This window comes from Phymastichus coffea, unplaced genomic scaffold (genome assembly GCF_024137745.1).
Source record: "Phymastichus coffea isolate CEN01 unplaced genomic scaffold, Cenicafe_Pcof_1.1 PCOF00094, whole genome shotgun sequence".
NCBI classification, from domain to species: domain Eukaryota; kingdom Metazoa; phylum Arthropoda; class Insecta; order Hymenoptera; family Eulophidae; genus Phymastichus; species Phymastichus coffea.
The window spans coordinates 737,270-854,648 of record NW_026706905.1 but is presented as its reverse complement, the minus strand read 5'-3'; the positions used below and the strand labels follow the sequence as shown (position 1 = coordinate 854,648).

At 38.3% G+C, this 117,379-nt stretch overlaps 8 protein-coding genes and 1 non-coding gene across 26 annotated transcripts; 4 read left to right on the top strand and 5 right to left on the bottom strand.

Annotated features, from left to right (window-relative positions):
- Positions 1-1,078: 1,078 nt before the first annotated feature.
- On the bottom strand, positions 1,079-1,151 carry Trnav-uac (transfer RNA valine (anticodon UAC)). The gene has a single exon. It is a non-coding gene; the product is annotated as a tRNA-Val (tRNA).
- Positions 1,152-1,781: 630 nt separating this feature from the next.
- LOC131669546 (CD63 antigen) lies at positions 1,782-5,801 on the bottom strand. Its single transcript, XM_058944490.1, has 6 exons — positions 5,622-5,801; positions 5,414-5,514; positions 3,362-3,550; positions 3,035-3,205; positions 2,601-2,816; positions 1,782-2,341 (listed from the first exon to the last, which is right to left on the bottom strand). Exons 2-6 carry the CDS (start codon positions 5,474-5,476, stop codon positions 2,276-2,278), a joined length of 705 nt encoding a protein of 234 aa, XP_058800473.1. The 5' UTR covers positions 5,477-5,514; positions 5,622-5,801; the 3' UTR covers positions 1,782-2,275.
- Positions 5,802-8,900: 3,099 nt separating this feature from the next.
- LOC131669494 (uncharacterized) lies at positions 8,901-23,134 on the bottom strand. Of its 2 annotated transcripts, none has more exons than XM_058944399.1 (5): positions 22,980-23,134; positions 13,329-13,392; positions 12,768-12,989; positions 12,418-12,668; positions 8,901-9,645 (listed from the first exon to the last, which is right to left on the bottom strand). In XM_058944399.1, exons 2-5 carry the CDS (start codon positions 13,380-13,382, stop codon positions 9,540-9,542), a joined length of 633 nt encoding a protein of 210 aa, XP_058800382.1. In that variant the 5' UTR covers positions 13,383-13,392; positions 22,980-23,134; the 3' UTR covers positions 8,901-9,539. The 2 variants fall into 2 exon arrangements, with proteins under 2 accessions (XP_058800382.1, XP_058800383.1); XM_058944400.1 differs by lacking the exon at positions 22,980-23,134 and adding an exon at positions 13,971-14,375.
- A 2,279-nt stretch (positions 23,135-25,413) lies between these two features.
- Positions 25,414-27,815, top strand: LOC131669575 (uncharacterized). Of its 2 annotated transcripts, none has more exons than XM_058944543.1 (3): positions 25,414-26,397; positions 26,802-27,026; positions 27,217-27,815. In XM_058944543.1, the coding sequence occupies exons 1-3, from the start codon at positions 25,843-25,845 to the stop codon at positions 27,469-27,471; spliced, it is 1,035 nt and encodes a 344-aa protein (XP_058800526.1). In that variant the 5' UTR covers positions 25,414-25,842; the 3' UTR covers positions 27,472-27,815. The 2 variants fall into 2 exon arrangements, with proteins under 2 accessions (XP_058800526.1, XP_058800525.1); XM_058944542.1 differs by having other exon boundaries at positions 25,414-26,421.
- A 3,404-nt stretch (positions 27,816-31,219) lies between these two features.
- On the top strand, positions 31,220-33,098 carry LOC131669582 (replication factor C subunit 2). The gene is made up of 6 exons (XM_058944564.1): positions 31,220-31,404; positions 31,605-31,872; positions 31,952-32,200; positions 32,273-32,482; positions 32,577-32,690; positions 32,761-33,098. Exons 1-6 carry the CDS (start codon positions 31,304-31,306, stop codon positions 32,869-32,871), a joined length of 1,053 nt encoding a protein of 350 aa, XP_058800547.1. The 5' UTR covers positions 31,220-31,303; the 3' UTR covers positions 32,872-33,098.
- Positions 33,099-33,277: 179 nt separating this feature from the next.
- LOC131669581 (uncharacterized) lies at positions 33,278-52,676 on the bottom strand. Of its 2 annotated transcripts, XM_058944562.1 has the most exons (11): positions 52,391-52,676; positions 42,682-42,880; positions 42,354-42,450; positions 40,458-40,538; positions 36,323-36,486; positions 36,053-36,241; positions 35,736-35,891; positions 35,513-35,665; positions 34,793-35,060; positions 34,200-34,556; positions 33,278-34,136 (listed from the first exon to the last, which is right to left on the bottom strand). In XM_058944562.1, the coding sequence occupies exons 2-11, from the start codon at positions 42,735-42,737 to the stop codon at positions 33,699-33,701; spliced, it is 1,959 nt and encodes a 652-aa protein (XP_058800545.1). In that variant the 5' UTR covers positions 42,738-42,880; positions 52,391-52,676; the 3' UTR covers positions 33,278-33,698. The 2 variants fall into 2 exon arrangements, with proteins under 2 accessions (XP_058800545.1, XP_058800546.1); XM_058944563.1 differs by lacking the exon at positions 40,458-40,538.
- Positions 49,090-50,336, top strand: LOC131669551 (uncharacterized). Its single transcript, XM_058944498.1, has one exon. The coding sequence runs from the start codon at positions 49,233-49,235 to the stop codon at positions 50,199-50,201; it is 969 nt and encodes a 322-aa protein (XP_058800481.1). The 5' UTR covers positions 49,090-49,232; the 3' UTR covers positions 50,202-50,336.
- Positions 52,677-56,959: 4,283 nt separating the features above from the next.
- LOC131669486 (ataxin-2 homolog) lies at positions 56,960-97,834 on the top strand. Of its 10 annotated transcripts, none has more exons than XM_058944385.1 (13): positions 56,960-57,442; positions 71,281-71,709; positions 71,768-71,909; positions 72,586-72,600; positions 77,771-77,916; positions 78,513-78,610; positions 79,558-79,770; positions 80,573-80,576; positions 82,633-82,721; positions 84,570-84,710; positions 85,461-85,726; positions 86,143-86,346; positions 88,693-97,834. In XM_058944385.1, the coding sequence occupies exons 2-13, from the start codon at positions 71,661-71,663 to the stop codon at positions 89,012-89,014; spliced, it is 1,689 nt and encodes a 562-aa protein (XP_058800368.1). In that variant the 5' UTR covers positions 56,960-57,442; positions 71,281-71,660; the 3' UTR covers positions 89,015-97,834. The 10 variants fall into 10 exon arrangements, with proteins under 10 accessions (XP_058800368.1, XP_058800363.1, XP_058800367.1 ...); XM_058944378.1 differs by lacking the exons at positions 56,960-57,442; positions 80,573-80,576 and adding exons at positions 70,473-70,527; positions 70,608-70,641 and having other exon boundaries at positions 82,569-82,721; positions 88,711-97,834; XM_058944380.1 differs by lacking the exon at positions 80,573-80,576 and having other exon boundaries at positions 77,777-77,916; positions 82,569-82,721; positions 88,711-97,834.
- A 134-nt stretch (positions 97,835-97,968) lies between these two features.
- Positions 97,969-103,098, bottom strand: LOC131669522 (homeobox protein 2-like). Of its 6 annotated transcripts, none has more exons than XM_058944439.1 (4): positions 101,570-103,098; positions 99,572-99,873; positions 99,085-99,459; positions 97,969-98,877 (listed from the first exon to the last, which is right to left on the bottom strand). In XM_058944439.1, the coding sequence occupies exons 2-4, from the start codon at positions 99,578-99,580 to the stop codon at positions 98,557-98,559; spliced, it is 705 nt and encodes a 234-aa protein (XP_058800422.1). In that variant the 5' UTR covers positions 99,581-99,873; positions 101,570-103,098; the 3' UTR covers positions 97,969-98,556. The 6 variants fall into 6 exon arrangements, with proteins under 6 accessions (XP_058800422.1, XP_058800423.1, XP_058800424.1 ...); XM_058944440.1 differs by having other exon boundaries at positions 99,572-99,930; positions 101,790-103,098; XM_058944441.1 differs by having other exon boundaries at positions 101,790-103,098.
- Positions 103,099-117,379: the final 14,281 nt, after the last annotated feature.

Here is a 117,379-nt window from a genome sequence, read left to right as displayed (position 1 = left end):
TCACTCAATTTCAATACCTACCGTTCTGCCTCGGGACACCTGCTCTGCCCCTGCCTGCCGTGCTAACCGACATCCGCTAAAATTCATTCAATTTCCGTTAATATTTTTGCACTCGGTACGCCCCGATCTCCTATTCGTATACGTTCACGGATAGTCCGTTTAAGCCAATTCGCCCGATTACTACTATTTTTCGGACATTTTTTTCTACACTGCTAGAGTATTTCGGCTGATGCCTTGGTTATTTGATCACCAAATTGAAAATTGAGCTGCTCAGTATTTCTTCGCGCGTATATTTTTTGCTTTTGTACAGGCGCACCATGCCGTTATTTTTCGTTCATCGCTAACTTGTCACAAATGCGCGAAACAGCTTAGAACGTTATCTGCAGTCAGCACAATGCCTCTATTTACTCCCAACAATTTTCGTCGATAAATTCTTCATCTGGATATCTGCAACGTCGATTTGAACAAACTCTTTGATTGCCGACCAACAATTGCAGATGAAGAGATATTCATTCTTTGATTTTTATATCAGACACTTTTTCTATATTCAAATACCAATTGAGAAACTTTAACCAGTTTTATTGAAAGATTAACATTTCAAATTTCAATTTAACGTTACGTGTATGTCGTATAATAACCATTTTTTTAAATAAGTACTACAATATTTCTTCCGATTTCTTGGTCAGTCGACTAATTGCAGGATTTGATATGAGCAGTCTTGCGATTGCCAACAGTCGGAACAACGATCGTCTCAATGCCGCTTTCTTCCGTAAGTCGGTAGTTTGAAGCCTGTTGGATCCTGCTAACTATAATAGTGTAAATAACGATTAGTATAATGAGATAACGTACATCTATATAAATTCTAATACATTACAAATTCATAATATTTGAAGTTAAATGCAATATCAAACTCTGCCTTCTTAATTGAGACCGTTACAAAAATAATTGTGAACGTTTATTCGACCAGTTGTACTAACAAATTATAAATTAACATTTATTGAATTCTGTTCACCAAAACACTGTCGAAAATTATTAATTTAGATTATTTACTAGTTTCAAAAGGTATGTAATAAAAAAATGGTTCCGGCCGGGATCGAACTGGCGACCTTCTGCGTGTAAAGCAGACGTGATAACCGCTACACCACGAAACCGTATTTATAAATGCTGATTCCTAATACACCATTTTAATTTAACGGAATATGGATACTAATTTCAAAACACTGTTTTTTAATTTATTTGTTAGTTTTGTTATTAAAACCTGCTCATTCGTGACCTTCCATTCTTATAAATAATATACTTGTACCATTGAAATAATTCTTAGAACAGTTTATTATCAAATGATAAGATGAAAAGTATTTCTCTTGACTCGCAACAGATGTCGACGCTAGTTTTAAACAACTCACAGATGGTCAATATGTGGACTGGAGAAGTCGATAAGGCAGAATACTAGTTACCGCATAACCATTTAAAATATATCAGGAACATGCAGACATTGAAAATTCATATGTAACTTGTGTTTTTCATCCGAAATCAAGTAAGAATTACGGGGAATAATTAAGAATATTATTTTTCTCAATACGAAATGAAACCATGACACGAAATCCACTAGTCAACATTCCTTCGAAACTTTTATAGAAAAAATTAGAAATAGTTATTTCATAAATAAGCTGAGAAATATACAATTTATGAGCTTATTATATCAATCCTTTTATTTATCACTAAAAGATGTCCGTTAATTACAGTTATTATTTATTAACATCAATTTATGCATTTATTGATATAATATATTTTATTTTATTGATATGTAGCTTCAACTCAAATAACACTAACACAATATTGTAGACGTTTAGAGCTTATATAACTTTATGATGCGCTGTGCTTAAATCACAATATATCATAAAACATCGCTGAAAATTAAGGCGACTGACTATGATGATCTCAACCTCGCGTGGACCTTTTAGGCTTTGCTGCAGCGTAACAGTTCACGCGCTGGTGAAACTACTTGAGCGCATTCGTATTTAAATACACTATTACGTGTATGTCAATAAGACATTTACATATTTAAATAGATTGTAAAATCTAGTATCTCGGTATAGCACAAAAAGTTATAAAAATCAAATACAGAAATTATTTCAAATAATGGTAACGTACCATGCTGGTATTTTTAATATCATTGTCTGATAATAAAAGAATACATTCTCCGTGGTGATGAAGCTGAATAGCAGCACATTATTTACATCAATTGATTGTTTTACTTTCGTCTCTAGCTGCCTTTTTATTTTCCTTGATTTTCTTTTTTGATAACATAAGCAAGTAAACATGCTAACAGAATACCAGCAACCTGCAAAGCAAAGCCATAAAATTTTGATTAGCTTAGTTATGGAACTAAATTTTTTCAATAATATTTAATAAAAAGATAAAATTCATAGTAAGGCTCAAATAGACCGATGGACTTGTTAGTTGATTTGGATGAAAAAATCAATACACTTATGACGCGTGTTTTACAATCGAGTTACATAAAACTATATCTCAATCAAATTTATATTGGCCGTGACAATGCATCAAAATAAATGTCAGTTTTGGAAACTATAAAAACTGACCTCAACAAAAGCGATGCCGATCCCAACTCCAATTAAAACACTTGCATTTTTTTCAACATTCATGACTAATTCAGAGAAACATCCCCTTTGGTAAGCTTCCGCATTATTGGCGCATGTTCTCACTGTAGTATCTACACAGCAGGAAGCAGGTAATCCATTGGTGATACCAGCCTCCCTTAGCCAATCGGTTGGCGCGTCGATTCCACAACAAGAGAACTGGAAATCATTGTCGAAAAAAATTCATTCCTTTAAGCAAATCATACAGTTCTAAAAATTTGAGTAGCCTAGCTTTGGAGTCTATATAACGGCAGTAATAACAATTTTGTGATCAATGCTTTATACATGTCACTGGAATCGTATCAAATCTTCAGTTACGGAACGACCAAGTAAAATTGACTCCTTTTTAGTTCTTTTGATGTCCTCATTTGTCTTACCCGCATTTGAATAGTATCCCACGCTTGCTGATCTACTTCTTTTTCTTTGTAGTTCCTCATCGATTCCCTTAGAGCATCTTTCATCCCGTCACTGAAATCTTTTTTGAAAACTGCTGCTGCAATGCCGACGGCAAGTTCTATAATGAAAATGATCAACAATGCCACGGCAAACTGAAAAGAATTGATCAAATAATAATATCAGTACGAGCAGAAATATTTGAGAATGGTTAGACCGTCGATGTGTTCAATGTCTCTTTCGTTTTTTTAAATGTTTGTCTAAAATTAATCGAAGGAAGTGTAAAATAATAACATTATCTGGCATTTTACCCCTATTAATAAATTATAGTGTTCTTTGATGGCACCATAGCATCCTAAAAAGGCAATTACAAACACTATTGCACCAGCAACAATAAGCACAATAGGTGGTGCAATTATTCGACCTTCAAGAAAGTGTGAGTATGCATGCACATCGGCGAGCACTAATGCGCCAGCTATTATAATACCAAGCCCTGAAATCTGTAACAGAAATTATGAATAATTAGCTCACTACATGTATTTTATCATTTGCCAGAAATTTATTTGACTTATAAAAACATCATTTTTTGTTTCTTTTTGAAATAAAATCGCCTAAAATTACCTGTGCCGTTATATATATAAGGAATCAATCTTAAAGTGCAGTTATTCTGCGGCATCGAGCTACATTTAATTTAGTGTTTTTATATTTTTTGGATTACGGACCACCAGAAGTTAATAATAATTAGCAATTTTATGACAATAAAGTTATAATCAAAATCAAATTTAAAAATTTCATTGCAGAACTTCTTTTCTTATATGATATACTCTCTTTTCTGATTATGTCATGATGTGCTGTTCTAATAACAAATATATATGTACGCGGAACAATTATACAAAATGTTCTCTGACATGAGATAGAAAGAAATGATGAAGTTAAATAAAATTTGTTTTTTTATTTTAAATTAAATAATTTAAAACAATTCTAAATTAAAAAATTATCATTATAGTACCATTTATCGAAATAAAAAATACAAAAATGTTGTATTTTAATGAATGAGTATGTATGAAAAACTAGATTCTAATATTTTGCTTTGAGTCAAATAGAAGAATCATTTTACTCTTTCATATTTTTTAAAAAACGAGCGCCGAAAAAGTTACACATTATTTTTTATGTCATAAGATTAGAAAATTCATGATAAAACCAATAGTGAATTGATTTGAGCTGTCCGACGGCATATTCATTCTATTTACATAAGATAGATCGATAATAAGCAATCAAATATCAAAACTCAACCAAGGTTGGCCAAATGATATCTAACAATAGTCTAAATAATTTTGATATCATATTTATGCTGTATCACTAGTCGTCCATGATAATGAAATACATTGTCATTGATTTCGCTAGAGAATTCTTATTTATTTATGCGCGTAAAAAATACCGTCCTTTGGTACCATTTTATCGAATATTCTAAGAACGCGCTCTCTCTCAATTTCACGAGTTTGTGATTTTACGGAGTATCGTGAAAATCATAATAATATTCTAGATAATTCCCTGCTTTCTTATGACACTTACATTTTGTTCATGCAAATAGCGTGAAAACGCCGTGATCAGAAACTCAATTAGAAAAGTAAAAGCTTTTAAAAGAAAAGTAATGCTAATCTGAAATTGTAATTTTTTGCTCATAATACCAAAAACCATTATTTTAATTTATATGCTTTTCTAAATATTGAATCTGGTAAAGTTTTGTTAACACGCGGGAGTTAATAAACGTATCAGTCCTACATTCTTTGAGCTGTATGCACTATATTAATTTTTAAAACATAAAATTATGAAAAATATGAATATGACAATGCAGAAAGACGTGGAAAATAGTTAAATTTACCGTTATTTATTTATACTATTTTTATTTGCGAGAAAATTTTTTTAATCCATTACAAAAAAATGGTGAGAAATTGCCTTGTTTCTTTCGCTTCTGTGTAGAACTGCTATGAGCGAAACAATAGTGTCACAAGCATCTGTCAAAAATGGTTCGAGTAAGAAAGTGATTCTAATTTGAAAATATTCCCAAATGGTGTCGAACTGTAGTACTTTTTTACAAAATTTTACATAATCCACATCCCAGACGAAAACATATTTCAATATTGATAACTCAAAGATATACAGTGGACTTTTATAAAAGAAAGTACTGATCGTATTAATTTAATCGATGCTGTTGTTTGATGTTATTTTTAACGTTAGTTATAATTTGATCAAATGTGAAAATCTAAGTTTTTAATAATGATCGCGACTTGGACGCTATTATTGTCAATGTATTATAATCGTTATACTTGCAAAATATTTTTAAATAAAAGGTTTGAACTTACCGCAAATATGACGTTGAAGATAAATAAGATGTATTTAACGGTACTCATGCCACAAGACTCCATTGTTTGTTGCTTCGATCGAGCGGATACAAGAGCTGATACTTTGAAAAAGATGCCAATTTCGCAAAGTTATCGACGGTTATTGTTAAAAAATTTGACGAGAGCTATGGAAAATTAGCGAATATGCGCAGAAAATGGTGTTGTCTACCTGACAGGTAGCTTGGAATATAGTTGATTGATTACAGGCAGGTAGCAGCGGCAGCGATTATAGTTGCGCTTCGCAAACTGAGTATGCGTTGAGCTCGGCGTCGATTCAAACAGTGAGCTTCCGCGCGCGCCTACAAGCGAACGACCGTTCTGATCGATCCACGGCACCTGTACCTCAACGTTGTCGATTGGTCAGACAACGGCGTTCAGCGCCCAGTGGAAAAACGCCATACGAATCCAGCACGCGAATGCCAAAGTAGCTCCCGCACATCTATGAATACGATCTATACCCCTTACCCCTCCATGTCTCTATGGTTACTATATTTCCGTCCCCAGTCCGACCTTCTTTAGAAGTGCCAACACCTATAAAAACAAATCCATACTTATTTTTCACATATTTTTTCTTCCTACTACGCAAATACTTTTCATCTTTACGTTGAATCTTTTGCTAATTGGCATTTGACTATTAAAACGCATATCTTCCTCTCAAACTCTCTTGTAAATATTACAATCTACGATCGATTTTTAATTTTCATTTTTTCCGTACAATCTATAATAATCAGCATTCGTTACAAAATCGATTGACAATTTTCAAAAGAGGTGAAGGGCTAATTTGTTTAACTTTCCTCGCATTCTGGCTTGGGAATATTTTTTTTCTTCAGTGATTAATCGATTATACAATCTGGGTTCCATTTCACTTACTAATTAGTAAAATCCATTTGGTCATAACTAATTTTATAAGAAAATGTGATGTTATATTCGTTTAAAAATTAGTCAATACTGATTTGTTAGTCGGAATAAAAGTAGTTATTAATTTAATGTCATGTAAAAGGTGGAAAAGACCGTCTTAAATATACTACGTTAACTGTGAGTGACGATCGTACTGACCTACACCTACCAAACACCTAAGGTGAAAGAAGGCACACTTTGTGCTTTTTTTCTTTTACTGTAGCAACATACGCAGCACGTTCACTTACAATCAATAAGTATTTCGATCTTATTCGAAGATGACAAAGAACTTCCACTATCAGTTCACATCTTTCTTTGATAACTTGAACGTACCTTCACTCATACTCTATAAAATAACTTCAAATTTTTAATTTTTGTTATTAGGGGAAAAATATAATAAAATGAATAAAATAATATAATGAACGAGACTAATGCGTACAGATACCTAGCGTACATCTGCAGCGTTCCACGTAGATGTATTTTTTGAAGTCACAATAACATTAACAATAACAATATAGCTTTTTGTTAAAACTTTTGATCATTTTATTGTGAAATCGAAACACGCACTTGCTGTATCATTACAAGATATTCACTGTCAAGAATGGCTAACTCACGAAATATATACAAATTTTATCGCTTTAATCGCAAAAAAAGAAAATGACTGACATTCAATGAGGTCATTCAGAAGTAGCTTTAGATATAAAAATTTCAAAATTAATTATTAAATCCATTATTCTGTGACATAGATAAGTACAGTAATTATGGAATGGCGTTGCTCAGATGTATGATATTTTATTTGAAAAATATAATGATTATAATATATTTTTTAAGATTGTTAGGGATTTAAATATTTCTAAAAACTTATATAATACTAAGTGACTCACAGTTCAATTTATTAACTTAGTTTTTTTACAATCATGTAATAGTATTGACAGAAAAGCTTCGAAACAAAATAATTAATTGTTGGAAAGATATATTATGAATATAACCAATAACAACATAGTTAATCTTAAAATAAATATGTATAATCATAATAAGAAATTGGTACATTGTTGAGTTTCAATAAGATAAATTTTAGATATTTACATTGTAATTGAGTTGAATATGAAAAATAATAAATGAATAATTAAAGATACAAAAATTTATTTAAAATGATCAACTATACTCTGGTTTCTACAGTGAATTTATAGGAAATATATTATAAAAATTTATTCGGTTCTGATTTTCCATACTATGTTTGTGAATGATATATTCAATTAAATGTCGGTAAGCATTTTCTTATTTTTTTATCACCAATTTCACCAATACTAAACAGAAACTAAAACTTTTTGACATTCATTTATTACGAATTTTAATAATTTGGCGAATGTACCAGATCACTAAATTTTTATAAACAAAGTTTATCAAAAGTAATGGAAAGAGTGTAAAAAAATTTTTAATCTACACTAGAAATAAAATTCAAATGCAATAGACACAATACTTTATTTACATTTTCATTGAAGTGGGAATGACATACAATCGTCTCTACAATCTTTAGATATACGAAATGATAATTTATGAATTACGAAATAAGAACAATACAACTTCACTTATAATCAATCGTTTCATTTGCTGTAGTGAAAAGTAGAACAATGACGAGAAAAAAATAAAGCCTCCATTTATGATTTATACAATGAAAAATAAATATCTTACTTAGAATAAAACTATTTTAATTTATTTTCTTTTTTGCAGAACGTTAAATGCATTTTAAATGCGACATTGCTCTCTTAAAAAAGACAATCCCAGCAAGTATTAACATAATAAAACAAAAGTAAAGCAAACTATTTTAAATTTTGTTGAAAATTTGTTATAAGTGGAGGTTACAACGTTTTAGTCTCAGAGTACACTTAAAATTTGTAAACAATTAAGCATGAAGAAAACTACTAGACTGTTGTAGAGTTGATAAAACACACAGAAATTTTTAAAATGCTTGTTAACGTAGAATTGAATACCACTACATTCTCAAATTTATTAACACAAAAAGTTTTTACGACGAATATAGTCCTGAAAGTCAAAAGGCACACTTGCCTTATTTAAATTTGTCAAAATAGATAAGAACAAATATTATAAACGTTCTTCTAGTCATTGATTTACTATGCCAAATTATATATTCATTATTAAATATATCAGTAAAAGTAAATGAAGAAAAAATTATTCTTTACAACACATAACGTAAAATCACGTAATGTAATGTGAGCTACACGAAATGTTAAGAAGAAATGTTCATAAGTAATTAAAAAAAAGAATTTGCATCACAGAATTAAAGGACAAACAAAGTTTAGCAATGTAGGATTATTGCACCAAACTTCTATTATCATACTTATTTGATTTGATTTCATGTTATTATTTCAATAACGTTGTGAAAACATTCTACCAAAGTATCGAATAACAAATGTGTTTAGATAGTCACAAAACAACTGGATGCTCATTTAATAGTGACGAATAAATATATGTTAAATATTAAATTTATTCTAATATAAGGATAAATATCTATGATATTTCTTGGCCACGCTTTATATTTTTCATTCAAGCTGATTATTTATTTTTATCTGCTACTTTCAATTATTTGGAGCAATACAAGAGATCAGTATACGTTATAAATACTTGGTCCCTGATGAAGTAAAATGCATAATTTCAATGTTGCAATGAAATAAACGTCGTTTCAAACTTTGAAATTATTAATTGTGACATTGTTAGCATTAAATTAATCATGTGAAACGATAAAATGAAAAACGCCTCAGTTGATTCCTCGAAATATAATGGTTGGCAGTAGACCATTGGCATATTTGCCCTGGTCGCTACCGCAACCACAAATAAAATGTTTGTGAGACGCTAAAATATAGAATATTGATGGATAACAGTGATGTGATGATGCAACTTTAAATTAATATACAAGTTATTTTATCTAGTGCAAATTTTCAATGATAATTAATATCATTAATTATTTTTAGTTATGATATCGATTAGTTCAAATGATAATTGCAGAATAATTATAAGTATTCAACTCTGATAAACAAATTGTTTTTCCTGCATTATTATCAGATTCATGACTTCAATATACTTACTTCCGCATCTCGTATCGCAACGCAATAAATTATATCAAGTTTAACGGTTCCTTAAGTACACTGTACACTTTTTTCCGAGGTGCAACCTAATGGATGTGATGTAATATGGAGCAGGCTACACTAGATATCAAAAGCATCAGTCCATTCTGTTGAATCAAAACAGCAGAGTTAGGCCAATTTCCTTCGGGAGACCTTGCAAAAAAAATCACATATGATCAAATAATAAGAAATAATAAAATATTAAGGAAAAAATATGAAATTCTCAGCATAGAAATAAAAGTGGTTTCAAACTTTTGCAAGCTAAAATCATGTGACAAAATGGATTTTGGCGATTTTTCTAGGTAATGACGGCTTTTTATCTGTGCCAATAAAATAAAGATACTAATGTTTAGCCAAATATATGGTGTAATGGCTTTATAAATATATTTTAATATAAAAATGTACTTCATCTTGAAAACTTTTTCATATAAAAATAGCGTTACACATTGTACCTGATTTAAAATGAAGACATCTTTGTATTTATAATATCCTTTATGTATAAGTCGACAGCCCGTAGCAAGTTGGGTCCAACTCATTCAGTGTACATTTTAAGTAAGTGCAATTCCATCAAACATTAAAGAAAGTTTAAGAAAAAGTAAGAAGCTTTAAAAAGAGCAAAATTTTCGAGGTAAGGAACTGATGAATTAATTAAAGTTTAAAGGGTTATAGCGTTGTGTTGCAACGTAGGTGGATCTGACTAAATTAGCTACATATTATGACTATTTACCTGAACATGCAATTTAGGAGAAAAACTTGAATATCGAAGAATATAATACCGATGAAAAGAGAGGTGCGATTATATTAATGAATAAAAAATAAACCTTTTACTTCAAAGTTGATATTTAAATACTTGACTGAAAATTAAATTAAATTTGGCTTAGAGTTTTCTCAATTGATGCTAGTTATGACGTTTTTCAATTGTCAGATTTTTCAAAGAACAGATTTATTTATCATCAGTCTGCAGGCATATCCCTGTTCCACAAAAAATAAGTCTACGATATGAAAATTGATAATTTTGTTTCAATCACAATTGACAAATAATAGCCCATCCTTCACAAATGTTTCACTGCAGTAATGTTTATTAGTGTGATTTCATCAACGACTTTACGACTATACCTCACTTAAATTGATCAAAGAGCAGTAAATTACTTTTTTAAATAATTTTATACAAAAATTTCATACGTAGAAAATGAATATTATAGATAACTTGTGTTTACATTGAATATAAAATAATATTTCATTCTTTGATAATATTAATAATAGAAGAATATGTTGAAAGTCTAAAATAAAGTGTAACAGAAAATTACAACTTTGTCGATTCGTTCGTTGGCTCTCACTACTGTTAGTCCATTCCCCACTTCAGGTTAAGAATATGTATTTATTTTTGTATGTATTTATCCTGCGGTGAATGAAATTATTGGTAGAGCCAAGAACAGCCGACGACTGCGGATGAGGAGGAGAGACGGCGAACGTAGATTTGAGGGGGGCGGGGTGAGAGTTTTGAGGAGAGTCAGTGCTGGACAGTCGAATCAGGCGCGTCGCCGATTTCTCGACGGGTTGAGAATTATTTTCGGGCGCGGCGTCGCCGGGTTTAAGTTATCGAAGATACACGACCGATGCGAGGAGCGTACTATCAGATTTTGTTGTTGGTGGCTGGGTCACACGGAGCTAGAGTTGAATCTTAAGCACCAGAGCGTGTGAGGATCCACGCGGATGACGCGTGCGACCGTTTATCCGATCAAGAGCAAAACAGCCAGTAACCGGACGCGGGTGATAGCAGCAATAACGACAGCAGTGGCAGGAGAGCAGCCGGAAAAGGAGCAACTAGGAGGCGGTCGACGGGTCGCGAAAGTCGGTGTCCGTATTTCGCTTTCGCTCTCTCTCTCTCTCTCTCTCTCTCTCTCTCTCTCTCTCTGTATGTTCGGGCATCGCGTTCACGCGTGTCGCCGAGCAGTTTTGTTGGCCCCGACGTCGGTCGCGTGTTCGTCGGGCTAAGGGGAAAAAGAATTACTGAGCAGCCTACCGGTAATCCTATTAATGCGTTTGGGCGGATGAGCGTTACTACCGAAACCCTGATCACGTATTGGATTTTATATGTGCGCGTTTCTTTTCTTTTGTTCGGTCTTTTCTGTAATAAAAGTGTTATTTAATCAAGTGTCGCCGTATTTCAACATTAGTTTCGCGCACGACTAAACTACATACCCGGTATATTATTCAGCAGTCGGAGCGTTCGCGCCTCCCGAATTCATCCTTTTTTAAGCGGGCGGCCGCTGGTATAACTCTTCGGGTTATCGGTCGTATTTCTCCGTTACAAAAGGTACAATTTTATTTCCTACTAAACTATATATATCATTCCGCATTCGAATCACACAATTTATTCTTATTCGAAGATCAAATAGTCAGTAACAAGTAATGTGTCACGTTGAGTTTAGATAAAAGTAACTTTTCATTTGTATTTAAAATAAATTTACATCTTTCTATATTTTAAGATGAACTGACAAGCCATAAAAACACTTTTAAGTGAATTCAGGCTCATATTTGATTTAATTGATTGATACAATTTATAATATAAAATATAGAAGTCTATGCCATTTATCAGTATTTCGACAAATAACCTTGCAGAAGAGTGATTTTTAAATCAAACAAATTCTTAATAAGTGTATGAATGGTTCAATGTGTTCGATATTTATAATGACAGTACTTTCCAGGATGGATATTTCAAGGAAATGAAAAAAGTGCGAGTTGAAGTTTAGCATATATATGTGCAATTGGTAACAAAGGTAAAAAATTTCTGGCAAATGTCAAAGTGAGTTATAGACAAACAATTTGGATTACAAGCAAAAGTACATCATTAATGCGGTAGACACATTGGGAAGAGACTCAATACTACTGACATTTGCAAAACTCATATAGAATAGGACCTACAAGATTCCGACGACACCGCAGGCCCAGCGACCACCAGCATTTCCTGTTTCTGTAGATACTGTGCTGTTGCCTTTTCCTAGATCATCCTCTTTCTCATGTACGACGATAGCTCGGCCAATGATGCTACTGGGTCCACTGAGAGAAATCATTGCGTCGGTGATATTAATTAGAGCCGTTCCTTCACTGTCGGCTTTGATATTACCAAGATCACCCACATGACGAACAGTGTCGTCAGGTGCACCATGCTTCACCTGTCAAATGCGTTTTAAGTATGTTAACTACAACTCTTTTGGCACGATACTAAATCTTAATTGACATCGTTAAAACATTCTTCTTATCAATGTCCATACCTTTTCTGGATTGAAATGACTTCCAGCCGATTTGCACCCGCCTGTGATATCACCCTTGGCATGAACATGAAAACCATGATTTGCATCTCTATTCAAGCCGCTAATACTTCCAGTGATCGTTACTGGTCCGTTGGCGATACTTTGAACCAGTCTCAAACTACCGCTGACATTTTGATCTTTTAATTCAGGATCAGGAATAAGTAACACTGATGCAACTAACTCCTGTATCAACGGTAAATTATAAACGTCAATATTTAAAAACCAAGACTATCCTAAAAGTTAATTTAACGAAAAAGCTTTAGCTCATATTATTTCACGTATTGCATTTGAGTCTATAAATAGAGTAATAAACTTGCAGTGAGTTCACTATTGTTATGTTTTGAATCGTAGTCTTAAGCGTTATATAAAAAAATAGATATGTTCATTAAATATAATATCAGTAGAAAATATCGCTCTTCAAATAAAAAGCTTCCTGTATTTTTTTACAAGTTTTTAATTTGAAATAACGTCGATAAAGAATAATTTTTCGATAAAATTTAAATCATTCATTTGAAATATTACCTCAGCAAAAGTAGTGGCAAAAACTCCAACAAGTACTACAATTAATTTGCTCATCTTGATGATTCTGTAACATAAAACAAGAGTCTTAAAATAAAACTAAAATCGAAAAAATACTGGAATTCCATTGCTATAACGTTATGGTAAACGCAAAGTCGTCAATACTTTCGATAATATTTTAGATAAACGTATTTAAAAATGTTCACGATGAGTCAAAAATTGCAACGTATTTATTCTCGTAAAATAGTCTTACAACGATATAAACAAATTATTCAAAATAATTCTAAATGTATAAATTTTCTGCATTACATTTCTTGTAGTTGCGTATTCTCGGCCTTGAATGTACAAGAAATACATATGTTATTGGGTTTTCTCAAAATAAATAATCATCAAACTTTCACAAACTATGTCATGGACAAAAGTTTCAACTGTAATTATGCTCTTAACATCTACAGTATGTAATAAAAATCAACTTACGTATAGATATTTTTATATGGAATAAATTACATTTGCAATTTACAATCGATTCATACATGATTTCTTTAAAGATTTAAATAAACGCATAAAATTGATTGGATGCCATTTTGAAATGATAATGACAATGAGTCTTTGCTATTAATTAATTAAAAATGCAAAGATGCTTACATAATTTTGAGCAACTCTCAATTTGATAATGGTTTGTGGTAATGATAGCTTTGACCTTGATCTGAATCTATCAGGTTTTCTATCAAATTAAAAAACAAAAAAATTAAATGAAAGAAAAAGTGAAAGTACGACGTCAAGGCCGAAGCGAAACGCTAAATTCAATCTACGCACGAATCTGCAACTGACTCGGATGCGGAGGTTGGTCCTACTTATATTAGCAGGCATGGTCATACGCTAGCGTTGCCCCCTCGTGAATTTGTTCTGTACCAACCAGTCACTTTTCGGAGCGAATCAATTTTGTCAATAACACAGAATTTGAGTTTGTTTGGAAAAGATTGTTCTAAATATTATTTTGATATATTATCCTATATTGCAGGATGGATTTTTTGTCTTTAATTAGCTAAATTATGAACTTTAATCGTAAGCATGTGCCTATTAGCATTTATAGCATTGACATATGTTATATCCAGTATATAATATACATAAATTGTTCTATTAAATATCAATTAATTTCATTGATTAATTAATATAATATATTTGTCAAACGCCATTGAGTTAAGCTTATGAATAAGTACATTGACATGGAAGTATAAGGTGTACGAAGTATATGAAGTGATAGTCGATGCTATGGCAAATTAACATATTTATGTAATTGAAGGTCACTATATAGACAACTAAATTGACTCAATATAAAAATGGACATTATAACTTTAATTTCCGAATGAACTATCCTGAAAGTGATGACGAAGATTGTCAATCTCGAACAGAAAAAAAAACGCATAATACATGTACTCGTATAAACTGCGTATAAACACCAACGCCTTTTCAAGTAATCTACTATATATATATACTACACTGTATATTGACTATATAATGAGAACTATGAATAAGCACAGTTGCTACCTGATTATGAATATCATAAAACTTTCCACTGCTAAATTGGACAAGATTCAATTTTTACACCAATAAATTGTTCATTTTACTTATAAACTATTTCCAATTGTGGTTTATTTTCTATACACTGAAGTTACAACTAAAAATTATAAAATTTTATAGAATTAATTAGTATTATTAAAAAAATTAATTTTAATCAATATTCTTTTTTTACACGACATAGTATATACTTTATTTTTACGAACCATTATATATTACGTCAACCTTTAACAAACAAAATTTTATAATGAGACAAGTGTCAAAAGTTTTCTACGTAGAATAGTTTTATTTTTATTTTTGTCTTACGAAAATGAAACATAATATTTATTTAATTAATAGCTGTACACATACACACACACACACATACACACACACACACACACACACACCAGTTAATAAATATTGAGTTAAATATCATATTACCTCCCATTCATATAAATCCTCTTATACTATTTACATTTTCTAAAAAAACGATATTATGTATATATCTGCAACCTCTGATCACGTTTCTTCTTTCATCTTTTTGCAGTCTTCTTATTTCTCTCCCAACCATACCAGACCTCTTCCTTTTTCGCCCTTTTTTACTTCCCTCTTCTTTTTTCCTATCAGTTTTTCAAAGATTCTAACATATTCGCAGTTTCCAGTGTCTAATTTTCCTGTTAACAACTGTCTTAACTGCTCAAATATTTTCTCTCTCGTTCTTTCCTTGCTCTATCGATCCACTGCCTGATACCACTGATTTTTTATATGCTTTCTTGCTACTTCACATATGCTGATATACTGGAAATTTTCCTCTTCTGTTTTTCTGCTTTTCTTCTTTTTGAAGCCCTTTCCCGTCTAAACTTATGCTTCTCCTTCTTATTTTTGCCTATTCCTCCTTGATATTTTCTGGTATTCCTGTTTCTTGCCAGTATTCCTTCCTTCCTCTTGAAATATTTCAATTTTTAGTATTTTCAGTATCCCGATCGGTCTAATTTGCTTCATCTTATCTGTATCTCTTGCTCAACTCTACTTTTCAGATTTTTTCTATATGATTAATTTTTCCCTATCCATTTGTTTTTTTATTTGTTCCAGGAGTCTGCCATTTCCTATCAACTTAACAATGTCTGTCTATTCCCTTCCCTATTTGGTCGGATTACCGTTGTTCCGGATTGAGTTTATGCACGTTGAAAAACCCAATAGAGGCTTTGTTTCGATGGTGTGCGTCAGTAATCCCAAGAAACGGCATAGCTCGACCGCGGAGACTGAACATCATCTTTCCTTTTTTTTTTGTCTCTTTTAATAGTTTATTGTCTACAGTCTGTGTTTACCTCGCTTCTGTCGCACACGTGTCGCCGAAAAATATGGTAGTCTAGCGGTACGGCTTAGCAATTAAAGAAAACTCGAGCGTTATATTACTATTAGCGGTCATAAAAACTTTCGACAGTTTTACGAGCACGAAAAGGGCAGGCGCAAATGGAAATTCCTTTGATAATTGTGTAATTTAAGTTAGTATTATAGGTATACATTGTAATGTATTGTCTACCGCGTGTAATTTGCTTATTTGTATTGCGTGTTTTTATATTGTACGATGATATTTGCTTCAGTAATGGAAACACGGGTTAACAATTAGCAATTCATAAGAAGTTGTGCGTCTCCTCCGCGCTCTTGCTCGTCATGACTAGCATGGCTGCTGCATAGTTGCAGCCAGGGCGGTGAGCCCCGCAACTCGGAGATCATCTCCGAGACTGCATTGACCTCGGACCCTTGGAGAAGGTCGCACAGTTCGGAAGTTGCACAAGGCATAACCGAGGCTGTTTGGGCAGCTCACGAGCAAGGCTGAAGGAGAGAACGCGATAGAGGACGTTAAAAGGAGAAAGATGAGCACCACGCGGGTGCGCACGGTCCAGTGGGTCCTATGGCCACGCCCACGACTGCGACGGAAAAGCAAATAGACAATGGACGAGCTAGCATGAATGAAATGCGCGAAAAAGCAAATTAAAAACTGGCACTCCGAGCTCAGCTTCGGTTCAGGCAACTTCGTCTGACTGGCTTAAGTGCGCGAGCGATCTTCGTCCGTGTATTCCATAATAAAGTATTGTCATAAAATTGAATAATTATCTTATTTATTCCCACTCACCCAACCTCCACACCCGTTTTTTATTCCTTTGAATTCCTTTTTTAAGTATACGAGGGGGAGTCAATAAGTCTTTACAAAATCCAAGAGATGGCGCTCGTCACGCTTAAATTATGATGTTTTTGGCAAGCAATACTACTAACTAGATATCGTAGAAAGTTTCAGCTCGATTCATTAAATCGTTTTTTTGTGAGCGTTGGTTGAACAAAAAGTTATTGGTTTATTTGAAAAATGGAAAAAACAGAGTTTCGAGCGGTGATAAAACATTTTCATTTAAAAGGCCTTACACCAAAAGAAGTCATAGTTGAGTTGAACGCCGTTCATGGCAAGTCTGCGTTTAAGACTGTTTATAACTGGGTAAATGAACTTAAACGCGGCCGTACAACAACAAAAGATGAACCTCGTTCAGGACGCCCCGTAGAAGTGAGTACGCCCGAAATGGTCAACAAAATCCACGATATGGTGTTGAGTGATAGAAGATTAAAATTGCGAGAATTAGTTGAGGCCATAGGGGTATCAAAGGGTACAATCATTTCAATTTTGTATGAAAAATTGGGGATGAAAAAATATCAGCAAGATGGGTGCCGCGTTTGTTCACTGTTGAAAACAAACGAACCCGTGTGGTCACCTCTGAGGCTCTATTGGCACGCATACGTCGTAATCCGGAGGACTTTTGGCGTCAACTCGTAACTGTAGACGAAACATGGGTACACCACTACACTCCTGAAACCAAAGAACAGTCCAAACAATGGATTACCGCAGGAAAACCAGCACCAAAGAAGGCAAAGACAGTAAAGTCAGCTGGCAAGATTATGGCCACGGTTTTCTGGGATGCGTATGGAATCATCTACATCTTGCGACTACTTGGAAAAGGACCAGACGATCACTGTATCTACATCTTGCGACTACTTGGAAAAGGGCCAGACAATCACTGGACAATATTATGCGTCATTATTAGGTTAGCTGAAAGAACAAATCAGAGAAAAACGTCCTCACTTGAACAAAAAAATGCCTCTTTCTTCAAGACAATGCTCAAGTTCACAAGTGTGCAGTTTTGATGGAAAAATTTACGATTTAAAGTTCGAATTAATTGACCATCCACCATATTCGCCTGATTTGGCTCCCAGTGGCTTTTTCTTATTTCCTAACGTCAAAAAATGGGTTGCCGGACAACGATTCACGTCGAATGAAGAAGTCACGCCGAAACAAATGCCTATTTTGAGGGTTTTCAGAAATCATATTTTTCTGATGGCTTAAAGGAACTGGAAGGCCGTTTAATTAAATGTGTCGACCTATAAGAAGATTATGTTGAAAAATAAAAAAAATTACATACGCAAAACTTTTTTTTCCTTCTTTTTGTAAAGACTTATTGACCCACCCTCGTATCTTAAGTAGTCTATAATCTTCCATCTCAAGGATCTCTATCTTATAGCGTTCTTAAACGTTTCTATATTTAAACATTCTATCCCCACTTTCATTTTCCATATGTATTTTCCACATGTGTTCCTATTTAGACCTAATGTCATTTTTGCTACTTTTCCCTGCACCCTTTTCATTTCTTCTTACGATGTCCATCTCAAGACCTCCGCCCAGTCTAGATAACCATCTTTCCTAATTACTATATTTTCTCTAGTGAGTTCAATCTCGCGCTTACCATTAGCCCCATGTTGCATTTATCATGTTCTGAGCCTTTTGATGCATCTTTTTAATGTGTCTTCTGTATCCTCTTTTCGCATTAAATCGGAAACAAGAATTTGTATTTATTTGTCATCTCTATCTTTTCTTTTCAGTAGTGAAATCCAGTTCCCTTTCCAACTCTGCCTCCTTTCCTTATCATCACTTCGGTTTTCTTATCGATTACCGCAAATTTCAATCCGTATACCCTATGATTTCCTTCTACTCTACGTCTTTCTTTTCTTCGCTCTCATACTCCATTCAGGTCGAACAGGTACATTCCAAACAGTGTAGGACTAATCGTACATTCTTCTTTCATCTCTTTTCTCGTGATAAAACTCGTTGACATTCTTTTCCCAATGATTATTTTGCATACTGTCTTTCTGTATATTTCTTCTATTATTTTTATCAATTTTCCATACATGCCCCCATTTCCCAAGTCTTTCCACCAACATTTTTCTGTCCACTGTGTCGAATACTCTTTCATAGTCCACAGATGCTAAGTAAATCTTCTCTTTTTCATGTTTTAGTTTATGTCCTATTATACTATTCAGTGTAAATATGTGATCTTTTGTTCCTCTTTTTGCGCTGAATCTTGCTTGGCTCTCTTTCATCACCTTGTTGTTGGTATCTTCTATCCGATATCCATCAGTACTACTCTCCTGTAGTTTTCCGCTTTCTAATAATCCCCGACTTTGTAACTAGGAAACATTTTACTTTCATCCATCCTTCAATCATTTTATTTCTTCCCCATGCTTCGTGGATATATAATCTCCGTTAGTGTCTTTAACCAACTAGCTGTCATGTTTTTCAAGAACTCTTCAGTGATCTCGCTTTGTCCCGCTGCCTCTGTCCGGCTTGTTCTTGAAACTCTCTGTACCTTTCTCTTTCTACACGAATACTCTCCTTGCTAACTCCATCATTTTTGCTCCTTGCTGCATGCTCTTTACCTGTAATCCTCTCATTCTCTTGATGTTTCCCGTGTCTTGTTTCTCATACGTTTCTTCTGCGTCTCTTCTCTTGCTGCTCTCTTCTTCACTATCTTTCTTACGTGCTTCCCTCACTGTTAGCGGTTTTCACTCCTCCCCTCTCCGCTTGTCCTTTCTCGTTCCAGCTTATCTAGTTATTCCTTTCTGTCTATTTCTTTCCTATGATGCTTGGCATTTATCACGCCTTACTCTTCTCTGTTCTAGAATGTTTATAGAAAGAAAACACCAAATTAAGGGAAATGAAAAACAAGAAGAAAAGAAGAAGAAAAAACTGACTGAAGCAAGATTCAGCGCAAAAAGAGGAACAAAAGATCACATATTTACACTGAATAGTATAATAGGACATAAACTAAAACATGAAAAAGAGAAGATTTACTTAGCATCTGTGGACTATGAAAGAGTATTCGACATAGTGGACAGAAAAATGTTGGTGGAAAGACTTGGGAAATGGGGGCATGTATGGAAAATTGATAAAAATAATAGAAAAAATATACAAAAAGACAGTATGCAAAATAATCATTGGGAAAATAATGTCAACGAGTTTTATCACGAGAAAAGAAATGAAAAAAGAATGTACGATTAGTCCTACACTGTTTGGAATGTACCTGTTCAACCGGAATGGAGTATGAGAGCGAAGAAAAGAAAGACGTAGAGTAGAAGGAAATCATAGGGTATACGGAATGAAATTTTCAAATGACATAGTTACGATGACAGATACACAAAGGCCGCAGAAAATGATTAATAGTCTGGAAACTTACACCAAAAAAAACGGGATCAAGGTGATCGACAAGAAAACCAACGTGATGATAAGGAAAGGAGGCAGATTCGGAAATGGAACTTGACTTACACTACTGAAAAGAAAAGATAGAGATGACAAATAAATACAAATTCTTAAGTTTCGGATTTACCGCGAAAGGAGGATATGGAAGACACATTAAAAAGATGCACCAAAAGGCTCAGAACGTGCTAAATACCACATGAGGGCTAATGGAAAGGGCGAGATTGAACTCACTAGAGAGAAGATAGCAATTGGGAAAGCTGGTTATCTATACTGGGCGGAGGTCAGGAAATGGGTATGGTAAAAAGAAATGGAAAGGGTATAGGGAAAAGTAGCAAAAATGGCTATTGATTTCAATAAGAAGACGCGTGCAAAATATATGTGGAAAATGGAAGCGAGGATTGAATGTTTAAATCTAGAAACGTTAAAGAGGACTTCAAGATACGTGGGTGAAATCATTGACATGGAATATTATAAACCATCTAAGATATATTTAAAAGAATTATTAAGTCGATAAGAAATGACAAACTTCTGGAACAGATGAAAAGAGGGATAGACAGGGAAACATTAATTAATTAATTAATAAAAATGTATATAAATATTTTTTTCTACTATATTTATCATTGAAAATAAAAAGGAATTCATTGGGTTTTTTTTTATATTAATCATTTGTATGCGCTCAGTTATAACGTATCCGGGTAAAATAAATAAATTTTTGAAAACAATAATTACTCATAAAACGTGAAAAATTCTAAGTGTTGATATAAAACCTAGCTTTAAATTACTATACAATAATTAATAGCATTTACATCTGAGGGTAGTATTCTGAAATCGGGAATGACGTTTCATTCGAATTGTAGTGTTAAGCTGGCTTTCTACCCAAATGTCAATCAAAAAATAAACTATTTGTATCCAAAAGAAAGTTTTTCTAGCGTTTGAGAAATGAAGAAATACATAAAGAAATATCTAAAACAACTTCATTCAAACAACGAATGATCAAAAAGATATAATTTTATTACACGTAAATATATTAGAAATTATTTTAGATTTTTTACGAATCTTGTTTAGTCTGAAATTGCTATCTTTATTTTTTTAAATCCTTATAATGTATTAAACATATTCATACGCTTTACTTAAATTTAAAATAATAGAAGGTCAAATATAATCTCAGAATAAAACTGTTATTTTTTTAAAAGTATTTATTAATGAAATAACATTTAATATACTTTATTACTCGATATACAACTGATGTTTTTAAAATGTAGTTCAGTGTTTTTTTTAGTTTCCACTTATAGATACTAAGATTTTTCTGGATGACGTAAATAATTATTCGGTCTGCATGATACAATTGGCCTCGTATAATATTCAGAAAATAAGTACGAATATAAATAGGACTGACCCTCTGATAGATGGCCATCGAATATACAAATTGTCATTTTTAGGCGGAGTCTCATAAAAATATTTATTTAAAAGATAAAGATGAACTGTATTTAACATCAATAATCTAATGGTTAGGATAAAATAAATGGAAATTATTAATACTATTTAACAAATAAACTACCAGGCCCACTTGCATCCTTCCTCTTCCGCACTCGCATACTTGCACACTACGATACGGCTTAATCGCACATTATTATTATGCGTTGTCTAATAGAAAAAGACGTAATTTATTCGTCAAAAAAGTGAATAATAGAGTTTTAAAAGCAAAGTGTTTCAATAGCTGGAGCATGTGATTCAATATTATTGTTAATCCAATACATATATTTTATTATCTACGGTCAATTTGTTGTATTGAATAAATAAAAGGATTTATTATAAAAATGTAATAGGAAATTTAGTAATGAAGAGGGAATGTATAACTTTCAGAGTGAGCGTAATACAACTAGATTGGACAAAAATAGAAAAATATTTTGATCAATGAGTACTGATTCTGAACATCACGTGAAGCTTTCGCATTATACCGCGGTAAAATTTTATTACTCTAAGTATTTCTAGGATAAAAACATGATTTACAAATATTACGGTATTCTTGAAAAGTTATAAATTGATTAGAAATTGAGACATTTGGTGAATCGAAATAAATATTTTTCCTTTCAATTCAAAAAAGTTGTTAAATACATGTTTCTTCTCTTCAAGTAAAGGTTAATAAAATTTAGCTGTTCTAATGCGAACAAAGATATGCATAAGACAAGTTACTCATTGAGTCATGCATAACGTAAACACAACGATAATTGGGAGCAAGACAATTATGTATCTCTTACAAAGTAAAAGCTATTAAAAAAATAAGACCGTTGCCTAATATGCTCAAGCTATTAGCAAACGATATTTTTATATCTTAAAAATAATTTGTTGTTATGAATTCATATATGTTATAATTTAGTTGATTGTTGGTTTATAATTAATATAATCTATACATGTTTTCTGAGTTATTCAATTGGTAATAACGATCGAAAGCAGTAATTGGAGGACTTGAACGCAAAAAATGTTATGAAGCAATATCAGAAAAAACGAGTGCTTACTCGATTGGAAATTTCAAGAGTAGGACTGAATTGGAGACGGGCAGACGTTCTGATCTTCTTCAGCGGTGATGAAAATATGTTCAGAAAGGCATTAAAATGTCGTGAACATCGACTGATCTAAGCCGCGCACTTGGACTAATGAGAATAGTGGCACACGCGATAGATAGACGAAAAGAAACTGAAAGCAAGCCTTGATCTAGCAAGTAGCATACCTGAACGCATAGAGGCCTTCGTGCCTCCTTCGCCCCACCGCTTACTCTTTAGTGAGCTTAGGCGTTAGTGTATCAAGGCCGCTCGTACGCGCACTTACGTCCACACAGCTTTATACTTACACTTCCAAACTCTCGCTCTCTCTCTCTCTCTCTCTCTCTACCTCTTGTCTGTCTCACAGTTCTTATCTTCTTTTACCACTTTTCCAAGTTTTCGTTACTTTTCTTAATTAACTACAAATATTTCGAATTTTTCATGCTAGTTTCACACGGACTACTTTATCAACAAATAGTATAGACTATTTATAACTCATAGCTTTTCAATTTAGTTTTTAAATATGAACGCCAAATAATAAATATATTATTTACTTATTTCCACCTACTTTTTCAACAATTATATATTCAATCAAAAATAAACATCAATGTATTCGCACAGAGTCACGTATCAGCATACAAATACTTTATCAAAAATAAGTAAATTTAAGTTGCACCTAATTTCTTAAGGTTCTTAAAGATCTTCGAGGTCTTACTCTTTGTGATTTTTTTTTAAAGAAGCTCATCGCAATAGATGAAAATAGTACTCAAGATTATCTCTACTAACTTCTACAAGAAGCAAAATCACAAACGATATTCAAAACACGTTAAAAATAATCTTCGTTTTGAGTGGAAAACTCAGGGATCGTATTTTATTTTATCTACTTATATATATGTCGACAGTCTCTAGCTATAAAGTAATTTCGGAAAACTTATTCAATAAATGTTTATCGTGAACGAGTTGATTTGGTGAAAATATGGCTCTTTCTGTTGGCGTATCAGATAGGTCAAATTATGCGAGTAGGTATAGCATAGAGTTAATTTTTTTACAAATAATACAAGTGCACGTACTCTTGATAATAACGTTTCGATGAATTCGCGTAAAAAGTGTAATCAACCAGAATCGCAGAGAAAAGTCGTAAAGGAAAAAGCAGGTAAACTCAAGTGCTTATTCATGTTAAAGGTCATTTACTGTGCGTAATCATACAAACATCGTAATTCGCGTAGGAAATTATTAGAACCGACGGCTGTCTAATTAATAAACAACGCACTTTTATACTTTCATGGCCATTTTCGTCTTTTATTTTTCACTTTTGTTCTTCAGATCGAATTGTGTAAGAATATTGTTGTATAGCAATCGGTACGACATGTATTTGTCATTGAATGTTTCAAATGAATTTATTACCTTTTTGTAAACAGATTCTTTTTTTTTCTTACTATTTGTTGAACAATATCAAACATTTTTTATAAATACTACGGAATTCCATAGCTTCATGTAATTATAACTAATTTTATCGAAGTAAATTTTTAAGAGAATACATTCAAAAATAGATCTTTTATTATATTTTTTAGACGTTTAGATATCTTAAATTTCGATGCCCTTTATTTAAAATGTATCATTCTGGACGAAATAATCAGATTTAAGAACCATATTTGCTATCAATTTTAAAATAGAAATAAAATTTAGATATAATATGTTTAGGTTATAAATGTTATGTTGAATAAATGTTTGAAAAATGGTAGAATAGTTTTACAATCCAGGGATAAAATAATTGACCAGAATAAAATGGTAAGTATCATTAGCAGAAGAATATTAATGTAGTATGTGAAAAGGTCGAGATGGATGGTAGAACAAACTAAAAAATGTTAAATTAAAAATGTTTTTATTTTATTTTCAGAGAGAAAATTCTTAATTTAGGAAATGCTCATGTAAATATGCGGCAAATTTAAGAACCTCTTTTTGTAATGTGATTTACAGAGTTTTTCTAGAGATGAGCAATCAACAAAAATTTCATATTTGTAGCGTATAATAATTAACAATGCAAAAGTAGACGCACAACATACATTGCAAATTTACGCGAGTTTCATTTCCCAAGTTCTGCAAACGTGTCTGAATTAGCTTTTGAATATACATAGTCTTTTTAATAATTCTTATAGTCGTATGCACACCGAACCGTTAAAATATTCAGATGTGTAGTTTCTCTTTTATTACTTCATTAATTTTTCAGTAATAATCATAAAAATAATCGAAAAATTATTGATGATTTTGACAACTAGTTTGACTGCTGTAGTTGTGTATTTGTAAAAGAATATGTATTAAATTATCAACGAATAATATAGACATAGATTAGTTAGGTTACTAAAATAAAAAAAAATACTTAATATAATTGTATCTTGAAATAATTCTTCAGAGGAAAACGAATATTTGAATGTGCGCCTCGATTTACATATGAAGTTTAAACTTCTCTTAGAATTTTTTCAAAACGCTATATTATACTTGAATTCTCCGTACTGAATTCGCAAGAGTCTAATTTGCATCGAAAGATCTGAAGCTCACTCGCCGTATCGTTCGGATACGGGGTAGCATCACTCGTGAAGACCAGCTACAGCACGTTCGAGACACGAACGTAGAAATACAAGTGCCAGCGCTTGACAATTATACGAGCGTCGCAGCAATTCTCTTGGCATACGTACGTCGATGCACGTAGAGAGGCGTTGCTTCGGAGAAAGGTGCTAGGCGCAAGAGCGTCGGACTAGAGCGAGTCGCCTTTGCCGTGACGGGTCGGTCTGCGACTTTCACCGGCACACAGCCGATCGGCATCAAGCAGCAAATTCGGAAAATGGCCAGTGTGCGTCGGTCGCGAGGAAAGCCGCGAAAGCAGGCGCAGTCAGCTAGCACACGTATGGTAGTTTGCGCTCGGCCAAGGTCCTTCGCGCGCGATGCCAGCGTTCGCAGGTCCTCTCAAGCGTGCAGCGCGTCTTCTCGGTCGAGACTATATTTACGCGCAAAGACGAGTAACAGGTCGCCAGTTACTCGAGGCACCTGCTCGCGAGCGCCGCGAGGCTGTCTTGCATTACGCAACCGACTAGCCGCCGCGGTCGTTTCCAAGACCGAGCCCGCCTCTCCGCGCGTCACTCTCGCACTCGCACTCGGCGTTTTATTGCACCTGCCAGCGGCAGCGCGCGCTCTCCGCCCAAAGTGCATTCCAAGTGACACTCGGCACTTCCGGACAACAAAGATGCAGTCGTTCGCGCGCTTGCTGCTCGCAATTGGCTTGGTTTGCGCTGCGTCTGCCGGCCCCGTCGAGGACGGATCGGCGCACGCAAGCAGCGACCGCACGCTCTTCATCAGAAGCCTGCCCGGCTATCCCGGCAGCAGGAGCAACGTTTATGAGGTTTACATGGAACCTTATCTTTTTGTGAGCACTCATTTTCAAATACCCAATTTTTTTCATTAATTTTTTCATTCCTTTAGACCTATATTATTTTTTAGTAAATATCTGATTTTTTCATATTTTTGTACCTCGGCACTCAGTAGTTTGTAGTTATTAAAAATCAAGCGACAAACAATCAATTTTTAGTACCATGAAATAATAAAATGTAACGTTAACGATGTACTTTTTTTAGTGGAAAACAGGGAATGATTGTTTTTGGTAAAGTATCGCATGAACATATTGATCTTACATGATCTTCAATACCACAAGACAATTGATTTGTCTCTCTCTCAAAAAAAAAAAAAAAAAAAATAGTCTGTTACATCGCCGGAACTAATTGATCTTTTACGACCCTAAAATTATAGGCAATAGGTCTAAAAGCCACGGTAGAATTGAGAGCTCTTGGTGAGGACGGGAATCCCGTAGAAGGGCCAAGGGGACTCCTTACTCTTGAACAACACCCGAATGGAGTGAGAATATACGGAACAATAACGGGTCTCGCCAAAGGTCTTCATGGTTTCCATGTACACGAAAAGGGAGATTTATCTAAAGGCTGTGGCTCGGCTGGACCTCACTTCAACCCTTATTTGGCACGTTTCACATATATTGACTTACATAAATAAGCACTAAGATATCTATCGATTAAAATATCAAGTATTATGTGTATCAGTGATATGTATCACTGATTTAATTGGCTCATGTTCAGAAGCATATTCGTTAAAAGACAAATTAGAAAATGACGCATACGAATAATATCGGAGGAATATAACGATGTTGCAGGTAAATCACGGCGCTCCAAATGATCCTTTGCGTCACGTCGGCGATTTAGGCAACATCGAGGCAGGCGAGGATGGAGTGGCTCAAATAGACGGTGTCGATCATTACTTGACACTGACCGGTGTCCGTGGTGCTATAGGCAGGGCCATTGTTGTGCACGAGAAACAGGACGACCTCGGTCGCGGCGGTACCGAGGAAAGCGCCAAAACTGGATCGGCTGGAGCTCGTCTTGCTTGCGGCGTTGTTGGCTTCATTTAGCTCTCGCTCTCGCTCTTTACTCTCCCTTGATACCCTCTCCAACTCGGACATTTTTTTTATCAGTCACCTACAGCGCAACCTTCCCAACGTTTCCACTTTATTTTATGCAGATAGTTGTAGCCAGATAAAAATAACTATACACGTTGCTCATCGCTTTAGACAAACTGCCAATTTAATAGCCAGATACTTCCTTGTTGACATCATTTACCAATTCAATCAACGTGCTTTCATTTTTTTATGTGTTCATTCGTCAATGCTGTGCTGTTAATATTTTTAGATTTATTTTTGTAAAATCGTTTTTGAACGGTAGCGAGGACAAAATAAAGTATTTCCATGAAAATGTCTAAAGCTATCAATGTTTTTAATACATTTTTTTATCCACGCACGCATAAAATCGCGGAAAATCTGAAAATGGTTTATTTTATAGTCAGGGCACGTACAATAAAGGTAAGCCGATAGCCATAGGTTATCAAAGTCGAATAACGTTTTAGTAAGCTTGTGAGCGAGTAGTGATGATAACAGCAACCTCTGCAAACGTCGCGATTAGTCAAGCTTCTGATAAATGATTAATAACTTTGCGTGAATGCATTTAACGTTTAACGAACAATAAAAACACTTGAATTTTAAAAGTAAGTTTGCTTAGACGTTTTATTGTTCAGTTGCTCTGCGCATTTTGCTCTTTTTTTGGCAATCGACTGGTGTCGTAATTGCGTTTTATTCACAGCAGCGCGGCATTAGGCTTACTTTCAGGGGAAAATGTGCCAAACCGTCGCGGCAAGTATATTCCAAGCTGGGCAGGTTGTACGCGAGTGCAAGTAAGCTCTTTCACCTTGACTAACAGTCAACATGGCTTGAATCGATATAGCGATGACGACTACTGTGGATATTGCAGGTGGTCGCGCCACTTTAGTTCGGACAGTGCGCTACTTTGTTGAATCGCCGCTGCACGCGAACGAGGGCCCCGGGGAAGAGCTGGAACGTTAGAACGAAGTGCGAACCTCGAGGGGCGAGGGGCGCACGGGCGAGGAGACTAGTGGGCCAGCGGCTGCTGGTCAATGAATCCGGAGGCCGGGTCGTAGAGGCAGAGCAGGCGGCAGGCGCTGACGCGGTCGTCGGTGGAGCGGGCCCGGCGAGCGAGCGGCTGGGGCGCGCTGAGCTCGAGGACGGCGAGTCGCAGGCGCCGGACGGTTTCGGGCGAGGAGGCGCGCCGCGTGCAGGGCGCGTCCGGGCGATGGCGCGGCGGCGCAGCCGTGCCCGTGCCCGCCGTCGCCACCGCCACCGCAGCTAGGTAGTACGGCATGTGCAGTCCGAGGTGCGCTGCGGGGGCATTGAACCGTCGGCATTAAATAACGATCGCTGCGCTGCCCGCTGCCCGCTGCCCGCTGCCCGCTGCCCGCTCCCTCCAGCTCTCTCGCCCGCCGCGCGTCGCCCCCGACGCTGCGCTCTCCCCGCGTACGTGGCTCTGCGTACACAGCTGCATGTACGTGAATACCCCTCCCCCGCGGACCGCTGGCTATAGGCAGGATCTAGAGCAGCCCGGTTGACCTATCGATCGTCCCCCGACATCGCAATAACAAAGGAAACCGATCGCTAATGCGTCGCCCGCCCGACTCTCTCTCCCTCTCCTCACTCGTCATTGTCAGCGTACCGCGATGACGTTCTCATTATTTATCGTTGCAACGCTGTACCGATTTCCTTTAGTTTCGATTGGGCAACAATTCTTTCAAATGTTCGTGATTTTCTCGGCTCGCGAGCGAACGATCGGCAAATCTACGTGTGCCAACTTGCTTTGCGTCCCTAATCGGTATGATTGGAGTGCAATTTAACATTGCATGCGCCTTCTTCTGCACTTCAGATTTTTATTCTTTTAGCCGTCAACTATTGGACAAATAAACTGCTCGGTTTCCTTTGTCACGGTCTGCACTGGCCATCAAACCTCGCGATACCAAATGACAAAAAGATTGCATCGAAAAAATTCATTGATTAGACCGTTTACAAATAATTTGCTATTAATTTTACACTCGTTCGCAAGTTGCCAATCTATGCCAGAGCTTTCATGTTTAATCCGGTTAAATATCTGTGTATCTATCAACTGGTCCCAAATATCGTCAGCCATATAACTACGTTTCATTTATTTAATAGACTTGATCGAACCTGGAACTTGATCGGCATCTTCCACTAAATTTTCTAAAATGTAAGCCAAGTCAACATCGAAATTGGAGTTGTTTCGTCTGCATCTTGAAAATAACACAAAGCAGTTTGTTGCCGCTTGTTTGATCTTTCGCCACATAATAAGTAGCACACATCTTGGAATAAATTTTTTTTACGTTTCAATATTTTTTTAACTTTTTTTCATATTTTTATCATTCGGTCAGTTATTGTTACTGAGACATCGCCGACAATTTTAGGTTAATCGTCTAATCGTCTAGTTTGTTTTTGTTGATTAAAATGCATTCAATTATTTGTACTACATATCCATTCGAAATTCGATCGATGACTATATAGCCTTTACGATAATCAAACTACATTTTTTGATCTTTCAAGACTGACTAAATTATAATAACTTTACAAGAATCTTCTTTGACAAGCGTCCGCTAATCATTATTTATAGCCTCAATCGCAAGAAATCGCCAATTATGCCTCAAGAATCTCGCATAAAAGAAATCACTGTAATAATAGTCCTGATTCTGTTCACCATACACTTGCACGAATAAATTATACCTCAGAAAAATCCAAATTTTATATAATAATCGTCGTTTGAAAACAAACCTTTGTAGTCGCGAGTTGTGTTTATGTAGAGGCCAATTTTAAAAAAGAAGACTTTAAATTGTAGTGGCCAAATCTGCAACGATTAATGGTGGAAATAATATTTCGAGCAAGTTTCATTTTATTAAACCATTAACTTTGTCGTTGCGAAGAACTACAAGATTTTGACCATATTCTATGGCCATGTTGTTAGATAATAAAAGGTCCGATTTTATTTCAAGCCTCAAGACTGAAGTTGTTCCTTTCATCTTTCAGCACAGTTTGGCTAAGCAATAATAATGCCAAAATTACTCGATTTATATCTAAGTACCTTGACCCCTATAATTTAGCTATTTCAGTCTAAGTTGAAACCATCGTACATATGTCCTTTTATTCATATAGTTATGTATATATGTATATATATTTTTTCCCAGCAAATTAACTCTCTCTATAGATTAGCATTGATAAAATAAATTTAAAAATATACATTTTTAAATTATGTATACATCGCCAATTCAAATATTGTTAGGGATTTTTTTTGTGGCTCACTTGGAAACAAATAAATTATTTGATAGCATTGATTATATCTACCCCGTAATTTTATCATATAGTTTTACGCCGTTACAGTACGAATCTCACCACAAATCAAATAAAAAAACAAACTAAATTTAAAGTGGTCGAGAACTTACGCAGAAGTTCGAATAGATATATATTTGGACAAAATCATTTTAATAAGTTGTACAGTTATTTTCAAACCGCGTGCAACAGTGACCGTTTTATTTTACATTATAAACTTTATATTGGAATAACTCCATATTAATAATTATTATTTATAAAATATTAATACAAAATTTTACAGTTTTAGCTTTAAAAAATTCATTAAAAAAAGAAACTCACAGCGTCATCTTACATCAAACTTCAATACATTTTGTTCGAGACTGGAATCTCGCTCGGTAAAGTTGTTACCGACCTAGTCAAATATGCACAAATATGTTTTCCCGCCGATTGTTATTTGAGTGTCGTATAATTGGAATCGTGTTGATTAAAATTTACAACTGTTAGTTCGTTTTTAATATTACAAAACAAAATGGTTGAGACAGATGACGTTGAAATAATGGAAATTGATGAACCAACAAGTGAATCATCTAAATGTAATCAACAAAAATCTTTGAAATCCAATGTGCCTTGGTAAGATTAACAATTTAAGGTTAACTTTCAATATTTTTGAAAATGCTGTTATCAAATTTTCATTTTTTTGACAAAACAATACTTTAAATTCTTACAACTATTGTATTTATAACTTATTGGGCTTCTACACTGATTAAACTGACTTCAAAATATTTGGTAATGTTTTTTTGTTAATATAGATGCATCTTTCTTTTACTTAGGATAGAAAAATATCGTCCACAAACATTTAGTGATATTGTTGGAAATGAAGATACAGTACAGAGATTATCAGTATTTGCGAAACATGGCAATTGTCCAAATATAATTATTGCAGGCCCACCTGGTGTGGGTAAAACCACAACGATTCTTTGTTTCGCAAAAATTCTGTTAGGTCCATCATTTAAAGATGCTGTTTTAGAATTGAATGCTTCTAATGAAAGAGGTATTGATGTTGTTAGAAATAAAATCAAGATGTTTGCTCAAAAGAAGGTAAGTAAAATTATGTAAAAGATTTCTCACAAGCAAGGACTATGTTTATATTTTAATAATTATTATGTTGATCAAAAAGGTCAATTTACCAGCAGGAAAACATAAAATTATCATATTAGATGAAGCTGATAGTATGACAGATGGTGCACAACAGGCACTTCGTAGAACCATGGAAATATATAGCAGTACAACGAGATTTGCATTAGCTTGTAATAATAGTGAAAAAATTATTGAACCAATTCAATCTAGATGTGCTATGATTCGATATGGAAAACTTACAGATGCTGAAGTATTAGCAAAAGTGCTGGATATTTGTAAAAAAGAAAATGTAAACAGTTTTTCATATATTTTTAGGTAATGGATATATTTGCTTGTGTTCATTCATGTATATATTTTTTAGGTCTCTTATACAGATGATGGTTTGGAAGCTATTATATTTACATCTCAAGGTGATATGCGTCAAGCTCTCAATAATTTGCAGTCTACTGTTAATGGTTTCAATCATGTCAATAGTGAAAATGTTTTCAAAGTGTGTGATGAACCTCATCCATTACTTGTTCAAAATATGTTAGAGACATGCACCCAAGGTGATATTAGCAAAGCATATGGAGTAAGTATTAAGTGTACAATTCAAAGTTTCACTGTAGAAAGACGTTACTCTGTTTAATTGTATTGCTTTTTACAATATTCTAAATTCCTTTTAGATTCTAAAACATTTGTGGGATTTGGGTTACTCTCCTGAAGATATAATAATTAATATATTTAGAGTGGCAAAAAATTTAGACATTGACGAATCTTTAAAACTAGAATTTATTAAGGTACCTCTAATATAAACAATTTCTAATATTATATCATTATAAAAAAATAAATTCTATGTAAAATTTTTAGAGTATCGGCCTTACACACTTGGGAATGGTCAATGGAATAAGCAGTCTTTTACAATTGAACAGTCTTATCGCAAAATTATGTCGTATTGCATTGGATCGTAAGAAAACGTAGTGCGCGATACACATATAAGAAAGATAAAAAAGTTGTATATTTACAAATCGCAAACTTAAAACTAATCAATGCATAGATGAGATCGCTTCGTAATTTATACATTTATTTTGTAATCTTGTATGCTGAATTAAAAACGAGCATATTTTTCATACACTTGTTTAGTATTTAACTTGCATTTAAAACTTGTAAACGTTTTACTTTCATTATGAATGATAATATACGACATGTAATAAATGTAATATTCACAGTCGTTGAGTGTTTATTATCACTGTTCAAGTACAAAAAGTATGAACATTGATTTTTTCAACGATTCAAATTTGATCAAGTTTTATGAATTATTTATAATTATAGATTTCTAAATCAAGTTGTATTGCATCTTATTGCTTGCGAGCAAAATCTTTATTCATTTACAAAGCTAAGAGTTTGCAATTTTCATGCTCGAATAAAAAGTGCAGTATTTAGTTTTAAATAAAGGGTCAAGTTAACAGCTAGAATTGCAATTTGATGCGTGTAAATATATTGCAAAAATGAAATATCAAGATACTCCAAAGTATCGACGATAGTCGTTCCTTACGAGTAAGGTATACAACTAAAAGAAACGTAGATGGGTTTGCTTTTACCAAAATTGAGTGGAAGAAAAGGATGGCAAAGCTACTGGGTAGAAAATGCAGGCGAATGAGCGCGTAACATCGCCAGCAAGAAATCGATGTAGAGTCAAGTGCAGCGTTAGATGCAATCGATCGATAAACAAGAAAAACGCACAAAGCATTTGCAGTAAACGGAAATCCACAAGCAGTTTTGGACTAAACTGCCGTGGATTTTAACCGTCAGCACCACTTCTCGAGGGAAAATTGAGGGAGGTGAGAAGTTTTGGGCTTGGGCGAGGACCACCTGAGGGCGCTCTGGCAAGACTGGGCGCGGGATGGCGTCCTTGGCGGCGGCTGGGGCGCAGACTGCCGCTGCGCGGAGCTCGGCTCCGCGAAGTCAGCCGGCTCCTGGCAGTCGGCCGACGGCAGCGGCGGATCACCGCGGTAATTGCGCTTGGTCGGCTTCTTCGAGGGGCTGTAGGCGAGATCGTGGCTCGTCGACGAGCAGGAGACGGTGGGTGGCGCGCTCTCGACCGACTGCAGACTCGTGGCCCGGTGCAGCGACAGCCTCAGCGGCTTCTTCGGCGGCGCCGGCCGACTCCTGCCGCCGCCGTAGTCTGGCGCGCCGTAGGCCGTGAGCGAGGCCTCCGAGTGCTGCGACGCCCGCGACTGCGCGTCCTGCAACAGGCATGAACCAGCGTCAGCAGACGCGCCTCGGCAGCGGACGAGCGCGGCCCGCACCTGACGCCTGCAGTAGCTGGGCTCCGAGTCGAACTCGTGGCACTGCGCGAGTAGCTGCTGGGACTTGCGGGCCCGGTGGCGCGCCTGCTCGTCGGCCCGAGGCGCGCGTCGCCGCGGCGAGGCGCTCGAGGAAGGCCCGTAGCCCTGGTAGCCGGTGTCGCTCTGGCCGAGCTCCAGGCTGGCCGTGGACTTGGCCAGCTGCTGCTGCTGCTGCTGCTGCTGCTGCTGCTGGAGCCTGCCACGGCCCGGACGCAGCCCCTCCGCGGACGCTTTCGCGTGGGGCAGGCTCTGGCGCGCGTCCGCGGCCGGGCCCGAGCTCGACAGCAGCGCCGTGACCCGCGGCCCCTTCTGGAACACCTGTGTGGGCGAAGCGTGCGAATTGACGAGAGAGGCGCGGAGGGCGCCTCGCCGCGAGCATCTTTCGCTCTGCTTGCGCACCGCGCCGCCGGCAGATTGGACAGCTCTCGCTCTGGCGGAGCAGCGCGCCGTGCCTTTCTATCGGCAGCGAACAATGCCGGCAATCGTGCGCGCTGCTCTCGAGGTTCGAGCGGGAGCAATCAATCCGAGTGCGGGGGGATTAGGGCGAGACTGACTTGCAGCTGGTCCTGGCGGGGCGACGAGGCAGCTTCGAGGTCGGCCGACATCTCGGTCCTGGGCGCCAGCAGGTCGCGCACTTGCTCCTCGAGGTAGCCGATGCGGTGCGTGAGCCGGAGGTTGTCCGAGCGAAGGGTGCGCAGCGCGGCCAGAGAGTCGTTCCTGCGCAGCACGACCAGCTGGGCGGCGTCGGGAGCCACCGCGAGCAGCCGCGCCAGCTCGCTCCGTCCCGCGCCCACCACCAGCTTGCCGTTCACCTCCAGGAGCCTGCGAAGCGGGCTCGGACAGTCAGGCCGGGTCCTCCGAGTCGACCGAGGATGGGCAGGCGCCTCGGCGGGCCTGCACGCGAGCGGAATCAATGGAGCGCGAATCGGAGCCGCGGCTGCAATTAGCGAGGGCACCCGGCGGACGGGCTTCCGCTCCGTTCCCTCCTACGGGCAGCAGATATCCAGGGCCTGCGTGCGTGTCGTGTCCGCTTCACGCTACGCCGACGACGGGCGGGCCGCGAGGACGACTCGCGAGTCTTGGGAACGGAATGGCGATTAAGATCGCGCGCGGGCGAGGCAGTTGCGCAGCGGTCGTTCGCTTAGCGCGCGACGCGCCCATCTCCAATGCGTATTCGACCTCCGATTCTCGCTCGATGCACATCGCGACCGCCGAATAAGCACTCGATTTGTAAGCGGCCAATAAATAGAATACGATACTCTGATACTATATACCTGTCTCCTTTGCATAAGCCGGAATCTTCGACGGCCCAATCTATGTACAGACCGGCGGCGTTCTCTCGCGGTCCCGCGCCAAAGCGCGGACTTTTCGGATCGGCGCTAACTTCCAGCGCGTGCACGGTCAGCTGCGTCGATCCACTGATGCAACTAGAATAAAGCGGGCAAGGAAAAGCTCGCCAACTGATCGGATTTCGATTGGAGCTGCGCTCCATCGTACCTGAAAATCGTGTCGCTCTTTTGCTTCTCTTGAGTCTCGGCCAGTTCCAAAGCAGTTTGCAGAGTTCTGCTCTCTTCTTTCAAAGTTAGCATTTCTAGTTCCTCTCTTCCCAGTCTGTATTCGAGCTCTGCTTGCTGGATTCGTACGTCGATGTTACTGAAATGCAGGTTTCGTTGCCGTTGACATTATCGAGTGTCGGCCAATGCATACAGATCGAACGCAGTACGCGCAAACGCAAACGGGGGCACGAATATATTTTACATAAACAATGACGGCACACGGCAGAATCGGTTCGGTACTTAGCAAGTTGTACTGACTCGGTGATATCGAGACGCTGCAGCGCGAGCTTCAAGTTCTTTATTGTCAGTCTTTTGTTGTCGGCGTCCCGCTTCAACCTCTGAAGACGCTCCTCGCTGGCCTTCCTGTCTGCCTCCGTCAAGGGAGGGGGGGCTCCGTTGCGCAATGCCAGCCGACTGCTCAGTGTGTTGCACAGTTGGCCCTTCAAGCTGTCATAAATAGCAGCCACGGTGTCAATGTTAAGCGTCGTGCTCGCGGCAGCTTCGCGCGCGAGAGGGTGGCATATTTACGTTTGAATGATGTTCTCTTTGTCCCGCAGCGCGACTCGTAGAGAATCCAGTTCCTTGTAATGCTCGCGGCTGCGATGACTCGACGGGGTGATTAAGCCTCCGGAAAGGCTGCTACCTTTCTTTCGCCTTGGGCTCGCCGATAGAGACACTTCGATACTCGCCATCTGAAAGGAACATTGATCGAGTTCATTGGCTTTGCTTCTGGTAGTTGAACAAGAATGCGCCGCGAGTTGGACGTGGCATTAGTCGCGCCATCGATCTTCGGAATAGTTTGCTCGAGCCGCTTTACGGGCAGCTCGGAGATCCAGCTGACACAACGAGAAATAGCTTCTTCGTTAAACGCATTGCTCGGCGGACGGCGACAATGGAAACTCGAATGAGTCATAAAGCGCCGGAGCTCGGTGCTGGTACGAACGACGAGGTGCGGCGGCGCGGCAACGGAGGCGCATCTACGTCTGGCTCCTCGAGTGCGCTCGCAAGTACGCGCGGGAATTGGCAGCCGAAGACAGCGGGGGCGCGCGGCTTGACCTTGCGGCGCGCGTCCAGGAGCAAAGACCTCGAGAGCGAGCGCGGCCAGACAGTGTAGCCGCGCCCGAGCCTAGCTACCCGCGGACAATAATCGCAGCCTCCTCGCTGATAACTGTACGCGTGAGCATCTGCTCCGCCTGCCTTTCACTTGTTTTCCGCCGCCGCCGCCGCCGCCGCCGCAGCAGCCCGCTCGTTCGTGCTCGCCAGCGATCGTCGGCTGAGCAGATTGTCCGTGCAAATATATCGTGGCGCAGGTCGGCGAGCCGGCCCTCCTACTCGATTTTTATCCGCCGACAAGCCAATGGCGTAGCATCGGAGAGCGAGCGCGCGCGGCTTTCCGTCCGCCTGACCGACACTCGGCGCCCATTTAGCAAGCCCTGTCATTATGGCGTTCGTCTTGGAGCTTACGTCGAGATACCTTTCGTTCTAGAGCATGATCGATACAGCTGTGCGGCGTCAAAGTGCCACTTGTAAGCGGCAAATTGGATGTTTTATCAGCTGAACTAGCGGACTGTCCGCAGACTTGGCTCGGCGGCAAACGATAAAACGAAAACGATGCGGATGAACGTCGCGCAAGCTCCGCGCAAGCTCCGCGTCGGGCCGAGCCAGCTCGCTCGCGGCACCCACGTGCTCCGCGGCAGCACCACATCGCCTCTCAGATTTACGCTTGGAGGTGCATACGATTCGCTTGAGCAGCGCGATCGAGGTGTTACCCGCTGCACGCCTCTGGTCGCCGTTGCTCCGAGTCCAACGCTCCGTCGACCACGCGATCCTGTTATTCCGCCTGCGTGGATTCACCTTTCCGCTGCAGCCGGATTTTCCGTCGCGTCAAGCTTTCGTTAACCGACTACGCCCAGTCGCAACAACTCTTTTTAGCGTCTGTTATATTCCAGAGACGTTGCCAACTGCAAATTGTGTATTTAATGTTTTGTTAGATGAACCAAATTCACGCAGAGTGAGAATAGCAGCAATGCGATCGATACAAATAATAATCTCGTGCAATGCACTACATCAAAATTCGATATCGATAAAACTTTGTCGACTGGATGTTCTTTTATAAAGCTGACGATCGTATCTGTATAATAGACGTGATAAATAACGTTGATTTATATGGAACGCGTGAGCCGACTGCAGCGGAGTCGTTTGAAAGTTTTTTCGCGTTCCGTGTCGCGAGGAAGTATGGACGGTTACGTGTGGATTCGAATTTGTCAGAGTTGCTCCTTTCGACCTCCCCCTGCTGTCAGATTGGTCCCCTCTAGGCCCGTTCTTTGTCTCACTTTTCTCACGCTTCACGATTGATTTCGTTTGATGAAAAGCTGTTTTACCACTTTGACTTTATTAATGATCCAGTGTTCGCCTGCCTATTTCGTGACTGCGACTTGCTAACATATATCATTCGTTCGGTCTTCCCTTTGGCTCCACGTCAAGAAAATTTGAACGAAATAGCAACAAAAACAAAGTCGAATGCATTGTACTCGCAAGATTATTCGAGCTTGATCTGTTTTGCAACGAACGCCGTTTTCAAAGTACAAGAGCTATTGCAGAGAGTGAATTGCGAATAAGAATTGGTAACCGAGTCGTGAAGAAATAGACAAATGCACGAGTAAAGTGGTGTTTTTGAAATCTCAATGTCACGTATGAAGGCGACACCCTTGGCAGATAACTCGAGGTCGCTGTTTTTACGCATAACGCTCGCATTTGAATAGCGCTTTATCTTTAAGATAATGGTATTTGCGTTTGCTCCTCTGCCTTGGTCGTCTCTTTCATAAGTTATCCATTTTTTTTCTTGTTCCCCGGGGACCGTTCCGCGGAGCTTTTCCCCATTGGCTTTGACGCTGCGTACGCAAACAGAATGGATTTCTGATAAACGATTGTCAATCGGCTTCCAAAGGAGAAAATGAGCGATCGGAGGAACGGGGAGGTCGCGATGATCGAGCGAGGGCGTCGATTGAAAGCTCTCTCGGCTAATTGAGCTAGCCAGTCCGCAGTGACTGCTCGAATAATTGCCGCGAGAGAGCAGCCGTTTTTATTGCCGAGGGGCGGAGGAGTGGGAAGCCCGCACGCGCTGTTACGGAGCGCGCGCGCCTTTTCGTCGCTCGCTCGACTGGCGCTGTCGTCCGATAAACAGCTGCAATTCATCTGGCTCGCCTGGCTACGGCTTCGGCCGGTGCGGCGAGCGCGACTCTCCGCCGCAAATCGCATTAAAGCGCACGCCTAAGCCGGCGTTCGATTTTCAAGCTCGGCCGCGACGCGCCGCCTACGCCTACGCCTCGCCGTAGCAGCGGAACTCGAGCGTCTAATCATCGAGCAACTTAGAAGTGGCGAGGAGCGAGAGCCGCTTTATAGGGAATCGATATCGAATAGGAAGCGCGCGAGGGAAAAACCGACGGTGAAGTATAAATTGAAGGAAAAATAAGGCAGCACAGAGATTGGCAGAGTGTAAGCATGGAGGGGTGTCTGGGTGGAACGGGAGACGGCACAGGGAGGAAGCGAGGGAGAGCCTGGCTAGTCGAGGCGAGCGCGCAGGCTGAAAGCCAGGCAAGAGGAGCTCTTGTTATCGTGGATCTTATCGGGCGCGGAGAATCCCTCTCTGTCTGCCTGTTGGCACAGCCCACCAGGGACCTGGCGGCACTAACGATCCTCCGGCCGAGGAGGACCTTTTTGCCGCTTTCGCTCGCTCGCTCGCTCGCGCCACACCTCGCCGCCGCGTACGTGCGCTACGTGGTCGTTGCCATCCTCCTACTCTCCGTCTCATTCTCCGTGCCCCTCCTCGTGGCCCCGTCTCCTCGGCATTGGCGCATGACGCGCGAGCGAGGAGCCCGTCTTCTCGCTGGCGCTGGTGCACGGGCAGCGGCGCGTCGCCGGCGCTGTTTACCTCAGCGGGGCGTCCAGAGCAAAAGTGAATCTTGGCTTGGGTTGCGCGGTAATCCGAGCGGGCGCCGAAGGGGGATAATAGCCTAATGGATCCATGTCCGAAACGCGATCCCCTCGCATCTCGCTCGCCGGCTGCATGTGCGCGGCCCACTTTGTCCGGAGTCAGCGCGTTCGCTGCCCCGGGCTGCTCGGGCGCTTAAAGGAGCGCGCCCCCAAGGCCGCCGACTCGGTCGCTCGGCGACGCGCGCGCTATCGCTCCGCGACAGCCCCCTCGGCCGCCGCGGCTGCAGCATTGTCTATCGCTATCGCTATCGGCAAGCCTTTCGTCCCGAAATCCGAGGCGCCTTTTGTCCGCGCGCCGCCACGAACAATCGCCTCGTATCTGCAGACGTCGCGCGGAAAGAGCGAGGAGAGGCTGGGCGCACATCTGCGCGCATAAATCAGCGAGTGGTCGGGCGCCCGCTCGCGGACATGCTCCGCCGGCGTACAATAGACCATGCCTCGCCTCGGCATTAGCATCAGCGCCGAGCCGACGGATTAAATGTGCGCTCGACGTCGCGTTACGTGAAATCCGCAATGAAAGCTGCATTACCCCGGGGCTCGGCTCGCTCGAGGAAGCGCGAGCGCGCGTCGTTTATCGAATCGCGCTCCAGCGAGAGACGGCGCGCCCTCGAGCTTTTGTCCAAATCCAGAGTTGAGTGTACTCGCGGAAAACAGTTTGCAATGCACTTGCCTTAGCTTCCAAACTTTCCAACTGAGCCATTCTAGATGCGGAGTGCTGCTGCGCAGAGCTGACGCTGGCGTGCAGGGCCGTCTGAAACATAATGACATGTACGAGTAAACATCGTCAGCCGAGAACAGTCCGTTGCGAGGCCGAACGAAGAGACGATGGAATTTTCGACTATTAAAGTTCGGCCAATTGAGATATTTCAGTGGCCGAGGAAACGGCCGAACGCGTTAGCGATAGGTTGCTCGCTGCACGAGCTTTGTCCGCGGGCGAACGAGGCACTTTACGAGTCAAATAAGTTGAGACAAATTTGCCGAGCTGGAGCTAAGTATAGAGCAGAGTTGCCAATCTCTGTGGAGAGTCGTTGCCGAGCGACTAATTGGCCGCTGGTCGTTAAACGCGTCGCGAGCACGCGTGTTCCAGCAAAACGAACCCAAGCCCACAGCCCGGCGATATTTATTGGGCCGCTGAGGATGCGAGCGCTCCCCTCGCCTCCTCGTCCGCCGGCAGTTACATGCCTGCCCTCCCCGTTCTCCGTTGTGCGTGCTGCGCGCTGCCCCAGTCAAACTTCCGACAACTCCAAATAATCACGTAGCGCGCTCCTCGCCGCGCCTACCCTCGACATCTTGCACGGAATTTCGCGAGCGCTGATCGTTTAAGCGTTCAAATGCTACGTGCCATCGGTCCAACTCAGTTCGTTTTTCATCCGCGCGAGTCGTCGCTGTGAAACTCAACCGCGAAGAAAAGTCTTGGCCGCGTTCGCGTCTCTAATGAAATCTAGTTCCGCCAGATCTTTCTCACCCTCCACCTCCTTTCCCATTGTTTTGCCGCTCGTGGGACATTCTTAATTGCCGTACCCGCGCTAACAACGGTTAGCCGATCCACGCAAGGGCGCTACGTTGGCGCGCAATATTACACCCACTTCTTTTCTAAGCCTACTATATACGTGCAGCGTATACGACATGCGCAATCTAACCTTACGTCAGGTTAATTTTATCGCGGGCACTCATTCTCCGGCCCCACTCCTTCCCGCACTAGTTCGATCATTTTTCAAAAGAAAAGAGCCAACCATAGCGCTTCCAACAATGGACGATCTCCGACGGAATATGATTGACGCGAGGTCCTTGACGTCACATGTCCATCCAGACATTCACGCATATTACATATAAATTAGGTACAACGACCTCGATCATTCGCATATCCCATTGATTCCAAAGAGAAGATAATGAAAAAAGGAGCAAAGGGTTTTATCTGCGAGAAACATTTGACGTTACACCGAATCCGAGTTAATTCGTTCGGTGACCCTCATTTTCTCGGTGACGAAGACAAACGAGGTTCATTCTACGTCGTACGAGATTCTTTTGCGACCCCGCATAAAGGATGGAGCTCGTGGATGTAACCGGTGGAAAAATACAGAATCAAGCATCGGATATCTTGAATGTAATTCATGCTGATTTCCTCGGCGAAAAATCGAATTAACGCTCTAATCATCCGCGTTGCGCTATTCATTATTCGTCATGATCATCACTACTATTATTTTATTTAGCGCTATGGCTACTTTACTATTAAAACGAGCGATTGTAAATTACTGTGACCATTAAAAACAATATTAACAAGTAAATACCTGTAATCAACGTTATTTCGGTTTTATTTTTATCTCTGCGATATCCTGGAGTCCTTCACTTGATTCGCGTATTTTTCCAATCACTTCTAATTATATATTTTTATTTGATTTAATAAAAATATTTTATTTTATTGCTGTTACTGTATGTATAGACTATCAGACTATTAATGAATTCGCTTGAGACTAAAAAGTAAGCATAATTGCGAGTCTTTTGAAGTTTATCAGTTGCAGCAGACTGTACTTTTTATATGGAATTTCAAAACGGAAAATCCACTTACCAGAGAAGCACTTCGTTGCTCAAGTTTTTGTAAAATTTGGTCGTTTTCGTCGCCAATGCTGTCTGCTGAGTAAAATATCGCACTTTGCTTAGATGCCCTGGAATGAAATACGAGTATTCGTAATGAAGTAAATAATGCTGTATAGTTATAATAAAATAATATTGGGAAAGAAGTAGGGAACATGTAACACAGCAATCTATTTAGTTTCCGCATATGTAAAGTCAAACTATTATGCGACAACACAAATAAGATGTATGAAATTGGCCATGCTTTTACGTGAAAAAATAGCTTATTTGACGAATCGTCATTTAAAGGCATGCATTAATACCTGAGTGCCTTCTCATTCCTATTGAATAAATATTGACTGGCGAATTCGGTCATCATTTCTGCTGCATTGTGGCAGCTTGTCAATTCCTCCTTTCTCCTTTCTCATTCTTTCTTTCCTTAGCTATTGCTGCGTTCGGCTTACTGATTATTTGAAAAACGTTCAGCTTCCTTGCGAACATTTATTTCATTGCCTCTGAACCCTAAAATGATAATTTCAGAACGCCACGCATAAATAAGACAATATTAGATGAATATATATTTCTTTTTCAAGGAAATAGTTTCACGTGAATTGGCAAAAGTTTTCATGGTCATTTTTAGAAGTGGCATATGTCTCGAAATATTATTTACGCGTAATCATTGAAAAATAAGAATAATAAAAATGCGAAGTCAACTAAAAGTGCTGCGAAAAAAGTGTAACTCCGCTTGTGAAAGAATAGATGACAAATGAACGCGTAACATACGGAAGGCGATCTAATCGAGGTATATAAGCTGTTCTCAACCGAATATCCGGGTTGCGCGCCGAAAATGATATTTTCATTTACTAGAGTTGCAGGGCGTTGGTGAGATCTACTGCGCGCGACGCTGATCGATGAGATTGGACGTTGACAGCAAGAAGAACGTACAAGAACGTTTGGAGTAAGCGTCGAGCAATAAAAGAGATATCTGCGCACGCGAGTGACGTAGCGTTGTAGATGAGCGGATCGAAGCGGGAAAAGGATTGTCCGATGGGTACGGCGAGAAGGCTCGGTGGTTCGCTTGGCGCTGCAGTCCGATGGCGGAGGCGCTAGCGAGCGGAGCCGGGCTGCGGCCTGCCGGCGCTGGCACACGCGCGTGCTCGTATGATTTAGGGGCTTTCATCGGCCATAAGTCGCTGCCGCTCGCCATTATAGACGCGACTGGCGACCGGCGCGTCTATAACGGCCTCGGATAGCGGGCATAAATCCTCGCTGCGCACACGCACGGAGGCCGGCCGAAGTGTGGCGCGTTGCGCCCACTTATTAGATCCCTCATCAGAGCCGCGAGGCTCCGAGGTGATAGATGATTCGCTTGCAAATTCGCGCGATGCATAGACGCAGAGCCACCAACCGCATTTCAGACAGCGCGGCGCGCGTTTAATATGCACGCCGCGGCGAAAGCCTCGCCGCCACTTGGTTCTCTCTCTTTCAGTGGCTGGCGGCGCCGAGCAAACATGCGATGATGCGAGCTACGACGCAGAGACGCCTCTGCTCTGGCTCGTAGCGCGCGCCATTGTTGCGGCTTTTCAGCGCAGCCCTTAATCCGCAATATGTGCTCTGGCGCGCTTTCGAAGGCAAATCTATGTGTCCTGTCCGCGTAGCCAACTCATCACACAGCGCCAGAGAGCGCGGCATCTTATTCGCGGGGTGCAACGGGGAACGTCCGCTCGCTCGTCAACGAAGGCTGCCTCTCTGATTTTGCGCGGGAGCAACGGCACACGCAACGGCGCAGGGCCAATTAGCGCCAGTCGGAACGACGAGCGGTGCCTCCGAGGCGCGGAGAAAGCGACGAGTGCCAGGCGCGCGGTGGGCCGCACCTACGCGTCGAAACGCGCGTCATCGCCGATTCGCCGGCGCTCCCCGTCTCTCTGGGCGCACGCACCGCGAGAGCCCTTTGCCGGTGGCAATCGGTCGATTCGACGTCCAACGGCTATTTGCGCGGCGCTCGCGTTCGCAGCACTCATTGCTGTTGCCCACCGTCCGTCGTCGACAGACGAGCATGGAATTTGGCTTTCGTTCGTCAGGGCTTCAATCCACTAAGCAGTCATTATCTCATTATTGGCATCCGATTAGCGCGGACCTAGAAACTTGCTCTGCCCACTCCAAGCGCGACTCGACACCATCCGCGCTCTCCTTCTTCCCCAATACGCCAGCTATTGATTATTCGCGCGATCACTCGCTCTTCCACGTCTTTGGCCCCTTTCTTGTTTTTCTCATTTTGATACTTCAAAGCGCTCCCGTAACGCTGACTAATGAACCGGCTAGATATTCCTCGCTTCACCTTCATTTCCGACATTACCGAATGCGCCTCAACATTTCAAATGACGAATTGGATCAACCGCTCACCCCTCCTACAAGTCGATCAGTCGGGCTTCCTGCATTTTCTCTCGTATTGGCAGCTGTCGAAAAAAAAAAAAAATTGAATTCTGCGTTTGTCGCACGAAAAATAAAGGCAAAGGAGACGAGAGGCGAAATGCAGAACGCAGAAAAATAGAGAGGAGGGGGAGAAGGGCCGACAAGCGAGCAGGTAGAACGACAGAGAGGCAGATAGGCAGAGGCCTCGGTGCAATGAAACAAAATGGATAGATGAAGAATAGCTGTCTTTATTCGTATTCTGCATTTGAATGTGCGCGCCGAATATCCAAGTGTTGCTTCAAATGAGGCGGCTCTTTCGCCATTTTCGACACTGATTAAACGAACCTGCCAATGATATGCCTCCAATTTGTGCCCTATATTTTTCTTCTTCCAATATCCTCATTTCTTTCTTCCGCCCTCTATCGATAACCCACTCGATCGTCCTGTCAATAGCGTTTGAAAATCGAAATGCTGTATCGAGAACCATTACTTGGAAAAGAAATGCAGGAGTGAACACTGATAATTGACTGTCAATTGAATAGTTAGTGTTGAGTGAATAACGACCAGGAATACGAGAAAGCCAATGAATATGCATGCCATTCGAGGACTCGAGGGAACGCAGGAGGAAAGTTTGGATAAACTCAGTTGGCAAGTAAAGCGCGTCGGAAGACGTGCTCTATCTCGCAAGTTGTGAGACGCGGCTAACAGATTTCGTCGCGTAAAGCGTTAGAGAATTATCTAAGAATCCAAAGTTTGATGCGTATGAAATTACCAACATCTGGAAAATTGGCTTCCCAGATTGGCAGGCTAGTCTCCTTCTAGCGGAGACAAATGTTGCTCTCCGAGAGTTTTGTCATCACTTACGAACGAGAAATTCGTAATGAGGTTCCTCGGCAAAGTCCCATTGATCTGCTTGATTGTGCGAAACGGAAAGTTTTTCTCGGTCAAAATGATTAGCTGCAGTGCGTGCGAGGCGCGTTGACTTTGCGCACGGGGGAAGAGGCAAAATATCGATTGGCTGTGTGAATAGGCGAAATGAAAAGGCTGCTTGACTGATGAGGCAAAAAAGTGCTGGCTGAAATGGGCTTAGCCGTGCGAAAGACGAAGCCGAGCGCAGTTTATTATACCGACGGCAGTCAGCTAGCGCGCGCGGGATATCCGCAGAAGAGTGCCTGCGGGATGGCCCGGGCCGCTCTATAGCTCCTCTCTTCCGCCTCCCGAGATAAATTTTCGCCTCTCCGCTCTGCCCTGTGCTTCTGTCGCGGCTTTTCTCTCGGCCTCGTGCGCGTACTTTTTCCATTCTACCACCCCACCGAACGGACGGAAATTCCGATTATTCCATCGTCGCGCTGATTTACTCGTGGCAAATGTCGGCCAATCTCGCCGCAGTGACCCGCACGACAATCCTCCCTAATAGGCCGCGATAGCTGCAATAACATCGACTCTTGCTGATCAATCGTCCAACTGTTCGGCCGTTAGGCTTCGAGCAGCCACTTAGGCTCCAGAAAAACACCGAGAGTCGGCGTGACGGGGCTGAATGACGCAGAATGACTCTGCAAAGCCGTCTTTCTTTGATACAATTCGCGAGCCATCTGCCAAGCACGTTCCCAATGAACGACGGCAAATTGAATCGCAAAGAAATTCGCCCGGAAAATTGAAGTTGCCAAGAATAGCACCGACAAACTTGCCGCAAACGTCAAGTCTGATGATCAGCGTGACGTCGCTCGGACATAAAGAACAAGCGCGTAACGAGCGTGGTTTATGCGGTTTATGTATCCCAGATATCAATAAGCTGCGTCAGCTCGGCAAAATCATGATCTTTTAATAGCCACGTCCGGCACAAGCTCTTTCTTTCCGAAATCAAGTCTACCGGAGCGGCGTATAAGACACTTTCACGAAGACAAAAAATTAGCCTCTGACGAAAAGGCAGCCGACGAAGAGAGAAAGAGAGAAAGAGAGGGAGAGGGAGAGGCAGAGCTAGGCGCAGCACAAGGGCGCGGGGCTCGATCGGCAGGCTCGACGATCTCCTCCCGGCTCGCGAACGCCCGGAAGATCGCTGTGCACGCCTGCTGCGCGCCGCAAATTATTTATTGCTCGCGCGCGCTGCATTGCGGACTCATCGATCGGCAAAAGTACTATTCGTTACGATCATTTTAATCGCAGCTTTACAGCCACAACTCCAACCTCTCGAGTGCGCTCGTTCGAGCGGCAACAAGACTTAAACGGACTCGTAAACGGACTCTTGCACGCCAGATTTAACAGAAGCGACAACTGCCAAGGCAAAACTACCGACTCCGCTGCCCCTGTATATTGCTGTGTATTGCCGGCTCAGTCGGGAAGACGCGAAAGAGGATTGCCCAATTTTCGCTATTCGCCGATGTGAACCGCAGTGTTCCGAGATGCAGAGGCAGTCTTTCTACATGATTCGAGGATGGGGACGACTCGCACGGGAGTTTCCGTCCTCGCGGAGGAAAGAACAAAGCGCGCCGCGAGTTGCTCGAAAAACGCGCGAGAACCGTTGACCAGCTCGCATTGCATTACGGTCGTGCTGCTCGCAAGCCGCGGTCGCACATTTCTTCCACTCGATCGGCGTGATTGCGCCTGCAATTGGAAATCGCTGATTTGCCGCCAAAGCACCAATGTGACGAGTCACGGGGCAGTGAAAAGGAAGAGAGGATTACGCACCGGGGAACGGAGCGAAGACTCGGTGAAACGAAAGCACGACTGGCGCTTCTGCTGGTTCCCACGGAAGTCAGCGGCCGCGGCGCTGCTCATTCCGCATATGCCTTCACATAAGTCACGACTCGCGAAGCAGCGCTCCCTCCCCCCTCCCCCGCCCTCGAGCTCGCCAGCGGAAGTCGCAGCGAGTAACCAGCTCGCAGTGCTTGGCTGTCTACGTATATACACCTTGATACACCTCTCTATTTCGAGACTTCCTTCCCGGTATAATTATCGACGGGCTCTCGCTTCTCGTCTTTCCGGCCGGGAGTGCGTTCTGATTGCCAGCTAGTATTTTGAGAAACAAGTGTTCAGCCGGACATATTTGTCAGGGCAATGGGTTGCAGACGAAAAGTAATAAACATCCTGACGATCGCTCGCTGATGGCTGCCACAAGTTCAGCTGCACTTTTCATTGGTCCATGGCATTGTCACATGGGACTCGCGTACGTCTCCGTTCGTATCGATTTGAGTGCGCGGCATTCTTTCTGGCGCAGCAGCTGCCGACAGGTGTGCAGTAGGCATGTAATTCATTCGACAATAGCCCTCGACTGTTCTACGCTTCTGTTGTTCCTTTTGAGGGCATTAAAACTTCCGGGCTATGTTTCATTAAAAGTTCTGCGCCGGCCAGGGGTACAGTTAGCAAAACCAATTGTTACACTTTTCAAAACTTTATTATCAATTCCTGCACCGATTTACACTTGGATCAAAAGTTACGATGCGGCAGGCTCGCATTATGTACGTATACTTACACGTACACTTTTGCGGTGCGTTACAACATACAAAATTACATTTATGATTGCGACATATATCATATAAAACCATTTGAATAGTATAATTAATCCGTCAATATTATCTCTTAATCTGTATTCAGACTGCGAATCTCATCGAGACATCCAAATTGCCGCGGTTGTGCGACAACCCTTCGGCAGCGCTGATATCTTCTAGCGTCATCTTCTTTGTTTTGCAGCCACAGCCATAGCCGTGTCCTCGATTCAATCATTAAGGTTAGGCACACTTTACGAGTTAGACGACAATACAATAAGCCGAGCAATAGCTACGTCAGTCTGGCCGCCTTGAACGCATCACTGAGCAGCGTACGGCGGCATGTTAAGGCACACAAAGCTCACTTTCCATTGCTTAAGATGAGGGTACGTGATTATACAATGAACACTGGAGCGTCCGATTGACGCTCGACTGAACTTTTACAAAGACTCAACGTCGAGAAGACGCGTGAATATTTGTTCACTTCTGTTCATGTGGGCATAGTTCAGACAGCTACAAAATGTATGAACGTATAAACATTTGGGCGAAATATCCAAAGATATAATTATTTGCACTGCAAGTTGTCGAAATCGTTGTCGAGGGTTCGCACAGAAAACGCAATGATCATAGGCACGGTGAGCACGACGACGGGAGCCGGCATCGGAACTTCAAAGACATTTTCTCTTTTGATCCGACGGCTGCCGCGGCTGCTCGGCGTTCATCAAGATACAAGTGGAGCGATTAGGTTAATGCGTATCCGACGAGGAGGGGAACGAGGGAGCAACTGCGATCACGGGAGCAGCAGCATTCCGCCACGCAAGCCGCCAATCTCTTCCGCGTGCCGAGAAGACGGCGGCAGCTAAGGACCGGCCCCGCAGCCGGCGCCGCGCGACGCCGCAAGGAGCGCGCGCTCGGGCCCACGGAGCGCGCGCCCGTCCACGAAGTCGGCCACGTGGTCGGCGTGGCGCGCGAGCAGCCACATGCGCAGGCCCTCGGCCTCCTCCCTGTCGGCCTGCTCGCGCCGCAGCTCCTCCTCGAAGGCCCGGCGCCGACCGGCCAGCTCGTCCGCGCGCACCGCGCGCCGCTCCTCCATCAGGCGCTCGAGGTCCGCGCGATACTCGGCGCAGCGCCGGCGCCGGGCCTGCTCCGACAGGCGCGCCAGCTGCTCGGAGCGCGCCAGCCGGGCCATCACGTCCTCGGCGAAGCGGCGCTCGCGCTCGGCGAAGCGCCGCCGGCACTCCTCCTCGTGGCGCCGCTGCTCGTCCAGCGCCTCGGCGAGCAGCCGCGCCTCGCGGCGGCGCTCCCGGCGGCGCAGCTCCGCGTCGCGCGCCTCGGCGCGGGCCTCGAGGCGCGCCTCCGCGGCCAGCAGCTCGCCGAGCAGCCGCTCGCGCTGCGCGCGCTCGGCCTCGCGCTCGAGCAGCAGCGCGGCCGCGCGCTGGGCCGCGCGCTCGCGCCGCTCGCGCGCCTCCTCGCGCTCGCTTTCGGCGCGCTCGAGCCGGGCCGCGAGCTGCTGCGCGTGGCGCCGCTCGGCGGCGGCCAGCCGGGCCTCGAGCTCGCGCAGGCGCTCCTCGGCCGCCTCGCGCAGCTCGCGCTGCAGAAGCCGCTCGAGGCCCAGCTGCTCGGCGAGCTCGCGCCGCTCGCGGCGCTCGGCTGCCCGCTCCGCGCGCTCGTGCAGGCGGTCGGCCGCGGCGAGCGCCTGGCGTTCGCGGCGCTCCTCGCGCTCGAGCTCGCGCTGCGCCTCGCGCTGCTGCGCCAGCTGGCGCTCGAGCGCCGCCCTGAGCTCGGCAGCGCTGCGCTCGCGCTGCGCGCGCTCCAGGCGCCGGCGCTCCGCGTGCTCGGCGTCGCGCTCCTGGGCCCGCGCCGCCTCGGCCGCGCGCGCCTGCAGCTGCTCGGTCAGCTGGCTCGCGCGGCGCTCGGCCACTTGCGCCTGCAGCGCCTTCAGGGTGTAGGCCTTCTTGATCTGGTCCTGCAGCTTCCGCAGCTCCTCGTCCTTGGTCGAGCACACGTTGGCGGCGCCGTGCAGCCTGCTGCCGTCCAGTCTTCGTGGGCCGCTAGCCTCGCTGCGCGTTCCCGTTGACGCTAATTCCGTAGCCTCCATTGCTCGCCCCTCTGCACTGAAAACCATATTTTCTCATGTGCCAGTCACTGCCTTCTCATTTTACATCTCGTTATTTTTCTCAACCTATTTCAACACCAAGTCTTTTCGCGCTTCTTTCACTTTGACTTGGACAAATATAGAGAGCACACGGTCGAAGCTTCAATTTAGAACTTGAACATTGAATAGAACAAACTGCTATTAACCTACATCAAAGTTTCGATCAAACGGGTATTTAATAGTCATGATTATCATACGCTGGATTTTTTATTCCCGTTTACAGGCTATCACTTTAAAAAATCATTCGCAGCGCAGATATATTGGAACGAACTACTTTGACCTGCAAAGTAATCTTTCATGAATATGAATACCAATTCTCGTATCTCTAAAGCTTTCGATCAAGCCGTCTTTTTCCCTCCTTCGGCAATAACGGGAATATCACTTTCGTGTGTATCCACAAATTGATATTTCACAATCAACTAATACAATATTTTATCATTTATTATTGATTATTCATATTATCAGACCTTCAACATCTTTGCATTCGTTCGCAAATTAAACACTCTGTAATAGCACCATTTTCGTGATCAAAAAACGCAATCTGCAAGATTATTACAATAATAAGAGCATTGTTTGGAAACTACTGCATGTTAAAAATTTAATGAAACTTGTGAGCGAATTCGCTACATGTAATATAAGGAGAATATTCCAGAAGCAAACATAGTTAATATGTTTGATCATGTGTTTCCGATAATCTCCGATAGTCCAAGATAATCTGGTATAACCCTACTGATAAATAAAGTATACTTTTAAAAGGTCTCTTCTTATATAAAATAGTTGTCAAATACAAAATATCTATCGCATCTACATATTCCATTAAGAAACTCGATTAACTATTAAACTACACGTACCGCTTAATTTAGTCCTCGTTAAATAGAGTCTGTAAATTAGATTCCTATTCTTAAAAAAAATAATGAGTCACCGATATCCAGCGTTGTAATTGGTTGATGCAAAAATAAGAGCGCGAAAGGTTTAATTTTCCTATACTTTGAAATAACTGTATTATATACGTACAAGTGAAAGATTTATATTTCAGCAGTCAATTCAACTTATGAATAATTAACATAGATGATTATCTATAAAAATAGATATATGCCGTTAATATATCGTTTAAAATAACTGTTCAAATTATGTTGGAATAATTAGTACGAATCGATAATTCGATTATCATGTATAAAATTAATAGTGTAGTCTTAAAATTTGATCGAAAGAGAGAAAAAGTGAGTAGAATAAAATGAAATAAATGAGATTTTTATTTTTTTACATTGTAAAGTGATAGGTATGAAGGAAACGGAAACTAATTATCAGGATATTAAGTTTGAAAAACGGGTGCTTTCATCGAGACAATGAAAGAACATACCATGTTACTGAGGCCTTAGAAAACCATTGCTATTGAGTGAAGTTATAATTGTATGATACAAATAATGTAATGAACAGCAGAAAATAACGAAAGAGTGCGCTAAATTACGCTAATTAAGCAAATAGCTGATGAAAAAACTTTTCATAAGCAAATTTACAAGTTTTCTTTAATTTATTCACATATTATGAGCACGTACAATTTTTAATTTAAATCCTAGGAATTTTATAAACGTTTTACAGAGATACTCGCGAACACCCTCAAACTCACATTTTTCTAAATAACCGAGTAATATACATGTAAATTTCTTAGGATCCTCGATTGTACGACGGCAGGATAGAAAGGCATGAATCGCTCGGCAGTAATTTTAAGGTTCGAGTGTCTTTGCAAATTGTTTGAAGAATTTATTCATTAAATTGTCGCAAAGTCTCAACTATCAGGATATTTAAAAGCAAACAAATATTGTAAGCTATAAAACGCATGATGTACCACTGCTATTTTGTCTGTGAAAACGAAGTCATCATTCATCTAAAGATGTCCGTAAAGCGGAAATTCAAAATGTATCCATTAGCTTGCTGAATTGTGCGTGTGAAGTACCGGTTATAAAGCTTTGGCTTTCAACATACCTACGAGTATGAAGGGTGCAGCTGAATTGGCAGGAGTGAGTCAAAAATTGCGAGAACTCGCTTGGTAGGGTGCGAATGTATGTAGGCGGCCTTCAGCTAATATGAGAACAGCTTCACTCTATAGATGCACAGCGTAAACAAACACAAGCGTAGCGGGAAGGCAATTGGTCCGGTAAAAAACAAGCGAGCGCGATCGAAACAAGCCAAGTTCGACTGTACATAGAGCATAAATAGAGACGGAGAAACGACCGTTGGGAACTGGCAGTGCGGCAGCCCAAGTGCAACTAGCTAGCCTTGGCGCAGTGTGAGAGCACGGCCGTTGGCGGTCCCGACGGCGGCGTTGCCGCTGTCCGTAATGCCTGACAGTTGGGGGAAATTTACCGCTGACCCTTCAAATAACAGCCACCTATTGGCTCCTTTCGGGACCAATCAAATAAGGCCCCGCGCTATTTGAAGAAATAGCCAAACGAGCCGATCGATCTTAATCATTCGTAATTCATCCGTTCCAAAGTTACGTACTCGAACGCAATGCTACGTCAAATATTATGACTAGTTTTTCCAGCAAAAATCAACATGTCAGCTATGAAAACTTATTCTTCCGTCTTTTTCAATTGCTTCTTCTCAAGTTCACAAAATAATTAACAAGAAACTCATTTATCATTGAAATATAGCAAAAGTACAGAAATCTCACTACTTATCTGCCTTAAATGCGAAGATAAGTTTAGCTGCCATCCTTTACAGTGCATCACCAATCCCCTAATCTCCTTTATACAAAAGTCATGACCGGATGTTATGAAACCAAGATAAACGCTATCTGATTGGCTCGTGCAGTGCGCATGTTTCTATTTGAATCTAACCTAATCTAATTTAATCATAATTATGCTAATTTTTGTTTTTGTTTAAATATTAATATATGATATCGTTTTAATATCTTCAATTAAAATTATTTGCATATACACAAATTATATTTTATTTAAAAAATCAATTTTTTTATTAATAACTTTTGAGAAAAGTGCTACTTCCTCCAATCTTATTATTGTTAGAAAGCAGAAGATTGAAAAGCTATACACACCTCTACATTGATTGTAATCTCTAACAAAAGTCCTGACCATTGTTAGAAAGCCAAAGGTGTTGTTCGTTTTTATTAAATGGAGTTGACGTATCTTTTATCGTATAACTTTATATTTTGTAAAGACGTATTTCCTTTCACTTTCAAACAGAAATAATTTCCAGTTAAATTAGCCTTTACGATCATAATTAATAAAGTGCAAGGTCAAACTTTTGACAAAGTTAGTCTAGATCTACGAAAAAAATGTTTTTAATCACAAACAGCCTTATATAGCCATGTCTCAAATTTGATCTTGGGATATCCTCATAATTTATCTTGGTGATTATCAAAGAGAAAATACAAGTGTCAAAAATTATGTTTATAAAAAGCTGTATTCATGATTATTAAATTTTTGAAATTTATTCTGTTAATTATTTTACAAAGATAAAAATTCTTTCACTAACAAAATATTTCAGAACATCAATTAAATAATCAATCAATAATTATTAATCGTGTTTAATTTTATTAACGTGCTTATGGACAACAAGCATGTTGGTTAATGCGCGCGAAGCGCGCTGTTCAAATTTTAGTATTAATAAAAAGATCATCTATAAATTATGTTTTACAAAATTTGAAAAAAATGTTCTAAAACGTACAGACAACGTGTATGCTCCGAAAAAATGAGTGGAGAGAAGTGAGCTATCACCTTTCGCTCACATCGTAGTAAGTTTTAATATATCATATTCAGAGACTCCAAGTTTCCAAACATTTCCAGCGCTAAGAGGCTTTCTACATTAGGAGACGTCAAACATGTATCTAGATTATCAAGATAAAAAACAAATTGTTTGTTTAACATCTAGATGTGTCCATGATTACGTAGGATGCGAGCAGTGATAAAAAATATAGATATACTATATTAAATATTGTCAGTACAGTAATATATCATTTGTCTATCTTTTTAACCATGGTAAATGTTTGATGGCCGAGGTCTAATGTCTCGTTATATAGAAAGTTCCTAACTAAAATATATATGGTAAACGAGAAAAATTGGCGAGTCTTTCAGTCAGTGGTTTGTTTAAACAAAACATAGTTGGTACTTAAATAAATTAACATTGACAAATGTTACAGTCTAGATTATGAATAATCAATTTTGAAACATTCTATCGAGCGCTTTTATTATAAAAAAATAAAGGATTTTTGTGAAATTCTATGCGATGCATTATTCAACATAGACTATGAAAGGTTTTCATACATAAATCTATATAATAATTACAAACTTTTAAATATCCTTTCATGGACTACAGTTAATTGATTATAATAACCTTCTTCTATGATAAATACTTTATTAGTAAAGCTTTATTCATAAATTTATTAATGTTGGAGTGACAATTGTTCGGTTATGACGTACGTACGCTAATACGTTGTTTTCGACGTAAATATATAAACACTAGTGACAGTTTAAAACCATCCTTGATTTTTTAATTTTTTTGGTGAAACCGTTGGATAGAACACTCTAAAAATGCTTAGTCGTAATCTAGCCTATAATCTTTATCAACTATTAACATTTTCAAGTACCAGATATGTTTCGTTTAGGTAAGCCATATTGGAGGGAAGACGTGACAAATTTTCCCTTTTTACTGTATGTTTTAGTTAGTTTTAGTTAGTTTTAGTTAGCTATAGAATTGTAGGGGGAGTCTTAAGCACCGAAGATTTACTTTTTATATGCCGTATGTACTTTGGAATAGAGAATTCTCAATACAAACAACCAAGAAAAATATAATACTAATAATGTTATTTTGCTTAGCTGCTATTGAGTTACTCAAACAAATATTCAAAACCATTATTTGATATTACTGTAAGGTTATTCAAATAAATGGATTTTCTTTAAATAAAAAACCAACCACCGAGACAAGACTCACCCATTTCAGTATTATTTTCGTAGAGTTGGGTTAACGATTCGTATCGTCGAAGCGCTTTGGAAATGTTGTTGCGCGACTATTCTTTCCAGAAAATACAAATTTGTATAGCATAACAGAGACTATATAGTAACATGGAATGATAATTATAACATTTTGTTAGACAGCATAATAGAAACAATGATTTGATGAAGATAGATATTCTATCTGTTGTGAAATTATTACTTTGCGCAATTTTAGTGATTGCGATAAATGTAAAAAATTAAGGATATGCAGTTTGTACAAAAACGTTTACGCAAACAAGGCTACCTGTTTGGATACCCGTAAGTGGATCAGTGCAATTTACGTGGAAAATAAATTTAGGATAATTTTGCCGCAGTATAAAAAGTATAATCTTGCGCGTTGTTTTTCATACTCTACATAATCTGTTGCAAAAGAAGCTTTTAGGGAAAAAGCTATTAATTTTGTTATATTACTTTTATCATTTACGAGCGAGCGTAACGAGTAACTTACTTTAAATCCTACTGCTTAGCTGATGTGTTTTCGATCGATATCTACACTGAATTCATGATACGTTACATATAAAAATATTGGAAATAGAATTTGGATGATCGCTTGGTGGACTTGATAAAATATTGCGCTTTACACTCAATTGATGCCAATGGAGTTTCTTTTTCTTTGATAATCAATGAGACGTAAGCTACTCAGGCCATCTTCTTTGCTCCCTAAAAAAGCGCGTCGAAATCATAAAATTGATGGGTATCGTTGTTTTCACTGGAAAAAAGTCTCCGCTGATAAATGACCAATTAATGGCGATTGAGCGGAAAATCTTGGGCAAAACAGTCGATGAACGTGGAGCGCGTTAAAGATGGAAAACTTGAAGTTGGTCAATGCGTACACAATCTAGAAAGAAGAGCCGAAGCTGCATAAGGTCGAAGAGGTCGAAGGTTGCAAATGCGAGAGAGCGAGCAGTTAGGTTAATCAGCGCGCGAAATATCTTGATAGTGCAAGTCGCGCTCGAGTTGGCCTCGCTAACAAAGTTTGTTTGCACGGGAGTTTAGAGGATCTCGGAATATGCTGGGCGCGACAACGTCGTCGAGGGGGGGGCCGGGGAAAAGGCTCGAGGACGAGTCCGACGAGAGCGAGCACTCGAGCGGCGAGAGGGAGAGAGCAAAAGGCGTGGGCGGCGAGGAGGGCGCTTGCGCGACTCGACAGGTGGCTCCGTGCAGCGAGCCGCGCGTGCACTGGCACCGCAGACTGGCAGCGCGGGAGGGCGGTCGCGGATGGCTGGCGGGGGTGGCGGGGGCGGCGGGGGCGGCGGGGACCGGAGAGTCGCGGAGCCGAGAGGGAGACACAGCCGCGGCTCGACTGACTCGTCGCTCGAGGAGCCGCTCGGGGGCGGGGGAGGGGGCGCTAGGCACAGCTAGACGACTAGAGAGGGGCCGCGATACGGCTGGCGAGCGCGCGAGCTTTCCAGGCGCAAGCCCTGCCAGCAGCCAGCGACGAGCGAGCGAGCGAGTCCCCTGGACGCAGGCAGGCAGCCAGCGACGCGCACCTACCCCCGATGCCATCCGCTCTCTCAGTGTCAGCGCTTCCGCCGTTGCGTTCGCGTGTGCCGCCGCTGCTCCGTGCTCGCGAGCGCGCTGTCCCTACCCGCCCGCTCCTCCGAGAGCGCCGCCGCCGTCGCCGCCGCCGCCGCCGCCGCCGCCGCCGCTCGCTCTGCTCCTCTCGAGGCCAATGAGGCGAGCCCCTGCCTGCGCAACACCTGCTCAGCGTTCGCCAGCATTCGCCTCTTCGCTGCCGCGTGCTGCTCGCCCGCTGCTCCCGGGCTAGCGGGCCTCCTCGTGCCCCGTCGGACCGACCACGGACGGCGCCAGCCATTGCTCCGATCGCCCCGGAACCGTAGCCACTCGGGACCAAATCAGCACTTGGCACATGACGTCCTCGTTTTCTCTGCCCTTTTCTCTCTTGCGCTTTGCCAATCCTTCGGCCCAGCAGTGCACGCCTCTCCCTGTGCGTTTCAGTGATTCGGTTATTGCTTTGTGTGCTACACGAGCGGCAACTCCAGTCCACTGTCTCTCGGCAAAAGTAAGTGCATCAATCTTCGCGTCAGCGACCTTCCGACAGGGGCGACTTTTCTGTCGTCGACTGCTTTCAGAGCATCCAGGCGCTTGGAACGTGAAATCGGTACTAGCAAGGCCGGTTTTGTTCGTCGTCCACGAGTAGTCCAATCAAACGCAGCTCAGAGCGCAACGAATAGATCAAATTTCGCGATCTTGCGAAGGCAAGCCTAAAGTACTTACAAACCCTCTAGAGCTTCACACGTCGCTTCTAATCACAATGTTTAAGAATTCGCTACTTTTTTCTAGGACGTTTCGCATGGACAGAGAATACACACAATTCGCGACGAAATACCGCAAAAGAACATATTATTCGTTGAGTTTGTTTTGTCGGGCTTCCTCGACCCACTTTTCTTTCTTCGATTGTCTAAGCGAAACGCCATATATTTGTAACGACAGCGTTACAAGTTCGCGGAACCGAGTCATTCCTACCAGCATAATTACGATCTGCTCCTGCATATCTATCCTATTCCACCTTTGTTTCTATTCCCCGTACGATTTAACGCGCGCATACCTATTTCAATTTTTTTCTTTTTTCTCTACTTTTTCTCTCCGATTTTCTGTACAAAATAGCCCAGCTCTAGATAAGTGTAATTGCATAAATATTTAAATTACTGCGGTGCCTTGAAAAGCATCCGACATTCATCGATTCAATCTCGTGCTTGAACGCTTTTTTACTACTTATACTTCGCTAGCGTTTACGTGAGCAATATTGTCGTTCGATAAAACCGTGTAAGCTGCTTTATTGCTCATTGTTCGCTTAAAAGCTTTTTATTTTTGTTGTACAACGAAAATATATTTTTATCAAATTTATGTGCTACGCGGAAACCATCAACTATGGTTTAAACCGTCCAACTTCGTAATATACAGTAAGAGCATGATTCTCAGATGTTTTACGTCGTGATCGTTAACTATTAAAGTCGAAAAATAAATTTTATATAAATGTCAAACCTTTACTCGATCAAAAGTGCATCTACATTATACATTCATCAGGAAAAAAAGATATTCTGGACACTGTCTCTTCATTATTCTTAACAGGATTAAGAATATTTAGAATTGAGTACAAAAATGTATCCTCAAATAAATATTATTGGTTCTTTTATCAATTTCTTAAATTTTTAACGAGCTGAATAAACGCTCAATCATTTTTCAAAAGATTCTTACATTTCTTTCCAAAAATATTACATAACTGTAGATATAGCCAAATTAAATGTATAGATAGAACATTATAGGAAACGGTTGACCGTGGCTCAAGCATACATTTAAAGCAATATATTTCATCGTGCTGGCGAAGGCTTTATTTTGAAAATAAATTGGTTAAAACGTCTCGGTGTGACGCGGATCGCAAGATATTGTTTATTCACTCTGCGCGAGCCGTCGGCTGTGAGTGAGAGGAAGCATCATTGAATATTCATATAGGTATACATGAAAATCAAAGAGGATCGATAGAATGTGAGTGCCCAAGGAATCCCGCAACGATTTTGTCATTCTTACCAATTTTCTGTTAACTATCATAGCGTCCAACTATTTCCTTGTTTGCTTTCGTTGATCAATTCAACGTGTCTCCCGATGCTATGTATGTTTCATGCAGAAAACAATGCAACTGATAATCATTTCTATCACTTGCTTTGGAAATTCTATTTTGAGCTTCAACCTTGCAAATAATATACCTCGCTCGAAAGCGATAAGAATTTTTCCGATATATTACTTTTCCATTGGTAGTCTAGTGAACAATGTCGTAAAAACTTTTCTCACGTTAATTGTTAACAGTTGATTTTGCACACTTATCATTTCCACTATACTGTTTTTTTAATTAAAAGATAAAATCTGCTTTTACCAGTGATACCGTTGCGATTTATACAGGTTCTGATATTGATCAAGACTAAAGTGTCTCTAATGATAATCGAGGGAAAAATATCCAAGTTTTAAGTTTTACATAATTAATACGACGAAATCTATTGTCCAGCCCAAGGAAAAACATATATTTCATCGAAAAAGTCGCTTGATGAAATAATTTCTAAGCTTCAACATGTCGGCAAAATTTTATCTCTTCGCATCGTCATAGCAGTAGACTTTCTGACAACTTTCTCTTGGCTTGAGATCAGCTTGGGATACGAAAATCTTTTCCTAAAAATACTCTTTTATATCTTACTTACAATTTTGTTAATTCAATGATTATTATTTCATTGATTACAAATTAATTTAAATTAAATAATTTCGAAAATTCTTTTTATTCATTAAAGCATGAATGTTTTCTATCGATCAAACAAGAATACTCTTAAACGTGCCGCTGAGAAATTTCCACTGGTTTTCCTTCAAGATGAAGAGAAATTTCGTCTTAGTATTGTCGTACTTTCTTTCAACGTGACCGAAATGACAAGTTTTTGGATATTAACTGACTTTCTTAATTGCTTTGTTATTATTCTATAAAATCCAGAATAAATTCAAATTTAAAGGTAAAAAATCAACTAGGAAAAAACACAGTCAGCTCATGTTCCTAACGAAACTTTGTGTAAGTTAGTGCAATTATTGTTTGTCGCGTAAAAAATCGTCTTTTGATGATTAACTTAGTATGTATAGATTCTGAAGACTATTTTAGTAGTATACTGTAGAACTAACAAGAATGTGTAATAAAGTTAGTCCGAGTCATAAGAAGTTGATTCGTATTAATTGTCAATGTTGCTAACCATATATGCGTATTGTTGCGAATTTCATACAGATAAAAGGGTGAAATTGCGTAACTCGCCTAAATTATCGGTAACCGTGCAGTTAATTGGTCAATAAGGTATATGCACCAGTAAAGTCGCTTCTATATATGACTAACTGACGTATTTGCTTCAAATGATTCTGACATTGTTATATCGTTATGTTATACTCTAATGACGTAATGAAAAGTAATGGTCACCTTATTGTCAATTATTATTTGTTAATCAAGTTCGTTAAGTATGTTTTTAATGATATTGTAACTGAATAGTGTCGAAAATCTAAATGAGAAAATGAATTAAAAAGACTGACAATAATTTTATGAAAACTTGTTCGTGAATTTGGTGAAACGAACAAGCTATTGACATTTTTATGCATTGAATTTCATATACATATAAGTAACTTTGTAGTATCAAGTAGTTGAATTTGAAAGTAGTCGTTCTAAATCTCAACAGAAGAATCGTACAACAGATTTAATCACTGACGAATCGACAAGAGTCTCACATTATAACAGTAAACTAACAGCATGTAAATGTACATTGGTATGCCGTAAATCGATAAGTCGCTTCGGGTTCTTTGCATACGAGACTACGTAAATTACAGTATGCCACATTGTTCGTTCACACACATACGCGCGCGCGCGCGCACACCCACACACGCACCCACAAATGTATACGCGTCACACGAACTGCCGTCAGAAACAAATGAACAATACTCGAGTCTGTCTGAGTACTTAGTTTGTATATACTTATCGTTACTCGCATGTGCAATTTTTTGCTCAACTTTGTGCCATTTTATCAATTAACAGTCCCTTACAAAAGCAAATGTGCCAAATTAATACAACTACAGTTTGGTGATATTTATTTTAAGTTCATCATTACTAATCACATCCTGCAGCAACGACTTATAAATAAAAATGACTTTTAAAAAAACAAGGTCAATATTGCTAACAAAAATGACAGCAATCTTGTGTTTATTACTTTGAACAAAAAATTATGCATCTACTAAAATTTTAAAGCCCTTTATACGGCAACGATGCAAGCTTCGACCTCGTGAATATTGATACAATTTCCATGCCATTGAATTTTTACAATATTTGCATTTCAAAAATAAAGCATTTTGAAGGAAAATCCCGAACAAGTCCTTTTGGCATTTTTGCTAAGTAAGCGCATTCTACGCGAACATTAGAGTAACGCCCAAGACAAAGGATTTTGACGTCACGAAGTGTACAACAGTGCAATATGACATGCTGTAAGAAAATGATCTACTTGCTTACTACATAGCTTACATAATAGGCTCAACTTTATCTTGCATTCAAAGTAATTTAGCTTATACACATACATGTATAGGATCAGTAACAAAATAATTATGCAACTTGAACCCCGAAAAACGTTTTGCAACGTTACGTTAAGTAAGCCCTATTTTTTTTTAAAGTCGCTGAAAGTGTTTTAAATAGTTTATTTTTAGGTCAATTTTAAATTCGACAGAAGCAATCTTTCGCGGAAACGTAATTTCAACAGCGATCTGTTGTAGCATAGGTAAGAATAGAAAAGGTGGATGATTATCTCATTCTCGTTTTTCTTCGGTACATTTAAAAAAAATAGTGAACGCGTATTTTCTTCAAGACAAAAAAAGAGGTTTATTAGAAAACTGAAGCTGTAGCATTCGTAGATAAGTATTATTCCGTAAAAATCATTTCCATTTATAAAAGGAAAGATAGATAATAGTAAGAGATAGAGACACACGGCAAAATATATTAAGATACTGCAGATATCATATTGATCACAGTTAATGCGTATGATAATTTTTATCGAAAATATGCAAAAATATAAAAATTTCTTGACATTTCCGAAATAAATTTAATGGAGTATTCGAATAATACCTTTCAAAAAGTTTTCTCATAAGTGAGACCATAAATAATATATATATATATATATATATATATATATATATATATATATATATATATATATATAAAAATTTTTATTTGAAAATTGCACTGTTTCATCCAACAATATGATGTAAGCCAAACGCAAAAGACTTCAAAATGTTTGCAGGAATTTTGTTATACGGATCTACACGTGATATGGTAAACAAAAATTTATAGATGATTTGCACAATTTAAGTAATGTTATTATACTAAAAACTAAGGATTAGAAGATTAATATTCAATTGGCATTCGACATTTGAAAGATAATTTAATTTCTGATTTTTATCAGAGTATATATATGAATGCTTTTAATACGAATCAGCAACATTATTACTTTAACGTAGGATTTTATATTGGGCAATGAAATTATTTTATAAGTAATAAAAAAGACATTCGTGGCAATAAACGAGTATATATTTCAATAATTTAAAATTTCGAACAAAGTCTAATTCTGTAAACTCTAAAATAGAGTAAAGGAACCCCAACCGGAGTAAAACAAAATGTAATGAACAACAAACACATTTAAAGAAAAATCCCAAGGGAACTTTGTTCACTCTGAGTGATGCCTCTTAATGAGCATTATCTGACTCATAAAAGTAACTAGGACCACGTAAAATATACAGACTTTCCGTGAGCACGACCTGCGTGAAATGAAATACGAGAAAACTATTTCTGTTTCGTCATTCGAAATCACAAATTAAACACTTCAAGTCACTCGAAAATAATACATTTTACGTGCCCTATAGCACCTTTTATTTTTACATTGAGAAATTCAAAAGGAATCTTTTGGGTGCCAAATTAGCGAACATTTAAATTAGTACAATTTTGGACACTGCATTGTTTCAGAACAGACCTACTAGAAGTGTGCATTGTCTATGGTTAGATTTTGACTTATTACAATTTACTTTAATTGTAACACTGTAAATGATTCGTGCGTAATCCTTTAAAAATAAGTATTCTTTGATAACCCAATTAATAATGAAGATGATATGCAATCTCTGCATATAATGCATTAACATAATCTCAAGCAAAAGCTTTTTCAACAAATTTAAGACCTTCAGAGAAATTATAAGATCAGCCGATACTTGTTAACTTTACAGCAACTACTAGCAATCTCATCACGCAAGGGCAAGTTGCAAGAGCAGATTCGTAATTACGTCGTGCTGCTGTCTAGTAATACCGCTGCTCTTTCCTTTCTATCTTTTATGACCGTGATACAATTATCCGAGACTCTGGATGCCTAAATAGCTATTTACTTCGTTTTTTTATGTTTTATCTTCTTGTTTTCTTACAATACATTTTTTACGTAAAGCTCTTTAAATCTTTTCGCATATTGTTATATTCTAAGTATCACACTTCCGAATTTTAAGGTTTTATTCATGGGTTAATCGATTGGTTTAGTTTCTGCTTCTGCTTCTTCTAAATGATTAAGAAATATAAAAAATGAAAATTTATAAATACAGTTTCTTGAACAAATTTGATTTAGAGGGTTCAAAAGCTCTAACAAAAACAGTCATTAGAATTTTTACCGTTCAAATTAAGCTACTGTAAAAAACAAAATGATATATTATTTCCCACGTGAAAATCCTATAATAAGTTCCATTTTTCAAGAACGAAAGATAGCTTAAATGAATAAACGCATGGCAAAAAATATGTACACCGCAGACTTGAACTAGGTTTTTGGATTCTTTGGACCTCATATATTTATATGGCGGTAGTCATCTTCGACTCGTGCTAACTCACGGTGACTCGAATTGAAATCGCAGTCATTGAAAAGGTCACCTTTACTTATCTAAAAAAATACATAAAGGATATCAAAATATTTGACGAATATTCTCTAATTTTAGGGGTGATTTACATAGATGAATGTGATGTGAATATAACTATTGTTTCAAGGTCGTTCGTAAATGTAATTATTAAATGTAATTAATTAAATGTATTAGCTCTGCTTTATTTATGCTCAATTGTAGTTTTCAAAGCGCTGCGCGGTCAAAACCTCGATTAAAAAATAATAAAACATATGATTTCGATGTTTTTTTTTTGTTTTGACGTAGAATCCAAATGTGATCTTTCTTCCTTTTTTTATTATATTTCAAAAAGCCATGAAAAGTTGTATTCATTTTTCAATTAGTTTTGGAACTTCTATGGGCGAAAAAGAAGATACGACAATCTATTATCGTAATAATCCGAATATTTTTTTGTTTCTATATGTCAAATACTATGTAAAAATTACTCGACGACAAGCGTCCAGCCAATTTGGAAATATTGGCAAGGGGTGCCGTTGTTTAAGTATTTTTTTTTTGTGGAAATCCTCTTACACAAAAAAGTAGTAAAAGTACAAAGCACAACCATATCTGCAACAATACTGAACGAGTTAATAGGAGTGTTTATACGTAGACACGCGGCTAAGCTTCTGGATGTATATAAAATAAATAGGAAAGATTAATTATTGTTATGACACGTAGACAGCACGGATGAGGTATCGTAGACGCTGCGTTGAAAATGTATGTTACGGGAGAAAGACAGGCGGCAAAATAAATCGAGCTTTTATACTTACGCGACAGCGATTACTGCGCACGATTGGCCGAGACATAGTCACTGCCGCGAAAACTAGGTCAGGAGATAGGTGATTCTATACTGTGTAGCACGATGTAAGTATGGACAAATAACCTTGAATCGTGTAATCGAATTCATTAAAGCTCATGGACGCATGTGTATTTTTTAGCTAACTACATACTTTCAACTCTGCGCGAATATTTTTATCTCTACGTGAAAATTTTTATAATTCTACAGGATATACATCACTCTATATATACAATAATATTTTAATGACTTGAAAATTTCTTTTATTTTATCTATCTATACAAATAGCTGTCGACAGTCATTGTCTTCTTTCGAATGTCACTTTCCCGAGCAACTAATAAACATGATTTTCCGAATGAATCTAATCTAGTCTAATTGACAAAACTTCGCGTAACAACGCAACAGCCAAACATTTTGTAATTTAATAAGCATACACCTACATACAGAGACTAAAATTCACTAAAAATGTTTGAAAATTATGGGTTTGTTCGCGTACATCTTTCTTTATATAAGGTTGTTAAAGCTTAAACTCTACTTTACTTCAAAACTTGTTCAAGTAACTTTTTCATTGTCTTATATCCGCGTAGAGAAAGCTATTTCTTTCGTGAATGTATGAAATTCACCTAAATGATATTTTATCCTAATTATAATAATATTGATCTTTTTCTTGTCGTGAATTACTACAAGTATAGATATATACATCGGTGTTTTTGTAATACAATTATTCCGGGTCACATAGATTAGTTTGAATCTAGATTTTTATTAGCATTTCAGACACTTGACGAAGCTATTTTCATATCCTATCTGACAATTATGCGAAGCCTTCATTAAAAATTCCCACAGGCAAAATTCTTCAGTGAATCAAAGTCTCACAAGCGAGACATTGCCACGATGTTTACGAAACTTATTTTTCAGTTTGCAAAGCTATTTTAATCGTCCAAAATCCTTTTTTTTCAGAGTGCCGTTATGAGATGTACTCATTTTCAAAATGTTTTTTCAAATAGCGAAGTTTTCGGAAAAAAACGCGTGTTAGTTCACTTTATAAAGCAATCCCCACCATTCGAACGAGTCGTCAGTGGCATTATGAAGTAAAGTTGCTTTGATAAAATTTATAAATTACAAAAAATTAGAATGCATCAGCAGATGATTGGATATATAAAGAGAAGGTTTTATTGTTTTGCTGCCGAAAGTTGTTTCTTATCATTTAGCAAAGACTGGACAAGTTGCACGAAAAAACATGAAATACTATCTGATGCTGCTTTATGTCGGGTGTATTTCTGATTTTTTCAAACGGTCATACGAACATCTAACATGTTGTGAGCGATTTTTCACCAACTAATCTATTTTATTTGGACTGGAACACAGCTAATAAAAAATTTTTCATTAAAAATATAAAATATGTTTTCATCTGTACATTATATATAAATACAGAAGCAGACTGAATTTTGGTAGTATCGAAATACTGAAACTTCGATTCGTTCGTGTAACAAGTATTCTAGTTTAATCATTATTCCTATTTTAGTGCTGATTATTATAATCTAAAATGTGCATGCGAAGTGCGCATCGAATGCTAATTGATTGAAAATCAAGTTAGCAAACAGAAAATTGAATACTTGACTGAATCATGAGGTAAATTTAAAAGTTTGCTTTAAAACAATATCGACGTTCAAATCTTAGAGATAATAGAGAGGTAAGAGAGAGAAACGTGGTTCACTAGATATAAAGTCGGATGACAACGCGAAGAGCCGGGGAACGATTTGTGTTTGATATCTTTTAATTTTTTCAAATAAATGTTCGTGTCAAAGTACACGATTCTCACAATAGTTCGAGATAGTAGGTCCATTGATCAGCAAATCAATACCTGTTTCGAAGTAGGTTTTATGGGAGACTAGCGTATGAGATGGTAGCCTAAAAGCGTGAATGTGAAATACTTTATGTGGTATAAGTAATAAAAACATAATTATATTAGATTACGATTACTAATATAATTATCAAACATCAGGAGTGGAAAAAATTAACAATAATTTATAATAAAAACATAAATATCTGTATCTATTATATAAAATAGTACAGAACGAACAGAAAAATATATTTGTCAGTATCACAAGGAAACTTTCCTTTAATCAATAATATCACATGTAATAAAATACAAATACCTCGTATGAGTCCCTGTAGCATCACGATAAGTATTAACAATTCTATTCAATTTGCATCGATAATTCTGTCTATTTCCTTTTACGAACTTATTGAGCACTGTAGAAATACCCAATGGAAAAGTAATTATTTGATCAGCTAATGCGCACCAAGATAAGTTGATGAATATTCTTCGGGGGTTGGGTACGTTTCATTAGAATTTTTCGATTAGATATCTTTTTGTCTAGATAAAATCTTGAGCATATTTTTTTCTTCTCTGAAGCCCGCCATTCGATTGAAACTCATCGCAAACATTCCTCGTGATATTCTACACCACTCATATCGACCGCAACACGCTTTGCTGTTTCAGCCATGTGTTATTAGCCATCGATCAACCTACCCTCAAACCAACTAGCGCCAGTCTGTCTTCTTATAACGAGTAAAAAAATCTAAATTAGCCTTAAAATAATAAAAATGTAATCGAATTGTTAATTCCACTGCTGTTTCTGTTCAATCGATAAATCAATGGCACGATTTTTATGCAATAAAAATAAAATGAGCACGATTCAAGGCGAAAGCTGTTGAATGGGTATAGCATTTCTGCATTCAACACATTTTCATATAAAAAATGAAGCTATTTTAATCTTCAGAGTGTATAATTAAAAAAAATAAGGAAAAATATTAAGATACAGTTAGACTCTGTTGAAACGTTATTGTTTCAACCTGTTTGATGTTATTTTTATTTTGATACATATTGAATATGCTTATGGTATTAACTGTATCGAATTGATCGATCACGAATGAATGATAAATTATTATTTTGGTCAGTATAAATTTCGGTGATTTCTCGTAGATATTATCAAATAAAACGGTTTTTTATGAATATAAGATATAATCCAGCCACTGAAAAGTTCGACCTCTTCTTGTTAGCACCATTGATTTATTTCGTTGTCATGAGCACATATTCACACAAATACAGTGGACGTATTGATGTAAGTTTTTATGCGAACAGAGAAAAGTTGTGATTAACTGCAAATTATAAACGCTGCTTGGAAAGTCGTGGATGCCGAATTTATTTTAAACCTGTCTAATTACTTGGTATTTTTGTTTCCTCGATTGAGCTTGAGCAGCTTTTCACACGTGTATGAAGTGGTAAAAGATGAAAGCAGTGCCGAGACTCTTCTTAAGCTAGCTGCAACCAGCAGACTAATAATTGGGGCGAAAAAACAAAAAAGAAGTCCGTGCACACTTAGCTCAAAGTAGGGCAAGACAATTCTTGACTCAAGTACTTTTTTGTGGCCTCGCGCACACCTTTACGAAATAGCTTAAGCCCGCATTTTCCCCCAGCCAGAAGATGCTCCTCGTTTAGTTTTTCTCATCACCGAGTGCGTTTGTATGTATGCGAACTAAAGCTACTATTTCTTTACGTATTACTGTAATTCCTATTGTTATTTTTCGAAACATCACACCAATTGAACATTAGACAAATTCTTGTAGCTAATTAAAAGCATAGAATTTTTACTCGGTTACCTCATACATCACGCTAACCTTGTTCAACAAGTACACATCTTCAGAGTTTCAAAAATCTTTCAACCAGAATACAACTGCACAGTTGAATATTTCATCGAGCAGCTCTAGTTTCGACGCAACTTGTCCAAATATTACGCTAAGATCCAGAAACACGATGAGCTATACAGACATTAGGCTACGTAGTTAATCATGCTATACAACCTTGCTTGATCATGCTTGATTGCATTTAAAAGTTTGTTCTCGTATCGATAATAGGTTCGATTATTAACGTAACACATTTGTTTTGTTCAAGTCTTCAGTGATGGATCTAACTACGATTGATCGCTATTCATAGAATATTAAAAAATTATTCACTCTTTAAGTATAGAATTATTTATTTTTTCAAAGTGTTTCAAGTGTTACTTCCTTTAAATTATTTCAAATTAATCGAAAAAACTATTTAGATTGACAATGAAATCTTAGTTTGACATTAACTTGCAACATTGAATAACATCGAGTTTGTAACTGGATAAATAGATAATACTTCTTCATTTTTTTACATCAACCGATTCAATTTTATTCCTTTATGTTATCATGATCGCTCAGTGTTTGAACAATAAATGCACAAGGATTCGTTTTTATATTTTTCAGTCGAAATGAACAACGTCAAAAGATGAATGCCGCTAAGGTAGCAAATTTGCCCTGTGAAAAGTCGCTCTTTTCACAGGGCAAATTTGCTACTTTAATATTATTTAGGTGTTTTAGCTTTGCGTGGTTTTCCCTTTACAAAAATTCCGTAGAATTTGAACAGCTCTTTATTCGCACGGATTATCCATATTAAAAAAATGCAAAATACAATATTGGCTGCTGGCAATATTTGCAAGGGAGAAAACGCATCCTTATATACATAACGTACTGGTGAAATGAATTGATAATGAGAAAATAAATTTGTTCCTTGGGTACCGAAGCTGGCCTAATTGTTGAAAGGTCTGCGGATTTAAAGTTCTTATCGAGCGCTGTGAAAAATGAAAAGCCCTTTTCATGGGTATTATAAAGTTGTTAAGGACGAGTCTGCCATTAGGATTGGCGGGGGGAAACTAGAATCCGTGATCGGAATTTCGTGAATAAATGTCGAGAAAGCAGCTTTGTACAACCGATATTTCCTTATTTGGAGCTTGAAATGCTTGAATGAGGATACTTCGCAAGAAAGTTGAGCGGCAAGGGACCGCCAGATAATTAGCTCATTTAATGTGCGTTACGTTGGAGTGCGCATGTGTACATTGGATGGAGAGTTCATACTCATGCGAGTGTTCGTTAGTGTGTATCTGAAATGAGCTAGATTATCTGTAGCGCCCTCTTGTGCCTGAGCTTTCTTCCGACGGAACGTGGTCACTGACTGACTTTGATTCCAACTAAATGCGCAGCTTCACATTATTTCTGCAATCGCTTTTCATCAGCAGCCTAAAATTTCTCATAGAAAATTGAGCGATATGAAAATTCTCGGCCGTCGCGCCGTCACGACAGTTTAATAACTTATGCAGGTTTTACACAGTCAAAGCACGTTACTTGCATTAATATTCTTTACTCATTGCATCATAAGAGCCATTGATACAACGACTCGTTCATCGTTACGATTCTCGTTGTAATATTGATAAAAAAGCAAGTCTGTGCTAGTTTCGTATCGAAATAAACAGACGAGCTGAGTCTACGATAAGCAGGTACTGAATAAATCAGAAAATCAATGAGGAACATTGTGTACGAAACAAGTAGCGCACTGTTTTCTTACACTTCAATCTGAGAATTGATGGAGTGACAGTTGCAAAATACGTAGTTAAAAGAAAGTTGTCCAGACATAATCTAATAATGCAATCGTGAGGCGTGTCATTAGGCTGTGCATTTGATTTGTTTATTTTTTGAAGCATTTACTTGGAACGTCTTGCCGCTGCGTCGGCAATAAAGCAAGTATACATCTGCGTCGTCTTTTTTTTCCTTTACACCTTTTTTTGGTACATTACTCCGCCGACGGTTGGCTTACGTAGTCTATATTAAAGCTGGCCAACGAGGAGCAGATTTCGTTATAGCTGCGCGAAAGCTCCACCAACTTAGAAGCAGCTCAACATAAACCTCGGGCGCGTCAGTATTTTCGTTGGCCGCGACCGAGCAAAAGCTGCGCAAACGTCCGCTCATTTGAAGATGTAAGATGGAATCGTGTCTTTCTTAACTCTTTTGTTTTCATAACTGTGTTGAATGGATTTTAACGTTAGTTGAATTTCAGATAAAGTAAGGTGATAATAAGTAAACAAAGTCTCGTAAGTATACACCAAACCGTCGTATCGTGAAAATGATTTAGATGGCCCAGTCCGTTTCGTTATCTGATCGTGTGATTCTCGAGTAAAACACTTGTGCTTTGACGTGGAAGACGAAGGCGTTTGAAAATGAGCAAAGAGAGAATCGGAATGTTTTTAACGAGTTTTTTTGTTGCACGTGACACGAGTGGAAGCGGTCGGCAGCTTCCGCTTGTGAATGTTTTGCATCTGTGAGTAGCAGTGCGAATGCATTGATTTGCCAGTTATCGGGCCACGAGCGTGCCTCGGTGTCTAGAGTAACGTTAAAACGAGTAATATCTGTTTGGCATTGTTCCATCGCGACGAATGCAGGAGAGGAGAGGAGGAGAGGAGCTTGCGGCCTGATAATAATCACTGAAAAATGAGGCGAAAGACGAAAGTAAAAGGAGAGAGAGAGATGGGGGGAGGGGGGGGTCTTGGAAAAGCTCGTTTGCAATGGAATCGGCGACGAGTCGGACAAAAGGCAAAATGATAATTAATGGGCAAAGTAAAGAAAGCAGCGAGAGAGGAGACAAGTGGGAGAGGAGAGAGGAGTGGGAAGAGCGCGTCGCGGCATGAAAGGCATCGCGGCCGGCTAAAGTGGGCTTTTTGTTATCTTTTCAGCTGGGAGAGCGAGCGACTGCGCTGCAGCGGCCATGAGTAAAGAGGCGGACGACTTTGTTTAGGATGAAGGTGATGCGCGCACGGGGATCGGTCGTCCCTGGCGAGGAGCTGGCCGAAGGTCAGCCGTGAAACGAAGGCATCGCGTCGTCGGGGAGCGTCGCTCGCGGATTCGGCCGGCTGGGCGTTGCGCGGCATGGACAGAGTGGGCGCGGGCGGCTGCTGGAGTGGGTTACTCGGATGCTGAATCGGGAGGCGCTGGATGTGGGCCGGCGCGAGGCTGAGCCCGCGAGCCGAGCCAAGCCGAGCTAATTAGCCAAGAGCCAGCGTGCGAGGCGCGCCGGAGCGAACGCGGCCCAGCCACGGTCCGCCGAATTGGCGGCATGGTCCTTTGGGCCACCATACTGATCCTGCAGGGAGCTAGTCTCGTCGGTGAGTATCGGCCGAGCCGCGGAGGCGCCGCCAAGCTGACGCGAGCTTTCATCCGCAGGCTCTACGGCAGGGATTCCCGGCGTGCCGGAAAATATCACCGTGATGTTTCTCAATCCGACGACGGTCCGTGTCTCCTGGAGCACCAGCCAGCTCGAGCAGGTGGACAAGTACGACGTGACTTACAAGCCAACGGATGCCAGGTGCGTCATTACCGTGTCGACCAAGCTTCACACGCATTCTTTTTCTGACTTTCTGACCTTTCTCTTAAGCTCTCCACTCACGACTAAGCTACAAGTTTTCTCAATGAACGCATCGATCTTGTCAATGTTATAGAGGGCAATCCTTTTCAGCCATTATACTTATCCAATTGCCGAATGTTCTGCCTCACTCAGCTTTACTCAATTTTATTTACAGGACTATGTACATTCCCGTCTCTGTTCGTCCCGTAGGCATCCATATGCGACTTGTTTTTCCCATTTCGAATTCTATCTCTGTACATCTTGCTGCTCGTTCTGCGAAAATACCTTCACTTACTTTCTTTGTGTGTCCGTTCGAGTTTTGGCCGCAAACAATGCGTAGAATAGCAGGCCGCCGCGTCGACAAACTGCACAACCGTGCGCCGGGCTGCAGTCGACTGATCGCACCAAAGACCACGCGATGCTTGTAGCTTGTTAACCAATTATTTAAGCATACCGAGCTGTGCTCAGGACCAAGCTGTAGTCGTGCAGCTGCGTCTTAATTTCCACTCCTCGCAGGCGCCGCGGCTTTCCGAGTATTTTCTTAAAATAGCCTGTATCACACGTATAAATATAAAGCCTCCTCACTGTCAAGTTGCAACATTAACGAAGATTCTTTTACTTCTCTTGCGGCGAGAAGGAGCCATAATAGCAGGTACATGGTCCTTTTATCTTCGAACAATAAATTTTTTTTTTCTTACCAATAATTATCATCATCGCTGAAATATGACAATGCACGATTTCAATTATTCATTGGAGCAACTTTAGAACGGTTTTCATGCCTTGTCTAAATATGAACATTAATTTTGACAATAGTACATGCCGATCTAGTCTATAGGCCAAGAGTCACGCATCTGAAAAACGCGTGATGCCCTCTCGCTATTGATTGATTTTTACATTACAAAGTAGACTCGAAGCCACTGATGATTGGAATTGATGATTGGATTCGATTTTATACACTAGATCTTAACTTCGGACTAAAACTTGCCAATGCTCTAACGAAACTTCTTACTACATATATTTTCACTTTTGTTCTCGTCAGTTTTTTTGCCAATGTTTAGACATGCATGATTCAAACCAACTTTACAACTTGGCTTTGGTTCGTAAAGTAGAGCTTAGAATCTGCCATGAATGAGCAATACGCGATTCAAAGAATAGAAGTGAGTACCACCGTTCTGCAAACGGTTTCAATGTCTACTGAAAAGCTCTCTTTCGCGCGATTCATTGCACATTCCGCAAGCCGTTTTTAATCAAATTGCAAGTTCCGATATTGTTATTAGCCATCTGCCTTTGAAGATTGTTCAACGGCAATATTACGAAACAGTCAACGAATCGCTATACCGGCAATAAATTAAAAGTGCCTCGGATTTCGAATCAACCAGTTTATGTGAAAGCCCGCTTTGCATAAATATAGCCTTACTGTTACGGTTTATTATCGTCAAGTATTTCTAACACTCACTTTATCTTTCTGGATCGTTGAAGCTCAGTTGTAGGATTATAGTCTCACTTAATGTCTTAACATAGGCAAGGCAGTAAATTAACTCATAACTTTGCAATATTTTCCTTTTCACTTGTACTTTGTCGATCAATAACACACTTAATACTACTATCTCTTTTTATTCTATCTCAAGATAACTTGGCATTCATTTTATGTTTTCTCATGGAATAGCTCGGCTATAGTATTGCAATCGCGTACAAGCCAATAATGCTAGATGCGTATTCCGTTATTCTTTTACTTTATTGCTTACTAAAGATTTTCAAATTTTTTCACTAATGAAATTGCAGTTATAAAATATTGTTTGTAATGAAAATTATCAATGGCTAAAATTTCAAACAAATCGTGCAATCAATATTCCTGAATTTGTTGGCTGGTATTTTATTAAAAAATTTCATATGCATTTGCATATTTTAATTGGATATGACGCATGGAAAATAATGAGTTCACATTGCGTCTCGCCATAATAAAATATGCATTCAACTTAATAATTGTGATTAACGTGCCGCTATAATATTATAGTCGTAGATGCAGCTCTGTTTTATTGTTTCGTCTCGCTAAAAGATAAATATTTAGTTAGCTAATCTGTCGTTCGTCGATGTTCTTCGAATGTTTATTACTTGCTAGTTACGCTGATCTGTTTTATATTTCTAATCGTTAATATTAATCTATTCTTACGGATGTTTTGCATTTTTTCCTTTCTATCTTGACTGAAGAAAGATTTCATCTATAATGCATTGAAAATGAAAAGTATTTAAATATCAATTCGGTTGCATAACAAATTCTACAATTCTTCTTAGCTGCTCGAATTCTTTTCTATTATTTTTTTCTATAAATTTTTTTCTATTTAGCACGCTTTGTGTTTGTGGTTCTTTTCGATAATGACATAGATTCAATTTAAATAGTTTACCGGAGTGCTGCCTTATTGAGTTTAGTGCTCAAAGGATAGCAGAGCAAAATTGACATTATTACAGTTTTTCAGTAAGAATTTGTTAAATAATGTGTGCAATTAAAAAGTCTCCCTTGGTCAGTTAATTTTGGTTTCCCTTGTCAATATTGCTCTTTTCGTTTCCCATTCGATTATGTAATAATAAATTATTCAGTCAAAATATATAACACTTTCCATGTTTTGGTCGTTCGCAAGAGTTTTACATAATTTAAATATGAAAATGTTCAAGTTATTTGTGAAAATATACATGTTCACTAATATTCGTTGAAGACTTAATTGAAAACTAAGAGTTTTAATGTGTGCAAAACACTATATGTAAGAATAAATGCTCGTTGGCTCTTAATCAATCAGATTTAGTTTCGTAAATAATTACTATGATGTGTTTCAATTTCACATAGTCAGACAATTATCGCACAATATAATTTTTAGTGTATATCTGCACAGTTACAAAAAATAGCTAGACTTTATCGATTTACGTGAGATAAATAAGCAAACTTCCAATGCTGTAATTGTTTCGTTGTATTCACCAGGCGAAGTGTCTCGTTTTTGGACTTGCTAATTTTTCAAATAATTGCGTCCAATTTAGCGTAGCCGCTGTGTATAATAAAAAAGCTTGTAATAAAAAAGTTTTTGCGAGCACTTTCAAAGAACTTAACGAGATACTTTGCGCTGTAAAAAGCTTGCTAGAAGAATAGTTCCAAGCAAAGAAGAGTGTGCGAAGCATGCGTTAAATAAAGCAGATGGATTTTTCATAGTTTGTCAAAGTTGCATTATACGTGCAAAGTTCAATGGTTTGATTAAAAAAAAAGCCTCGAGACATATTTCAATATTTCTCAGTTTCCTGAGATAGATATTACTTGCAAGCGCGCGAGCCTTTGATCAATGGATTTTATTAAGTCCAAGCCATAGCGTGCTCATTGCGGTAACTGCTGTTTCCCTATTAGAAAAAAATTGGAATTTAAAATGAAAGGATAATGAGAAGAGTGGAATGAAGAGAGAAGGAGAAAGTGGGAGGGAGGGATAAAAGTATTGATCAACTAGCTGGAATTTTGAGATCTTTAACAAAGTATCGATTCACAATGAAATTTTACGACAAAGTAGCACCGGTATCCTATATATATATACTTCTGGCGACGATCGATTTGTCAAGAATGATGAGTATACGCGTACAAAGGCACCTGTGCCGTTAGAAAACTATGACAATCCAGAACGAAGTCGATGCAAACTGTTTGTTGAGCATGCAACGTATCGCAATGACTAGTATAAAAACACTTTTGAGAGTCGCTGTCGAGAGCTCTGAATAAAGATGCCTCGAGTCAATCGAGGAATTTCAATTGATAAGAGGAAAACACGAATGATTGCGCAACAAGACGGTTTTCGAGTTTTCACGACTGTTTACGCTTGCGGTTTGTTAGCTTATTTTCTTTGAATCAGCCTCGCGTGCTCCCTCCAATGTATACTTTCAAAACAGGCGTACGTCTACTTTCCACGGTTAATTTAGCTCGACCTCTGTGCGCACTTTTCTTTCGATAAGAATATCGCAATTTCTAGTCTGGCATACGAATTCCCGCGCGCGTATCGTACGACCAGGTGTCCACGCACGGTACACACTCTCATTGGTTTGCGATAGCATTATGCAGTTTGCGACCCGGAGGGGATTGCATGGAAGGCCAATTTCTCGTATGAAATGGCTTTATCAAATGCTGGTACATGTCGCGCGGCGTGTTTGTCAATGGCTCGCGCTTCGATAAGATTCCCTTCTCTCGTTACGCCATTGAGCTGTTCAAGCGTATTTCTGTCTGATTTACAAAAGCTGCGACGGCGCTCTGTTACGGCAGCTTCGTTACCGCGCACGGACTTCGAGCTGGCTTCGCCTTCATTTTCAAACTCGGATTTTATTTCATTAGGCAATATAAACAAAGTATGGTTGCTACAAAACCCGTAGACAAATTTTATCCAACCGATAACATTTTGACATTTGTTTTCCTATCTTAAAATCAGTCATTGAGATTCAGTATTACTATTGGTTGATGATACATTAGAGTGCCAACAGAGTGCCAACAGTTTTATTTTATTATACCTTAAAATATCTGCGTTATTCGCGTCGAAATAATGCAGACTTATATTCCAGTATGTATTACTGTGCAATTTCCGTTGAAAGAGACATAAAGAGAATAGAGTGAGAACATATTTTAAAAATTTTTGTGTTTGATCGCTGTTCTCGCTTCCCATATTTTTGTCTTAGTTGAAAATAAAAGAAAACAACTTTTGACATTTCGTTAATGACTAAAGCATTTGCGGAATATTCGAGTTGACATGCAGAAGAATTGAACAAAGTAATTTGATATTGAACTCACTTGACTCTGTATCTATACAAGGCATTATTATGAAAAAAAAATTGTTCAAAAGTCAATTTAATTTTAGTGTGCAACGTTGTGTAGACAGGTTATATGCAAAAATTGATCACGGCATGCAAGATCTTTTAGTTTGCAAGGACAATGTTAAGCCTAAAAGTTTGACTGCTTGAGTAAGATATGCGTATAATTGCTGACCAAGTAAAAGCAAGAGTTGCACGAAATATCATCTGATCGATATCGTGTGCATAGTGTACGATACTGTATAGTGCACACATCGCTATGCGACATATTCAACGATGCATTGATAGATCACGCTGCAAGGAATGGGCAAAAAATAAAAATATAATAGCATAATTGATATAAAAACATACCTTTGCAGATATATTGATTTAAATAATGAATTAATGCCCGTTAATCGTAAGAATGCCTGTAATATCATAATAAATTCTAAATACAACAAAACATCAGAGCTGCTACCGAAAGTAGAAATAATAAGCTGAAAAAGTTCATATTAACGGTATCGTAGTTCAGTCATTTATCAATTTGCCAACTTATGCATGCAACTTTTTATCTAGCATACGAACTTTTACAAACAACCGTCTGTGAAAGTTGAATTAAAAACTGGACTAACAAGCGTCGAACTACCAGGCGTGAATGATTCTGTCAAAATACAATGTTTGGACACGCTCAAACTCGCGAATTCGGTCGAAATTTTTCCAGTGAATCCATTTGACAATATTTGACTACTGTTCTCTGTCAACAATGTACGGATCGCGGAGTACCGAATAAAGCTTCTCAAAATGTTGATAAGTTTTTCGTCTTTTCTTTCTGTTAAAGAATGAACTTGCATGCAACGTCAGATTCGCACATCAAAAGCATTGCTATAGTCCAAATTGTTGTAGGATCAAAGGCTCGTGCGCAGATTTTGTATACAGCAGTAGAAGGAAACGAGAAAGATGTTTGCGAGTTGATGAAAACGAAACGGACGTGTAAGAAAAATAGAATCACAACGAAAGGTGGTTAGTTACAGGGTGGTAGCTGTCGTTGCGGGTAATAGCGAAGCAGTTACTTTGAGTAATCTGCGGGCGGATACTCAATATCAGCTGGTTGTCACTGCCGTCAAAGGCGGCAAAAAGCTCCGAAGTCGGCCAATTGTCTTCCGTACACTTGGTAAGACACATTTTTCAACCGTTTCCTGCAATCGAGTGGAGTAAGCACTCAAATGCACCTGTACATAATAACACTCAGTGTAATCAAAAATCCTTTCAGCTTCCATTAATTTCACGACGTTTCGTCTATTTGCATGTCGACAATACGAAAGATCTGTTTTCTTCTTTTATTAAATCATAAGTTTAGACACAATATTATCACAAGCACGGGCGAATTTTGTAATGTAGCATTTCTTAAATCAAAATCTTGCTTACATTTAAAATCAATTTCTATTCAAAAGTCGAAATGTTGAAAACTTTGCATATAATTACATGTCCAAATCTGAGATTTTACGAATTAACTCGACACCAACTGTGCATACATAACATGTTTATAATGCCTGTTCTGGTGTGCATTTTATAGCTTGAACTCTAACGTAATCCAATAAACCTTATTTCCGTTTTTTTTATTCATAAAGGTAATTATAATATTTTACAACTTACTCGAGGGTACTGAAATGCTGTTAGAACACTAAACGAATGTTTCTGACACGTGCACTTTCAATAAGTAGAGATTGTAAAATATTATTCATAGAAAATATTAACATCATTTGGCAGAACCTCCAAAGACATCTTTTCTAGATGATTCTACTACGAAAGGACCTCCAACTATTCCACCTCCGCCATATGCTCAGCAGCCTCAGACTCATATTCAAGTAAGTAACACGATAAGGTTTTTCATTATATTGCTAATAGTATAACTTTGGTGAATTCTTAATTGAAAAAAAGCAAATGTAAGCGAGACTCTTGCGTGAGCGAAAGTTCGTGAACCGTCATTGTATTATCGCTAATGTTAACTTAAACATTCCGACGGGCTTAGTTAAGGCGAAGGTTGGTGAATTCTATAATTTTCTATAATTCAACAGTTTGTCATACTTTATATCAATACTCAACAATGACATAGTTTTATTAGATAAAATATATGTTGTCGTTAATTGAATATACGGAACGTTATGATTTACGTCAATAATATTGAATGAAAACTTGATACAGAAGGGCAATACATAATGCGCGAACTACACCTTTTACGATACCTCTTTATTGTTAAAAGCACGCAAAACAAAGTGTCCAATGAGAGTTGAATTGATGTACAATGGTCATGCAAATAACCGTGCATTATTTAATAAATAAAGTGTCGATTTGAACCTCGTATTTATTTATTGATTGATCGAGCGTCAAAAATACTGTTGAATTTGCGTAATAATATTAAAAAACATTGATTTAGTAGACATTCATTGCGATTTTTAACAGATCGAATTAGGTTTCTACAAAAGCTCGGCTCGGACTCGACACGAAGCTTCAAATTTTGGAGCCATAGAGTGGCCCGAACTGATGAGATATTCCGCGCACAAAGTCTAAAGAATCACGTTAATTGAACCTTCAAATCAACCTAAATATTCGAGTTTTCGAGCTCGCCAAACAATATGACCTCGTTCTGTTAAGTTGCAATTAAAACGATGTATGACCGTTCTCGAAATATTTAGAAAAAATGTGTAAGCTGGAAGACTCGAGTGTACTGGAGGCTCGTTTAATAAAAATGTCGGAAGATTCGGGAATAAGAAGCCGAAGTTGCGGATGAAGTAACGAGACTGCTACTTTGCAGATCCGAGGCGTAGAGATTGGCTTGGTATTACTAGCTCTGGTGATCTGGGTGGGTGCGATCGCGCTGTTCTTCAATCGCTGGGGCAAAATTCGCATGCTGTTGCCGTACCAGCCGGACTACAAGTCAGAGCAGCTGAAGGTGCCCGGAACTGGAGTCTGCGCTTCGGCCGACGCCGCCTACACTCACAGCTCTTCGCAGCACGCTTGCTCCCAGGTAATTTATCTGTCGCGCCCTCTATTACGTATTGATGATTTTAATCATCCGAGCAGACGGCTGCGCCAGTGCTTCGCCAACAAATCAGTGAAGTTGTTATTGCGTCTCGCTTTTTTCTCATTTGTTTCCGATACCGCCCGTACCGCTTTTTTTTTTTTTTTTTTTCAGAATCGCGTCGTTATAAAAACTTATCTTGATCCAAGTGGCTAGTCTTCATTCGAGATATCAAACGTCTTAGCTCTTCCAATATTTCCAATAAAAAACGACTTTCTGAAATGACGCAGAACGAACATCGCGATAACGTAGTCTACAATGCTCGCCGATTAATATGCATCAAAGATTTATTTCAAAAAATCTTGTGGAATCTTATTGGAATACGTGCAAACTTAGTAAGTCATAATATAAAAGCAAAATGTTGAATCGCGTATCAGAGCTACCTGCAATTCACATAACTTATTCTGATAACATTTGAATTATCTCGGTTACGTTAGCGTTTTACTAATTTTGAGAGAAAGAGAGATAACAACCACTCAGCAGCCCTTCGTATAGTTGATAGATTTTTACAAATGAGTCCATGATACTGAAGACTATTGAAATAACTATACTCTTGGCTATAGGTACACTTTCAACGTATCACCACTCGTCAGGTTTAACTTTCGTCAAGCATGTACGCGTGTAAGAAAGTCAAATTTAAATTGATAATGATTAGTCGGAGTCATAGTGAACGTAAAGTTTCATTGATTTGAAGATGACAGTGAACCTTAATTTTGAGCGTTTACGGAAGATTGCGCGATTCCAATAGGTTTGTATTTTTTTACGTAGTCGGCTGTGATCGATAATTTACTCGTATGTCACGTCCTATTATTTGATGACATATCGACTTGGATGATGATTGTAATTCAAGTGTAAAATAATGGAGCACGGCAAAGTGAGATTTGTAACGTCTAAGGATTGCAATTGGAAAAGGCTATCGAAAGGCAATAAGGCGTATGAATTGCAATTAGTTGACTGTAATATTTGTACGAGTTATGGCGTCGTAAGGATTGAATAGCCGGTCGGAGAATGAATTTGCCTGGTTTGGCAGAGGATGATCGTAAATTGGTAGGTCGATGGCGAGGTAATTAATGTTTCGGAGACGGGCGACGCGCAACCGTAAATTTTCGTTAAGTTTATTTTGCATCACTCGCAACATATAGGCGTGAGCGACGGAAGCGCTACAGCACCATAGATCAGCCCAACGATTTGAACACCGTTAGATATAGTGCGTACGCCGCTTTTACAAAGCTTTACGCGAGCAAGCGCGGCCACTGAGACTTACGTGCGTACTTTCTGCCATTTGTTCTCGTCACTCGTAAGCGGAATTGGCGCCGAGTATGGCCAAGCAAGGGAAACAAACGGCAGACAGTGCCAAATAGCACTGATATTTTTGAGCTTCTCATAAGATCACGACACGCCGTGCTTCGAAGGACGATCCGTTGAAAGATACTATTTTGACGTAGACGCCGGAAGGAAATGTTACTGGCTGAGTAACACTTTCTTGGTGGCTGAATAGCAAACGTTCGGATGAGATATAGTCGCTGAAGTAGACGACCAAGCAAAGCAAATGAAACTGAATGAGCGAGTCGGTGATGATGTGTTATGTGACTATGGATAAAGGTAATGACTACATTGTCGGATATGGTGATGCAGTGCGGGGGAGGGGGTTGCTGCGTATTGGAGCAGTGCTTTCAATACCCTAGGAGATCACGTCAACCACGCGACTGCGGCTGCCAGTTTGCTCTTCTACACAGGGCCGACATCGCGTGACCATCGGTATCATTTATTTTCCCATTACAACACCTGCAAATTTTACTGATTTCTTTCCTCTGATATGACTGATTTTCTTGGTTATTATTGCTGTGTTATTCGCTGCCCAGCGATCACTGTTCTCATTTTTCTCACGCGACTATGCGGCTTTCACCTCAACTCTTACTGTTATTACTTCCCAATCGAGCGTAAAGGGGTAAATTTGATCTTTATCCTGCAGTTTTCACTTGATGATCCCGCTCGCACCGGAACGCTCCTCCGCTTGTCAATGTTTTCCTTGGCCAAGGCAACCGACCGACTATCGATATTCCAAGAGTATGTATGACCTCCGTGCAGCGAGCTCGACCCCTTTGCGCTCATCGGCACCGAACGCACAGATTCCCTCGTTGCCGTTTACACGTTCCGCAATCTCGAGAGAGCGCTATTCTCGCCTATTCTCGCGTCGCCAGTCTCGTACCAGAGAACAATGCCAAGTGGAAAGTCCATTCTTATCTCCGGCGATACGGGCGAAAAGCAAGTGGCCGCGTATTTTTCCCCGTGGCTTTTTTTCTTTGCGCGCGAAACAAGCCAACGCGTAGACGGCAATAGGCAGCGACGAGGGCGCGTGTACGCAATGAAAACGTCCGACGTCATTCAATTATTAGTGAATCACGGCGAGTCCGTTTGCCAACGCACCGCTTTCCAGCAAGGGAATGCATAAACGGTCGCTTGGTTGCTCCGAGCTTTGTAAAAACAGCTGATCTTTAGGCCACTGCCCTGTTCGTTATCTCACAATTGTCACTCAGCTATTACTCCAAGCTGGCTATTGGGTTCTACTTTATTGCACGCGCAACACGGCTGCAAACAATTTCAAGCAAATCTGTCGAATAGGGTACTACATCGAGCTTGAGAAATGCAAGCGCGATGTAGCTACAGAGCGTTGAGAATACAAGAAAAGCATCGAGTTTGCTGCTGAGCTTTTGTCAAGCTGTAATTCTCTTGTGAAACTCCAGAACCAACCCGAAGCTCGCGCATTTTGCACTCTTTCTGCACCATACTCGTCAATCGAGTCACGAGTGTCTCGGGTAACGACTCAAATAGCACGCAGTAGGACACAATCCTCGCAGGGTACGGCGCTGCTACACTCGGATACCAGCGCTCAGCAGGTCCGTCTCTTTCTCTGCACGATGCAACCACGTCTACTCACTGCCAACCGCAACCACACACTCATACTTACTTACTCTCTACTCTTTCTCTATTCTCATTACTTTCTAGATGCTTTCTTACTCTATTCTTCTGCCAACACACCTATCCGCGACGGCACGCGTCGGGCATTCAGTCACGCCACATTCAACTTGCACACCTCGGTGCTGCACACTTTGCTGCCTTGCGTTGCTCAACAATGTGCAAATGCGCTTTCCAGTAGATGCTTGCCACCACGTTAACGGATCTAAGGCACTGCCACGATATTGCACACTTTTCCGCCAGATCACCCACACGACTTTGCGCTTTCACTCTGTTCTTCCCTTTCCTTGACAATGCATAGGCCAGAACAGAAATGTCACGCGTTCATTGTTATTTTTACCACCTCTAGAGCAGCAGCAAACGTCAAGTCAATGCATTTCAACTGAAGATTATTTTTTTGCAAAATATTACGACGCTCCAAGTTTTGCTACATAGATATAATGCAAGCGGCTTCACACCACTCTTACAGTGTAAACAAAATTTTAACAGCTTCGCCACCAATATATATATATATATATATATATATATATATATATAATATTAGTTTTATCTTTCATATGCATTGCAAAAATAATTGTAGTTTATAAGATATTTGCATATCTGTAGCACATATATACAAACTTTGATATTTTATAACATTTTACTTTGAACATTGTGATACAATTTGTATATTTGCTTAGTTGATAAGTTTGAGTGAACAATTAGATGTAGGAATAAATGAATGAGGAGTATTTGAACGAATTTTAAAATGGACTCGAGAAAAATAATTGATTGCATTAATTAACGAGTCTGTACACTGGAAAAAATCCTCTTGTTACAGGAAGATGCATATCCTCTTGCCATACAGCATTTTGTCTTCCTACAAGTGGATTTATTCGAAATTACTGTTCCCTTGTTATAAGAGGATCGTTTTTTTCAGTGCCGTTGCTGTATAGCTATTAAGCTTATAAAATTATTGCGTAGTGATTTAGCCAAGGCATTCCAAATTATTTTGTTGTATTTTAATAGTGTAACAGTTGTACAAATATATATTTTCACGAAAGATATTATAAATTAGAAATAGAATAAGAAGCTTTGTCAAGTTCTTTCCCGCGTGACATGCTGAGTAGATGTACAAGTATGCGTTGATGACAAGCACCTCTTTGCTCCATGATTATTCTTTGATGGAGCAAGACTAGGATTCAATGGATCGATAAGAAATACCTTTAGCTTCGTAGTTTGCAATCAAATGATTTTGTGCAACCGCTTTGTCAGAAACAAGATGAACAATACGGTCTCAAGTGCACCTTAGAAATCAATCAATAACAAACAAAAAGCGCGACACATTTGTTTTATTTACGTATATGCCAGCTTAATTTGTTACTTAATTATGTTTTGGCGTGAAGCGGCTTCGCAAAATTAAGCAGTACTGCTTTAGTGTGAATTACACATCGAAAAGTATTTGTCCCAATTTCGCTTCATTAAAGAATGATCGAGGAGCAAAGGATCGCACGTTTTCAACGGGTATGCCTATATCTACGTAAATTTGCCGAAGCCAGCGGCTTGAAAAAATGATTCCTTGCAATGTAAGTATTGTCTTTTAGAAAAGGCATTCGAGTCAAATGCAATTAAAATACTTTGAAAATGAAGGAACGCGTGAATGAGTGCGTGAGAAAGAAAAATAGAGGGAGAAAGAAAGAGAGAAAGTGAAATATTAAAATGCCTTCACAAATTGGTTTCTAGGTATAGATCCGTGGTTTTTTACACGTGAAACTCGATAAAATTTTCAGCATCTGCACTGGTCGAACCATCACGTGGACTCCGTGGATAGCGGCGGCGGCGGCGGTGGCGGCGGCGGTGGCTTCAACTGGCCAAAGACCGCCCGACCGCGTGTTAATAGCGCTATCGACGTAGCTGGATTCTTGTCGCAAGTAAGTTTTTCTCATTTCATGTCTGGTATTAGTTTCACTCAACGTGTAAAAGAATTTGGGTAGAAAGTACACAACTGTTATTGTAGAATACAATGTAGATAGTAAAATTATCGTAGCTTTGTAGACGAAAGCTTGAAACGTAAGAAACTGGATTAAAAATAAAATGCTATATCCTATATACACGGCAAACCCTCTTATCCTCTCTTGACATACAGTCGGCAACAAGGAAAAAAAGGACATTACTACCAACACTCGGCAAAACATTCCTAGAACATTTGAACCCAATGCACAATGCTCGGGTACTTTTCGAATGAACGCGACATCGAAAAGCTCGTTAAACTATGAAGATTAAAAACAGTGCAACCTTGTCGCATTGGAGGACAGTCTCGGAGTGAATTCCATTTGCCCTGGTGCGACGACGCGCAGTTCACTTGAATCAGTAATGACGCGTGATACGTAGCTCGCGAATGTTAAAGTTCAAGGCCGCTTTAGCTGAAACGTAATGGCAACTGCCGATCAATGAAAGTTTTTCGGTTAAATAGCTAACTTGACGTACGTATATTTATGAGATTTCACAGAGGTCGCGGACATTGGCTCGACGAGTACTGTAAATATGCTCGCGCGATTAATTCGAAGTACGAGAATGCGTTTGGCATTGCAACGCCAAGAATTGCGATGACGATGGGAAACGAATGATCAATGGCGAATCGACGAAGGGTTGGCTGTTATGAAGGAAAGACATGTTTCTAGGAATTCCTGCGGAGACACGGCTCCACGTCGCGGCTCTGCCGCAAAGTTCGCAGTGCAGATAACTTGCCGCTGGCCTCGAACAACCGGCAAAACTCGGATCAACACGAAGACGGTAGCACGGACGGTGACCGTGAGACCTTCCTGAAATCAAATCAAGACGACAGCGATAAAAGCGACGACACGGAGACAAGGCAGAACAGTCTTGACAATGCTAAAAACGAGACTTCTGTTCTCGACTCCATCTCCATGCAACACCAGTCCTCAAGGTAACTTTCATCGAATTTCTCGGTCGTCTTAGCCGTGGCATGCAGATCAAGGCAAAAAAGCATCGACGTGTACTCATTTAAATCAGCCTTTCTGTCGCTCGAACCAGCTCTTTCCGCAACTCTTTAAAAGTCCCTGTGAACGTTCAAATAATGCAGAATACCTGTGCTCTATTTGCTCGCCTCTTTTGTCACTGCCATCCCAATGTCCAAGCTGATCAATGGCTGTGCTAGTTTTAGTCGCAATCCATCCGCATGAATAGGTCCGCGAAGAAAGTACGAGGGGTTCTTTCGGCTCGTGGCAATCACAAGCGAAGAACAAAAGTAGAAAATAACGCGGAGCCTCGAAGGCAAGCCCCGAAAGAAAGAGCGAGGCCCAAGATAATCAGCCGAGGCTGTTCTTGATTGTTGTGCTTCAGAGATTTAGTGAGCTTGTGCACGGCCGCGACGACGGCGCCAGCAGCGATAGCGACGCTGAGCCCGTCGCCCACGCTGTCAGCAACGTCCTCCCCGGTGCAATCGGCACTTGCGGCAAGGCGCTTCGCTGGCTGGCGAGCGGCGGCCATTAGCGGCCGCGAGTACGTGCGCTGCCCCGTCAGGCAGCCAGCATCCGTAGAGGAGAGGTGAAGACCCGCCGAGAATAACGCCTGCATTAAACGCAACTCGTCACCTTTCGCATTGCTATTGGCATCAATTATATTATATTCACCACACAGCCTCTGCGATCTTCTACCATCCTTTATCAAATCCTTTATCTCTCCCTTCCTCTCTTTCCAACGGCATCCCTCACCACTCTGCCATAACGTGCCTTCTTTATTTCTCACTTCTATTACGTCTTATTCTCGCTCTTCGTTCATTATTTCCTTACTTCTTTTTATAACACTATTTTTCTTTTCTTTTATACTACCTAAATATCATGTATGCCAAGCTTTTTCTTTCGTATACGTTCTCATGTTGACAAATACTATTGATTATCGCGTACGCGTTTATTGCAATTTACACGATGTGTAGCATCTAGAAATAAATAATATGCTCCAAATTGATCGACTTCTGTATAACAATATATTTTATTTTTATTACTAATATTCTTTCAAGAATGACATATTTTAGAATAGTTCATGTTCGGGGATATGAAATTAGACAACTTTATACAGATACAATACATATTTCTTTTCAATAAGAATATTAATGAGTAACATTTGTGATAATATTGGGGTGATCAAATTTCATTAACAGGACATACCTGTTTCAATATTCAATTAAATAATTTGCGGATTCTCTGCTTTATTTAGACACCTAAAAACACCAAACATCAAAACCCTTACTGTTTTCTTGAAATAACTGAACACTGTTCAAATGTATATTAAGCACAAATATCTAGCACAATACAATACATTTTTAGATTTAGTTACAATGTAAGTTTTGCATGCCTTTTAAGTCATAGCATGAATTTTTTTTTTTTTTTTTTTTATGACATTACATTATTTTCAAAACAAAGTTATATTGTCATATTTTTTAAAATTCTTTTGAATCCAAATCAATAATCTTACCACTTTTTTCTCGTTGAGTATTTTGAGCAAAATTTGAAAAAAGTAAATAGCTTTGGTATGAAGAAACTACTTTTAAAATTTAATTTTTAAACAGTTTTATCAAATTCTTCGTGTATTAAACTGTATTTAACATTGATTAATAAATAGCGTGAGCTGTAATATGGAAATTCATTAACCATGAAGGCACAAGGCCGCTAGAAAACAATAATTTTTGTTCGTTTTAATTAAACTTTGTTAAGCTTTATTATTAAAAAATTCATGTAATTTTTATAAAGTTGAGAATTAATTGTTTCTAATTCTTAGTTATAAAAACTTTTTTCATTTCTAATTGGAAAAGTTAAAAAGTTCATCAAAATACAATAAAAAAGTTAATTTGTAGTCAAATTTGGCATCTCTTTGCTTTAACTATAACGATAAAACCACCAAATTAAATTCAATTTTTAATCGATTATCTACCATTATTGTTGAAAAAAATAAGAACATTTTCAAACGAGAAATACTTGTATGGAATTCTGGATAATGGGATCATTTGGACATGTTTGGCTTGCTTTAAAGAGTGCGAATGCCTGACTGTTTAAATGTTGAAATTGCCACATGCTATGAGTGTCTGTTGGTGTTAATGTAAATGCATTGATAACGTAAGTCTGCAATAAAAATTGTTGAATTTTGTTTCAGGAAAGTTAGGAGTCATTTTCGAAGTAATTTTCGGCGTAGAATCTGAATTCGAACTCAGAATTGCTCTATTATATCAGGAGATATCCAGATCTAAAAGTAAAAAAAACACGATTAAAATGGTTTGGAATTATAAGATTGGAAGGTAGAGGAGTGGTGGGTTAAGGAAATTGAGATGTTGCGGTTTGCCGGCAGTGCATCTGTAGCTGAAGAGTAGCTCTTCGTGATGGTCCTGTCAATTTTGCAAAAAAATGTATTTTGCGAGATCGGATCCAGATTCGACGCCAAAAGTTACTTCGTGAATGATGCGTAATTTTCGCAAAACAAATCTTTGCACGACTGTGAATTGATTAAGAAATGTTGCAGTAATGTTGTAGATTACGCTCGCTGTTTGATGTTTTTTTTCCGTATCTGTACACACCTTTTCATCGGCCAACTTATTTTACGATTGCATCTGGTGCTTCAGTCACAGGTCGAGTAAACAACAGGTATACTCGATAAGCTAAAGCGACTCGAAATTAATTGAATCGTGATTCTTTCGAGTCGGCGACTGATGCGCCAGTGCAGTCAACGAATGATCGGCTGCATAAAGATCAAAAGCTAAATGTGCAAAGATGTGGATCAAAAGCTAAATGTGCAAACGTTCGCGTGTCGAGAGTACGACGTGCAAGGTGTAGCCACGAGCCGGAAAAATGCTAGAGCCCGCTTGTGCCTGACTCTGCCGCAATAGACCAAAGTAAAAACAAGAAGCCAATATCAGTGTAGGTGTTACAGGCGCTCGTGCGAGATCGTGGAATATCCGGCGCGATGTTCGCTGCCCGGCACCAGTCGGCACACGGTCCTCATCCAGCAGCACCAGCCCCAACAGCAGCAGCAGCAGCAGCAGCACAAGCACGCGAGGAGCTGCGAGTACGCGCGGCGCGCGAGCATCGAGCCAAGCGTCGAGGTGGTTCAACCGCAGCAGCAGCAGCAGCAGCAGCAGCAGCAGCAGCACTTCGGCCTGCCGATCCTGAGCGTCTCGGAGCCGAGTCCGCCGGACGAAATCGATCGGGCGGACGATTACTTGTAGGGTTTGCTTGCCGAGGGCTCCTCCTGCTCGCCGCCACCTCGGCGTCAGTCGCGCGCCTCTCGCTACCCCTTCGCCAAGGAGCTCCTCGTCTGATTACCGGCCTGTGTCGGCCCTACCTACGTTTCACTCCCGAAATCTCTGTTTCACTCTCTATCCTCGTACGTGCGCATTTTTACAGGCACTCCGAGCTCCATCTCGTGCGAGTGCCCGTTCCTAAGGACCGACAGTCCTTATCGTCATTACATTGTCTCCGTCGTGACGTTGTACTCGCAGTCGACCAACTTGTCTAAGTTTTACTGACTTACTTACGTGTATACGTACATCAATATCCGTTGAGTGCGTACTAGTTCCTTAGACGGCAACTACTACATAATATAGCGGGGCCTTTACGTCTGCCGCTTTTCTTTCTTTTTTCCATTTTTTTTTAACGATTATAACAATATTCGACTAATATTTCGAGAGTAGATACTATTTTTTAATCCTCGTCAATTTCATAAATCATAAGGAATAACAATATTTTAGATAATACTTTAGCAATAAAAATGGATGAGCGAGTAGTAATGCGTCGTACGAAGTATATATATATATTAATTAACGAGTGACATTGTCGACCAAGCATCAATACGTATTCACGCAAAAAAGTCTCAGATTTTGCGCGATAGTTTTTTGACAAGAACCTTACAACTTCATTGTAACATTATGTCTATTGTAAGGTTTAACGAACAAACATTGTATAAATATAAGGATTTAAAATTGTCATTATTTTTATAGAGATTGTACAGTGTATAATGTAAATGCGTTTGACTATTTGTAACAATTGATCAACCATCAACGACACAGCTATCACTAACGATTTCTAGTAATTTATCGTACGTTTTCTCAGTGAAACACAATAAGTAGGCAAGCTCTTACTGACGGCTTAGCAGCTAGAGGAGAAAAATACAAGCATACTATTAGAAATGAATGTGAAAGAAACAAGTAGATAAAACAACCTAGTGGTCCAAATCCTTTATTAGATGTTTCATAGCGCGCAGCTAATAAGTACATAATTATCGAGGCAAGAAGAGAGGGCGCGCGATGTGTAGTGTGCGCTGATCTCCAGCCGAAGTACAATTGCAAATATACACCAAGATTGTCAAAAACCGTCCAAGTATTCTTATCAGTCGATACAGCGGTAATTGGGGACCCTTATCTTTAAAACCAAGCACTCCTTTAATACGCGTGGTTTGCGAGCAATTGTCCTTTCGTTTTTCAATTAACCAACATTTTCTAGAAACGCATTACGTCTCAAGCGGATGTGCTAATAACGATAGCGCGACGAATCCCTCGACTCCTTTAACAGCGCCACTAAACATTCAATTGGAATATTTTTGATATAGCCTTTTGCTTTTTGCGGCTCCATTTACATACTGCATCCGAGAAATTCGACAACGTGTATTATTACTAGGACGCATATGTATATCCGCTACATCAATTGTATCGAGCTTCATTTGATCAATACAATTTATTCAACAAATGATCGTTTGATCAAGCAGAAACATCAATTTTCAAGCATCAAGAATTCTCCAAGGACTTATTCATTGACAATGTTTCTTCGTTTATCGGATAGACGTGTCAGATAATAGCAGACGGACCAAGATCAGATACGTGAGATACGACAAAACAAGTACTAATTATAGTCATAAGACAGCTAGCAAGAAGACAAAATATGAGCAGTAAGCCTTCCGGATTCGCGCTACACTCCGCATCACCGTCGAAATGCTCATTTATAGACCTACCTGTATTATGGGTGTGAATTACATGTTCAAATCTAGCATACTATGGCTCATCATTTTTCAAGAATACCGTTTATCAATTACGCTGGCTTTGTCCAGTGCATAAGGCCATTCAACTTATAAATATGTGCGTAAAAACGCACCTAAGATATACAGCCATTCTGGGAACAATAATCTGAGTGATGCGCGCAGAGAATTTGAGAGTAAATCCTTGCAACGCAAACCAAGTCTTATCGTAGTAACTTCCTAATCATTTTTCGACTTACATCAGCATTGTAAAATAATACATTTGCAGTCCTGCCAGGCTCACTTCTTTTTTTATTTCTAGTGTAAACGATGAGACGAGTGCCCTTCGATTTGGTTCATCGTATAATGCAATGAGGACTAATTATAACTCTGGAAGTAATTGACTAGCTGGCATCATTCGAATGTTATAAATCACAGTAGGAAAAATTCGCTCGTTCATCATTTTATAAAAAGTTGTAAAGGGAACAATACATTTTCATCTTAATAGTTTTCGATACAACTGTATATATATCTACTCGATCTCTTCTGGTCAGATGGATGGATCAAGACTTTTTTAAGACTTCTTGAAAGAATATCATTTGATCCTGGTAAATGCAGACTGTAATATCGACCAAGTTTGTTTTATTGTCATCTAGAAATATCTCTTCGAAAGTCTCTTGTATTTTTCAAAGTGATTGCAATTTTTACAATATTTAGAAACACGAAGTATAAATACCGGGCAACTTGATACAAAAAGATGAATCGTAAAAATGACTAAGTTAATTGTACGACGTATTTATTTTGCAACGATTTAGCAGTAAAATCGAAAAAGTAAGAAGAAACGTCGATAAGTCATTTCGGTGATGCAATTTGGATTCGGTTCCAGTGTAGAGCCTATCTCATACCAATGTTATGGCAATGTTATCGAGTTGCACTCGTTACTGTTACTGACAAACAAGACAAATGACGTTACATATGTAAAGAAATTTCAATCGATAATGTAACCTTAACTCCCTTTCCCATATATGCTTGGCTCATGCGTGCATCTCAAATTCTGTGGCTCATTGATTCGTCTACGTGTGACCCTGTATAGGTAAATGTGCGCACATACATACCCACCTACGTTATATATGTGTGCATCTAATTCTTTCTTTAATGTTCTTGTAGCATTCAAATAATGATACGTGTTTACATAACGGCGTTTAACCATTATTCTTTCTGCGAATGTTAATACATTCATCACTTGTACAATTTATTCATCGACAACGATAAATATTCATTAGAAACAAAATTTTCGTCAACTACCAATTTGTATATCGCAATATTATGCCAAATGAAGACCAAATTTTGATAATGAGAATAATTAGCTTGACGTATGGTAGCGAAGTGTATTTAGGATTACAATTAATTTTAAGTAGATGATGATTTAAACTTTTGCAAAAGATTTAACAACGTTTGCTCGATAAACAAATTCTTAGCTATTTGCTACCCTCAACTCTTTCCGAGAAAAGGAATAAATCATTCTTACAACTAATCATAACATTCTGATAATTCCTGTTATCAACATGTTCAAGTCCTTTTTTAGTGACATATTCAATCTCGATCATTTTCACAAAATATGTGTATCTATGGAATTGAAATAAATTCTTTATGATTTTGCTTTTTCTTAATTTTATCTTAATCGTAATATCAACATTTATTAAATAATTACTGATAAAGTCAAAATTACCAAATGCATTTCAAATATTGAAAATTAAACTGAAAAATTGAAAAATGGTGGAATAAAGTCAATTCGCAAAGTAAACCCTTCGCGGTAAAGTTTTCCTGATTTTATATTCAAACTCAGTACGTTCTACAAACTCTTATAAAATTATGTATGGAAAGCGAAAAATTAGTAAAACTCTTTCTATATGCTTCAATTCTTAAATTACTCTATAATATTGATATAATTAGAGTACCAAAAATTTTCATTTCAATTAAAAGAAAACCAACACTTACCATGACTTAAATGGACCGCTATACATATTCGCGGCACATTGAAAATGTCCAATTTTATTGAACTATGAATGCATATACAGGAGGTCTTGGAAAATATTTATAAGGAATAATACATTCATAAAACTTTAAAGCTCCACTTGAAATTGATTTTTTCTTGATATTATATGTCAAATTGTCACTAATAAGTGAATTGAAAAAATAATGATAAAACAGAAATGTTAATCCCTATCTAAGTATATAGGATACATTTTCCAATCTTACTATACGTTAAATAAATTTGCCAATCTATATCTAAATTTGACAAAAAGACCATCAAATGAGGTTTGCTATTCGGTCTTGAAAGGTATATATAATAGTAATACTGATAACTAGCAAAAAGTAACATTGATGTAATATATTCACATGCCTTATGTAATAATTAGCATGTGATTGTTAGCGAGAAACAATACCGATGTAAAAAGAGAGATTTACTGCGAATAAGCATAGTCGAGTGTGATTGGTTTACAATGCTACTATAGCAGCAACAAATTATTGAAAAATCATTCCGGTTTATCAATTATATTCACCATTTCAACCATTCTGCGGCAAGATAATTACATCACGTAAACGTTTATAAAAAATGTCTGTCTTCCTTTTATCAAAAATTTGAAATACGACGAAACTATATCAGTTGTTACAGTATTAAAAGCGAAAAATGTATATTCTTCACAATATAATCTTATAAAACACCATTTCCAATTTAGCGTAAACAATACGCTTATTATCAGATACAATTTACAGAAATGAAAAATGAATGAATTGTTCCAACATATAAATGAATCGACTCGTAACATGTACAAATATTTTCCGTGCACGTAGTTGTATGCCATCCGTGGGCTCTAGCACATATAACTTGATCATACTAAGTAAATTAATAATTTATTCATGTTAGGTGATTCTTATGAATTTCGAATCAGAAAAAGCTAGGGAAACGTTTTAATAGTTGTTGTAAACTCCTTTCACTTGTCGCTTTTCGAATCTGTAGAATTGTATGGCAATAAGGATGGAGAATATGAATACATTGAGTTTGTACCTCCATCCATCGGATAATATTTATTCTATCAATTTAATTTTAAAAATTATTCGTGAAAAAACCGGACTTACACTCTAAAGATTTGATATTTATTTCATTTTCAAATTTTTATGAAAACTTTCCAATTTTAGCCGTTTAATTAATTTATAGAAAAAAGGATTCTATAACAAGTTAGTCTATAAGCCTCTATTCGTTGAAATTTAATTAATTTACAGTGTTTCTCTATTCAAAAAAATAAAATTTTTTATATTCAAATGTCATATTACATTGCAATTTATAGCTCGATTTAAACTTTATAAATTTCTGTTCCAAATGTCATGTCGGTTGATTAATTATCAGTAAAGTTATTATTCAATATGTATTACTTTTCTTTAAAAATGAACACACATTCCAAATGGTGGTTCTTGTGTATCTAATGATTATCTGCATTACATGAAAAAACTGATAATTTTTAACGATGCAAGCAGAAAGTATTGCTGGACCAAATTTTTTAATTACCTAACACTAAATAAAAATTTAAAAAGTTTTTTTTATCAATAAAATGGTAAAAAATTGATATTTTTACTTATAATTATTATTATATAATTAAATTACGTCAACCTTAACTAGCAACTCCATTCTGATTATATACTTTATTTTCCAACACTGCATATTCCAGATAAATACATTATTTTACGAGGGTCGTTTTATAAGAAATCGAAAAAGGCATAAATTTCATTAAAAAAGTGCCATACATTCCAATACATTTTTTCATCTTTATTGTTATTTAAAGGACTTACTTTAGATATAACATCAAACGATTTAGATTTCCGTGAAGTCAACAAATTTATATTGAATACAAAAATGATTTTTCCATCGAAACTTGGGTAGAGTCACCTTAAAATAAATAAAATTGTTATTGAAAATACGATATAAGTAAGCTGGAGTTTTATTATCCATTGCATTTTCGTAAAATACCCTTTTTTATCTAGTGTTGTTATTTTTTAGTTAAAAGAAATTACTGGTATAATGCAATGAACTTTGAATATAAATTCAACATCGTTACAGTACATTTAAAATTAATGTACCTATTTATTAAAAAATGTGTCTATTATTATACAATTTCAAAAAGATCCAACGAACATAATAAAGTATACTACTTAATTTACGAAAAATTGTTGTAAGTAAATCGGAAAGACAGTTCGTGTTACTTGCGAGTCCAAGCTGCAGTACATTAAAAAAATCGATATACTTAAACATCATATATTCAAAAACAGCCATTATATCGGTTGTGATGTTTTCTGTGCATAACTCAATACAAATAAAAAAGTCTCGCCATTGTAACTAGTAAAACATTTCTAATAAATATAAAACTGACCTTTTTACGTGGGACCAAGAAAAATCTACACACACATAAATTATTAACGGATTCGTCCGTTTATAAAGAAATAAAGATTCTATCGTCTAGTCAACGAAAAATAAAGTAAAGACTTTGTTTAACTTTAAAAAAAATCAGCTGGGCAACTACTAATTATTCAAGCTCTTATTACGACGTATAGACATGTGTATGATGAATATTTCAAATAATAAAAACCATTAATGTAAATAAAATAATATAATCGGAAAAAATCAATTCTAAATATACCATGTAAAATGATTTAAAAATAAAATACTCGGATAAATCTACAGAACTTTTAGTATCAAGTGTTCGTGATTTTGAAAGATCATTTAGTACAACTCTGACGATTCGGTGAGAGTTGAAAACTTTTTCTCTAAGTCTCTCTAACTACGAAGGTGTATTCACAATGAAACAATTTATTCAGTAGGTATAGGTTTCTTGTAAACAAGATTAAATTAAGAAAAAAATCGACTTCAAAATAATTTGTAATCAGTCGCAAAATAGTGGTTCAAGCACGTCAATAAAAACACTCGGAAGCTTACCCTTTCAAATAAGCCCATCTCACTGTAAAAGGTTGAATCGATCCCAAGGTATGCGATAACATAAATAAGAAAATTCTAGACGAATGTAGAACCTTCTTTTTGAAGTAGGCAAAAAATAATGCTCCTACATAAGGACCAATGCTCCATCGAATATATCTAAAGAAACAAATTTATTTTGAAAATATTTTGAAACCTATAAAAAACTATTGTATCATTAAATAAATGATTTGATTAAATGATACGAAAAAAGTGGATGTTTACATTTTTATAACGCAGCATATGCTGCTGGAAAAGATCATCGATAGAAAATTACATGTAACTCGAATTGTCTAGCCGCAAAAATAAATAACATTTAAATATAAACCTGAAATATTAAACTTATGGTGCGATTACTCGTAGTTGAATAATACAAAAAATATAAGTTTGAATCTTGAGAAGATACTCCGTAGTCGTAATAAACTATGAAAACATAACTGTTGATGACCGACTAGGAGGGAATAATTCAAAATGAGCACTTTGCATACATAAACCGAAAGAGCGAATTGAAGATCGTGTTCAAAGCGCTTTTTACCGTGCTTCATAATCCATGATGCGGAGCTATATATAGCTTATATCCGCAGTACATCAAACCGCACATATTGATTATGTCGAGCTACGATCAATTATTCAAGTGGCTACCTAATAAAGCTCGACATCGTTTTACTTCAGGAAAGAGTTTCAAGGTTGATAGACAAACCTTTTATTGAAGTCACTGCTCCGATTTGTTTTCTCTAATAATCTGTCTTTTTTTACGGTTACAGCAGATATATATTTTTGTAAATCTAACGTATTTTCAAATCTTATGTATTTGAACTACATGATTGAAAAAGTAAATTTTGTTTTTGTATTATTTTGTTTATTAAGGCGATGTTCAACGACATTAAAATATGTGTAAAGCGTAAACTAATAGCATTTCTATCGTGTACATATGTTGCATCAATAAATTAAAGCTATAGTGCTCGAGTAATATTATTTCATTTAAAATAACTAAAAGTAAGTTGTGCCTATAAAAATATGGGTGTGTATATTTATGTATGTACATGTATACATTCACTAAGTTGTATAGTAGAATAGCGATTTACTCTATAGAGAAATTACAGTATTGAATTTCATTTTTGGCTGAATGAATTGTAAAATAAAAATTAATATATTGTTTCGTGACTATGTAAATACACGACTTTGCACGATTAGTTTGAAGACCAAAACTAAATGTAAAACGTCATACTTTGTTTGACATTTCGATTTCAATTGATTTAATTAATTAAGGCCGCTGTATATTGTTTTTTGGACACATGGATTTAATAATCCTATTTTATTTGGACTAGCATACTTATTAAATTTTTATTTAAATCAGTAACAATTATTATTTTTAGAAATATCATAGCTTTATATTTTTACAAAATTATAGCAATAATCAAAATCGAAAAGTTACTGCTCAAACTAGGATTGAAAGGATTATTTATACGAAAGAATTCAGAAATTAAAAAACCTGCTATTTCATATTAATTAATTATTTTATAAGAATACCATAAACTTTACCATTTATAACAATTTAGATTGCTAAAACCTACGTGGATGAAGTTTTTATTTTCGAATGTCGATTTTTGAAGCACATAAAACTATCATGCGCTAAAATTCCAGACAAATTTATATGTACTATAGCATAATTTATGTAGAGCACCAAATCCATGATAGTTTTAAAGATGAATGTTTAGGTAAATTTAATAATACATTGCAAGTATGTATATGGATCATCTTAGTTATCTGAATAACTTCGTCACAAAAGAAATTCAATAATAGGAACACAAAACTAGAATGATATATTATCTCATTATTATTGTAAATCTTCTTGTAATAACGTCTAAGGCTCATATGTAAAAAAAACGAAATAAGTCTGCTCTACTTTATCTTCATCTTTTGCTAATATTCAATAATTTTTTTGTTTGTAATTATAATATAAAAAGTCTATATTATTTACGATGTTTAAGAAAATATATAAAAATGTATACTTCAGTATATTTTATACTTTATTTACTCACCTTTAGAACTATAATATACAGCTAAGTATTTTATTCTAGATTGATTTTTTCTTTAATCAACTTGTACTAAAAAAATTATCTTAATATGTTAATTTTAACCCTGACAGAAAAAGTAGTAGATTATAACTGTAGTAAACAATATGATATCGTTAATGTATTTAAAAGTATTTACTTAATCTATTATTTACAGTGTATACAATTTTTATTTACAATTATAATTACCTATAACTTAGATAGTGAATAATTTCAAAATATTGCAAATTCACATAAAATAACAAATGTAGTTTATAAAAAATAGTATGTAGAATCTATTTTGCACAAATCAATTTTAGTTTAACTTAATATAACTTCAATATTTAAAATCTCCAGATAAGACCTTAATTGAAATTAAACTTACAATCATTTTAAATATATTTCTAACATAATTGCAAGTAGTGCTAAATATACTTCCTTTGAGATCTTAAATCTCAGGATATGACAATAATGTCATCTGAACTGATTCTGGATGGAAATTTTAGAAAACAGTAATTTAACATTATTTGTGTTGTGAGATTTCAAAAAGGTAATAGATCTTGATTTATAATTCCATTTGAGGTCTCATTTGACAATTTCCAGGTTCTAATAAACTATGTAATAAATAGTTTTTCAACTGACAAGTTCAATCATAAAATATGTTTCTTTTTGCAAACTTTTTCATATACTTGCAGTTTTAGAATTATTACTAAAACTTATTTCTTCTAATTGTAAATCTATAGAACTTTCTTCATTTTGTTCATTACGACTGTTATTTACATCGGTAGAATTTTCTTCTGAATTATTATTAGATAAAGTATCCCCTTGCTCATCACTTGCAATTGTAATATTAATTGAAGGATTATCTACATCTGCAATAGTATCAGATTGCGAGACAAGGCAAATATCTTTTTCTAATTCTGCCCATGGATTATCGAAAATATTTTTTAATTGAATGAACTCACTTATCGGTAACCGTCTGTGCCAATTCAATTCATTTTTCTGCAAGAAAAAGTATAAAGTGAATAAAATAATAGAAATTTATTTTTTATCAACCTGTGAAAAAATCTATCATATCTAATTGTAACATTTATATACATTATTTTTCATACCATCAAAATACAATAATTTTTCAATTTCAAAAATCTTATTAAATCTTTAAAAGTATTAAAAAAGGAAGTTGTCAGCAATATAAACAACATAAATTACCTGTCTTAATTGTTTTGGATTGCGCTGATATAAGCTATCTGAATTATTATGAAAATTTCGCTGATTATCATTAATTCTAGATACACCAGTGCTAGGAAAGCTTTGATTATGTCTGTTAAACAATTGTCTTCTGTTTCCTCTCTTACGATAAAATACTGGTGAACTGGAATCAAGAGGCATCACCATATCTTCAAGTAGTGTATTAGAAGAATTATGGGATTTAGAAAATCTATGAAAATGGTCATTGTTGCTATTATTTCTAGGTTGATGCTGACCATAACCACCACGACCTCCACGATTTTGATGATGAAAATTGACATTATGGTAGGCAGGAGTATTTGACGGTGAATTATCCATATTGAGATTGTCTTTCCTCTAATACGTGTTTATCTATTAGCAATTAAGATTAAAAACAAACTAACTATCAATGTATGGTAATGTTTACGAACTACCGTAAAACCTACACAAGCCAACAAACGTCACTAACCTGGCTCATTAACTTAAAAATGAATCGAGACTGTATCTATGTTTATATTTATCGGTATAGATCTCCATGTAGTCCATACATTAAAAGTATTAAGACGGTAAATCAACTCCCTCCTGCCGTCACTCGTCCGGTGACCAGTCCTCGGTTCTCCGTCCTCGGCCTCCCTTTGCCGTCATATATTCACACAGTACTGTATTCACATTCAGTCAGTGACATCGACATGACACCATCAGTGAGCAGTGAGTGGCACAGATTAGTGCTGCTGCCGGTGGACAGCAATGGAATCTTCCCCACTGTAGCGGCTAATTACGAATTGTCTTGTATATTGTATATTGAAACCTCGAATAGATTATTGATAACTACAAAATAAAATATGACCCAATAGTAGTAAGTGTGATTAAGTATAACTATAATTAATACTATAATTTTATATTAGTTGTGATTCTTATTAAAATTGATTGAAAATGATTGATTTACCTTTAATCGGACTGTTTCTTAAAACCTATTTAAAAGTGAGTATAATTTATTATAGCATTGCAGTACACTGCATTATACGGTAAGGCTATTAATTACAGTCGCTAATAAAGTTTTCGTTATTTGCTAATTTTTTAAATGTATTTTTGAACGAACACTTACAATTACAATAACTATTTCACAGTAAAAACACGCCGCTAAATGCATTAGTGCACTGCCTTTTCAAAGGTTTAGTAAAAAAAGAACTCTTTTACAAAAAATCTTAATGGCTTTCATGTTTTCTCTTATTTTATAATTAAAGTTTGTATCAAAGTTTTTCATCATAAATGGAGCTAAGCATTCAGTTGTAAAAAAACTTGATAATTGATATATATTTAGTTATAAATGCATATCTGCAATGTTTCTTAAAAGGACACGAAAAAATTCATACAATAGAAAACCAATTTGATTCCTTTTACATTTTTGAAAATCTATATCGAACACAATACACCAAATGTTACATTTTTAATTTGGACAGACCATCACGATATACAAACTCAAAACACTGTAATGTGTTTGAAAAATGTTTCAGATAGCAATTGTATGGTGGTTTAGTATGGCCATTCAGTGGCGGTCACTGATGATGACCTCAAACTTTACCTTGAATTTAATTTTCAAAATTGTTTCAAGATCAATTTACTCTGACTTCAGAAACAGTGTGAAATACTACATTTACATACAGTATCTTATGTAGAGTTCGGAAGGATCACCTCAAGGTCATGTACGAAGGATTTAAACTTAATTAGTTTTCTGTGAAATTACTTGATATGAAGGCGATTAATTGGTGTATCCTGGATATACTAAATAGAGTAATATGGAATCGAAAAATTATTCTTACTAAATCGCACACAAGTGAAAGATTTTTTAATTGTTGAAGCAAATGTTTTTTCAATCGATAGAAAAATTTTCATACTTTTCTGAAATGCGATTGTTTTGCTTATCTATTTTTATATATTGTCCGTAACGTGAGAGATCCTTACAATTTTGATAAACAAAGCAGCTGCATTCCAGAAAAGTATGAGAACTTTTTCTTTTGACCGGAAAAATATTTTCTTCAACGATTCAAAAATCTTTCATTTGTGTAGGACAATTTAGTAGGGATAATTTTTCGATTCCAAAGTACTCTTTAGTATGTCGCCGATACATCGACTGATCGCTTTCGTAATTAAACAATAGTTTCGTGTTAGCTACCACAATTTCATCTAGCTCCGGGATAAATATGTATTATTTATTATTATTGATACGTCATTATTGAGAATTAATCAATTTTATAAAGTTCTTCTTAAGGTGTATAATGAATAACTGCACTCCCAATTAAATAATTAAGATTCTCAAGGTGAATACAATAGGAATAATAGACATACATTAGTCCAGATCATGTACTTAGGGTATAATTTTATAGGTGGGCTGTTGACATATTGATTAGAAACTAAATTTTTATTATTTGTGTATTTAGCATTACTCTAGAATAATTGGCCAGGATACCTTGAGAATGTATTCAAATTGTAATTAGATTGAATTTATGGCTTCAACAAGATGATGTTCCTGCTGACCATGCTTGTATCGTATGAACGTTCTTTTAAGCCAGCAATTTCCAGATCAATAGATAGCGAAGAAATTCCCCCCAACGAACCAATAGTTCAATCAGTGCTACTGAAGCGTTTAGCAGAAATAGTAGCGAGAGAGAAAAAAGAGCAGAAAATACTTAGGACTCTGAAGGGTAATATCGTCTGCTATATCTGCCGGATAGTTCTTAGAACTAATTGCACGCATTGTTCCGCTAACGCACTGGCCTCTGGAGATTAATTCCAACGTTGCTGGAAAGAACGCTCGCTTTCTTGCCTGGGGCTCACTGAACGGTCAACACCTTTCCTCTCTCTGTGTTGGTCTACAATCCGTTCGCTTCGTCGACCACGTGCTGTTAACATTGATTTGTCGTCGCACCCTCGAACCTCGCCAAAATATCTATACAACCAACATCAGTCCATTTTCCAAGGAAGGACGCCGGTAATCGAGAAATTCCAAGTATTTTTACCGAGTTTCACAGGCGATCAGCCATCGTTTGCCCTAACGGATCATGAAGATAAGTACGTCGTGTTTTCAACGCGTTAACAATTTTATTAAATTTAGTATTTGGAATTTGACACGTTTATTTCGATTATTTGCGTTCCTATCTTAAAAAATGACGAATCGCCGGCATCCAGCGTTGTGATTGATTAATACTAAAAAGAGCGCGAAAATTTAAATTTTAGTATACTTCAAAATAATTGTATTATATATCCAGGGGAATGTGAAATTTATATTGCAGTAATAAATTTAATTTTTGAATAGTTAATATGGATAATATTCTACAAAAATGGAAATATGTTGTTAATAAATCGTTTTAAGAAAATAAGAAATTATCATTTTTAATTATGCTGGAATAACTTGATTACCATCTATAAAATTAATAGTGTCATTTTTAAATGTGATTGAAAGAGAGAAAAATTTAATAGAATAAAATGGAGAAAATTTAATTTTAATATTTTTACATTTGTAAAGTGACAACTTTGCGAGAAACGGAAAATAATTATCAGAATATTAAATTTGAAGAATGTTCACGAGATGTGCTCGGAAGTTTTCAATGAGAAAACCAGAGGACATTCAATATTGAAAGATATTACTAATAGTAATAGGTATAATATTAAAGTCTTAGAAAACTGCTGTTATTGACTAAACTTATGATTGTATGATAATAGAATATTACCATACTACCAATAGATAACAGATATCAAAATTATTTATATGATTATATTGATAACAGTAAAATAACAATATAGAGCGCGTGAGACGCGTTAAATAACGCTAGTATTGTACAACCTCAGTTTATATTTTTTGCGAGTGTCATTGAGATAAAGAAATTGCCTCTTATTTTTTGACAATATTTAATGTACAGTTAAAGTGATTATATTTAGTTATTTGATAAATTTAAAAAGTTTCTATTATTGGAGGTGATCAGGATAAAATAAAGTGAATTTTTGAGCATTAAAATTTGGAGTGTATTTATTTTTGTTTGTATTAATTTGAAGATAACCTTTTATTAAGTTAACATAAATTTTACTACCTAAAAGTTACCATGTCATATCAGAGGCAATCTGGAAGAAAAGAGAGAACATAGGAGCATTTAAGTTACAATTTCAAGGCTAGAGAAAGTGGTTTATCGAGTTGACGGGAGAGAGGGCATCTATAGAATATGTATTCATATTTTATTGAACGATTTTAATAAACTAGTGATGTCTAGCGCGCTTATCTATTTTCACATTCATTTCAATGCATGAATAGATCAAAACTTTTATTGGCGAAATTTAAAAGTCGAAAATACAGTCTATGTCATAAATATACTCATGATTTGAAATTCTGTGTAGTCGTTGATATTATTTACTGGTAAATAAATATGCAATGATATTGACGGTTGATACTCATGGTTTTAAAATACTATAAATGAAATTTCAAGTTTTTATCGTACAATAGTCTTGTGTTGAAAAATCGTCAAAAAGTTTCAAAAATATAATAAAAAGTATAATGTAAGTTATACAAACCTTATAATTTTCTATAATTATATTGCACATTTTTCACGATGTAAATAACATATTTTGGTAAACAATCGCGATGATAGTGTATTTTCAGAAAATTTTTCTAATATTTTATGCAACTGAATAATCCAAAATCACTGTACAATACGTTATCGAGATTTCACGATATTTTATGTATTAATTTATATTTTTATTGTCTATTTTGTTTATTCGAAACTAAACTTCCGCATATAGCAAAGTTCAATTAATATCTACACAGAAGTATTAATCAATTTTTATTTTGAGGATAAGCAATCAAATGAATATTTCTTTTCATAATCTTACATAAAAACCATTAAAAATCTTATTTTTAATTGTTAATAATTAAATCACACAGTTCATATTAAATTCATGTCAAGTATACTGATAAACTTTTCGAACTTTTAGAATTTTGTCCACGAGTATTTGCAGTAATCTTTCATATGAGCGTACAAAACCCATATGTCAACGAATATAAAGGCTTATAGAAGAACAGGTATGTGTATTCAAGCTTTACGACTAAAACTTGATCGAGGGATGGCGCGCGAATGCCACGGAGGGATTTTTCGGGAAGGAAAATAGATTAGCGGACGCTTGGCTCGAGTATTCTAAATTTTTTAAGTTTTTAATGTTATTATACAATTGCCTTTACATTACAGTGTGCGGCAGAGTTGGGTCTGAGTTCTATATTGTATTTCCGGTTTTTCTTTGATAGGTACGCCGGGTTGGCCTGACTATTTCTTAATCTCTTTGAAATCTCAACACATAGTGTCCGCTTGTCGGGCGGCCACATTCCAATAACTTCTTAGATGTCTAATGAAGAGCTTCTTTCCAATCCAATAGAAATAAACGTAAACAACCTAAATAACAGAAAAAAATCAGACTCAGATGCTGATTCTATACCAGTATTTGCAGAACAATAATAAAATTCATGCTTCCGACAAGAAAGTTACCGATATCATAACAACAAAGACAGCTACAATTACAGCTACAAACAAACCAATAGAATTTTTCAAAGCAGATAATCACGGGCCGTCTGGCATATGGATCAAGAAAAAAGTTGACGTTAACAAAGAGCTCAGCATTTATAAAGCAGACAGTATGATTTTCAAGAGAAATAATTGATATTAATATCCGTAGAAGATTTTAAATTAAAATACTTTTTAGAAAAAGAGAAAAGGCTAATGCCATCGTAGTCGACGAGTCATTAAACTAACATGACATGGAAGCATTCATTCCTAGCTTATTCAGACAGAGTAGAAAAGGCTTAAAGATAAATATTTCAGCTGTGCTCTGCATTATTGCATAATCAAGGCCCCTTATACATTTGCTTTCCAATTTTTCGCTATGAAAATCGAAATTAGATATATTGAAAATATTCTTGAGAGCGTTATTGTAAATTTCAATATCATAAACCTTAAAAGCTTCATTATGGAAGAGTTAGAAAATAAATTAGAACACTATTTCCTTATAACTATTAAAATTATATTTTATACTATCTAGTGGTTCATACTGTCAACTGAAGAAATCATTGAACAAAGCAAGCCATTGATGAATGCTCGAATTTAAGCAATTGTGTTATAAATACTAGGGGTTTCTGTACTTATGATAAGATCTCTATTATTGTCTAACGTTATATTGCGGCATTGTTTTGAACACTCATTGTTCTGAGAAATAAATTAAATGTACATGAATTTACTAAACAAATGGTAGGTCAAACAGTTTGCTCTACGGTATGTGCGGCAGCCGTAAGACGGGTCTGAAACTAGTAAGAGGAAGCTATTCCGTCGTGCGAATCTGGCGATTTTCGCCGGCAGAATCGTCCCACTTCTCGTATACGGAGTTGTCTCCTCTCTAACTCCGTGGTGTAAACATTGCAACTAATACATTTTTTTGTGGTTAAAGATATATTTCCATATTTTATATACGAATATTTATTTGAAGAACTTCAGTTAGTAAATAAAACGCTTGTGGATTGAAACGCATAGAACAGTTCGAAAAACTCTATTAAGGTATTTTGTTTTTCTTATTTTTTTAGATTTGAAAAATTTGTTTTATACTGCTCCTTTGTCAAACCTCGATACGTTGATTATATCGAGTCTATATTTAGTTACAATTTTTTGTTTCGCATATTGATAGCAAAATAGGTGACATACAATATTTGCTAATGCGATTTGAAAATATATATTTTGCTCGTTTTATTTTATTTTTTTTAAATTTATGTCGCAGCTAGTTGTATCGATATGTCGATTCTACTTAAATTTAAATGATGATGACGGTATTCGAATTAACTGTAGACTTGCTAACCTAAATACACAATTTGCTTTATTCACCAAAAAGGATACATGCACTGCAACAACAACAAATAAAATGAAGTATGAATTTAGAGAGAGTATTGCGCTTTGAAAAGATACGCTGGCTTTCCACATTACCCGCTCTCATCAGACTTCGTAGACGGAATTTGGCCATTCAAGCAACTTTAACTGAAGATGCAATGGACGAGAATAATCTACAAGCTATCTAATTATGTAAATTGCTCAACGATGGAGTTATACAGTTATATATTGCTTTTTTTATTTTTATACTGTAAGTACCAGAAGATTTTCATGGATTGATGCAAAGTAAAAAGTAATTTTACGTATATCACTATCGATTTTAAAGATATTTTGTTGTGCTTCATAGATGAAAATTACGTCAAAAACATCAATTTTTTAAACATTGACGTTGAGGATGAAAACATTTTCTTCGTTATTAAAAGGGCACTAAAGCATCTCACGTTTTTGAAACAACTTTGACATTTCATTCTCCTGTATTTGGATACTGTTGAAACAAAAAGGTTTAGATTTGGAAAAATATGGTTGAAACAAGTTTATATTTGGTAGGGTACAATTGAAACAAGAGGTTTTGATTTGGTGAAATGTTTAATATTTCTTTTTAAATTGAATTTTTCTACTCTTGGAAATGTTTATAATACACAAGGCATGTCAAAAGGTCTATTAACATTTTTGCAATATCTTGGAGAATTGAATTGACTAAAGTTACCGAGAACCGCATTTGAAACTCAGCATCGAACATATGGAAGCCCTCAGGAGAGTCATTCAAATAATTTTTCATTATTCTATTTTACCATTAAAATTTTAGTAATGAAAATACCTGCCACAAATAGTTGATTCTCAATACAAAAATAATTAAGGTAAATCAAATTTACAGAAACCACAATAAAAAGATGACAATCAAGCGGATTTATTAGTTTTCAAAAAAAAAAAACAAGAAAAGTAAAAAAACTTTCAGTTATGACACCTATTGTGAAGTTGTGCTGATATTGGTGGTAACAATAGTACTTTGGAACTGGCATAACAAGTGGCTAACTTGTTGCATTCAGAATTAAAGAATGCATTACGTATACTTGAAGTATCTAGACTTTTACACAAAACTTGATATCTCAGTGCCCAGAGATTTCTTGTTGCACGCCTAGTTGAAAATTTTTACATGATTAATCACATGATGGATCACATGATCGATCATGTGATTTATCATGTGAAAATTTCGACCATAATTATCACATGACGAATCACATGATGAAACACGTGACTATCATATGATGCAACATGTGATTTGTCACGTTTTACATTATGTGTTTTATCATATGATATCATATTTAGAAAGACGTTCTTTCATACATCATATGATCTATAATGCGTTTCATGGTATATTTTATCACATGAACGAGGAATTTTTCAGCGAAGATGATTTAGTGGGAGGAAAGACTTCTTTTTGGTTTACAAACATAATATAGAAAGCTTATTTGATAATGATAATTATAGTGCAGCAATAGAATATTAACAGCTTTATTTAAAACTTAATTACAAAGAACAATTTGTTTGATATTTTGCAAACAATATTTGTAATTTCAACGATTTTTATTTCTTACATAACACCATATGGCAACATCATGAATCTATTAAAAAAAACTACTTTATTCATATTAAGAATACTACTTTTATGCAGACTAAGAAATAAATATATTTCCATTTATTCAAGCTAAATAAACACTTAATAATATAAGTGCATTGCTTAGTCTCTTGTTTTTTTAACATTCAATAATTTAAGCGTCTTCCTGCTTTCCTCAGCTGTCTATTATGAGCCTCGATTATTGCCTTCTTACAATCTCTTATTTGAGCTGATAAAGTTAATAAAAATGGCAGTTTGTCGAATAAATTCTTCATGCCCCGATACTTGTACCAGCAGCTACTTTGTCGCAGAAACCCAGACACCTTCGCCAAGATAAGTATGTGAAGAATAAATTAATGACAAGAAATTTCAATGTATATAATATTTCATCTAAGAAATCAAAATTCCTTTGAAAAATTAGGGCATATTACCTGATTTGTTGCAGAGTCAAAGTTATAGCGGTTTTTCTTATCTTGCCTTCCTTCATTCGTTAAATTATAATATTCTACGCTAGCTATTATATTATAGATTTACGAGTAACTCCATGACCTTCGAAATCTAAAAGGATATGGCATACATTGATATGTATAAAATCAAGAGCGTTTTCACCGAAAGTAAGATTAATTTCATCGACAGTGATTCCTAAAAAAATAAATACAAATTGGTTAAGATATTGTCAGTTCATAAATGTGAATATTTTGTACCAATATCATCTTGGAACTTTGGCGCTTGCAGCTGTCAATGTTGCTGATCATCTTGTATATTCAGTATCTCTCTCTCTCGTCTACTCTGGAAGATGTATCGTTATTATGGCTACTATTAGGACTCACGAATCTAGTCGGGCTTCGTGATGGTTGATCAGGAGGCTCATACTGTCTTATGGTATTCAGTTGCTCATGCATTGGTGAAGGAGACCCAGAATGTGATCCATGATTCTGAGATTCATTTCGTGTGAAGGAACGTGACCTATCCCACAATCTTCGATGATTTCCAACGTTTGATTGTTTACTTACACGAGAAAGTGACTTGTCACGGGATCGACAGTGTCTACTAGTTTGAGATCTCTAACGCATGCGAGCACTAGACTTGTCTTTTGAAACTCTAAACAGAGACTCTTCGCGTGTCCGGGATAGTGACCCGCCACGCGATCTTCGATGATTTTCAACGTTTGATTGCTCTCGTGCACGAGAAAATAACTTGTCACGAGATCGCCGGTCCCTTCTGATTTGAAATCTCTCACGCGGGCGTAATCGTAACCGAACATGTGATGCGCGGTCTGTTGCATTGTCGATCTTTTTGTTACTTATCAATGGAGGCGGTTTCCATCGTGACCTTATAAGTGTCAAGGGAACCACCCCAACCTGACCTCACCGATTTAAATGATTTTGGGATATGTTGTAGTACTTGAAAAAAATTAGATACGTATTTTTTTTATCGGCACATAAGGGCTTTTAAGGGGTGAAATCCACCCTGAAAATCAACCCCTAAAATCAGTTTTTTTAATATTCCTCAGCATCAAATGAATATTTTACAGTAAACTCAACGTTCAAAAATTTCTTATAAAAAGACGCTTTTAAGGACATAACATTTATACCGAAGGGTTGCAACGCCCTTTTTAATAGGGGTAAATACACTATTTTTTGTACTGTTTTACGACATGTAATATAGTAAATCAGCTCGAGTGATTTAAAAATCGCACTGATAATGAGAAAATACCAAAATTAAATTGACGTGTTTCCGGATTAAAAAAAAAATATGTTTAAGGGGTGTTTCATCCCCTAGAAACCACCCCCCGTCAAACTATCAGCAGGTTAATCCACCTAACCCTGGGATAAACAAGTTTAGTCGTTTGTTATTTCTTGAAATAATTTAATCCTATGCATGAGCGAGCTACCTCAACTAACCAACCTGTCTCTAACCCACCAAACCCCCATAAACCACCCTTACCCAACAAAATATAGGCTAATAGACCTAACTTTGGGAGAATTGAGTTTATCAGTTGCTTTTTCTTAAAATAATTGATTTCTACACCGTACGTGGGATATTCCATTTTTTTTTATAAAATATATCTGTAGCTCAAACATAATTTATGACAAATAAAAATATGTTTAATACATTTTATTTTAATAGTACCAAAATGGCGAGAAATATCTCTTAAAAATAAACACGAGAATAACACGAGGTCTAATTATCATTTATAGATCTATATATATATATTTATATTCGTATGTAGATATATAAGTATATTTATGTAAGAGCCATCGTACGCGATACTACATATATTTTGATTTTTCATAATAACATTCATCTTTTTCTTTTTTTTATTTATTGGTAAATTAAAATGTATCATTCAACGAATTCCTTACAGAAATGATAATCATCGAAAAAGTGTTTCAAACATAATGATCTTTTACACCATACTTCGCAATGTATATTGCAAGAATCTCCAAAACTAAAATCAACAGGGTTATCTGTTTTAGCTGGTTTTTCAGCAATGTAGCCGCTTTTATACCAAGCGTATTTAAAAATATTTGTATATCTTGGTGAAGAAAGCTGGTTATGGACAAGAGACTGCATTTTTATGATGTTATTTCTTAAATGTAGATTCATTTCATAGTCCATCAAAATTACTTGATCTGATAAACGTCGAACGAAGTTTTTCCAGATACGAAATCCATAAACATCGAGTGGTTGGATGCTCCCTGTCGTTCCTGTGGGAATTTTTTTTATATTAACAATTTTGTTTGTCGGCATCGTTTCCCTTACAGCTTTATCGCAATGTCCACTCCAAGAGTCGAGTAAAAGTACAGATTAAGGTCCAACATTTGGGTAAAAAACTTCTTTCAACCAAATTTTAAAATGATCTAAAATAAAAAAATGTCAAAATTGTTTTATGTCATTGCATTATAATAAACAAAAATATACTAACTTGTCGTTAATTTTCCAGATTTTGATGCTTCCACATGCACATTTTCTGGTCTAAATAATGAAGATTCCACTATGGGACCGAATTGACGACTTTTTTCTTTTAATACTATAAAAAGTGGTGATAAAAGTTTCCCGGTTGCTGATATAGTTGGCTGAATTGTATAACTGCGTTGTCGATGAAACCGACTGTACCAGACATTGCACCTGCTTTTCTCCTTCAACTGCTAATGTTCTTCCCGAGTGCATTTCTAACTGGAAATCACTCTGATCTGAATTATAAAAGTTTGCAATACCGATTTCTGATATACATGATTTAACATCAGCTACGAAAGCATCAGCATTAGTTTGTAGTTCTTCTTTACTTTCTAATGTTTTTTTGGTGATAAATTTATTTATTTTTCTAGATACTATTCTATGTGCTTTTTTAAATTTTAGTAACCAATTTTGAGAAACCTTAAATCTTATACGTATCTTCATGGCCAACAATTTTTTGAGCTTGCAAATGCCCATTTCCGTATATCTCGATCATGCACTATCGTACCAGCTGCAATAGCGGCTTTTAAATTATCAAACGTGTATTGGCAAATTTGCGCAATTTTTTTTCGGTAAGTTCCATTTTTATTAATTGTTTTCACCCAACGTTTAAGTTGACTTATAGATGAAACTTTTTTGAATCTATGTTGTACAGTACCCAGTTTTAAGTTTTTGTTTTTTCCGCTCCTCCAAAATTTTACGGCTCTTTGTTTATAATTGTAATGTATGATTCTTTAATTAATTCTAAATAGTGGAATAGCGTTGCGCTCTCTTGTTTATCATGAATGTAGCGTTAGTCAGTCGAATACCAACTCTCCTTCTGTTATGTGATTCTTCTTACATTATACAATTGTAATGTGACAACTACCTGGGCAGGGGAACGGAGTCGGTACCAGCTGGGAAGGGGGAGACCATCAACCCCCAACCAACTGGACCACCGACTCCGCCCCCTTCACTCCGACGCCCAGGGACAGCAAAACCGTCCACCTCCACCATCTCCGCCACCACCGCCCAGCCGTCCGTCAGCACCAGCCACCGACCATCCACCACCGCAGCCGACCGACCATCCACCAGCACCAGCGACCGACCATCCACCAGCACCAGCGACCGACCATCCACCAGCACCAGCGACCGACCATCCACCTCCAGAACCACCGACCGACCATCAACAACCACCACCGCGCAGCCACCAACAACCACCACGCCGACATCAACCTCCATAGCCACCGACCAGCCATCAACCCCCGCAGCCACTGACCGACCATCAACTTCCACCACCATCCAGCCGTCGGCCTCAAGGAGTCGAGGTCACCCAGGCTGGTTGCCTGTGACATCGACTCCAATTGGCCGGACCACCACCACCCGGCCAATAGCGACAACCAGGATGGATCCCGTCGACCGTCCAGAGGTCCAGGGCCTACACTACCGGACGGCCAGCGGCAAGCGCCGCAAGTACAATCCGCGGCGCCACCTGCAGCTGGACGATCTGGTGGGTGCAGGAGATCTATCCTCCGAAGGATCGGAGGATGACCTACCTGGACCCCCGACCAGCCGTGCAGCAACACGACCAGCTGCTGCGGCCAGGATACCATCCTGGGGTCGACTCCCTCGCCGGACCGGAGCTGGGTTCGGACAGTTGAGGGAGATCCCAACCGACCCGGCGGTTGATCCCCCCCTCCGAGCCTGCTTTAACTGCTGGCAGACCGACCACAATTTCGGGAACTGTTCCTGTTCCAAAGAGGGAACGTTCTGCGGAAATTGTGGCCGGCGGGGGGTCGAGGTTTTCGACTGCCCGAGATGTGCCGAGGCATACCGCCGCCGACACGGCTTCTCGGGCTCGAACAACCCGGTGGGGAACGACATCCCTCCACCGAGACCTCGACCGACCACCAGCCGCCGGAGTAGGTGGGACAGACCAGCGTCCACTTCTTCCGGGTCCGGTTGGGACCGGAACCCCACACACGGGCCCCGCCATCAAGACCAGGCAACCCAGCTGAGCTCGGACCCTCGGGAGACGGAGGACCCTCCACCGTCCTACCAGGAGGCAACCCGGGGCCGAGCTCCATACCGGGAAAGGCCACCGAGGGAGAGGCCGACGGCTGACACCGGAGCGATACCCCGCGCCGGACCCTCTTTTTCCGCCAGGCCATCGGCGGAAGAGCGGGCGAGGGAACTGCTCCGGAGGTCGCACAACCGGGGGACCTCCGACGATGAAGAGGACGACCGGGACCTACGCCTGAGGAAGCTCCAACAGCTTCAGCGCGCCCTCCAAGAGATGGAGGAAATGGAGAGGCGCGATCGCTCCCGCAGGCGTGGGTACCATTAACCGCCAACGAACCACCAGCTGTATTGACCGCAATAAATGCCAGGGTCAAGCCCTGGCTTAAACTGACCAACCTGCGTATTCATTTTCAACCCCTCCTGACCGATTCCTTGCCGACCTAGCCACTGGACTTAATGGACCAAGGAGAAGGGAGGATGCAGCCAAGCAGACCCAGCACGCACCGGACTCCGACCAGAACAGATCACGGACCAAGGGGGGACAACCCCACCAGGTAAGATTTTGGTATATCTGACGATAACTGAGAACGGGACGGCAAGAAATGGGAACAAAGCAAACTGGCGGTACACGTGGTAGTGTACCGGCTTAGTGGGGGGTTCTGTAATGTGGTACATTACAAGGCCTTTCCTGAGTGTTGCATTATTTGCAACACCTCAGAAAGGCCATCCCCGTCCCTTGCCGCCCCGCAACCGGTCGTTTAAAATAAAGTTAAACACGCCCTATACCGAACAATTATTCTTTTCCATGTCCGAACGACCACGCCGGAGATATGGGTGAAACAAACTTGCCCAACGCGATCCGACGGACGCTCAAAGAGCAGACAAAAAAAAGGAGCGCACCACAGAAAAAGAGAGCGCACGCACATACTCACTCATATACACTCCCGACCACGTGTTGCCGACCGGCAAAAGAAATGCAAAACTTGACTGGGAAATGCAACGGAAATGCATGTTGATGACACATACAGATCCGTTACACTCCCAGGCACCAACACTAACACTCCCGAGGCACTGACACTCCTGGGGCGAGCAGAAAATCGCCGATGAAGTGGCAGCCGGCAATCAGCTATGTCGGGCTGCCGAACACCATCGGCGACATCCTGAGCGCCACACACGAAAAACAGCAACCACATACACAAACACCCGGAGGAACATCACAGAACCGACACGGGAGCGCCCCAGGAGGCGCTCCAACAACCGGCACAAGGACACGAGACGTACGCGCGAGAAACTGAGCGGCCATCTTGAAGCGCCGATATAGACTGAGAGCGAGCGAGCGAGACAGACTGAGACAGAGCGAGCGAGACAGAGCGAGCGAAATAGACGAAACAAGAGCGAGCGAGACAGACTATTTAAAATAATAGATAGAATCATATGCAAATACGAAGATGAGAGCGCTACGAATGAAACGGCGTATATTATATACGTATCTCTGATAATAAAATTAAAATATTAAATTAGAAAATAATGAGCGTGGAACAAATATCGAATTGTAAAATTCGCACGCGACCGACACCCCTATTATGATAGCGAGCGACAACTACCCCCTTTAGATTTAAATAATAATTTAACTGACCGAATTTGAACCTCTGACAAAATTCGCTAGTGACGTCACGACCAATAGGCAAATTAGAATAAAATTTGATTTCCGTCCGGATAGACGAATAGATAAGAGTAGGGGTAGATCTTTTCCGACAATTAATGATAGTTACCTTAGTGGGGGGTGAGAGAGAGTAAATAACGACGAAAGTAGGAGAGTTAAGGAGGGCGCTGTATTATTCTAATTTACATACGGACCAATGATAAAAATTCGGAGGGCGCTACCGATATCCGAATTAGCATATCGACCAATAATAACATTTCTTCTCGGAAAGAGGAGAAGAGAAACGATCTTTGACCGCGAGAAGCCGATTCTCGTCCATTTTGCCACTGGATCTCTCGAAAGAAGGAGCCTCTGCCAGATACTCTTGCCGCCAGATTATTAGCGCTAGACGCCAGTCATACTCCTTCCGCCAATTTTGTTTGCTAATACCGCAAGGAAAATTTGTAAGTGGCAAAGTGCTACTTATTTTTAATTAATCGCGGAGTGCGGGGATCAATCGTTCAGTGCCGTAGGTCGTCGCGACGCGTGGATCCGTCGACGCCGGTGCCTATCGGATCGTGCTGACCTGTCCGCCATTCCGTGAATATACATTGAGTGTTCGGTTTACGAAAGAGAATTGCGATTTAGGATTCGCGCTGACCCTTCGTTTACCAGTTATTAAGTGTAGAGTTTACGAAAGAAAATTGCGACTTAGTATTCGCGCTGACCTTTCGTCGACTTTTATTAAGTGTTCGAGTTTACGAAAGAAAATTGCGACTTAGTATTCGCGCTGACCTTTCGTCGACTTTTATTAAGTGTTCGAGTTTACGAAAGAAAATTGCGACTTAGTATTCGCGCTGACCTTTCGTCGACTTTTATTAAGTATTCGTTTTACGGAAGAAAATTGCAATCTAGTATTCGCGCTGACCTTTCGTCAAATTTTATTAAGTCCGTTTTACGAAAGAAAATTGCGATTTAGTATTCGCGCTGACCTTTCCGCCGTTTTATGAACCGAGAGTGAGTGGTAAGATCAGACAAAGGAAATTCGCGATTGAGTTACTTGCGCTGACTTTGTCTCTTTATTAACCGAAGACCGACCGGAAAATCATTAACGTCCGATTAAATTGTACCTTTAAGGATTAATGAAAATCCAGAATTTTACCGACCATATTCATTCCGACCTCGTATGTGAGAAATTTTTAATGCATCAATAAAGTGATTAATTATCTTTATATCTATATATAAAATTTACTTGATAACCTACCTCTGTTACATGCTAACGATTTTCAGCCGCGAGCGGTTACATACGGGTTTCACTAATTCGCTATATTTTCGGGTTACTCGTTAGGTAATATACGCGCGATTTCGAACGTCCTCACGACCTGACTCAAGGAGTCATCACCTGAGCTGCCGGCGTACCCTAATTAAGGAGGAAAAATAGCCACGAGAGTTGGACACCAAGGCCTGAAGCTAGGACACAACGCGTATCCCCGTTTGCCCACTCTGCGCAGTCGCCGTTAGGCAGACCGGGATACGCGACAACCCGACTGGCCTTACCCCCGACGATCACCGTAATCAGCCGACGGTCTGGCGCCCTAAATAATCGGCGGTAGAGCCAAACAGGCCTTGTGGCGGAAGAACTCGGAGCGCGGTCAACACCCCCGAAATTCCCTGCCACACAATAAATCATAATTAAAATACAAGCTTGAGTATTGATTTATTGAATATACAACATTAAGCAAATGTGATTTCTTCATCATCATTTGTGCACTGATTTGTTGGTGCAAAATCAGGATCAGGAAAGTGATGTTGAACTTCATTTTTGATTATTTTAGCATCAGTATCTTTATAATCTTCATGAAAATCTAACGTGTCTTCAACGATCATATCAATATCATTAAACTCATACATGGCATCTATTAATATATCTTTCAACTTTTCTGACAATTTAATTTCTTTGAAATTAATCTCGCTATCTGGTATTTATAAACTTTGAAAATATGCTAATAATAAATTGAATATGTTCAAAGGATTGATCTTCATGTTTTAATCTAAAACAAAATCAAGATATAAATACTCTTTTTTGCAGTTGAATAATTTTACAAAAGACAAAAGAAAACCTAGTCTATAGATAGAATTCGATCATAAGTTTTTAACAGTTATATTTCACATGTTTACAAATCAAAATATTTGAATAAAATGATATATGATAAGTGACACAAATACTTACGTAGTAGACAAAAACTTTTCTTCTTGTTATGTACTATATTTTCGTGTTCGGGAAATTTGTATGTAAATATAGAAATAAGTTTATTTATAAATCCAGCACTATAAAAAAACTTTAACTTTTTAAATACTTGACTTTTCTTCAACTACTATGAATAATGAAATATGTATCGGATGTCTTATTATCGTAAGGGGCGTAGATTTGATATAACTTATCTTTTTCGAGCCATTGATAAGACAAAATTGTAAATAAGATAAAGTGTACATCAAAGTAAAGTACCAACAAAAAGTAAACTAAACCACAAGTGAAAATTGAAAAAAGTAAAAAGTTTATAAGTATAGGAATTGAAACTATAATAACTATTTATAACTATTAATATAATCAATTATTTGTTATAATTTCTTTTCTCATTCACAAATTGTAAATGATTAAAAAAGAAATAATAACTATATTAAACTTCCACTTTTGAAATTAATAATTTTTAACTGTTATTACTTGTTATTTTTCTTTATTACGAATTAACTTTACGTTTAAAAAATAATTATTATTATTACTCTTTTATATACAGCTATATGTAATACAATGCAAATAATATTTTTAAAAAAACTGATACTATAACTGTTATTATTAATTTCGAAAAAACAAAATAGTTAATAATTATTTATTATTTATTATAGTCTCAAATCTTATATTTATAAGCCGTTATTAATTATTTTTATCTTTTTTGTATTTATAATGAAAAGAAAATAATAATTATTACATAAAATTTGTAATACTTGGGACATACTGTTATGCAACATGAATGTTATTCAAGAAATACATTTATTTTTCGCTATTTATATAAGGTTAGCCCGCATGTAGTTCGGTAAGGGTGGTTTATAAGGGTGGGGGTTAGATAGGTTAGGGGTAGGTGGATAAGAGGT

Bases quoted from the DNA above. Each gene is read 5' to 3' on its own strand.
- LOC131669546 (XM_058944490.1), bottom strand. From the start codon at position 5,476: ATGGAGTCTTGTGGCATGAGTACCGTTAAATACATCTTATTTATCTTC. The intron at 3,551-5,413 runs GTAAGTTCAAAC...TTTCTGTTACAG, and splicing joins TCTTCAACGTCATATTTGCG to ATTTCAGGGCTTGGTATTAT. The intron at 3,206-3,361 runs GTAAAATGCCAG...AATTCTTTTCAG, and splicing joins ACTATAATTTATTAATAGGG to TTTGCCGTGGCATTGTTGAT.
- LOC131669494 (XM_058944399.1), bottom strand. From the start codon at position 13,382: ATGAGCAAATTAATTGTAGTACTTGTTGGAGTTTTTGCCACTACTTTT. The intron at 12,990-13,328 runs GTAATATTTCAA...CCGTTGATACAG, and splicing joins TTGCCACTACTTTTGCTGAG to GAGTTAGTTGCATCAGTGTT. The intron at 12,669-12,767 runs GTATGGACATTG...CGCATTTGACAG, and splicing joins GTCATTTCAATCCAGAAAAG to GTGAAGCATGGTGCACCTGA.
- LOC131669575 (XM_058944542.1), top strand. From the start codon at position 25,843: ATGGCCAGTGTGCGTCGGTCGCGAGGAAAGCCGCGAAAGCAGGCGCAG. The intron at 26,422-26,801 runs GTGAGCACTCAT...CTAAAATTATAG, and splicing joins ACATGGAACCTTATCTTTTT to GCAATAGGTCTAAAAGCCAC. The intron at 27,027-27,216 runs GCACGTTTCACA...ACGATGTTGCAG, and splicing joins CTCACTTCAACCCTTATTTG to GTAAATCACGGCGCTCCAAA.
- LOC131669582 (XM_058944564.1), top strand. From the start codon at position 31,304: ATGGTTGAGACAGATGACGTTGAAATAATGGAAATTGATGAACCAACA. The intron at 32,201-32,272 runs GTAAACAGTTTT...TATATTTTTTAG, and splicing joins ATATTTGTAAAAAAGAAAAT to GTCTCTTATACAGATGATGG. The intron at 32,691-32,760 runs GTACCTCTAATA...TAAAATTTTTAG, and splicing joins TAAAACTAGAATTTATTAAG to AGTATCGGCCTTACACACTT.
- LOC131669581 (XM_058944562.1), bottom strand. From the start codon at position 42,737: ATGATGACCGAATTCGCCAGTCAATATTTATTCAATAGGAATGAGAAG. The intron at 36,242-36,322 runs GTAAATATGCCA...TATTTATGACAG, and splicing joins AAAGAGAACATCATTCAAAC to CTTGAAGGGCCAACTGTGCA. The intron at 35,061-35,512 runs GTATATAGTATC...CCCGCTTCGCAG, and splicing joins GGCTTATGCAAAGGAGACAG to GCTCCTGGAGGTGAACGGCA.
- LOC131669551 (XM_058944498.1), top strand. From the start codon at position 49,233: ATGCGCAGGCCCTCGGCCTCCTCCCTGTCGGCCTGCTCGCGCCGCAGC.
- LOC131669486 (XM_058944377.1), top strand. From the start codon at position 71,661: ATGGTCCTTTGGGCCACCATACTGATCCTGCAGGGAGCTAGTCTCGTC. The intron at 71,710-71,767 runs GTGAGTATCGGC...TTTCATCCGCAG, and splicing joins GCAGGGAGCTAGTCTCGTCG to GCTCTACGGCAGGGATTCCC. The intron at 86,347-88,710 runs GTGAAGACCCGC...ATATCAGTGTAG, and splicing joins CCAGCATCCGTAGAGGAGAG to GTGTTACAGGCGCTCGTGCG.
- LOC131669522 (XM_058944439.1), bottom strand. The intron at 98,878-99,084 runs GTAATTTATGTT...TTTTTCTTGCAG, and splicing joins ATCCAAAACAATTAAGACAG to AAAAATGAATTGAATTGGCA.